Source organism: Mauremys mutica, chromosome 13 (genome assembly GCF_020497125.1).
Source record: "Mauremys mutica isolate MM-2020 ecotype Southern chromosome 13, ASM2049712v1, whole genome shotgun sequence".
NCBI lineage: Eukaryota > Metazoa > Chordata > Testudines > Geoemydidae > Mauremys > Mauremys mutica.
Window position 1 is genome coordinate 12,542,747 of NC_059084.1, and position 144,179 is coordinate 12,686,925.

Consider the following 144,179-nt stretch of genomic DNA (forward strand, 5'->3'; position numbering starts at 1 on the left):
GTCAGTGGAATTTTGGCGGATGCTTGTTGGGGGAAAAAGGTTGGGGACCACTGTCCTGGAGTCTCCAGGCATTAAAGATTAATTTTTAATTACAGATTATGTTATGTGATGAAGCCTCCAGGAATACATCCAACCAAAATTGGCAACCCTAGTGGGCACTGACAGATAGGGGTGGGCACTGATATATAGGCGCACGGAGATGGGCCCTGGGTTACAGGGATGGGCACTGACGTACAAGCACATGGGGATGGGCACTTGGACACAGGGACAGGTACTGACACACAGGGATGGGAACTGATATATAGGCACACTAGAATGGCACAAACATATGGGGATGGGCACTGATATGAAGGCACACGAACAGCATGGGCGCCTTAGGGTTGCCACCTGCCCAGGTTTTCCCAAGATCATCCCTTTTTTGAGCTATCCTGGGAAATCTGTAAGGGTCCTCAGTATGCACCGCCAGCTGTCCAGTTTTTATGGGGGTCAGGACCATCCTGGATGTAGGGTGACCAGATAGCAAGTGTAAAAAATCAGGATGGGGTGGGGGGTAAATAGGTGCCTATATAAGAAAAAGTCCCCCAAATCAGGACTGTCCCTATAAAATCAGGACGTCTGGTCACCCTACCAGGATGTCGTGAGTTTTTGTACCTCAGAGGCAGGGCCGGCTCCAGGGTTTTTGCTTTCCCAAGTGGCAAGAAAAAAAAAAGAAGCCATGATCGCGATCGGCGGCAGCTCCACCGCGTCGCTTTCTTCTTCGGCGGCAATTCAGCGGCAGGTCCTTCCCTCCGAAAGGGACCCGCTGCCGAATTGCCACCAAAGACCCCAACATGCCGCCCCTTCCCCTTGGCCACCCCAAGCACCTGCTTGCTGGGCTGGTGCCTGGAGCCAGCCCTGCTCAGAGGTGGCAACCCTCGAGTGTATGGGGATGGACATTGGCATAGAGGCACACAAGGACAGCACAGGCACATAGGGACGGGCACTGACATATTGGCAAACTGAGATGGCACAGGTATAAGGGTTGGACATAAGCATGTTGGCACACAGGGACAGCACAGGCACAAAACACAGAAGACTGGGCACTGGCATGTAGGCACACAAGGATGGCATGGGCACATGGGGATGGACATTGGCATATTTGCATACACAGGGACAACACACAAAGACGGGTCCTGGCACACAGGGACAAACACCTGGGCCTGGGAACATGAGAACAGATCAACAGAATGGACTCATGCACTGGCAGGCATGAATGAAAGATGTATGTAAATAAAATGAGCCCTTTTCTGAACCTTTTTCAGATTTCATTGGCCAGCCTCTGAGAACAGACTGCCTTTAGGGTCTCTCTTTTGTGTACCTTTGACCTTGATTTATGTCAGTGTGAATGCAAAGCAGCAATAGTGATGTCGCTCTCTCTCCCTGTCTGTCTCTCTCACATACGCACTTCTCATACACTTCATTTTACCTCCTCCAGCTCCTTCACCTTCACAAAACAAAAAGGTCAAATTTTGCTGCCCTTACTCTGGCAAAATTCCCATTGACTTCAGTGGGAATTTTTCCAAAGTTAAGATTGCAGGATTGTGGTTTATTGTGATTCCTCATGTGTCTCCATCCAGTAAATTTCAAGGTCCATTAAGACCATGTCCTTAGTGCTGAGACTCTAAAAGGATGACAGTCATCATGTGGACACCCTCCCACTAAGACTAGATTTCACGTAGGCCACTGAAAAAGGCAACAGAAAGGTTGAATTTAAACAAGCAGCCTAGAAGTAAAAGGTACTATATCCTTCTACCAAATCCTGGGCCAGTCTCTTTAAGAAATCATTTTCATTATATTAAGACCCTTGTGTTTTTTAGTAATTTATTCTTCTTGTACCTGAATGTGATGCTTGCAATACTGTTTATGATACTCTCCTTTAAAACCCCTCCAATGATTACTGTTACTTGCCCATTTTATATTTGAAAGTCCCTACCTTAACATGTATCCTTTTCCATTCTTTCTTTGTTGCTAAGAATAACAAATATTAATAGTTATGTTGGGGTTCAGTTTCTTTCAAGAGAAAATACTACCGTAACTTCCCCATCAAAGGGCCTACTTCTGCCCTGGTTTTATACATATACTATATTAGACTTCTTTGTGGCTGTTTCTTAGGCGCTCTTCAGCAAGCTATAGCTCAGAGTTACTAAACCTACTTAATTGATACCATTGTTTAAAGTTTCTGATTCAAAGCAGAATTTGTTTCTGGTTTTTTTTGTTTTTTATTTTGATAAGAAGGTTCTAAAATTAAAATGCTTTCAGAAAACATAGCTAGGAGAATATGGGGAAATGAACAAACAGCTGGTCAGGGGCGGCTCCAGGCCCCAGCATGCTTGGGGCGGCATGCTGCGGGGGGCGCTCTGCCGGTCTCTGGGAGGGCGGCAGGCAGGTTGCCTTCGGCGGCATGCCTGCGGAGGGTCCGCTGGTCCCGCGGCTCCGGTGGACCTCCCGCAGGCGTGCCTGCGGAGGGTCCGCTAGTCCCGAGGCTTCGGTGGAGCCGCGGGACCAGCGGACCCTCCGCAGGCACGCCTGCGGGAGGTCCACCGAAGCCGCGGGACCAGCGGACCCTCCGCAGGCACGCCTGCGGGAGGTCCACCGGAGCCGCGGGACCGGCGACCGGCAGAGCGCCCCCCGCGGCATGCCGCCGTGCTTGGGGCAGCGAAATGTCTAGAGCCGCCCCTGCAACTGGTTCAGCTATTAGTCTCAATTGATAGGATCAATGATAGCCTCATGACCAGTGGTGAGCTGGAGCCGGTTCCCACAGGTTCCCAAGAACCGGTTGCTAAAATTAGACCCACGTAGAGAACCGGTTGTTAAAGGGCCAGGGACTGGGCAAAGAACTCCAGTCCACGGGCCAGACCATCCTGTTGCTCCCAGGATTCCCAGCTGGGGAGGCTGAGGCTCCCCTGGCCCTTCCCCCACCTTCCCCCCAGCTGCAGCGTGGCCAGCCACCGGCATCAGCTGAGCTCCGCTGAGCTCCGGAGTCGTCCTGCTGCTTTGAGCTGCCGGCAAGGTAAGGGGGGAGGGGGCTGCAAGCTCTAGGGCTGCCGAGGGGGCAAGTGGGGCAATTTGCCCCAGGCCCTGCAGGGGCCCCCGGCCCCATGAGTATGTCTCCACCGGCCCATGCCCCGCTCCCCCCCTTAAATCAGAACTTTTTATAGGGAACCGGTTGTTAAGATTTTGGCAGCTCATCACTGCTCATGACTACTTGTTCCTGTTCTCACTCCCTTTTCTTGCATCAAATAACTGGAAAGAGATACCTAAACCGAGTACCCAATCTCCTGCCCTGCCCAATTAAGTCTAGGACATAGGCACAACATCATTTTTGCAATGGTATATTGATAAATTAAACATATTTGTATCAATATGTTATTTATTAATATTTTGTGAACTACAAAAATTGTAAAACTCATTTAAAAGGGAAAATAGAAGAACAAAATTAAACATCAGAAATGCAGAGAACAAATTTCTGCAGATATTAGGCCAGGCCAAAATATATACAGTGTGCTCAAAATAAAGAGCGGCTTAAATATTTTTTCTTTGCACTTCCATTGTAAATCTGTCTGAATGCAGCTGTTTCAGCAATGCATTCTGTTGCATGTTGGAACATTACACTGAGACAGCCAAATTTTCTTTACAGGGACAAATTGCACCCACATTTTTGCATTCACAAATGAATTGTGACTGCAAATACTGCCAAAACTATCTGCCTGATTATCAGAAGCAAATTATACAGATTCAAGTTGTACCTACAACAGGAAGACAAGACTTGAAAATTTAAGCCATATTTTTTAAAAAATAAATTAGTTGGTAAAAAAAATACAAAACAACACACAAAAACCCATCTAGATATTTATATGGCTCCCAACACTATAATATCTGAGCACCAGAGAGAGAGCAAAATCATACAAAAATCATTGGATCAAATTCCTGAACTATGCAGAAGTGTCCTCAAAATGAGCGCACATGTATCCTGCAAGAGCAGCATTACTGTGCAGCCATATTCTGGCCAGCAGCAACCCAATAAATGGATTATTCCTGTCTTGACATTCACCCTAATTTTGCATGAACAACCTGCATGGATCTAATGTGTGTTTAGTGATCATAAACATGCTGACCATGCTCCCTAAACTTTGAGGCCAATTCTGTAATGGTCCATTATAGCTTCTCTCATGGAAGACCTGTGAAGTTGCTCCGTGGGTTTAGATGAGAGCCAGAATGGGGAGCACAGCTTTCTCTATGGTGCTGGGTATGGGCTTTCTGAGGCCTATATACTCATAATCTGCCAGAATTTGTTCTATAATGTGCTCATAACATTGTAATATGAAAGATCTGTAAATGACATTTTATTAAAAAATCTGTAGTTTAAAACAAATACGGTAAATAATCCCCTGGAAAAGGGAGAATGATGATGGCTTCACATAAAAATGTATCACAGTTTAAATCTTGGTCTGTTATCAAGAAAACCAGTAAAACACTTACATTTCCAAGTGAAAAATAATAGAAAAATATATTTATCTGCTTTGTTTGGAAAGATAAGAAATCAGACAAATAATAAAATAATTGTATAACAATGCTCTATGGAAATTTTTGCCAAGCCACTCAGAAGATTGATTGGAAGGGCTGACTCAGCATTTTCCAGACAGTGCTCTAAACTGTTGTGCGGAAAGTACAAATTCTATTCCTGGTCATAGTGGGTATTTCTACACAGCCCGTGGGAGTCAGCCTCCAAGCCTAGGGCAATAGACTCGGGGTAGCTAGCTTTCACTAGCACTCTAAAAATAGGTGTATAGACAGCGCTTTGAAATTGCAGCTTGGGCTGGAGCACAAGCTCTGAAGCCTAGGAAGGGTTGAGTTTCACTGTCACTTCAAAGCGCTGTCTATACATCTGTTTTTAGAGCACTAGAGCATACCCCACTAACTCAAATCTCTCAACCCGGAATGGGAGGCTTGCTGCTGCAGCCTGTGTAGATGTTCCTAGTGTCTCCTGCTCTCAGGGCCTTAGTACACCTTTCATTGCCCAACAGCAACCTCTACAGGGTATGGCTGATTTAAGACTTGCATTTGGGTTCTTTGTGGAGTCCAGTCTTCCTCGGCTCTCAAGATACCATAGCTGAGGAGTAAAAACCCAGAAATAGGGGGAGATCCCAAAGTTTTCACCAGGATTCTCTTCTAAGAATGGAAAGACTTCTTCATTCCATCATTGCTCTAAACTGCTGAGTGTATTTAGACAGCTCGTCGGCTTGATTTTGAAGTTCCTGCAGGGCACCTGTATTTGGATACTGCACTGCAGCATTTTTGGTGGCAACAGCCAAGTTCTTCAGCAGGCTACAAAAATGGCTGCTGCTGCAGAGGATGTCATTCCGAATATCCTTTTCTTGAGTTTCCTGACAGAGAGAATCCACCAACTTTTGTCCCACCATAATGATCAGTTTGCTCTGTGCTATGAAGATTTCAGGCGGTTGATTATTGCTAAGACTACTGGTAAATACACTAATGGCCTTGTGAAGGGCCCCAAAGTACAGTCGACAGTTTGCTGAGAGAGTGATTTTCTTTGCCAAGTCCAGGTTGCTCTGAATATTATGCTTTTTTGAAGGTGGGAAAACCTAAAAAAGGGAGAAGAAAACAAGAAAGACATTCAGTTTGGTAACACAGAGATTGTTTCCTTATCCTGTATTCTCCTGTAGTTTCGATTAAATAAATTATTCTTCTCGTCGCTGCGGCTGATTTGCCACAGCCTCAGAATTGTCACAGCCTGGAGGTCTTTTGTAATGATAAAGCACTATTTCTAGCCTTGGTAGGCCATGAAATATCAGATCTTAAAATGATATGATCCTAATTGTAATCTGCCTTTTGCCCACATACACACACTTCACTTACAACGTGATTTTAGTAGCTGATGTCACAGGAACTGTTGGAGTGAAAAATCAATGCTTTCAAAAGGCTGAACACTTGGAATTCTAGTTTTCAAATACTATAAAGCATTTAGGGCTGATTGTACAAGGTATTGGCTTCAGGGGAGTTGTCGCGGGTAATCAGAATTCTGAAAATCAAGGCTTTCGTCTCTTATTGTGGCTTTTGAGATATTAGCTGGTTCAGCCATACTCAAAATAAAGTGAAAAGGGCAAGACAGTAAATGATGCTATGATTTAAAATGCCAGGATTTCATGACATGAGGATTAGAAGTACTTCCCTAGACTTGTACAAATGCTTTCAGGACTTGTAAATTGTTCCAAGCACTGGTCCCGGACAAAAGGTCAGTTAAAAACAAAAAATCCCTTCATAAAAATTTATTTGTCCACTCAAATTCTAGCTTTTAAAAATGTCAACAAGGTGTCGAAGCAATTTATAACTTCAGGGACCAAAAGCCTTTACTAGCAACAATTTTCAAAATCAGAAATACCTTTGTTTTTAAATCTGCATTCTTCTTTGCCACCTCTTTAGCTGAAAGGGGTTTTTGTGCCTGTTCCAACCCAGGAGACTTCTGAAAAATGAAAACACTTGAAATGATTTATATATTGTTTCAACATACTATGTCAGGTTTTGTTTTATATAGTGGCATAAAAATTCCTTGTTTTAAAAATTACATGCAGCCCAAATGTTGCTACTGTATACAATGACACCTGCTGTTAGAAGCATAACTGATCAGCTGTAATTTCTACTATAGAATTTAGGAGCTGACCCTGAAAGGAGTAGTAGCATCGGGCCCATCATCAATGAACTACTTCCAGCTAATGATAATATTCCAGTTATGACAGAGCCATTTACTGTCTGATACTTGTTCTTTATACTCTGTTCCCAGAGTAACTTCCAATATTGTTTAAGTCTAGATATTATGTCCTGGCATTTGATTTAAATATTTTCTCTCTCTCTCTTTCCAGGTTTTATGCTGCTGCCCATAGTATCTGAGTGCCTTTGGTGTAAAAGCAAGAGCTAGAGTAATGTTCCTAGTGAGCTTCTTTGAGTCTCTGGCATTTCTCCCTTTCTGGAAAAATTACTCAACTGACAAGCACCTGGAAAATTAATAAATAGGTCACGTAATCTACAGTATAAGATTAAGTTGCTTAGACCATTTGGTTTATTTGTTAACACGTTTTGTAAATTACCCCTACACCTCAAAGCCACATTTTCTAGCAAATCACAAACAAGGAAGCTGACATTTCCTGCATCTGCACCGTAGCTGATGTGCACCCAAAACACAAAATTGTGCCATAACCATTCATGTTGAGTATGCTGACACGAAACAAATAGAATCCTAAAGAAACACATTGTTTGAAACTGGGCTGAAAATTTAACCTTAAGCACATCTGTGTGGTGAGTTCCAGAATTGCTCTCGAAGAATGGATAAGCCCCACTTCTCTATTCCATCTATATTTGACTGACTGCCATGGTTGTGGCTGCTGTGGCACTTGTAGCCAGCCATAGCACTCCCAAAGGCCTGGAGGAGGCCATCGGCTAGCAGGTGAAACTGAACATAAACCAAAGCGAGGTTTGTGATAAAGCAAAGTTAAAATAGAGCAAGTAAACTTCCCTGCAAACAACATGAAGCAGAAAATTGGCAGCAAATCATGTTACACTGACCTGTAACTGAACATAATCACAGTCTTCAGTGACATTTTCTCTTGATTTCTCAGAAGAGACTTTGTTTTTGTTTGGTTTATCCAAAGTATTTCTTTGGAGTGAATCAAGTTCTCTTCTTCTGGGTATTGGGATCGGCTTTGCCATTTTATGGTCTGTACCAATTTTTGGTGACTTGCTCTCTTGTTCCTTGCTATTCTTTTTGAAGAGAAGCTTTCCATTAGCTATGATAATAGAAACAAATCTCTTGATATCATCTGGAATTGTACGGGCTACCATAACAAACCGATCAAGATCATCTGGGTTATTCTGAGGTTTCTTAATGACCAAAACTTCCAGTGACCATTTGCAGTTATTCAGTGCTTCCCTTGTTTCTACCAAGATCTGGAATGAGTCTTGAAGAATTTTCAGCTGTGTTTTAATTCTGGTTTGAAGGTTATTGTCAGTGACGCAAGAGGCATTCACCTTGATGGCTTGAGCAAAGTCCAAGAATTCTCCCAAAGATACTTTTATGTGATCAATTGCTCTATGGATTTCCTCAAGGTTTGTCTCCAGGTTTTCCTGGAATCTCCACTTACTGCTTACAAAAATCATCAGACTTGCAACTGAACTGGATACACTGTGCTGCAGCTTGGTCAATGTCTCTATGGCTAAGTCGAGCTCCAAGTTAATTTCTTTTGCAGGTTCTTCTGATGATGACATAGAAGAGGACTCAGCAGAAGTGCTTGATGATGTAGATAGTGTACTGGTTCTACTGTCCACACTGGAAACTGATAACCTGTCTTGTTCTAATTTGGCATCTTTTGACAGCTGTGGAGGAATGTTGTAAGCATGGTTTCCAAAACTACTGTTGTTTTTTTCAGTCCCTTTCCTGTGCTGTAAAGCAGTAGGCAGCACTTTTGGAGTATCATAAACATTTGGTTCAGAATTCTGTTGCTCAACCCTTGGAGTCAGAAAGCTTGGTGGAACATGATAGTTACCGTTTTGCTGCAAAAGCAGCATGTCACGTGAGGGTGGTACATTATAACGAGGGATATCAGGAAAGGTTAATTTTCTCTGTGTTGGTGGGACATCGTACATTTGTGGATTCACTGATTTGCTTTTGATATTTGTTGGTGGAACATTTTGCAAACTAGAACCATATCTGGCTGGCGGTATGTCATACAGCACCTGCTTTTCCAGGGAACTATCGGAAGGATCTTTTTTTAAACCCATTTTTTCAGGTGATACCGGAATATCATAAATCCATTCTGACTTCTGAGGATTTGGCAAGGTATTATAATGACCCAAACATTTTATTTTAGACAAATTTTGTAGTGAAATGTCATGGTCTCTTGCAGTTGTGGGGGGGACATCATACACCTGGAAAACAGTACACAAGGTTTACAAGCGGCATTTAGAAATATAAAGTCAGATCCATAGGCATAGGTCAATGAAATCCATGTAGCTATGCTGATTTACACCAGCTGTGGCTCTGGCACATAGTTCTAATTCTGCTCCCTCTCTGAAATGCACAATCACATTGCAAATATGAAATATCTAATATTTTGACCAAGTATATTTTTGTCACATCCACAGATTATCAAACTGTAAGGTAATGCCGATCAAGGACAGTTTTATATAGTGAAGCAAACAAGATTTCATAAGCCTGTTAACTAGAAGAACTGATTCCAACCTCTTTAATTTCCGGTAGTCATATACACCCATGCACACACGCAAAATTAAAAAAAAATGCACAGTTGACCACACTAAAATAATTGCACTGTGTTTACATTTTCAAAGGCTTCCTGAAATGCATACTGATCTTATTCAATGGCCTACAATAGCTGCTTGTGTACATCTGACCTCTACAGCCTGCAGAATGATGACTGATTCTGGTGCAATAAGGCCAATATAAGAATAATATACACTTCAGGCCAGATGGTGCTTTGCTGCTTCACAAGGGTGGTGAGGAGGGAGTTCAAGATGCAACGGGAGTGTGCAGTTGCTGGGCACAATTGCCGAGTCTGTGATTTCCAGGGGTGCAAGACACCCTCACAAGTGGCAGGGAAAAGGTGGATCCCTGACTTTCCCCTCTTCATTGGTCCATGCAGCTGGCCAGATATACAAGCCATGGGCAAGCTGCACCTCTAATGGCTCCCCTGAACAATGGGACGCTCACTGAGGCACAATCCCTCCCGGAGTTTAAGCTGCAGTGTGCTCCTTCACACTACCCCCAAAGCAAGCCAGTGTCCACTCATCACGACTGAGCCTACGGGTTTCACTTTTCACCCAAGGATCTCAAAATGCTTTACAAATACTGGCCAAGTCTCACCACATCCCCATGAGGTGTAAGTATTATGTGTTTAAAATTGTAAGTTCTTTGGGACATGGATCTCATTATCTATTTGGCTATCCTTGTAAAGCTCCCAGCACACTTTTTGGCATGATACAATTATTATTGATAATAATATAATTCCTATTTTTAAGTGGATACAGTTTGATACGCATAGATTGGGTGTCTTGCCCAAGGTTGTACAGTGAGCCATTGGCAGAGCTATAGCCACTAGACCACATTCTCTTCTTACAATACAATGCAAGTTATTTGTTTCTGCTTCAAGGTTACGAACATGCAGATATTCAAGAATATAAGAATCTGACATCACTTTTACTTACCAAATAGTTTCTTGAGTCACTTTTTTTGGTGACAATGTCACTTTAAAGATAGTAAGCAAACAAATACAATGATAGTTCCATCTCCAGCAGATATCCAGTATAACTAGTCTCATTTCTTACTTTAGAAGCAGCAAAGAATCCTGTGGCACCTTATAGACTAACAGACGTTTTGCAGCATGAGCTTTCGTGGGTGAATACCCACTTCTTCGGATGCAAGTCATTTCTTACTTTAAACTTACTTAATATTAAAAATAAGAAATCTACCAAATGTGGTCTGGATTAAATTACTATAAAATGGATGCACACACTAAAAGAATAGTTATCAATGGTTCTCTGTAAAACAGGGAGGACATGTCTATTGGGGTCCTGTGGGAGTCTGTTTTGGGTCAAGTACTATTCCATATTTTCATTAATGACTTGGATAATGGAGTGGAGAGTACGCTTATAAAATTTGCGGACTACATCAAGACAGGAGGTGTTGCAAGTACTTTTGAGGACAGGTTTAGAATTCAAAATGACCTTGACAAATTGGAGAATTGATCTGAAATCTATAAGATTAAATTCAATACAAGAAAATGCAAAGTGCACTTAAGAAGGAAAAAAAAGCACAAATACAAAAAGAAGAAATACAAAAACAGCTGGGTAATACTACTATAGAGAAGGATTTGGGGAGAGGGTTATAATGGATCACAAATTGAATGTGAGTCAACTATATAATGGAGTTGCAAAAACAGGCTAGTACTCTGGGGTGTGTTAAAGGAGCATCGTATGTAAGACTTGGGAGGTAATTGTCATGCTCTACTCTACTGGGTATTGTGTCCAGTTTGGGGCACCACACATTAAGAAAGATGTGAACAAAATGGAGAAAGTCCAGAGGAGAGAAACAAAAATGATAAAAGGTTTAGAAAACCTGATCTATGGCGAAAATTTTTAAAAATGGGTATGTTTAGACTTGAGGAAAAAAAAGACCAAGGGGGGGACTTGATAACGGTCTTCAAATATGTTAAGGGCTGTTATAAAGAGGACCATGATCAACTGTTCTCAATGCCCTCTGAAGGTAGGAAAAGAAATAATGGGCTTAATCTGTAGCGAGGGAGATTTAGGTTAGATATTAGGAAAAACTTTCCAACTATAAGGACAGTTAAGTTCTGGAATACGTTACCAAGGGAGTTTGTGGAATCCTCATCACTGGAGTTTTTTCAGACCAGGTTAGACAAACACCTGTCAAAGATCATCTAGGACAGGTGCACTTGGCCCTGTCTCAATGCAGGGGGAGGGACTAGATACCTCAAGGTCCCTTCCATCCTACATGTCTATGGTTCTATGATATTAAAGAAATGTAACATTCAAGTAGTTCTGTTTTTATGGTTATTCTTCCTGGCAGATTGATGGCACTTAACTATGGGGCTGGTGCCCCACCTCACATCAGAGGCATGTACAGCACATTGGTATAACCATACACCTTTTCATGGGTTCTGCTGTATGAGTGTGACAGTATTAATGAGAGACTATGCTCTGCCATTCAGTGAGTAACACTTACACTGCCCACTGGAGAGTCTTGCTGGACATAGATTTCTGCCTTTTCCAGGCTGGATGGGATGTCATAAAGCTGTTGCTGCTCTTCCTGGATATATTCTTTGTAGAGGATCGGCATAGAGCCCTTTCTGGCTGCGGGTGGAGTGGCACACCTCTAATAAAATACAAAAGTAAGGTTGACTTAAATTCTGTTTATCACAGCACCAACTTGAAGACTTAGGGATGTAACTCTCTTGAGTTCATGCAGGTATTCTGCGTGTGTACGCAGAGCAGGATACAGTTCTTAGAATCTACTGGAGTGGACTGTAGAATCAAATCATAATGTTGTAGGGAGGGGGGATGGGCACTAGGTGGCACAGTTGGATGTTACACTTAATTTTTGAAGATTTGGATCCAAATAAATTATTTTTAAAAAATCTATCAAAATGAAAAGATTCTTATCAGTTTTTTTAACTTTCCTATAGAATTCGCTACCAATCTTTATAGCAGAGTTCAAACAATAAATTAATATAAAAGTTATAATTTACTTTTAAATTTTCTAGTACTGTTGCATATGATACGGAACTCGGAAGTCCTGAATTCCAGTCCCACTTGATGGACATATTCAGCGACATGACAGGACTCACCTGAATGCATAAGGCCACCCGGTGTTGTGGTGATGGAACATCATAAGTCTCCCTTTGTATATATGGCATGGAGGCCCGAGATGCTGTGGGAAGAGTAAACCGGTGCTTGACGGGGGGAAAAAAGAAGAATGTAATGAGAAAGTTGAAGTGATCTTAGGGCATCTGTGAGAATGGAATGAGTCTGATGGCCATTGCTGGAAGAATTCCTTTTGGGGTGTTAATTAAAAAGCTTCTGTCAAATATTCATTGACCCTAAACTTGAAAACTGCTCATTGTCTGCCTTTTTAGCAGATAGGATTTATTTTTCCTATAAATCCCCTTTACTGGTATTTCCACTCTATTTCAGAGATGAATTATTGACAAATTAAAAGCATTCTGCCTCACATATAGCCCAGGAAATAGAAAAGATGTGTAGTGAATCAATCCCGATCCAGATACCAACCAGATCTTTTGGCTCCCAAAAAGTAGAACAACTGAAAAGAGGTCCATAGGGTTTCTACTCCAGCTTTCCTACGGGTACAGGAACGTAAGAACATAAGAACGGCCTTACTGGGTCAGACCACTGGTCCATCTAGCTAGTATCCTGTCTTCTGACATTGGCCAATGCCAGGTGCCTCAGAGGGAATGAACAGAACAGATAATCATCAAGTGATCCATTCCCTGTCGCCCATTCCCAGCTTCTGGCAAATAGAGGCTAGGGACACTTCAGAGCATGGTTTTGCAAGACATCTGAAATGAGATTATAGTGGGTGGTAGCACCACTATTATTAAAGTATACGGTACTATAAAGGAGGTTGGACTTCTCTCAGAAGAAGCAAGTCTGCTGTTCTCACCTCTACTTCTGGTCCTGTCCAACTCCTAGAGCACAGGAGACTGATGAGGGCGCTCTAATGCATAGACCAGTTACAGATTTATTTCATTGTTTGCTTGACACGGTGTTTTAAGAGGCATAGGAATGAAAATAGCTCCACAGACTGGAGGCTGTGGATACGTTTAGTTAAAATGCTAGCAGACTGCTAATAGATACAAACACTGGGAAAAGGATTTTTCACTCACTCCAAACCCACCCTGAATTTCGTCTATTCAGCAATGAGATGCTCTTGGGACTGCACAGTGGGTCTATAAATAAACCATTGCAACACCAAATTTCTGACCCGAAGGAGATTCTAGTGAAGCTTTATGTTGCAATAAGCCATTTAAAAGTGAGAGGCAGTATTCTTCTCCACCATATTAACAGTCAGACCCACCAAATTCAGAGCAATGTGGCGGAATGACATATTGTGTGGCGGAAGGACAAGGCCCCAGCTTTTTATCTCCCTGTTTCATATTTGAGAAAGGCCTGGCTGACTGAAACGTTGGTTTCTTGTAAGGACAGGAAATAAATAAATGAACATGAATTCCATTATTATTCTGCAAAAGGAGCCATCTCTCTTACAAACCATCTGTGCTGACAGAACTATAAGAGAACAGGCTTTATTTTTCTGCGCAGAGTAGATAAGTAGAGTCCAGCTAAAAGGTTCTGGTTTGGCCCAAACCTACTTTCACATACAGACAATCTTATTTGGTTGATAGTAAAATGTGAATATCACACCCTATTACCAGATTTGCTACAGAAAATAAATCGCTTTGTATATTTTCAAGGTCAGGCAGGCTAAGACAACAAATGGCTGAAATTTTTATTGGATGAGAAGTAACAAAATTACAATATTTAAAATGTAGGTGGCGCATGCACGCAGTTTTTTTCAGAGGAGCTTATTTTTTTCAATCAGAGTCCCTCAAAGACTGAATAGCTTCACCCAGCTGCTGAGAGAACAGCTGAACATGTCAGAAGATATGCCAGTTGTCCCATACCATCTACATGGGGTAATCTAGGATACTTCATTTTGTACTGCTGCACTCAGATGGGCTGTCTACGTCTACACCTTTAAATGCATGTGTATCTGTGGCTGCTGACTCCTGTGGTACAGTTGTTCTTTGTAGTAGCAACTGTGATGTAGCTCAGACAAACCTGAAAGTGTAAATATTAGAAACATCTTAAAGATTTTAAAGTATTTTTCATTCCTTGTTAAAGAAAACAGCTATAGCTGAACAAGGTAGATACAACATATAATATAGCAGCTTAGCAGGTATCACAGGGCAACAGTATAGATAGACAGATAGATAGCAAAGCCATGTAACTCTCAGCTTGTGCTCCTAATTCAATAGAAAATGGGTATGTGACAATTTCAGGGCCTGATTTTTTTTTTTAACGTTGGGGGCACAATTGCATATACAAAATGTTCGTGAAATGTCATACCCAATTTGTGTATGCCTTCTTTGTAATTAGGTGCATAGATCAGGTCATTGCCTGTGCAGAAAGCTAATTATGTTCCTTTGCACATTCAGTTACACAGTTTGATTGTGCAATTATGGTAATCACCCAGGAAAACTGGGAGTGCTATTTTGAAAAAAATGGACCTCAATCTCCACAGAGACACTAAGTTCACTTGGTTTTTCAGCATCTTTCACCAGGTAATGCATAGAGCAACCCTGTTGTCACTGTATCTTTCCTTTTGATGCAAAGGTAGGGAAGATGGCTGAAGGAGGTAAATGGAGTGAAATGATGGCCCAGAGTAAATGATTAGATGAATCACCTGCATCCTTTATAGACTGACTTAATATTTAAGTCTCTGCCTTAGATCATTTAACCTTTGTAACATACGTTTCATTTAGGGCAGGGGTTCTCAAACTGGGGGTCGGGACCCCTCAAGAGGTCATGAGGTTATTACATGGGGGGTCGCGAGCTGTCAGCCTCCACCCCAAACCCTGCCTCCAGCATTTATAATGGTGTTAAATATATTAAAAAGTGTTTTTTAATTTATACGGGGGGGTCGCACTCAGAGGCTTGCTATGTGAAAGGGGGTCACCAGTACAAAAGTTTGAGAACTAATTTAGGGAATGGTTAATGTGAAGCTCCCATACCCAAGGCCCCATGAGCCTGTGAGACAAAACATAAAGTAAAATAAACTGTAGTGAACTGCACTGATAAATCCCTGCTATTACTGCTCATTTTTAATTAGGAAGGCCTCTGAGGCAATTATTTGTTACAGGGACGGCAGTTTTCAACTGCCTATGTTAGGGCACTCAATTCACGTTTAATAAAAATAATATGGGCACTTATACGGGCTGTGGAGCAACTGAGTATTGATGGGATCACCCAAATGTGAACTGGGTAATCATGCATCCAAGCCTAAAGAAAGCGTGAACAGAGAAAGAGAGGGTCTCTCACTGAGAAGCTGAAACAAGGGAGCAGTTTTGAAGTGACTCATGAAATGGGAGTCAATGGAGGTGTCTGGAGAAGGTGGTGACCTGGTGCATGAGAAGACTGGCAGCAGCATTATGAACTTGTTGAAGAACTGGGATGTGGAGAGACTAAAGGGAAGAGAGTTGCAGCATCTCAGTGAGAGAAGATGACAGTCTGGCTGAGAAGTTCTATAACAGGGTTTCTCAAACAGGGATCGGCGCTTGTATAGGGAAAGCCCCTGGCGGGCCGGGCCGGTGTGTTTACCTGCCTTGTCTGCAGGTCCGGCCGATCATGGCTCCCACTGGCTGCGTATCGCTGCTTCGGGCCAATGGGAGTTGCTGGAAGCAGTGGCCAGTAAGTCCCTTGGCCTGCACCGCTTCCAGCAGCTCCCATTGGCCCGGAGCAGTGATCCGCGGCCAGTGGGAGCCGCAATCAGCCAGACCTGTGGACGGGGCAGGTAAACACACCGGCCCGGCGCTCCAGGGGCTTTCCCTACACAAGCGGCGGCCCCAGTTTGAGAAACCCTGTTCTATAACCACATTCTTACAAGAAAAAAAGAGTCCTGTGGCACCTTATAGACTAACAGATGTATTGGAACATAAGCTTTCGTGGGTGAATACCCACTTTGTCGGATGCATGCAGTGGGTATTCACACACGAAAGCTTATGCTCCAATACGTATGTTAGTCTATAAGGTGCCACAGGACTCTGTCGCTTTTTACAGATCCAGACTAACACGGCTACCCCTCTGATACTTGACACATTGTTACAAATTATCTTCTATAAGTGTCAACCCCACAAATGTGAAGAAATGTGTGTCTGTGCCTCAACCACTGAAGTATGATGTTCTGGAATTTTATAGCTTAAAGAATTTTAAGCAATTTTGTAGAACCCATAAATCTCTATCTTCCACTCAAAGCAGTTCTTATATTCCTCTTCACTTCCTGTCCTAAATGGTTGGGCATTATATAGCTGCCACTTACTGTCACGGAGGTGGCTGTATTTCAGCGGGGGATGTTGTGATTCCAGGGATGACTGTATTTGTTTTATAGGAACATTTCCAATAGAATGCTATGAATGTATCACAGTATTTATTCAAGTCGCCTAAACAAAGCATCATTTACTTGACTGACTTCACTGCAACTTTCAACTGAAATTCTCAAGTCCATGAAAAAGTAAAAACCGTCAGGCTTCCTTTCACCTCTCACTGGTATTTTCCAACACTTGGTACCTTAATACTTGCTTATATTCTTACCTGATTGGTTAGGCTTTGGGTCTTTTCACTGAATAATTGTGCAGCTAAAGCTGGCACCTGATATATTTCTTGAGTAGGTGGAGAAGAAACAGAAGAAGGAACTGGCTTAATCCAACTGTCCATCCGTTCATACGTAGGTGACAATGTGGAAGACTTGGGAGCTGATGGGACCTGGTAGATATTTTGTTGACAGATGGGCAATTCCTGGGAATCATGCTCAGAGGAGGGAGGCAACATGCCTGCCTGGGAACCAGCAAGGAGTTGGAGGCGATTAGCAGGAGCTAGGCCTTGTCTTCCATGGAGGGAACATTTCCACCATCCTTCACTCTCTAAGACATTCTGCTCAAGAACCGTTAGGATGTCTCCTTTGCGGAAGGCTAGCTCATCTGAACACTCAGCCTTGTTGTCATATAATGCTTTTGCCAAGGTATTCTAGAGAGGAAAAACAAATTTAAAAAACCACATGCAGTAACATTTGCACAGCTTGTATTATTCAGAAGTGTTATATGGAGCTACCAGATTAACATTTCTCAGCACCTAAATTCATGCAAATTCAAAACTGCTAATATTTATCCTAAGGGTGAGTTCTCAAGGCACTGGTTTTATGAAGTTAAACTTTTTGAACATATGCCTGCCATGCTTTAGTGTGTTACAGAAATAAATAATACCAAAATAATACTTTGCATTTCTCCAGCACCTTCCATTGGAGGATCTCAATGAAAACGTGAATTACATAAGTCTCATGAACACCCCTGGAAAGTAGAAAAGCACATTAGCTGAGTTTTCCTGATAAGGGTACTAAGGCAGAAAGCTACTAAAGTCACACAGGAAGTCTGTGGCAGATTCAAGAATAGAACTCTCATCTCCTAACTTCTATCTAATCAATCTACCTATCTACAACTCTATCACATCTGGTATCTGAATGCCTCACAGCTCCTAGTGTTAACCACATATCCATCCTCCCTCTCTTTTCACATAAAACACAATGCTGGGGGTGTCATTATTCATTTCCTTTCTTAGAGCCAAATATAAATGAACCACCTGGTAGTCACTACCCTGAGGATTTCAAGAAAATATCAAGAAAATAACCCAGCCATTCTAGATGACAAAGTACACTAAATACACCAGTGGCCAGTCTACACTAGCATTTCCACCAGTGTTAGTACTGGGAGAGAAGCATCAGTGCCAGCACAGGGGTGGGGCGAGATTTCCCTAAAATATTCAGAGTAGGCAAGACCCCTGCTGTGAACATGCAATTAAGGAAATTTCAAATCAATGAGCATAATAACAGATCTGAGACTAATGATGCTATTTACTTTATTGGTGGAAGATAATCTCTATGAGATACTTATATTGCCCCCATTATGATAGCATCCAAGCATCTTCTCATGTATTTATCCTCACTGCACTTCCATTAGGTTAGGTAGTGCTATTAGCCACATTGTATAGGTGGGAACTAAGGCACACTACGCATTTGTGACCAGGGCTGGCTTTAGGAAGTGCGGGGCCCAATTCGAACAGTTTCGGCGAGACCCTGGCAGGGATGACTTAAAAAAAAAATGTAAAAAAAACACGTGGGTCTTGTACTCACCGGGCGGTGCTCGAGTCTTCGGCGCTACTTCGGCAGCGGGTCCTTCACTTGCTCCAGGTCTTTGGCGGCACTGAAGGATCCGCCGCTGAAGGGCCACCGAAGACCCAGAGCAAGCAAAGGACCCACCGCCGAAGTGCCGCTGAAGACCCGGAGTGCAGCCAGGTGAGTAAAAAATTAAAAAGGCGCCTCTAGCCAGGGAAGGGATTCTCACTGGGTGCGGGGCCCGATTCGGGGGAATTGGTGGAATAGGCCTAAAGCCAGCCCTATTTGTGACAGAGCAAGAACTTGAACCCACATCTGCTAAGTCCCAGCCAAGCTACTAATCCAGTGAACTACGCTTCCACGCTATTGAATATTTATGGTGATCATGTGCACGTGGCTAAACATGTTTTGTTCTTAGAACTCAGGTTTTTAGTACGCAATTGATTTTACTATTATTAAAACAGCCAAAAGTAATAGCACGCCTGGTGTTCATCATTGGCATTTTTGTACAATCTACTACAGCTGATGAAAGAATAAAAAGAAGTATGCACATACTATTTCCCATACATGGATTTATTTTCAGCTTCAAAATAAGATCAACCACTTTCCCCATGGAATGTGGATTAGGAAAAACAGTTTCTTATCCAGAAGTAATGTCCAAAGAGATAGCGTCTGCATTGGAAACATAATGCCTTGTATTTTTATCCAGCGCATTTGCCATAAAGCAACAGCTGGTTTGAAGTATCAAGAGAAGAAAATCAATTTGTCAGCTCAGCTGATAAAAGCGGCCTGTTGTTGGTAGCATAAATTTCTTCATCGGGATGGCTGGGAACAATGGCTCTTTTATGATACATGGGTTTATCCACACTTACTGCACTAGCAGCTGTCAGAGATGGACAGCAACAGTCCCACTTACCTTATGTCCTAGTCTGATTAAAATGTTCTTGTTGCCTTGTACGTGTCAGTCCCAAATTCTGCTTTGACGATACCAAATGCTTGGGACCACCTGTGTTTCAGTGAGACATTCTGTAATCTCATCATACAATATAACCCAGAGAGGGATAGGACATTTCACATGGTCACAATTGTGAGTAAAGGCCAGATTTTCCTAGTATGGTTAGCAGTAATATTACAATAGCAGCAAGTGACTCCAACCAATAGTGGGATCCCACTGTGCTATGCACAGTATAAACATACAGTAACAGACAGTCCCTGCCCCTAAGAGCTTGTGAGCTAAATAGAAAGGATGGACAAAGGGAATATTTATATCATCATTTTGCAGATGGGGTGCAACTGAGGCATAGAGCAATTAATTGACTTGTCTAAGCTCTCACAGGAAACCTGTGGCATAGCCAGGAAATAAACCCAGATAAAGAAGAAGTTCCAAACTGGAGTGGTAAGCACAAAACCATTTCCTAGTTGCACCAAAGTAAATGAGAGCTGATATCCATGATATGACTTGAAAAGACATTTGACTATCAACCTATCTGTAGCTAATTATTTGTTGAGAAAACGCTATGGTAAGTATTTTTATGCCTGAGTCTGCAATTGCAGTGTAGATAAAACTATCTGATTTCAGAAGGGTTGAATGCACTTGCAAGAATTTTAAGCTTGGCCCATGTACTTCAGTAGGAATTTCTGCAAATAAGGACCACAAGTTATGGCCCATGTTATATGAATGTATGAAATAACAGTCACATCATCAGTGCTTCAGTGACACTCAAACGTGATTTCATCAGGCATTTCTGGGGGAAATATGCCAAGTACTCTCTAATCTCCTTGCATGGGGCTAGATGGGTCTCCTTCTACTGTCAATGTATGGGGCAAGACAATCCAACTCTCAGAGATGACACTGAAGAATCCTTAATCCCCATTTTTTATTCTTGTCTCTTAAAGTTCATTCTGCAGCAAAAAGTGTTAAAGAAAAGTTTTATTAGACCTGTACCAATAAACGTTTCATCTGGTGAATCATCATCAAGGTCCAATAATAACCAAGGGGGAACAAAAAATTAGTTGGAGGCTTAGTGAAAATGAGGCCTCATCTTCTTAAGTATAGGAGTCAGTTTGTCCCTTGCTACACAGATATTGGCATTGTTAATGAAAACTGTGCACGTGGCCCAGAGTGTGTTATAACTTCAAAGCAAACATTCATACATATGATTGCATGTGTTCTGTGGCTAAATTGGATTTGAGAAGGCAGTCAGTTTGGAACAAATAAAAACAAAGATGCCTCTACATTGCATATATTGACATGTGGACTTTGGTCCCAAGGGAAGTCATTGTCTCACAAATACCTTAATGAGATTTACAGAAGGGCAAAGAGTAATTTTATGGCCATTAATATAGCTATGCAACCTAGAGTGATACTAAGGTAAAGCTTGTGCTTCAGGGAATATGGTCAGCACCATGGGGGCCAGGAGCCAATTCCTTTCCATCCCCCTATTCTGCACTGCACAATCAGGAGATAATATAGGATTTCTTCCTGTGCCTCTCCTCTGGAGCATAGGTACTGGCCACTGCTAGAAGTCTGATTCCAGATTAGAGAGACCAGTAATCTGACTGGCATAATAAATCTTATGTTTGTAAGTGTTATTGTCTGTTCATCCGTTGGATGATATGATATATGACAATTGTCACTGTATGTTCAAAAGACATGGAAACTGCCTGAGTATATTAGTGAGGATTTTAGGACTATTTTTCTTCGCACTCAGATTTGAAGAGATTTTAGCAGCATGCAGAAACCTTATAAATGTGCTACAATGTTATTACCCAAATTCTAAATGTTTGTTAATTTACTGTTGTTATTTTAACCTCCTGGCACCAATTCCTGCCATAAATTGAAAAGCATTTTGCATCTAGATCTTGTTGCAAAAACCCAACTTCCTCCTTTGAAAGGTTTCAGATTTCTGTGCATTTTCTGTGTTCACAGTAATGAAGGACTGAGGGAAAACCACAACAGCATATTGTTACACCAGCCCAGCAACACAAAGCCAGCAAAGCAGGTTGTTCTGCAATTACCCCTGAGCTCCACAAAATAAAGAAGAAAGAACATTTCTGAAGGGCATAAAAATGGTAAATTGTACAGCTTTGCCTTTGTTCCATGCCTTGTGTTCTCCTTTGCCTATCTATTAATAAGTATAGTTAGTACCATTTTCCCCCTCTCATTTCCTTTCTGACTATGGTGGTTAGTAATCATGATTCTTAGAACTTTGACAGCTAGGGAGTGAGCGAATGAGCATAATACTTTATGTAGTACCTTTTGTCTATGGAATCTATATTAGCTTTTAGCAGCTATATAATCATTACATATTATTTGTATCACAGTAATACTTTGGAGCCCTGAATGGGTGATGCACACATAATAATAATTGGAGATATACCAATCTCCTAGAACTGGAAAGGACCTTGAAAGGTCATTGAGTCCAGCCCCCTGCCTTCACTAGCAGGACCAAGTACTGATTTTTGCCACAGATCCTTAAGTGGCCCCCTGAAGGATTGAATTCACAACCCTGGGTTTAGCAGGCCAATGCTAAGTAAATTTAGTGCTGCTGAAACATGCTAGATTGGCAGACTAAAGCCCTCTTTAATACCCCTGTGAGGAAGGTATTATTGTACCAGTTTTATAGGTGACTAAACTGAGGTACAGTGAGATTAAGAGAGTCACTGACAGAACCTGGCATAACACCAGGAGTCATCATTCCCTGGTCTTTGCTCTGCCATTCACCAGTACTCTCACAGCATAGAAAACTGCATTCAGATCCTCCATTCTTGGATTTACATTTACTCTGAGATGCATAGTGAATTACTAAGCAGCCATTCGTTGTTCTAGTTGTTCCGAGATGCTTTACAATAAGACACTGACTCTTAAAAGAGCTCAGCCTGGTACCCGATTTTGTGCCCACAGTAACTGTGTGCATAATTTTGTGGCTGCAAATAACTGCAGACCCATTTCATGAGATTTAAACACATATTTAAACCTGATCTGCCAGTACAGTCAGGTTGCTAGATATTTGTGTGTCATCAACGGTATCTGCAGTTATTTGCCCCAAGATTATTTGTGGGTGCAGAATTGGGGGCACCAAACTCCAGCTCATTTTTCAAAACCAGGCCCCAAATATTCTTTCACACTTGCCTGGGACATGTGTAAAGACTCACTATCACAGATCCTTTCTGTTATTTGAGCAGAAATGGTCCCGGAACATTGTGTGTGTGTTTATTAGTCAATCATTCCCACGATCACTGAGACCTCTGTGGGCTGCTGGGATAAGAGATAGTTCTGCTCTGAGGCCAATGGGAATTGCATTTTTTGTTTGTTACCAGAGAACCGGAAACTGGCTGTCTAACACCATCAGCCACACAATGCGGACTAGGCCAGCTGTATGCAGCTCTTGGGTAGTTTTATGTGATCTCTATACTTCTCTTTAATGCACACTTGAAATACTCAATGCACTATAAACACTAAAGCAGCAGAGATCAGATCAAAGTATTTTTGTCTGTGTTGTTTGTTGCTTCTTTAAAGGTCCCATGTTCCCTAAAAAGGCAGTATAGCAAGGACACAAATATTTTCCCCATAAACCCCACGGCTACCATAAAAAGGAACATGATTTATTAGAAACCAAGTACAACACTTCATGAAGGTACCTCAACAGGTGATGTGTTAATCACTCCCAGGGCCAGGCAAATTCCAGAGAGCCAATCAACAAATTTAGGCCTAGAGAGTGAATATCATCCCCAAGCCTCCTTTGAATATGTATGTATAACCCCTATTTATAACCCCGTGAATTAATTACATAGCTTGAAGGGAGGAAAGTCACATTAAAGGCTGATTACGGAGATGGTTTTGCTGTCTCAAAGCAGTAGTTTTAGTTCCCTGGCAACACAAGTTAGAATCCTAGTTCAGTCAACACACCTTTCACCTTTCTGAAAAGGTAAATTAAATTCTTCCTTATCACATAATGCACTTGATCAGACAAAATCTGAAAAGGTGAAGTTTTGCACAGATATAGGTCCCATGATCTGCCTGGCTGCTAATCTCCACCCCCCAACCTGAAATGATTCATGGACGTGCAGTACAAGAATTTGGGAAGCACTTTGGGATCCTTCAGGATGAAAGTTGCTGTGTAATTGTATGTTTATTAATGAAAAATAGTGGGAAATAATGTTGTTAGAAGTCCACAAAGCTGACAATGCAATTATTTAACCTCAAGTAGCTATAGCTACATACAGAAAAACATGGCATATATTTATAAATAAAGAAAAATGTTATTTTACAGCATGATATAGAATTAATATTTCCAAGAACTAAATGACATAACCATGGTACAGAAAATAAAATCTAGTAGAAATATAAGCAAATGTCACTAGCAAAATATTGCATGTTACAATAGTCAGCAAGGTTGTCAAAATGCTGGCATTTCACTTATGGACACCTGCAAGTTGTTTTTGATAATCCTTCTGAATTATTAATTTTATTATTATTTAATACAATCCAAAAGCATGATAGGCATTTGACAGAATCTTAATTTCTAAAGAAAAAGATTTTTTCCTACTATTGTCTTTAGTTTGCTTTTTTTTTTAAAATAGCTATTTAAAAAATCTGAACACAGATTTTTAGTCATGGGAATTCCTTCTGCAGATTGAGACTTACATTCTTAAAAGATGTTGTAGCCACACTTTGAGTGTCTTTTAAAACCTTTAAAGTACTCTTTAGTGCAGGAAAAGATGACAAAATATTTGAGCAGAAGAAGAAGATACAATTAAAAGCTGTGGATAGTTTGCAAAACAATTATGTTGATGTATCAGTGACACCTCTTGGCATGTTTACTGAACTGTTTCCAGTTAATCTATTCACCTCTGAAAAGAGCTGAACAAACAAACAATCTCCACATGCCTTTTGAGATGTGGAATGAGGTTCCCAGATGAGTCCTTTTTAAATAGTAGTCTAAGTTAGGCCAATTTAACTTGACAAATTAAATTAACTGTAGATTGCTAACAGTTAAAATATACTAACACATGCAGAAGAAAAGGAAAAAAATCCTCAAATTGTCTGAAGTTTCCCTAAATATATGTGCCTTCATTCTGACTATGCCTGACCATTTTTTTTAAATATATATATATATGGAAATATATCTATCTCATAGAACCGGATGGGACCTTGAAAAGTCATTGAGTCTAGTCCCCTGCCTTTACAGCAGGACCACATACTGTCCCTGACAGATTTTTGCCCCAGAACCCTACATGGCCCCCTCAAGGATTGATTTCACAACTCTGGGTTTAGCAAGCCAATGCTCAAACCACTGAACTATCCCTCCCTCCTTGGTTTGCTTTTGGTGTAGATGAGGTGTAACATTTTTGGTGGCGGACAGCTGATCTGAGATGCTTTCATTACATCTGTTCCTCTGTTTGTGGTTAATGTAACTAGAAAAGAGCAAAAATGTAGCAAGCATTAACTCTTTGGCTTGATTCAACTTGTTCCATAAACAGAAATCCCATGTTTTTGCATATGGAAATTTTTCAGGATTGGATATAAATAAGTGTTTGAGAGTTAGGAATGGAGAGGAACACTGTATCTATTTTATTCTCTATGCAAGGGGTTATCTAATAGTTAGAGGACCATTTAGGGATCTAATTAACTGTTCATTTCCTGTGTTTTAGTGGTTTGAGTGTTATTGAACTCTTCTGGAAGGGCATGAGATACCGCAAGGCAACCATAGCTCTGCATTAATGAAGGGGTTTTTTGGTCAGTGAATCTAAGCATCAGGTTTAAAATCCCAAGAACTACAAATTTCAGATCCAGAAGGATCAGCTCAGTTCTTGGAAGAATGAAGATCTTACCAAACTGGAAAAATTGGCTTCCATTCTATGGGCGGTACCTTTTGGAGGAGACTTTATACATGGAGTCCTGTTTCCTCAGTACTGTATTATGGGGAGTTGGTAGCTGCTCCATAGTTAAGCTAACTTCTTACTAGAAATCTATTTTTCAACCCTCCTCAAATTCCTTCCTCTCTCCCACAAAACAGGTCAATTCCTGACTCCACTGAAGTCAATGGCAAAACTCCCATTGACTTCAATAGGGCCAGATTTCACTCTATTTCCCTAAAATTTCACATGCCACAACTCCTACCAGAATTTTTCTAGGAAGTTGGGGATCAAAAATCATAAATGAGTTTTAAAAATATATATTTTTAAAATTCCCTGCACTTAACTTTTTGAAAACATTCACCCTCCACCCATTTTTTAATGTATTTAATTCATTTATTTATGTTTTGCCTGATTCTGTCTCAAAATTGCATTGGCCTAAAGACTCCAGATGTGTTGGCGTGCTGGCCATACTGAGGGTTAGCAGCCTATTAATATCTTAGGTATGTTTAGTGGGGAAATTACCAAGATTAGATCTCAAGACATATTGAGAGCTTCAGCTGGGTTGTACGTACCCATCACTAAAGTAGGCAACAAAGAGGATTGACTAGAACAGGGGTTCTCAACCTTTTTCTTTCTGAGGCCCCCCCAACAAGCTATAAAAACTCCATGGCCCACCTGTTTTTCACCATATAAAACCCAGGTCCAGTGTCAGGGGGTAGCAAGCAGGGCAATTGCCTAGGGCCCCATGCCATAGATAGCCCTGCGAAGCTAAGTTGCTCAGGCTTTGGCTTCAGCCCCAGGTGGTGGGGCTTGGGGCAGCGGGTTTCAACCCCACACGGAGAGTCTTCAGCTTTCTGCCCTGGAATCCAATGAGTCTAACACCTGCCCTGCTTGCAGACCTTTTGAAACCTGCTTGTGGGCCCCCTGACCCCTGTTTGAGAACCGGCCACTGGACTAGAGGATTATTAAAGAAGGGATATAGAAAAGAGGCAGAGAAAAGATCTCTGTCCTTTGCCCAGCCAGGAAACTTTGCCACCCAATAGGAACTGGAAGACAACCTTGTTACTCTGCTTCATTTAAAGAGACTTTGTAAATTAAGGACTGTTTCCCCCCCCCAACTTTAGCCCCTCTGAGTAAGCCATCCTCTCTCTGCCACTGTGCACTACACCTTTTAAAAGCTCAAGTTGTTAAAAAGTCTGGAAACTGAGCAGTAAAGGGATTCAGTCAGTGCCCTAATCCCACCTATTGTTTCCTTTATCGCCCACTGGATGTAGAGGAAATTGCTTTGCAGTAGTGACATTATGCCATGTATCTAATCGGTTTCATTTTAGTTGTTGCTATATTTTCTTCCCCTTAATAGCATAATGGCGATTGCATGCTATCCCACAGGCTCATATGACATTTAAAATAGGATGATAGTGACTGTCTGAACTTGGTCAGAATTAAATTTGAAAGCCAAAGTAAAATAAAATGAAATTGGGGAAACAGGCTCATAGAAAACAATGAGGAGTACTTGTGGCACCTTAGAGATTACTTTTGCCTGTTCACAGTGAATCAGTAGCAGCATCAGGACTAAAGGCCAGATCTCCTAGCTCCCAGGGCCCTAATCCTTGACAGAGATTCCAGAAAATGTGCTCCCTTCCCCCCCTCCCTCCCATTTGGAAAATGTCAACAAAAAGAAAAAAATTGTTAAATTCCCAAGTTTTTGTTTAAAATTCCCCAAAGGCTTTTGTTTTCTGATTTCAAAATTTTAGAAAAGCAGGTACTTCTTGTGGAACTTTTCATTAAGTTGAAAACCTAGCTTTACCACTTAAACAAACAAACAAAAGCTGATGGAATTTTTTTGACCAGCCATAATCACTAAATCACACTTCCACCTACATGCAGAAAACATAATTAGAACGTGTTGAAGCTGATGATGTTAACATGACACTTATGTGGTAACGATGGGGAATTACCTGCTAAACTAAACTAAATTTGTTAGTCTTTAAGGTGCCACAAGTACTCCTGTTCTTTTTGCGGATACAGACTAACACGGCTGCTACTCTGAAACCTGCTAAACTACAGTTGCCACAGGTCAGCTTTATTTGCTAGACAAAAACCAAACACAGAGTTTTCCAGTTTGGGGCAGTTCTTATCTTTCTGCACAAAGGAAACTAATGCTAGAAGAAGTCATTCCATCTGGCATCACAGGGTTAATAGAAAAATGTGGTCTGTGGAGTGCAGTCTTTTTAAAGCAGGGGTCTGGTAATCTGGACAATGATGTCTTCCCAGCTTGGCTGCTTTATAACCTTGGGCAAACATTTAAATTCTCTGTGCCTCAGTTGCCCACTTATAAAGTGGGGGAGCAAAATACTATTCACAAGATTTGCTGTGAGGATTGATAAATCTTTGCAAAATGTTTTGAGATAATCAGATGGAAGGAACAAGTGCAAAGAATGTTCATTACTAATATCAGCGGTTCAGCTTTCCATGACTAATGTGGGGGCTCAATTTTGAAAATTACAACCTGCATCTCAAACTGGACATTTTTATATGCTGTTACAGCAAGCTTGTGTGTGCAGTGCTGAAAATCCAGACCAAAATATTAAGACACATTTATAACAGATATATGATCAACCTGGCATGGGGCTGTGTTGTTTTCCCATGAAAAAATGAGTGTATTCAAAACTTTCTAAAAACAAAAGGAATCGTACTGGCTATTTGCTTTTTTTCAGTTCAGTCATTACTGTAGAACAGGTTTCAGAGGGGCAGCCGTGTTAGTCTGTATCAGCAAAAATGAGGAGGCACCTTAGAGACTAACACATTTATTTGGGCATAAGCTTTCGTGGGATAGTCCACGAAAGCTTATGCCCAAATAAATGTGCTAATCTCTAAAGGTGCCACAAGGACTCCTCATTGTTTTTACTGTAGAACAGGATTTTTGATGTGTTCAGTCATTCTAGTGTATTTTGTCCTCTCTGCACAAATGTAACTCTTATTCATATTACTTAACATTTGTACATCAAGGGGAGATGTACAGCCCATAGGTTGTATTTGAACAGTTCCATAAATGATACATTTGTTTTCTACTGCACTGCACATACATTTTTATAGCTTCCCTCTTTTGAATGAGATCCAAAATGAAGATGAGATGCAATCATTTGTGCTCATTAAAAATTCCATGGTAATTATGAAGACACAATGGCCATTTAGACATCTAATAACCTGATATTGTCATAAATGTTGCTTACCAGTACAGCATATATCTGTATAATTCTTTACTTATAGAAGACTGAGTCAAACCTAACTTCTTTAGACAGAAACGTTTCCCCTCTTCCTGATAAAATAGAGTAGTGTTTTTCAGATAACTATGTTAAAAATTAAGATTGTATGTTACAAAGTATCATGTTAGGAACTAACAAACAGGAATAGAGCATGCTTTAAACAGAGCTTGTAGCAGATGTAGATATACATTCCATATACATTCTCACAAAAAAAAGAGATGCCATTAAATAAAATAGAGCAGAGGTAATAATTTAGTACTTACATTGACTTTCATCTTGTCCTTTCTCTATTATTCCATTACCTAAATGAACACAATACACTCTCCTCTTCTCAAGTGAAGTTCTTCAGCTCAGACTGAAGTACGGTACGGTAAGGTTTGGCTAGAAGCCTACACCTCCCAGTGCTGGACTTGCTGTGAACCCTGCCGAGGGTGAAGTGAACAGCCACTGGGAATGAATGGAACTAATTACATAGTAAATTCTCTCTAACGTTACACGGCCTGCAGCTATGTTCATGCAAAAGAAGGAATGGCACTCGGTCAAGCCTCCAGGAAGAAAAGGAAGAAACCAAAACAGGAATTCTGATATTGTAGAGCTCTAAGAAGGTCATGTGGACACTGCAGTGAAGCTAAGACAGATGCGTGTATTTTGGGGCTTTTTCCCAAGGCAGTATCAGTTCTTCTTCCTCCTTAGTTTGTATTTAAAAATACTTTGATTTTGAATTTTTCATGTTCCGGTCACTAGAAATGTCATGGCTCAGCAAGACCTTTACAGCTATACAAATCAGTGCAGAAAAACCACATTTTAAAGGCAGAGAATCTGAGAGAACAACGCTGAACAGTTCATGTTTAACATCTTCTGTTTTGTACAATTTTCAAAGGTTCCTTTATACAGAAGAGATCTTGCCTCCATTATTTTCCTTCCTCTTTCTGCAATAAGTACGTTCCCTTTTTTTCCCCGAAACACTTTTTTAATGAAAAACTGTGCCTGTGTCTTGTAGGGGGCAACAGTTGGATTTTTTGATTTTCTTCTCTACATTTTAACCTTTTGTACTTGGAGTGGATTTGGTAATGCAGAAGCATCCAACCAACTTTTCTAGTCATGCAAAATGTCTGGTACAATGAAGCTCACTTGCAACAAATTCTGATCCTTTTTAGGTGACAGGCATTTGAATTATCAGTTGTGAAAGTGCAAGAAGAGAATTCAGCCTAGAGAAATTGCACAAATGTACCATCACAGACCATAGAATTTTTTAAAATATATTTTAGGAACAACAATGCAATCTGTTGCCACACAGCTGCCTTAAAGGTGGCATAACTGACCACAGGAAGACGACTCTGCTGAAGGAACCTTCAACAGCATAGGGCCCACATAAGGCCTACGCTACTCCACAGCTTCCTCCTATACTAGAGGGTCAGGTGATTTAATTTAGAGAAAGAGAGCATGGCTGCGGATTCCATAACCCACATCTGCCTCCCGTTACCTAAAGCCCTTGGCAAGTAATGTAAGTTAGGCTATTCTAACTTGCTGCTGGTGGCTGACCACAAAGATAGCTTAAAGTCCTTGCACAACACACAGCAGAGTCTGCGAGGTTGCTGCGGTTGCAAGGTGAGAGTATGCAAATAAAATTCTAAGGGCTAGATCAGGGGTTCTCAAACTGGGGGGTCAGGACCCCTCAGAGGGTTGCAAGGTTATTACATGGGGGGTCATGAGCTGTCAACCTCCACCCCAAACCCTGCTTTGCCTCCAGCATTTATAATGGTGTTAAATATATAAAGTGTTTTTAATTTATAAGGGGGGAATCACAGTCTGAGGCTTGCTATGTGAAAGGGGTCACCAGTACAAAAGTTTGAGAACCACTACGCTAAGTGTTCTCCTCTGCAAGCTTGATCACTTACTTGCAAGTATGCAATTAAAAAAAGTGTTTCTTAAGGAGACATTTAAGAGTAAACTTAAGCATGTCTGACAGGAGCTTAGCTATGTGCATCTTTTAGTGCTCACTTGATGCTGCTGCTAGATAGGAGCAACTTGGCAGCCACTCACTAGAACTCAATATAGGACGGGCCCCTGTGCACATACTGTGCTCCCTGCCCAACACTTTTTACTTTGTGCATATGCATACAGGACTCTTCACTTGCAGGGTGTACAATCAGCCCTCAATACATATTCAAAAAAATGAGCAAGCTGTCTGTTGAGCATGCTAACGCACTGGATTCCTTTACAGAACCAGTTTATCCTGCAAAAGGGGGGACCAAAAATTGCTAACTGTTAGCTGTGGCAGTAACACCCACAGACCCTAGAGCTGGGGGGAGAGGAGGCCCCCAGGACATGGCCCTACCACTGTTTGGTCACAATACCACTCACTCACATTGGAGGGGGTGGGCATAGAGGCTCATGGGCAGAGGAAGTGTAAGGAAGCTGGTGGGGAGGGGGGCTGAGGGGAAAAGGAGGGTCAGACAGAGGTGTAAATCTACCTCTCCCGACACACATTTAAATGGTACTCAGGAGCCCTTGTTAGCACTACTATTTAGTTCTTTCATCATAATGGGAATTTCTGCACAGCTACAGCTGCCAGCAACTGTGCTCCAGCTATAAAAGGACTCATTTTTGCCCACTCATCTTGCCAAAGTGTTGCTATCTCAGAGTAAATTATAAAAAATGATGTAAGGCCATTAAAATGACATTGCCCGAGTTGCTGGGATAATAGGAACCAATAGGTCATTTAGCATGTTGCACCAGAATGGTTTCCTGATTTACCATACTTCATCTCCATAAGATGTGTATATTTATATAAGGGCAATGTTCAGAATTTAAAAGTCAACTTGATACTGCTAAATTCAGTCAGCCACTGCTAAACTATTTTAACATCTGTGACCAAAATATCATACCAAGAAATTTGCTAAATTGAAAATAAAAGTGTTAGGAGCCAGAGAGAGAGGTATAAGAGAACTTCTTAATATAGGAGTTTCAAAACATAAATGGGTCAAGTTTTCATCTCAGTAATAGAGAGAAAAATGTGTCCCATTTTCTTCTGATGGACTTAACATGGAATAAGAGAGGTCAATTTTTTCAAACAGACCTTGACAGAAAACTCTGAACACAGTAAATGTTCCATGTAACTCGCATTGGGTGCTTTTCCTTATATTTCTGGTATCCAACTCCAATCCCCCCCGCTCCCCCCCCCAAATCATATTTACATTATCAAGGTCAAAAACATTGCACTGGGAGCCAAGAACACCAGCATTCTCTTTGACCCTGACACACAGTGTGACTTTTTGCGAGTTATTTATATTGCAGTCAGACCCACATTTTGCTAGGTAGAGTACTAAACACAGAGACAAGTTCCCTACCCTGAAAAGCTTACAAACGGATTTTGTAAGTCTAATAAAAAACCCTCAGTAATTTAACTTATTTTTTATCCTGCCTGTAAAATAGGGAACTAACTTATCTACCTTACAAATGTGTTGAGTATTTAGTTAGTAATAGTACATTATTATACCATCAAAGAGCTTTATGGGATGGTAATAAGAGAGGTGGTACCTTCAAGATAGAAGCTGGAGCTTACTTAACTTTTGTCAGTGTAATTAAGGCTTATAAAATCTCTTAGGTTTCCTTTTACTGAGAATACCATCCAAGGAGAAATTTCTCCAGACACCAATGATATTGCCACATCCAGGTCTCCAACAGCAGAAATACAGGCAAACATCAGGTACCTTAGCATCCAAACCAAAAACTCCCTTTCTACATTAGTTGGTAAATTAATACGTATGATACTACAAGAGTTATTCTGAAGTAAAAATTTTTTTAATAAATCACTTACTTCAGATCCTAATATTTTAAGTCATTAAATTGTTCTCATAAACCATCCACTTACCTTTACAGCTGTGTTGATTCTAGTATTTTTATCCATAGCTGTCACCAAGCAGCAGTGTCACTTCCAATATTATAAATAATCACTGTATAACCAGTGTTATACAGAGCGGTTTTGCAAAGTCACAATGTGTCAGGAACCATTTCGCAAGAAAAAAAAAAGTCTGACAACTATTGTCCTGAAAGCATTTAGCTATACAAAAGGTTTCCCACAAGTCAATTTCTGTGACAGCAGACAAGATTAAAACAAAACCAAAAAAAACCCTAACAGTGTCTACAACTGAGAACGTGTGTGAAAAGCGGAGTTTTCCTTGATCTGTCACAGACTTGTTGCAAATAACCAGATACAAAAAACCCACCCTTCTGCTTTGCTACATGTTCCTGTAGTTCCTAATTTAGAAGCTTGGTGGAAGAAAAGTTTACAAGTGTTTGCATAGCACTTTAATGAAATAACAGACTGCCACAATCCTATGAATTCAGGATTTCTGCCCCACATTTTCCATATGTTGCAAAATGTTCTCACATTTAATACAAAACATTTATTATAGCTGTGTTGTAATAGCCTGTAAACTCTGTGGGGTAAGGAATTTGTGCTCTTACATACCTATAAGGCACCAACCATATTACCATATGTGTTGTAAGGTACATTTTGTATGAAAGACACTGAAAAAATTAAGCAACATTGACTCATCTCAGAAGACAAACTGATCCATCTGGTCTCCTGTGATGATTCCTCTCCATTTTAAGAGGAAGAATGGTGGACTATGACTCTCCCATCTAATTTTCCATCTCATCTGCTATCCAGCCACCTGGATTTTTTGTCTAACCATTTGGGCTGGTGTCAACTAGGTGCAGCATCGGCACATAAAAAGTGTTGAGTTAGAATGCTTGGAAAGTATCTGTCAAACTAAACAAGCTGAACAGAAATTTTCAGAAATCTTAGGAAAGAATTACTTGAATTGTGCTTTGACTTGTGGATTCTACTTTTGGTGTGCATGTGCTGTGTGAAAATGAGATCCAACTCATTTGGCAAGCAGTGTCTATTGGGGCCACACCTGTGCCCTAGATACTCTGCATTCCTCCCTCCACAGGGGCCCAACTGTTCCTCAGTTCCCTTTACTAATACAGAATCCCACTCATATAAGATGCTGTAGAAGCAGGAAAGGAAGGTGAGCCCTAGCATTCATGTGGACAACACTTCATGAAGAACCAGTTACTGTAGGATAGCCATTCTCTCTCCCCCTCCCCCCAGTGACTGTACTGTCCCTATGGATTCCACACCTGGTGGCTAACAGTCATCTATTTGCTTGGAAGTAGGTATAAGACCTATTTAAACAATGACTGCAGGACTAAATGGGCATCCAATTTTGAAGGTTCTGCCAAAGAGTAGGGACTTGTAAAGGTCTGGATTGAGCTCCACATTGCTGCCAACAGACTTCTGAGTCACAGACAGGCTACCTAAGCTCTAGTGGAATGAGTTCTCACCCTAACTTAGAACACCTTCTGATGTAATCAGAATCCCACTTAGAAAATCCCTGATAGTTCCCATTTCTTAACCCCTGCAAAGGCCCCAAATGGTCATGTTTGGCTTCAAAATTTGGCCCAAGCCAGACTTCTAAAGGTAAGTACAAAATGTCTCCCAAGAAGTACAATGTAGTTTTTAGCATGTAAGCTTTTATATAAGGGCTTGCCTACATTTTCAGTGCTGTAGCAGCACAGGCGACAGGAGAGCAACCATAAGTAGTCTGAATGGTTTTGTCCCATTAATGCAGTGTCTCTTATTACATTTGTGAAGTTTAACTTCCCCTGGGGTTGAATGAGATTTTGGAAAAAATTGGGAGCTGAATGAACTAGAATACTGAAACAAATATGGGCAGGAACTTGAGAGTGACCCTATCCTTACAAAATGCCATATAATGAGCAGCTGGTATGGGGCCCCCACACCTTTCCTACTCTTTCAGTTGATGTAATGGTTACTAAAGAGGCAGTCTTCATTGGTAGGTGGGTATAGGGAGACCTATCAACCCTGTTAGAACAAGAGAGGGTGCTCCTCAACCTTGAGAAAAACATGGATCGGGACCCTAAGGAATCTTGCCCCTGTAGGGAAGGAAAAAAACATGGCGGTGGAAAGTTGGTGGTGTACCGATATTACTGCTAATTAACAGACAGCTGATAGAAAGTCCATCTTATTCTCATAGCCCTGAAACAGTATGCTGATTTAGTAGGTAGGCACGCAGTGGGACCTTTACTGGCTTCTGGACCTTAAAAGATTAAGCTTATGATTAGAGATGTGTAATGACTCATGTCTTGGTAGGAGTCAGATGACAATATGGACTTTGGGAGGCTGGGAGCCTGGTGTGGACTAGCTGTCTGTGCACACCCTGGTGGCAGCTCATTAATGTGCATTAGCCTAGTCTTTGAAATTGGACCAGATCAAAGCATATTAATGACTGGTAATGTATTCATTGGCAGGATGCAGTTAATCTATGGCATGGGCAACAGGGTGGGTACAGATTCACACTCCAATATGCCATGAACTAGTTCATATATACAAGCCCTGAGTGATAAGAGACTACCTAAATCAAACAAAGACCAAATGCATGCTATACAAATTACATGCTACCCGACACTTGTAACTGGGTCCTGGTCCTGATGGGGTCAGGTCAGCTTGCAAGCCTCTATTTGCTTCAAGGTTACAGCAGTTAGTTAAAAAAAATTCAAATGAAAGTCAGCCACCAGATTTCAAGTCCGAGCTTTAATATCAGAACTAAAACATCACTTGTTGAATTCATCTAAACCTTTTAAAATTGGATGTTCAAATTCTTATGGCACAAAATTCTGGCTCAGAGCTGGAGGGCCACTTGGCAAATTAAAAAAAAAAAAAAAAAAAAAAGGAAATACAAAACCAGAGCTTTCACTGCACAGTGCATGAATCAAAACTGAAATACAACTTAATGCTTCTTTAAAATATCTGGCCAAGTTCTGCTGAGAATTTGTGCAATCCATTCTTAAAGAATTTTTTTTTAATATGTTTGCACAGACGTAATGGAGAAATTCTACACAGATTGAGCAAGATTCACTTAAGTTACTAAACATTTTGAAAATTTAGACATGTAAGAGCAAGTTTAAAACTATCCCTGCAGGAAGGATTAATTGTATTCAAGAATAATGGTTGAGACGACTTACACAATTGATGCAATACACACTAATAAGGTCAGTGAGTGAGGGAAAACTAAATTTCAGTACTTTTCTCACCATGTTTGACAAAGTTAAATACGAACACAACATGGCTCTTGTTTAGGCATCTGTTGGCAGTACGCTTAATATAAGATGGTATAATTCATCTAGGTAATCACTGTTTTATTAAAACTGTCTTTAGTCTGTGGTTGACCTTCGGTACCAAAATCGAGCTCTGTAGTCATCACTGCATGTCATGAAACCAGGATTGGTAGGAGAATGAACAATACACCGGACAATGCTGTTATGCCCCAATGACAGAAGATTTCGCCGTTCTGCAGTTCTTGAGTCCCAGCAGCAGAGACTTATGGTCCTTTCATCAGGAAGTAACACATAGTCCTCTGTGTGGTTAAAGACTGCCTGTGTTCTGTGTACTTGTCGTCCACTCAAACCAGCACCTATAATAGCAGGGACATGATACTCATTAAAGGTGTAAGTAAAACATGTAACCTAGAGCAGCCTTGCTTAGGGGGCAGATTGTCAAAAGCACAAGGAGTCTCTCTTTTAGATATTACTTGCTAAGGACCATGAACAAGGGCCAGCTTTGTGTTCACTGATTAACATTTAGAAGGGCTCTAACATTTCTCCTCCCACCTTCACTGCAGAAAGGCTATTTGCCAAAATCTCAGTAGCACTAAGGGAAGCAGCAATAGTCGCAGGCCTGAAGAATGACAATTACGACAGGAAAATGCCCTTGCAAATTGCGCGCGTGCACACACACACAGCAACACACACATGCACACCTCTACGTAATGTAATAAAAAGATTAGTATTAGATGCCAAACAAACAGCTCAGATGGATTTGAGAATCAGGTCACTAAAGATCATCAAAACTTGCTGAAACTAATACTGGACCATCAGAAGCCAGAGAACTGTAAAAAGAACTGTGAAATGAAGGCACAGCTTCATACTATTTTTTAAATCTTTCTGGGCAGTTAAATCAGGATTTAAATCCTGACTTAAGTAATAAGAGATGAGTCTGGGAATAAGGATGAAACCATGTATTTATGCTGAATATTTAGCATGGTGGGCAATTTCTACTCAAGAGTATTTTAACAGGGATGCTGAACTTCTCTTGTGATCTGTCCAAGCCTGCACAGCACCTACCCACTCTTTACCTGACTCAATCATCAGTATTAGTCCCTCATGTGCAGAAGCATTAAATTCAGATGCTCAGTGACAGTGTATGCTTATTTATAGAGAAAATTCATGATGTTACATCTCCCTACATAGCACCTATGCAGAAGTCATAACTATTGGTATTAGGCAGTCTACATGTGTTTTTGCTAATAACATTTTATAAATTAATTTTTTCCTCACTTAAAAAAAATGTGCCAGTGCGATCACTACGAGTGACTTTCAATGAGTTTGTTACAGTAGGAGGGTTTTTTCCCCCTGCGGGGCAGTGGGTGAAGGGGTGAAAGAGAAATGGCACTGGGCACAATACTTGCCAGATTTCAGCCTCTATATATAGGAAAGTTCAAAGAGCTGCTTAGAAATAAAAGAAAAAAAAAAGAAAAGCCCTTTTAAATATGCAATTCCAGACTGTACTAGTCAATACCACCACAATGTGAGGGTTCAAAAACCATCTTAAGGAAAGAAAAATCTATATACATTCCAACAAACAGTTTACCTGTGAAGGAATTCCATATTATTGTAAGTATTCACACACCATTTAATAGAAGTATAGAGAATACTTGAAGCCCTTCCTTCCTAACTGAATCAGTCAATCAAATCAAAAGACCTTCATAGCAGATGGAGCATTATGCTCATGCCCTAAGAACAATTCCCCCTCCAGTACTCTTAGTGAGAAACTTAGTAGGTAGCAATTGGTAATTAAAATTGGAAAGAGCACAGCTAATGGAGGAAAGTGCAAGTTCTCATTATCAATATCTATAAATATATAAACCATTATCTAGCTAGGCCATTACTCCCACCATAGAAGTTTAGCATTAACTTTCTTATAAAAGTAAGATGTTTCAGATATACTATGGCATGCACAGACTTGATTTGATTAGAAAGATTATGTTTCTCTTATTTATCAAGCAAAGGGCTTTACAAACATGTTGTGGTTGTTTAGGAAGGCTATGCTGCACCCTGCTGGTTAAAAATATTACCAGTTTATATTTTGGGCAACAAGATCACGGTTAAATTACTTTTGCAGATTGAATCAAAGAGTCAGTTTCTGGTTTTGGCAGATCAAACTGCCCTAATATCTCTGGAATCTATTTCACAGCAACAAAATCTCCTGTGGAGGTTAGGGAAGACTGAAAAGGAGCCGCCAGCCAGCAACTTCTTGCCAAAAAGATGTCTTGATATGTCTACTTTTCTTTTTCTTTCTGGAGTAACCCAAGAGAGTTGTATTTGATGATGCTTTCCCTTAACAGACAGCTAACAGCCAGCAAACCAGAGAGAAGAATAGTAATACATCATTTGCACAAATGAAGTAATGATGGAAAGTTATCCAAATCCACTCAGATTGGTTTAATATGATGACCAACATCTAAAGAAAATCAAGAATGGTGACTTATTGTGACCAAGAATAGAGAGAAAAACCTTGGGGAATCCTCGCACAGAAGAAACTTCCAATTAACTTTAGAGGTTACTGTTCAACAGCACAAGGCTATCATGATCTTATGAGTAAACTCTGAAAAATCTTTCACATATTTAACTGAGCGCATCAGTCACTGGACTAAGCACTTAAAAATTTTGTACTGCATCAAATATTTATTCCCATCACTAGTTGATTACCACATGAACAATTTTTGCTTGATAAGTCATCTGCCACATACCTGTATATTTGACCAGTGTTCGACCTGTGGATATCTCCCATAGTTTAGCTACAGAATCTTTTCCACTTGACAGGATGTACTTTGAATTTTTGGAAAAGATGGCAGAACAGACTTCAGCCCCATCATGTGCTTTCTCGAAAGTAGTGATACATCGATTTGAAACACCGTCCCATAATTTGATGCATCCATCTTTGCTTCCTGTCACATACATGTTAGCACTTGCATTATAGTTTACTGAACATATAGCATCGGTGTGTTGATCTTGAGGATTGCAAGACACAAAACACTGGAACGTATTGATATCATAAAGCCGTAAGGTAGGGTGCTGGGTACCAACAAGTATGAAGTCACCAGAAGGATGAAAAGAGATGGAGCGTAACATTTCTGCTTCCTGTGTGATGAGAAATATATAAATCAATATAAATATAAAGAACCTATTTGCATTGAGAAAATCCTGGTGGATTCACAAGTCTGAAGTTCTATGATATTCTCATATAAGTTAAACACTATACTAATTAAGAATTGAAGGCAGGTTACAAACTGGAGAACACCACTCCTCCCGCCACTATATGGCAGTAACACATTTAGATGGATCAGGATTATACTCTAAGGGGTTCTCACAATAAATTTTTTGGTGGCCTCAGAGGGCGGCCACCAACTCTTACTGGTGGCTGCTCTCATAATTTTTCATAAAATACTTAATTAACTTTTGGAAAAACAAATACATATGCACATATACATATCCAAATCATTGTAATTTATTTATGTAGGATTTTTTCCACAGACTCAGTATTAAAAATAACGTAGTTGTCTCTATTCTTTACTGGACCTAAACAGAATAGAAACACAAATAAGGTGCTTTGCATGTTCTTGTCATTCCTTTTGCCTTTTTTTTTTTTTTAAAAGAGACTTGCTAGAGAGTAAGTCTGTTGTGAAAAGTGCTAACAACATACATACAAATATCACTTTTCACAGCAGACTTACAGTCCAGCAAGACTGGGGACAAATTAAGCCCTGGATGGGGAGGTGGATAGGGAAACAGTGGGGGTTGAGTGATGAGGGAGGCAGCGGGGGGGAGGGAGTAGGATGAGCTCAGGGACAGAGCCTGTCACCACGCGGCCAAGGAATGAAGCCTGAAGACCCATGGCTGGAGCCTGCCAACCAAGAGCTGAAGCCCAACCCCACTGCTCCCGGGGAAGGTGAGGAACTCACTAGCTGCCTGCTCCTCTGTCCTGTCTCCCCCCAGAGGGTGGCAGGGCCCAACCACTACAGACTTGACAGCCTTGGAGGGGCCGATGCTTTGCACCCCCACCCCCCGTCACTGCCTAGAAGGCTGTGGCCGCAAGGAAAGTCCCTTGTGGCCATATTTGAGTAAACACTGCTATAAGTCCTATATCAATTTTCAATGCCTATTCATGGGGTTGGGGGAGAGAGGAAGAAATTTCCCCCTTAACAACCAAAAAGAAATCCACAGAACTTCAATGCTGTTCATAAAGGAAATGCCAGAAGCACCACCCCTAACAGTTTCAGGTTTCCCCGGTGGCACATAGAGAGAGGAGAGCGGACATCAGATTTGAGAAGATCACAGGCACACATTTTATGTACCTAATTTGTATGCATAATTATCACAAGAGTATCTGCAAATCTGCATACTCCTGTGTACCTAGCTATTTCTCCATGCAGACACAAATTAGCTAATTGCTATCACTGCAGTTGTAGACCTCAAGCTTTTCTGTTTTTTTTTTAAAAAGACTATCATCTCTAACCTGGATATACTTGAAGGCTCTTTTAGCAGAAGGTTTTGAATAGTCAAACAATTTAAGCGTATAGTCCCTTGAACCTGATGCCAGGATCTGTTCTGTTGGATGGAAAGCTAAACATGTAACCTCATCCACATGATCATATAGAGTTCGAATAACAGGATGATTTTCCATATTCTGCTGTGCTGTCTCATTCATCATGACCTACAGAAAACATTTAAACAAGTCAATGGAGAGTGTTTCCTTCTGACAAAGAACGAACCATAAACCACTATCCAACTCTTATGTTACTACTCTGGGCATTTAAAGAAAAATGCAAACAAACGTGGGATCTCCTGGTAGAAGAGAAAAAGTGAGTTTTAAACATGCATCAATACCTGCCTCATCTTCCAAGTAAAGATTGCATTTTTTAATGAAAAAACTATGCATATAATTAGAATGATGATTATCTCAACGTTCTTTGCAAATATTGGTCATTAACATCCCTATGATAAATATACAATATCCTTCTTTTACACAGAAGCAAAAAGAAACTGACAGAGGTTAGTGATTTGCCCAAAGTCAAAATGGAGTCAACAGCAGAAAAAAAAATAAAACTCAGCGGTCCCGAGTGTTAGTCCCCTGCTCTAACTCACAGTACTACTACCCTTCTTGAATAAAAATCACCTTTATAATTAAGACAAATGTTGCACTTATTTTGTTCACGGCAACACTCTTAAGACTGTGCACTGCCACTAGTTGTGTGCAGATTCCAGACAACAACAAAAAGGGTACATTTCCATAAGTATGCTATCGGAGGCAGAACATATGCTATAAAATGGATGTAGTATTTTTATCATTCACTAACTGATCATGATTCATGTGATACTTTACCTCGATGGGCATAGCACTTTTTGCCAACATTCTCTCTGTATCGAGAATTTTTATTGAGGCATCAGCAGATCCTGTAGCTATTAACTGCCCATCTCTGCTATATGTAGCTACGCGACATGGTCCTTTATGAGATGTGACATAACAGGTCTCATATTCAGAAGCCTCGGGGGACATAGTCTGGACATCTGCATCAAATTCTAAGTCAATCCCTGTTCCTGGAGCTACTGTATCGGAGCGTCCAATTGCATACTGAACTGCGCTGTCATCGTTCTCCATTCCTGAAGGACGAGAGATTAAATATATTTACTTTCTCCACAAAAAGGTTGACTAAGTCCTTCATAAATATACTAGTAACTGCTTAGAGTACCCATGACTGTATCTACAGCCAACTTTCACAGGAAACAGTAATGCCTGTATAGAAAAAAATATTTTTTTAAAAAAGGACAAACACATTTACAGAACCTTTTCCTTTGCAGCTCAATAAAGAATACCCAAGAAAAGAGATTATGGCTACCAGAACCACCACAATGAAGCAGTGCCACTAACAGGGTCCTGGTCCATGACTAGAGCTCCTAGGTACCACAATAATTCAAATGAGAATAATGAGAAACATTAGTCCTCCACACACTTATATCGCATATTTAACACCTTCTATTCAAGGTTGCATCTACATTTCATTAGTGGAAGTTGCAGCTTAAGCAGCGTACAAGCTTATTATTTTAACCACATCATTAACCCTACTCTGAGCAGGGGTAAATGGTGTCCCTAGTTTATGTCATCTAACCCTGTTCAGAGTAGAGCTGGATGACATGGTGTTGAAAATGCTTGCTGTTACTATCAGTAGTACATTAGGGATCCTAATTTTCCTAGTTTAGATAGATCTAAAGCTTACTATATTTATGCTCTCAGAGATGTGTGAAACACTATTTCAATTTGCTATGCACTCTATTACATTATTCAAGTAGATTTTCAAAGAGATCATGATGAAAAATAACTAGACTAAGACCTCAATTGCCTTAACACTAAAACATCATGCATAAAGTTAAATGCTGCATTTCAGAGCTCCTTGTAGTTACTATCATTAGTTTTGTCTGAGCCAAAGAAAAGCTAGTTGACATGCTGAGATTCAAATCTAGACGATACACACAATAGGGTAAGAAGGCAGTTTGAACCTTTGTTGTGATTTCCTAGCTCTTGAAGACTGTTAAAGCTTACAACACTTTAAATAGTCAAATAATTTTACTAATTTGGTAGTTAATTTTGCAGCAGTTTTTTGTCAGTATACAAATTCTCCCCAGTATAAAATGTATATCTGCTCCATGGAAAAATTAGGGGTATTTTCAGTAAACAGAATACTTTTATTCTCTGTCACTAACAATAAAAAGAATGAGGAGTCCTTGTGGCACCTTAGAGACTAACAAATTTATTTGGGCATAAGCTTTCGTGGGCTAAAACCCACTTCATGGGAGGCATGCCGTGGAAAATACACACACACCATGAAAAAATGGGTGTTGCCATACCAACTATAACAAGACTAATCAATTAAGGTGGGCTATTATCAGCAGGAGGAAACAAAAACAAAAAAACCACTTTCGTAGGGATAATAGGGATGGCCCATTTCCAACAGTTGACAAGAAGGTGTGATTAACAGTAAGGGAATTTTTTTCATGTTCTCCGTGTATATATATCTTCCTACTGTATTTTCCACGGCATGCATCCAATGAAGTGGGTTTTAGCCCACAAAAGCTTATGCCCAAATAAATTTATTAGTCTCCAAGGTGCCACAAGTACGCCTCATTCTTTTTGCTGATACAGACTAACACGGCTACCACTCTGAAACCTTTAACAATAATGTGTCCCCAACACTAATACTGCAATAAACACAATCTGTCACTAGTCTGGTTTGTGTAAGTTTACTTTGAAGCTAAGCTACCACACGGGGACACAATACTTTTTGGTTTTAGCAGATTTAATTAACTTTTCCATTAGTATTCTTCTGCCTAACTCAATTACAAGACTTACCACAATATTTTGCTGGTATCTGTTGGTGAATAAATTATCCTACCAAACATTATTATTTATATTCCAGTGGCATATAGAAGCCCCAACCGAGAGTGAGACCCTGTGGTGCATACTAAGAGGTACTATAAACACTAAGAGAGTCGGTCATGGTAACAGACAGTTCCTAGTCTAAAGACCTTACCATGTAAATACAAGAGAAACAAAAGGGTAGAGAAAACACAGATGTACAGAAAGGTGAAGTGACTTGCCCAAAGTCACAAAGTAGAGAATAAAACCCAGGTCTGAGTCCTAGTCCAGTATCCTAGCCACAGGACACACTGCTTCAATTGCACCTGATTAGACAGTAAACAACTTTTAACAGAGGTTTCCTATTTAGTTCCATCCTCCAATACATTGTGCATACCTGCTTAAAAAAGAAATATGTTTAGACTTACACCAGCACCCACACATTTGTCAATTAAAAAAAAACTGAATTCTGATCTGACAAGTAATACCAGTGTCAGTAACAAGACTATTACAATACAACCTGAACAATCTGGGACCTACCTGCCTCCTTCACCTCCCTCCCCCCTCAACATGAAACAGTCCTTGTGACATGTGGCAACTGAGCTGAAACCTTATAAGAGAGAGGGAGTGACTGGCAGGGCATTCTCTGTGAGGGCCCTGGAACTCTGAAACCCATTTCCTTTTCAGATCTGTAACAGTCCACATTTATTTGCCTTCATGACACAATGCAAGGCCCACCATTTCTCCTCTGTGAGGAGACTGGTCTTGAGTAGGTCTACTTGAGTAGTGCTGATGTGTGATTTGGTGGCTCAGTTAGTTTCTATTATATTTATGAATGGATTATTTGATTTAATCTATGAGATCTAATGGCCCCATTTATTCAGTGTCCTTTTAGAAGATATCGACGATCCAGGGCATCGGATAGGCACTATTATAATTTGAAAAAGTACAAATAAATAAGTAGATCCTAGAAAAGATTTACTGAAAGACTTGTATTTTGTTATCTATGCATAAATATGACAACTGTACAGCAACATTAGGAGTTAAAGAGAACATTTACTTTTAGATTGCATTGAGTCCACTACGGAATCACAGAGATGTAGGGCTGGAAGGGACCTCTGGAGGTCATCAAATCCAGGCCCTGTGCTGAGCCAGGACCTACATACCTGAACTTCATCAAATAGTCTGCAATTCCTAGTTTATGTACATGAATCCTGCATTACAGTTTACCTAGTTTAATCAGATGTAGCAGTTGTTCAGAGGGTGCGCAGACTGATTGTGGTTTTATCTCATTTATCAGGCCATTGGCAATGTTTATGTATCCATCATACAGCAATTGACTAATAATCAGTTTGTAAAGTTGTTGACGATCTTTCAAGCTTACTTTTGTTCTATACATTGTGAGCAAGGAATGCCTTGCGGGTGCCTGAAACAAGAGAAAAAAATACTTACAAAACAATTACACTGCAATGGTATAATCTTTCATACAAAACATACCCCCAACACCTTTCAGCGTTAAACAGTGCCATTATAGTGACAAATTAAAAAGGTATTGTATACATAAAGGAAAGAGACTTTCAGCTAAGATCCCAAACTAGACAGACAAATGAGAAGAGATAACAGAAAGCTGTTGCAGACAGTAGCAACTACTGAGGAGACAGTCCACCAGTTACTAGCACTCAGACTGTAATTAAGGACTGTTACAAAGGTGAGATAACAGCAACACTGGCTAGCAACGTTTGCCTCCTGACAGTAACTTTTCTTTCATTTAATCAAGCAGGTGTTTTGTAGGGAAGCCAAGAGGCAAAACAAAACGTGTGTTGTAGGGTTTTCAGTGAAGCCACCAGCTGAAAAACCATAACCTCCCTGCACTCAATCCACCACCCCTCCCCCAATCCACCCATTTCCAGCCCCAAAGAACAATCGATTGTTATAAATGGGGAGGGGTAAAAGCAAACTAAAGGGGCGGGGGAGAAACTGTCTGGAAGGAGAGTGAACTGCTTAGCGGTTCCGGGAGACCGCGGGCTAGAGGAAACGGTCTCCGGCAAGCAAGCAGAGCTGTAAACCGCTCAGCTCAGCAGGGCACATAGGAAAGGAGTTGTTCACACCGCCCCGGTACCTACCAGCCCGTCTTTCTGCCTCCCTTGCTCTCCCCCTAAAATGGCGACCGGAGCCCTGAGAACATCGATAGATGCTGGAGGAGGCGGCGGCTAAGTGTATCCCAATCATTCCCCAGCGCAATGTGCAGCTTCGCGCTACTGAGCATGCTCGTGGAGAGTGAACATGCTCACGAACATCTGCTGCTGAAGCCCGCCTGCTGCCCTTACTAGGATTATACAACGTCCCTGTTGTTCCCACAGTCGCGTTACAAGGGGACCGGGGACAAACCGGAGAGGTGGGATGCAATCTGCACTGCAGGGAGCCAGATTGCACGCCCCAAAGAGTTACGCAGCTAGTAGACGCAGGCGAAGGAGAGGGGCAAGATCAGGCATAGGGAACAGGGGCCGGGGTTAAAAGCCCCTGCCAGACAACGGGGGGAGAAGGGGGAAACTAGAAAAATAGGGGTGTTTACTAGAATTGGGGCTGTCTGTGGGGGTTGCAAAAATAAGCTGTGCGTGGCAGAGGCTATTGTTTACTCCTTTGGTAAGCAGCGTATCGCACCGCCCGCTTACCACGGCTGTTTCTAAAGGCACAGTGCATCTCAATGCCTAAATAAGGCACCTCTTCCTTATCTGAAATGATGTAGCAAGCAGCTAAAGATTGAATATTGAAACGCAAATACACAGATAGAATTCCTATGCATGCTTTTAGTATTTTACCGAATTCCTTTTCTGTTTATGTCTGCATAAGGCCTCAGGGAGGTTAACTAATTTGTTTTATCTGCTGTTCCACGCCCTGAATTAGATTCCCTTTCTTGTAATCCACTGTCAATGCGGTTTCCTGCCTCAATTATTTACTTAAAAAAATTATTTTTATTACTCGTATTAATTTACACTTCATTTACATTGTGCAAATAGATGCCATTGCACTAATTCATACTTGAATAGCAAATACAGTAATTGAAAATATTAACAGTTGCTAGAGGTTAACAATCACATCTCACATTGTTTCTAGTCTAACACTTCGTATGTTTTTACTGTGATTTTGCAGTTTGCAATTTTTAATTTTTATTTGCACAATTTTTTTTTAAATCAAATGACTAAGGCTGACATCAAAACTTCTTTCGTTTCCCTTGCATTTCTTTGATCGGCTTGAAATTGTGCCTCCTGGGCATTGATCTAAATTTGGGGCCATTTGAACAGGGGGTTCATGAGATACAGTACCTGCTCCTCCCCCACCTTCCTTAATATTCACGGGCTCTGGTAATGAATGTTTGATCACAGATAGAAATCAAACCAGGTCTGAGAGATCATCACACCAGGGTCTCAAATGCTTGACAGCTACCTTAATGGAGTACATGGTATCCACTATCCTTTTGGGGGAAATCAAATTACATTATTAGCAGAAAACTTTAATTCTCCTGTTATGAGCATCAATCTTTAAAGTGCTTGATGGCATGCCACAAAGATTATACTGAGCCTGTACAGAGAGAGAGTGTAGCTGGAAACTACCTCTGCATCACAGGTCTTGAATGGCTCCAGGGGGACTGTTATGATCACCAAACCTAAGCCACAGCCTGGTGGCAAATACAGTCCAGGACAGAAATCCGAAATAAAAGCAGGAAGTACAGTTTGCTCCAATCTGCCTCTGGCAAAGGGAGTTTTGAATGTGTGATAATGTAATCTGAGTACAGCAGAATATTCTGAAAGTGCTGAAACTTTAAAAAAAAACAACAAAAAACAAACCATGACTGGGGTGGAAGAGTAGGTGGGAATGGAACAAAGGAGTAAGAGTCTTAGAGCAAGGGAGGGGGATAAATGGGGCTGGGTGGGAAGGAGAGGGGTTGAGAAAGTTAGGTGATGGGGCGGAACACTGTAAAGAGGGACATGGAGGTTCTGGAAGGGGGAGTGTTTGTGTAGGGTGTGAAGGAGTGTCTAACCCCATCTCCCTATCCCTCATGTAAGCTAGGAGATGATCTTTTAGATATTTATAGTTGTAGTTAACGTGCAGTGTTAGTGGGATGCTATTTTCGATAAATGTGATGTAACAAGAGCAGATTAATTTCCTGATAGCTAAAGATAAAATCAGAAACAGCACATATTTGTGCTCACCCTTTTTAATAGCGGACATTGACTGAATTGGTAGGAATTGAACATGTGACTGTTTCACTCAGCTTGGGCTCAAAACACTAAAATTTAGCACGAGTATGAAAGGGTTATCAGTGGCACAGTACATAGCAAATATAGCACAAGACTCTGGCAGGTGGTATATGCATGTGTAGTGATTCCAAACATTAAATAAAAAAGTAAACCATTACTAAACATTGAGAGTGGCTTTATGAAAACATCAAATCCAATTATGAAGTCAGCTATTGGCTATTCATTTTAAAGTTTAGATTCTTCCTCCACTGAGAAACTGGAAAAATCTACTATGTGACTCTGGAAAACAAAAATTGTGGAACACAAGATACTAGTGGTTGGGCCACTCATCCTAAAAGTAGTTAAAGTGTCAAATTTTGACTATTATGAGTTTTCTATTTTAAAAATGCATTAGCTTGTAGAAACATATTTGGAACATAAAGATACCACTACTGTGGAAACCACACAAGATATCCTATGTATATACACAGGAGAAAAAAAGCAATTCTCTTAATGGAAAAAGGTCAGGTATAGCTTTGTTATATATTCCTAGTGAAGTCAGAGTATATGGGAAGGTAAACAGGAAGAGTGGAATGTCATTAGTTATTTTACTACATTTATTAAAAATGTCACAAATTTGGTACCCTAATGAAAGAAACTGGGTTCTCTGTATGAATATTGTGTTTAATTAGTTAAAAGTAAAAAAAATGGTTGAAACCAAAAGAGCACTGAAATACAGTAGGATATAGTTATATCTACAAGCTAACAGTTTAAGACAAATAGATAAGGGTACCAAATATTATTTAAATATGACCCCCGAAAAGGAAATATTTGCAAATCATTAATGTAGTTCTTGAAATAAGTGACAGTAATGAATCTATTTCTATTTATAGTTTCCGTAATTAGGAAATCATTTGGTTAAATTATACTGATTTTGCATAGAGCACAGTAGTCTACTGCTGCAATCTTGTCATACACAAGAAGCAAAACAAAGACTGCATAATAAGAAATGCAAAGTTGTATTAGAAACACATGCCATATGTTTGAGCAGGTAAGTAAACAGAATATGATCTGTTCTTGTACCATGAACTGAAGTTATGGCCCAGTATCTAGACAGCTACATATAGATCAGATGGAATAACCTGGATAAGGATCGGGATTGTGGTAATAATTCTACATTAATAAATACTTAAACTGCAGCAGATAGTCATATCTTGACTACTGATATGTAACTAGAAAGTTAAAAATCACAGAAGTTCAATAAATATTTTACAATTTTGAGTTAACTGAAATTATATTTTGCACAGTTAGTGTCTTTTTTTCACCTATTTTTCAAAGGTGAAGTGTGACTCCTGGAAGAGGTGGGCACATGTGCTCTGCCTTCCACAGGGAACCAATAAAAACATTCTGAGCAGTAAAGAGTATACAAACTTTGTGCAATTATAGTTGTGGTGTTTACAAAATGTACATACTGTATAATTTTTTAAAGGGTAAATATTTTGGTTTTCTTGCAATTATACAATCAAAATACAAATGAGTAATAATAGCAGAGTTCAATTTTAATATACACTTAGCTAGTCACAAAAATTAATTCTGTTTCTAAAATTAAGTTTAGATCTTTTTAAATGTTGACATGTAAAGTAAGCAATTCTTGTTTGCTGATAGCAAATTATGACAGATGGGACACTGCCATCACAATTTGCTAACTCTATTCTTCCTGTCCTCTGGTCCAGGGGCAGCAAATTCTGATGGGAGTTCTCCCCCTCAGTCACAATAGGCCACTTTGGATCAGGAGACAGGGAAGCATGGAGATAGCAAATTGTGACAGTGCAATAACAGAATACCTAGATGTCAAATTGTGCTTGGAGCATGGGGAGTACATGCTAAACAACCAAGGGTGCACTACCATAAGCTGGGTGACCCTGCACATGCACACCACAAAAGTGTGAGCCTAGGAGCATGTACAGACCCTTGGCAAAAGCCTACTTTTTTGGGGGAGGAAGGGACTATAGGGTGGGTCTAGGAGCATGGAAAGGCAGGTTCTATTCCTAGTCTGGAAGCACAGGGACTTCTAATGATAACAGCAGTCTATTCCAGGAGAGTATAATTCATTTATTTCCAGCTCTAGCAGGAATAGGATCTAATGGTTAGCTCAGAGCAGGGGTAGGCAACTTATGGCACGCATGCCGAAGGAGGCACGCAAACTGATTTTCAGTGGCACTAATACTGCCCAGACCCTGGCCACCAGTCTGGGGGGCTCTGCATTTTAATTTAATTTTAAATGAAGTTTCTTAAAATTTTAAGAACCTTATTTACTTTACATACAACAATAGTTTCATTATATATTATAGACTTATAGAAAGAGACCTTCTAAAAACCTTAAAATGCATTATTGGCACGTGAATCCTTAAATAAGAGTGAATAAATGAAGACTCGGCACCCCACTTCTGAAAGGTTGCTGACCCCTGGCTCGGAGCATGGTAAACTGAGAAATGATAAAGGGGCTACAGAGGAGATCAGTATTCCTTGGGACATTAAAGTGGGGCCTGGAAAGGGGTTAGGGACTGAGCCACCTAATAGGATCTGTAGCTGAAATTCAGAACTCCTGGGTTCAATTCCTTTGACGGAGCGAGAGCATTGAGATCTCAGGAGACTAGGGATTAGGACTGTTGGGTTTTATTGCGTCTGGGCTGAGAAACCTTGACATCCCACAAGCCTCAATGGAAGCAAATTGAACTGAAAGTCACGAGGCCTCACTGCTGGGTGCTGCAGGCCTCTGGGATGACTCCAGAATTTAGTAGACAGCATAGCGGCACGCTCGGACAAGGCACTTCAGGGTGCCTCAGCAGCAGTGCTGAAGGCCTAGCCCACGAGAACAGACACTCCCGCTCCCGCCCCCCCCCCCCCAACAGACGGCCCTACTCACCTCAGCCTCCAGGAAAGGCAGCCGCAGTGGCCGTGGCTCAGGAGCGGGGGAGCCCACGTTACTCAGGCCCCGTGGAAGCGGACGTCTATCACACGCTGAGGGAACACGACGGCCTGACATCCTCCTCACACCTGTCCTCGCTGCCATCTATCACACGTCACCGCCACGCAGCCCCCCACACCGAGCTCACTTTCACACGGTGGCAACGGGAGTTGCCGTCTAGCTCACGCCTCCAAAGGCCTCAAGTCGTCCTCGCGCCGGGCCCGGCGGCCACGGATCACACAATGGCTCGAGAGCCCCTTCACGATCGTGCTTGACGGCCCGGGTCCTACGGGAGCCACCACGCGAGACGCCGTGCTGCTAGTACAACAAAAACCGCCCAACGTCCCCCCTCCCGTTTGTCCTCGAGCGCCCAACGCCCCGCTGGTGCGACACGCTGTCCGTGGGCCCTGACACTGACCACACGTCACCGCTGGTGCGACACGCTGGCCCGGGTCCCACTCACGTTTCTGCTCGAGAGCCACAGCCCGGGGCAACGGCCGCGGATCACGCGCCACCGATCGCAGGGGCGACACGCTCGCCAGGCAACAGGCGGAGAGGGGTGGCTGGGCTGAAGCTAGGGCTTAGCACCGCCTAAGGCAGCTCCCCGAAGTCCTTCCCGTCCCCACCCCCCAGGCTCTGTGCGCACTCGCTGCGCCAGGTCTTAATGGCCGGCTGTGAGGCACACGAACGCCTGCCGATTGGCTTCTCTTCAGCGGCGCCGCCCGCCCATTGGTTCCGAACTGTTCCTCTGGTTGCTGAGCGAGCCGCCGACGTCACGGGCACACTCGGGCGCATGCGTGACCGCTACCCGCCGCGCCCTCCCGCCTCCAGCGTGGTATTAACGTCGATACGTGCGTTCTTTACGTATCATCTGCCTCCTGTTTCCTCCCTACGCTAATTTCGTAGACCGACGCGCCAATTACGGAGTTTCCTCTACAAAGTCTCTGCTTGGTCGATCCTTTCCTTACGCAAATCGCGTAATTCCAGGCCGCCCACCCATGGCAACGCAGTTATCATAAGCGGATTTGGGCTTGTGGTTTCCCCCAGCTAGGGTTTATTGGGGGAGAGGACTTCCTTTTAAAATGGTTGCTTCCAACTGACTCTCAGCGAGAAGCGACGACCATTTTAAAAGAAGCCCTACCCCCGTCGACGTGAGCGTGTTCTCGTAAGCGCGTCGCGTCGCACGGCATCCCTTCCCTTCCCTTCGGTTTGCCAAAAATGGCCGCTGTCCAGATCACGTGGGCTCAGGAGGCCAATCATCTGCCTCAGTTTTTAAAAAATCAGCGGATTATAGTAATTGGCTGCTTTCTTTGTCACATGGCCTCGATAGGCCAATCCTGGGCCTCCGCGGGCGGGCGCCTGAAAAGAAATCAAATCATCATCAGCAGATCGTTTAATTGTCTGTTGTACGGTGCCGCTCGCTAGTATTACAGTGTCCGGGGGGCGGAGGAGACGTGCGTCAGTTACAGGCTGTGAGAAGCCAGAGCCCCCCTCAGCAGGTGAGTGACTGGCGGTCTAACGCTGCCCCCATGCTGCGGCAGCACCGCCGGTTGCTGGAAGGGGGAGTCGCGCGGGGGGTGGGGGCGTGCAGCGGTCGCAGCCTCTGTGTCCCGGCAACCCTGGGGGGGCGGGGCTCGGGATGGGCCAATGGAGAGCGGCGGCGGTTTAAAGGGTATCCTAGGAGGGCGGTTTGAATTCAAACAGCTCGGGCGGTCGGGGCCAGCGGGGTGGTGACGGTGAGGGGAACACGGGGCGGGGGGGGTGGGAGGGATCTGGGAAGGGGGTCGCCTAGGGGCTGAGGAGAGAGAAGGGGTGTGAGGCGTAGAGTAGGGAATGAGGATTCTAGTGGGAACGGGGCCGCAACGGGGACTTGGGGCGGCGTTGGGGGGGTTGCAGCAGGAGTGGATGGGGGCGCGTTGGGGGGGGGTCTGCAGCAGGAGGGGGGGCTTCACGGCTGTGGACCGCGTGGGGGGGTGCAGCAGGTGGGGGCTTCACGGGTGGGGACCGCGTGGGGAGGTGCAGCAGGTGGGGGGCTTCACGGGTGGGGACCGCGTGGGGAGGTGCAGCAGGAACGGGTGGGGACCGCGTGGGGGGTGCAACAGGTGGGGGCTTCACGGTTGTGGACCGCGTGGGGGGTGCAACAGGAACGGGTGGGGACCGCGTGGGGGGTGTAACAGGAACGGGTGGGGACCGCGTGGGGGCGGGGGGTGCGCAGCAGGCGGGAGCTTCGCGGGGCGGCGGGGGGGGGGGTGCAGCAGGCGGGGAAGTATTAAGCCTGTGCAGTTGTATTTGAGGCAGCTCGTGAGCGGCAGCTGCAGGGAGGTGAAGCGTTGTCATGGGGAGAGGGTTGCAGGGGGAGCTGGATTTGAGAGGTATAATATGTATCGGTTACGGTACCAGGGGATTGTACTGGAGGAAGGAGGGGAGGCAACTGTAAAGGATACCGGGTTCCTAGACTCGGACTTTTCTGGCCAAAAGGAACCATTATAATCCTGATGGTAGTGGGAGGAGATTGTGCAGAGACCGGATGTGGGAGAATACCAGAGGCATGGGAGTGGGAAGACTACATCTATGGCGGTGTCGGGTTTCGCTGGGGAGGGGAATTGAAGGTATGAAAACTGCAGTAGGGTGTAGGTTGGGAGAGGGTGTGGATGAGGAAAGCAGAGCGCAAGAGATGGGGGTATGAGGAAGACGTGCAAGGGGTGATGAGGAGAAGGGTGTGCTGTATATAAGATGTTTCTAGTTAATAATGTCCCTACATGAGATATCTCTGCAATTGAATGTTCTCTATTTAGGTAAAATGGAGAAAAATGGTAAAGAGAATCACAATGGGCTCCCTGGTCACAGTGTCAAGGTAAAGTGGTCTTGCACACTTACTAGACAAATGCATTTTACTTGGCTTGATCATATGAGGACTATTAGCCTCTATATATTCACTCCACACATTATCAGTGATAATTATCACTGACTCTTCATCAAATAGGTTCCCCTTTTTTTCTTGAAGTATACTCTGACACAGGGCATATACTTCAAGCTACTCTGTCAGTAGCTCACTGCTGTGGAGACTTAGCCACCTGGAATACAACTTGTAACGCTTCTACAGACTGCTTCTCCATGCTGTTAATGTTAAAATGTTGTTTTCTTGTGGGGTGGCAGCCAGAATTGTGATGTGGGTCTTTAAATATCTAAGGCCACGTCTATACTTACCTGCCGGGTCGACGCGGCGAGTTCGACTTCTCGGAGTTCGAACTATCGCGTCTGATCTAGACGCGATAGTTCGAACTCCGGAAGCGCCGCGGTCGACTCCGGTACTCCACCGCGGCAGGAGGAGTTGCCGGAGTCGACCTTGGAGCCGCGGAGTTCGCTTCTGCGGCGTCTGGACGGTAAGTCATTCGAACTAGGGTAGTTCGAATTCAGCTACGTTATTCACGTAGCTGAATTCGCGTACCCTAGTTCGAACCAGGGGCTGTGTGTAGACCAGGGCTAAGACTGTGAACACCATGCTGGAATATATTGATAGGAATGTTTCAAGCAAGACACAAGAAGTAATTTTTCCACTTCACTCAGCATTGATAAAGCCTCAGCTGGAGTATTGTGTTCAGTTCTGGGCATCATTCTTTAGGAAAGATGTGGACAAATTGGAGAAAGTCCAGTGGAGAGCAACAAAAACGGTTAAAGGTATAGAAAAATAGACCGATGAGGAAAGCTTGAAAAAATTGGACCTGTTTAGTCTAGAGAAGAGAGGGAGATATAAGTCTTCAAGTGTGTTAAAGGTAGTTAGAATGAAGAGGGTGATAAATTGTTCTCCTTATCCTCTGAGGACAGGACAAGGAGTAGTGGGCTTAAATTGAAGCAAGGGAGATTTAGGTTAGATATTAGGAAAAACTTCCTAACTGTAAGGTTAGTTAAACACTGGAACAAATTGCTTAGGCAGGTTGTGTAATCTCTGTCGTTAGAGGTTTTTAAGAATAGGTTTTAACAACAAGAATACCTGTCAGGGTGGTCTAGATAATACCTAGAGCATGTCTACAGTGTGAAATTAAGTTGACTTAAGTCAATGTACAGCCACTGCAGTAATTAAAGCAGGGTTTCATGTCCCTACTGTACTCATTCTGTCCGCAGTGCATGTCCTCACCAGCTTAACTGTGGGGGGCATTATGGCATGGTGATAGCCGGGCCTCACAGCGATGTAAGTAACACTGTGTCTACCTAACTTCATTAATCTAAGTGCTCCGCCTCTCATGGAGGTGGAATTATTAAGTCGATGTAGTGGGCAACTGACATCAGAGGAAGCTACCTTTTTAGTGTAGGTGCTTACAGAGTTAGGTTGACGAGAGCTGCCTTATGTCAACCTAACTCTAGTATAGACTAGGCCTTAGTCCTGCCTCAGTGCAGGGGACTGGACTAGCTGACCTATCAACGTTCCTTTCAGTCTGACAGGATATCATAAAAGCATAGAAATTTGTCTGATTTACTTTTTTAAACTCTTAATGGGTATATTAATTGAGTATAATGGAACTAATTAGTCCATGCACAGGTAGGAAAAAACACTTGCCTGCTTATATTAATAAATGGACAAAACTATTAATTAAATAATAAAGGAAAAAACTACAGGAAAAGCAGAATTTCTAGTGTGTTGTATTTGCCTCTACTGTAATTAAATGTGTTGGGTTTTTTAGACTCTACCCACCATTGGGGATGGTCCAGAACGGCTCCCTGTGCATCAGCAGCATCCTCAGAATCGGGTACCTGGAGGTGGAGTTCAAGCACAGCGTATTTTGTGTCCTTCAAATTTGGCTCAGCGAGTTCCTGTACAGTCACAGACTCAAAAATCTGCGCTGTCAAACCAGAAACAGTCTCAAAACCAGCTGATGCAGCAGCCTCGTCCAACTTCTATAGTTCAACCAATTTCTAGGCCTCAGGCTCCAAGTAAAAACAACGAGGAACCTCCACAGACCTCACTATCTGGTAAATATAACTGTGTAGATAAAACATTTATTTTTCAATAATCTGCAGTCAACTACAGCATATTAACTAAATCAGCATTTATTCTTCCTGCATGCATAAAAGATTGTCTAGTTTCACCTTGAGCCATAATCCTTTTCTATTTTTACTGTCATAGCACTTGAGAGTCCTAATCATGGACCAGGACTCAGCTGAGTTAGGTGCTGTGCAAGAACAGAACAAAAAGACAGTCCCTGCCCAAAATACCTTACAAGCTACAAGAGAATGCTTTACTAATGGAAAGACAAGTTAGAAGGGTAGTTCAGACTTGTACAGAAAGTTTTCCTGGATTAAAAAATCCCTTCTAGCTGTGATGCACTAACTAATGTGATGCTGCTTACTCTTTCATAGGCCAGATTAGTATCTTATTCATATGAGACTAATATAGTGGTCACTGACGCTCAGATACCATGGTAATGGTTGCAGTAGGAGAAACAAAGGGCTTGGCTACACTTGCGAGTTACAGTGCAATAAAGGAGCCCCAGGCGCACTAGCTCACTACCTGTCCACACTGGCAAGGCACATAGAGTGCTCAGACTTCACAACTACAGCGCTCCTGGTACTCCACCTCGGTGAGTAGAATAACATTTGATGCGCCCCAGCGTCAGTGTGAACGAGGTGTTGCATTACTGTGCTCTGATCAGCCTCTGGAAAGGTCCCATAATCCCCTTAAGTCAAGTGTCCACTCTTGTCATTGTTTTGGATATGCCCTTTGAAAGCTCCGTTTGACAGCTGGCATGCTTATCTGCTCTGAGACAAAGCAACCATTACTGTGGAATCCTGGGGAGGGGGAGGTCTGCTGCTGTCTGAACTTACAAGACAGCACGCTGATGTGCTCTCAGCGCCCCCCCCAAAAACAACTCTCTCTTTCCCCTCACATATACACAGCACACTCCCTGTGACACCTCCCCCATTTGAAAAGCACATTGCAGCCACTTGCATGCTGGGATAGTTACCACAATGCACTGACTCTGTGGCCATTGCAAGAGCTGCTAATGTGGCCACACCAGTGCGCTGGCAGCTGTCAGTGTGCACAGACTACAGCACTTTCCCTACTGTGCTCTACGAAGGCTGGTTTAACTCAAAGTGCTCTACATCTGCAAGTGTAGCCATGCCCTAAATAGGTTCAGGCTGTCCCTGGAGACTGAGCCATGCTTGTATGCAAAACTTGGGAACCAGATTGAGAAAAATCATTTTGGAAGCAGACAGTGGTGGCAGTTGTGTTTATGAACTATAGTTATGAAGGTTCAATTCTCTTTGTGTAGCAAAAAACCTTGAAGCAGAAGGGACATCCGTCCAGAAAAATGAAGAAACAAAAAAGTAAGTCCATGGGTATGTTGCCATTGATGATTGTGGGGCCAGGGTTTCACTCTTTGTATTTAGGACTAAATAATGTAGCAATTTGGATGCAAAATATTTTGTGACTTAACCACAACTATTGTTTTGTAGTCCGTTCATTATCAGGAATGCTGTCTCTGCATTTGTAAATACCACAAAATATTTTGGAGCTATGAATATGAGATACTTTCATGAAGTTCTAGGACATCTTTAATCTGTTTTATGACCTGATAAACTATGAAAGCCTTTGCTCTTGAAGGTTATTTAAAAAAGGAAAATCTGCATACTCTTTAGTCAAAAAAGAACTATATGCTTTTTATTTAAGAAGCTATTCTGAGTGAAGATTTTTTTTTTCTCCTTATATGGAACACCACAACTTTAATGAGATTTTTTCCATGAAGCTGGGCAGGATTTATATTTTGAAACTAAATGCAAAATGCCTCTTTCCAGGCTCAGATCTTCTTCACATATACGTGAACATAGGAAGAAAATGTATTAATAGCATGTGCAAGACAGAGTTGGTATGGCTCAGCTTGCAAGAGCATGCATACTAAATTAGGTGCATACACACTGGTATATCCCAACCACTAATATGTGCACACCTTGATTTGTGTGCACAAATTGGGCATTTGTGTCCATGCATGCTTTTTTCTTGGCACAGTCAATCTGGCCATGTGCACTATTCCCTGCACAACTGAAGATTTGGATACAGAAGTCTGAAAAGAGAACTGACCCTTACATATCGTGTTTCTTTTCCAAAAGATAGGGTCAGTCACCCAAGAAATGCAGACCTAGAAGGGGGGGAATACTTGGGGCCAGATTTTGATCTTGGTTAAATTGGTATAAATGTGGAGTCACTCATTTGACTTCAATGGAGTTATTCTGGGACATTACCCCAACGTATCACGAAATTCTAGTCCCTGGTGTGACTTCTAGCAACTTAAAACTATTTAACTTTTTCATAGAAGGCAGTGGTGTCTTGATGACTTCGAAATTGGCCGTCCTCTGGGGAAAGGAAAGTTTGGAAATGTGTATCTGGCTCGTGAAAAGCAAAGTAAATTTATCCTAGCGCTGAAGGTGTTGTTTAAAACACAGCTGGAGAAAGCGGGAGTAGAACATCAGCTGCGGAGAGAAGTAGAAATACAGTCTCATCTTAGGTAAAATTTATCTAAAACTAGTTTTTTAGATATTCTTCCAGAGAACAGGAGAGACAGTTGGATTCCATTGTATCTCCTGACCCTGAATTAAAGGAGGCAGGTAGGAATATCTTGTGAAGTTACTCTTTCGGGATGGCCTGGGCAAACCAGTCTCCTATGTCACTTATATGATATTAGGGTAGGCGCTCTAGTTTTTCTACAGTGCCAAGCATTTTCCTGATATCTGACCAAGACATCATCTTACAGACTATCACATGTGCAGAACTTGCAATATGAATCTACAGGTCAGGTTTTTTTATGCTTTGCCACACCAACCTCTCAAAGCAGCAAGTCAATTGCATGTCTCTGTATTTTATCCTGACCCATATGCAACGCATTAGGAAACAATTAAAGGAATTGGCCTTATAAACACACCCTGTTGTCAAATATTATATAAGGGGACTTCTCCCACTTAGTGCTTAGTTTTAGATGGCACAAGTCTGTACCGCTCCTTTAAACTTTCTAGTCTTCTACGTTCGGGGAGTGGTGGATATTTAACATCCGTGAGGCTATGGCTACACCACAGAGATTACAGTGGCATAGCTGCACGGATGCAGCTGCGCCACTATAGTGTTGCTAGTGCAGACACTCTAAGCTGATGGGAGAGAGCTCTCCCATCAACTTAATTATTCCAGCCTCCACAAGAAGTGGTAGCTATGTCGGCGGGAGAAGCTCTCCCGTCGACATAGCACTGTCCACATTGGTGCTTAAGTCGGTATAACTTGTTGCTAAGAGGGGTGACTTATTCACGCTCCTGAGTGACCTAAGTTATACCAACATATACGTTGATCTTGGTAGCCTGGTTGGGAAGGCTGTCTAGAGAAGTGAGGTACACAGACAAGGTGTCTCTGAAAAGCTGTATAAAGATGGGAGGAGAGGGAGCTTAAACAGCCTTTGCTCAATTGAGGAAAAAGGAAAGGAAGTTAAAAATATGCACTCTAAGCTCTAGCAACTCCAGAATTGTAATTACTAGCCTAAAAGCACTAAGATATACAGCAGGCTTGCCAAACAGAAGCACTCTGAGGTGAAATCTACAGAACTACACTGAAGAAATGTCTTGAATGCCATGGCTAGCAGACTAAAAAAAAAAAAGTGTTTACAAAGTAAAATCAATCAAAAGGGCCTTTCTATACTAAAGCTGATTTGTGCTTTGTCACTAGTGTAAACTGTAGGGAGTGATAACTCAGTCTAGCTCCTCCAATGCATGAAACTCAAATTAGGGGCTAGTAACTACATAACATCTATATAGATAACACCCCCCCCTCCACCCCCCAGCCCCCAAAAAAACCTGTATTTTGTTTCTGCATAGAGATGTCTTCTGGTAAAAAAAATTATACACATTTTCTTGCAGGCATCCCAATATTCTCAGGCTATATGGCTACTTCCATGATGCCACAAGAGTCTACCTAATTCTAGAATATGCACCTCGTGGAGAAGTCTACAGAGAGTTGCAGAAGCTAACCAAGTTTGATGAGCAGAGAACTGCTACTGTAAGTGTCTCTAGTGTTTATCATCCACCAACTTTTTGCAAATGCAGCTATCTGAAGCATAAAGTTTAGACCTTTAGACCAAAATCTGACATTAGGTACATGAGTGCATCTACACTGAAGTCAGTGCATTTGATAACTAAGAGAAGAACTGATTTTTTTTTTATCTTTAGTTTTGAAACTAGATATTTAGGAATAGTCTGGAAAGTTAGTATGTGCATCATGACAGTTCAATGTTGGCTGTTACTTTAGGGTCCTAGACATCTCAAGTACGTGCAGAGGAGGGGAGGGTGCTGTACAGCAGGGGTTCTCAGCATTTTTCTTTCTGAGGCCCCTCCAACCTGCTATAAAAACTCCAGGACCCACCTGTGCCACAACAACTGTTTCCCTGCATATAAAAGGCAGGGCCAGCATTAGGGGGCAGTAAGCAGGGAAATTGCTTGGGGCCCGTCGCCACAGGGGCGCCCTGTGAAGCTAAGTTGCTCAGGCTTCGGCTTCAGCCTCATGCGGTGGGGCTTCGGCTTTCTGTCCTGGGCCACAGCAAGTCTAATGCCAGCCCTGCTTGGCGGATCTCCTGAAACTGCTCGGGGGGGGCTGGACCCCTAGTTGAGAAGCACTGCTGTAGAGTACAGCACTAAATAGTCAAAGGGGCTTAAAAGGGTGAAATAACAGAAAGTGTTAAAATAGACCTTATTGGGATGAAACTGACGACACGTCCAATTTCACAATGGATGTCTAGACACCAAGTTCTCTAATAGTTAAGCTAAGGAGATTATATGTCTTTAATGTATACTATCTCATGGGATCACTCTTTACAGTATATGACAGAATTGGCAGATGCTCTATCATACTGTCATTCAAAGAGAGTGATTCATAGAGACATCAAGCCAGAAAACTTGCTGCTTGGTGCTAACGGAGAGCTGAAGATTGCTGACTTTGGATGGTGTGTGCATGCGCCATCATCTAGGTAAGAACTCAGACGCAACGTACCCTATCATCTCTTGATGCAGCACAAAGCTTCATGGCTCTAAATAAAATCTTAGTATGTATTAAAGAACATACACCACTGTCACAGCACTAATTGAAGAAGGATGGTGCATAGAGACTGAATCACACAACTGCAGCCAGGGCTTTGGAGCAGAGGTTTTTGCCCGGAGCCAGAGCGGAGCAATTCAAAAATTTGATTGCTCCAAATCCCTGCCTGCAACTTGCCTAGAAATATGCACACTATATCATGAGAACCCCAAAACTGGTTGGTTTGCCCAGTTTATTTACAGGTCACTGTCCTACCTTCATCCCAATCCCCTTCAATGTGTTGGTGCAGAGTGTAGCAAGAAAGCACTGTTTTAGTGTATTTGGAGCCTTGCATGCCTCTGGGGAGAACAGTAGGATTTCCGTTGTTAATTCTCAAGAGCAGGGGTTCTCAATCTTTTTCTTTGAGTCCCTCCAAGACCTGTACCACAATAACTGGTTTTCTGCATATAAAAGTCAGGGCCGGTGTTGGGGGGCAGCATGCAGGGCAATTGCCTGGGACCCCATGCCACAGGGGCCACCTGCGAAGCTACATTGCTCAGGCTTCAGCTTTGGGTGGCAAGACTCAGGGCCCCGGGCTTCAGTTCCATGCAGTGGGGCTTCGGCTTTCTGCCCTGACCTAAGTTCCCTCTAAGCTGTGCAGCTGCCTGTTAAGCGCTGCACAGGTGCTCAGGGCTGCAGCAGGGAGAGATGCCTCTCCCAAAGCCCCAGACCTGCCGTGGCAGCCCAGCCCAGCCACAGACCTGCTGCGGCTGGAAGACAGGCACCCTAGCCCAGCCCCAAACCTGCCGGGGGACAAGTGCCTTGACCCAGCCTGTCCTGGACCTGCCGTGGCTGGGAGAGAGGTGCCTCTTCCCACTATAGCCCCGGGGAGCCCCACTGCACCCCAAACCCTTCATCCTCACCCCAGAGCCCACACTCCCAGCTGGAGCCTTTTCCCCCCTGCATCCCAACCCTCTGCCCCAGCCCTGAGCCCCTTGTCCTTGGGCCCACACCCCAGCTCAGCCCCCTCCCACACTCTGAATCCCTCTGCCCCAGCCCGACACATTAATTTTATGCGCGCCAATATGGAGGTGATGTGCACATAACACAATTCATTCTGCATATGGGTGGGAAGAATTAGAGGGAACACTGGCCCTGAACCCCAGCAAGTCTTAACACTCGCCCTACTTGGTGCCCCCCCGCCATCTGCTCGCAGCTCCCCAGGGGGCCCCTGGTTGAGAACCACTGCTCAAGAGTACAGACCTGCTCCCTCTGTCATTGTCCAATGTGTGAAAGTTGAAGTGAGCTCTTTGGAGTAAAGGGAGCATCAACTACTATGTGTACTTACACAAGGAAGTGCATAACACCAAGTTATCAGTACAGATGTTGCCCTCAAGATGGAGTCTACAAGTTAATCTTCTACTTTTATGAACTTGATAGTTAAGTATAAGAGAAACTAGAATTTGTGGGTGGAAGCTGGTACTATCAAAGTAACTTTGAGTGACTCTTAGGGTATGGCTACACTTGCAGCTGTCGCAGCAGCGCTTTGAAGTGCGAGTGTGGTTGCGGTGCCAGCATTGGGAGAGCTGCAGGTACTCCACCTCCCTGTGGGGATTAGCTTACAGTTTATGGCAAACGCCAGCCTCATTGGCTCCTACTGCCAAGAAATACAGAGGCATTATTCTGTGCCCTTTACAGCGCTGTAACTTGCTGCACTCAGGGGGGTGTTTTTTCACACCCCTGAGCAAGAAAGTTGCAGCGCTGTAAAGCGCCAGTGTAGCCAAGGCCTTAGAAATGGAGAATACTGCTGCATAAAGACCAAACTACAGTTTCTGTATGAAGCCATTTGTATGTTTTAGGAGGACAACGCTTTGTGGTACACTTGACTACTTGCCTCCTGAAATGATTGAAGGGAGAACACATGACGAAAAGGTGGATCTCTGGAGCCTGGGGGTTCTGTGCTATGAATTTCTAGTAGGGAAACCTCCTTTTGAGGCAGCGACATACGAGGAAACTTACAGAAGTATTTCAAAGGCAAGTATTGGGTCACTTTTCTTCCTTCTAAGTCACCTATTCAGTGATATTAAATAGATATGGGGTGATAAAACTTAAATTGTTTTTTCTCAACTACTTACAGGAAGGAAAATGAGGCCTCAATTTCCTATGGTTTCCCATGGCTAATCAAAGAGCAGCCTAGCAGCTCTGATCCATCAGATTTATCTAAATCAATCTTTGGAGAAGGCTGGATTCTTCTCTTAATATGAGCTGTAACCCAGTGTAAATTAACATACAAGCCACAGCAAAACTTGTACTGTCAGTGGGAGGTGTGCATAAAAATCAATGTAGTAAATAATAATCAGTTACCTGTAACTTTGTTTAATACACTGTTGCTACATTCATCATCCCTCTGAGGGAAAATAGTCACTTTAAGGACCACTACTTTCTGTCCTTTGTTTCTCTTCCTTCTCCTACACCAGGTCTTCCCCTCTCTTTTTCCCTTTTTCTCTTTTCCCTACAGTAATTCCCTTTTTTTTTTCCCTCCAGAGGCTTCTCTTATCCTTTTTTTTTTCTTTTTCCAATTCAGCTACTAGAAATGAGTGACTGAATAGTTGAATTCTGGCATTTAAGGTCCCATTGGTATTTAGATTTACCCTAGTTTCATGGGAGCGTTGGGTCGAATTTGTAACTTCGTCAGTGTTTCAGGCTGCATGAAGGCTTCTACTTGCTTCACATATGCAAGGTTGCTTTAGTAATTATGAGGACAACAAAATTTCTAGCTCAGTGTCTCACACTGAATTGGTTCACATACCACCTTAAAAAATCATTGTGAAGTGAATGGATGGAACACGAAGCTTATGTTCCCCCAGTGCTACACGTACCACATTTTGGGGATTCCTGGTTTTACTCCTGGGGGAATTCTGTGCCATTGCACAATGCAGAATTTCTTTTCCCCCCCAGAAATTGGCTGCAGTGCTGCTGGACCTGACAGAGCCCAGCTTGCGCATAGAAGACACTGTTGGGGGGGAGGGGGAGGGAGCTAGAGGGTTCCCAGCAGCTGCAGTTCCCTGTGCACCCTGAGGGAAGGAGACAGCGGTGTGCAGGAAACTCTACAGAAGCTTGGGACCCACCTTCAGGCTGTTTCTCTTGCTGGATCCCTGGGCTCTGAGGGGTGGGAGGTCTCTGGGTTGGGGAGCGGGGGGGGGGGGGGGGGGGATGGGTGGGATTTGGTGAGGAGGGGGTGTGGGTATCTGGGTTAGGGGGGCCCTGGCTGAGCTCAGAGAGGGAGGGGTGTGGGTATCTGGCCACTCGGCTGGGCTGTGGGAGTGGGCAGAGAAACAGGAACTGGGCTGTCATAGGGATTTTTTTTAACTCTCTACTCCTGGGGGAAAATTCTGTGTCTGTATTGTTACAGACATACTTGCTGACAAGTATTTTGAAATAAATTACCAAAATAATTGAAACTGGTGTGATCATGTACTGTTATTTTGACTCAAAATTTTCAGAATTTTAAAACATTGTGCACAGAATTTTTTTTGGTGCAGAATTCCCTCAGGAGTAACCTGGTTTGCTTCTGTATAGTTGAAATATGACATGAGGTTAGGGGGGAAAAAATCAGTCAGATCTCATATGGGCTGACTGATAACACTCTTCTAAACTTTCCTTTGGCTCATCTACATCGCAGTATTCTGCTTTACTCCCTGTACAACTACAAACAATTTCTAGCACCTGGAAATGTTAGTTCTATATTATTTACCACTAGAATCCTAACTTAATGCTTGTTTTTAGGTGGAATTCAGATTTCCTCCTTTTGTAACAAAGGGAGCTAAGGACTTAATTGTAAAGCTCCTGAAGCATAATCCATACCAGAGGCTGCCACTGAAAGACGTGCTTGCACACCCATGGATTACCACAAACTCTACAAAACCACCAAGCAGCCGGAAGAGTGAGGCTGCTACCAGTAACAGAACACCATCTTAGCAAGGTGTCCCTTTCATACTATAAACAATCTCAAATGAACCATAAACAAAAAGAGCCTTGTAACCATGACTACTGTAATGCAGCCAGTAAAGGTTGCTTGCAAGGAGACTTTAATAAAAGACCTGCTAATTAAAACAGACTGGGGAACAATTCAGTTGTGTGAGCTATTTACCATTTTAAATTCTCTCCTACTGTAATGGAGAAAACTTTTTTATATATATATATATAGAGAGAGAGAGAGCAGTTTGACAAGAAGTGCACTTAAAGAAGTTGATAGAATATTAGCCAACATACTTGAAGTCCAGTTTGCATATGGGTCATAGGTATTGAGATGAGGCAAAGCCAAATGTTGTGTTCTTGCCAAGGGCCCTATGATGTGATCAGTCTTAATTTTTGGCTCGTGCTTCCTAATAGTAAGAGACAGTTGTGGTTCTGGGTATCTGTCATGGTCAAATAGTGCAATAATAAATCCTTGAGTTACCTGCATTCTAATTTATTGGGCTGCTAAGGTTATCACAAATGTCCAGTCATCTGAAGCTGAGTGAAAAATGAATGTGCCTCTTCATAAATGTGTCCTAATAATTGTGAGCATTTCTTGCTTCTGTGTACTCTTTGGCCTGTTGTTGTCTTGAGGGGTGAGGCACTTAAAATTTGTTAAATAAAGACTTGTTACATTCTGACAGGATGGTAAGGCTTACTTTATTGCACATACTGCTGGACCTATTACACATCAACATTCTTAAACCAGAAAAATATAGCAAAATTATCAAACTAAAATGTAGACACTTCCTATTCTATGAAACATAAGAGCCTGATCTCAGACATTAGTATGTTTTGTAGAGCCTTGTGACTTTACTGTACAGTTCCATGGAGGGTCATTAGCAATTGCTTCAAATCTTTATTGTTCAGCTAAATTATTGGTATAACTGCTATAAGTCTAGTGTTGAGGTAAAGAGTGAAGGGTGGGAGTAGGCTAATAATTCTTCTAAAACAAAACTAGCTTTTCATAACTAATATGGAAACACTTATACTAATTAAAGTAACCCTTGCAGCACTGTAACTGTCTGCATTAATTTAAATGACTTAAACTTGTGTAGACAGGCCCATACACAGATTAAGGACCCACCTGTGTCTTAAAAACAAATTACTAAAACCTCTGCCCTAACCAGCATAGGGAACAGCAATGAAGGGGGGTGTGTGTGTCTGCCTTAACTGGCAGGGTTTAAAAATGTGAATACAAGGAAGGTGGTTAGTGCTGAAATGTCAAACTCCACAAAGTTTGGTATCCTTAATCTACAGGTAATAAACTCATGTTAATTTTCCTTTGCATGTTGTCATGCTGCAAGGAAAATCCAAACCCTGAGGTGGAAAGAGGTGCTAGTAGCAGCTTGTTTATGGGTCCGTGGATATGTTTGTCTAAAGTTTCTGTATTGAATTAACTAAGGTAGTAGAAAAAGAAGCTCAAAGTGCTTCAGCCTGCTACTGTGGATACAGTAAACAAGACTTCCACATGTAAAGGTGAGCACTGAGGCACTTGAATGACTTATGTGGTTAGAAGTGGCTAACGTTTTGACTTGGTCATCTCTCCTGTCAGTTTCCAGGGAAGTGTCTCAGACTGCATCCACAGAAGGGAATAAGTGTATTCTTACATCATGTTTGCAAGACAGTGTAGTTTTAATGTGTCAGTATGTACAGAAGCATGAATAGGGAGCCTGTGGAATTCATTATTTTTTCCAAGATGCCACTGAATTAGGGATCTTGTTTAAGTGCCCTGCTAGGACATGCCTATAGTTGCCTCTTGCTCTTTGGCCTTCCTCACAAGGTCAGTTAATGGGTTCCCAGAACATATTCACTGCACTGTTTCACAAAGCTCGCCAGCATTAAGAAGCCAGCATTTACATCCAGCTTGCAGATAAGGTATAGGTAGACAAGTAGCAGCGGGTGAGCTAAGCAACTTGGAGATAAGGGGAGAAGCTGAGCTCAGGAAAAAGCAACTGAAGTGACTAGTTCTTTTCTTAGGGACACACAACAGGGAAGAGGTTCTGAAGATCACTTAAGCAGTAATGCAGAAGTCCAGATAGTGGTCCCAGCCCATTATCAAAAAATCCTAGATTAATTTTCTAGCTATGATCTAATTGCTACTCCTGGGTGAATTCTGTGCACAATATTTTAAGTTTCTGCAAATTTTGCCAAAATAACACTAGATCACAATATTTTCAATTGGGTAATTTATTTCAAAATACCTGTCAGCAAGTAATACAGAGAGAAAAAAATTCCCCCAGGAGCAGAGAGTTAAAGAAACCCCCTTTGACAACCCAGTTCCTGTTTCTCTGCCCCTTCCCTGAGCCCAGCTGGGTGGCCAGAAACCCACATCCCCTACCCCCACAGCCCAGCCATGGGGCCCCCCCTAACCTAGATGCCCACATCCCCTCCTCACCAAAGCCCAGGGATCCCAGAGGAGAAACAACCTGATGGTGGGTCCCAGGCTGGTGTGGAGTTTCCTGCACACTGATGTCTCCTCAGGAAACTGCAGCTGCTCAGAACCCTTTAACTCCCTCCCTCTTCCCCAGGCAGTGTCTTCTCTGTGCAAGCTGGGCTCTGCAGCTACTACCACTGCAGCCGATTTCTATGGGGGAAAATTCTGCACACATTTCTCAAATTCTGCATTGCAGTGGTGCTGAATTCCCCAAGGAGTAAATTGCATGTGATGGGGCAAAATGGGAAAAGGATATAGGGGGGGAAAAAATCATGTTGCCACAGGATTTGATCCTGCAGTGAGTATACACAGGACCCTGTGTTCAACAATTTCAGTGGGGAGCTGTGCAATCGCTGGTCCATGCTTATGATTCTCAGTCTTCACTTTTACAAGATGCAGTGATGCAACTCTACTTTAATGCATGTGAAACAGCAGTACTTAATTTTCCACTGCACATTCCTTTGGTGTCTGAGTACTGCAGTTTTTACAATTGTATGCATTGCAATTCCATAAACTAAATCATATGTATACAAGCTTAAGATATTTCTTAGTGGGAAAATAAGTAAACAACTAGAAGGGAAAAAAATATTTATTGTATTTTCTACCAGTGTTAACAATTCTATAAGACCTTTACTACTATTTCACAAACTAATTGTTTTCAAGCTTACAAATGATTCAGAAATTCAAAATATATTTTTGATTTAAAATACATTGCAAAAAGGTTAATCTAAACAAAAGTTGCAAATGACAGTTTTTACAACCAGATTTGTCTAATTCAGAGGTAAAAAATAGTGTCTCAATCTGATTTAAAGGGGACAAGTGCAGTTTAGTTACTTCACTCAGCAAATGAAATTAACTTTTAAAATATAAGCAGTGTGTGGCATGCTGGTGACTTTTAAAGTAAGCAATGTTTCCAGAAACCACAAAATCATGACTGCATTACAAGAAGTGACGGATAGAAGGACTGGAATGCTACTTGTTTTTCTAATAGTGATAATAGAAAAATACACATTTCCTTTTAAAAAAAGGAATCAGTGTTCGACCTTGAGTAGAATGTCTAAATTTCCTTAAAATCCCCCAAATGTTTTAGCAGCTAGCAAATTGTAGGAGACATGGGAAGTTACTATTAGGAATTAACAATGCAACAACCCCACCACCACCTTCAATGGTTACTTAAAAATATTTTAATTTTATCCAGAAAGTCTATTATTCAGTAGCATCACCAGAAGGCAAATTTCAATAAAAAAAGTCAAAACATTCCAGCAATTAAAATAAAATAAAATGTAAACTCTGCTTGATAAGCTGATTTCAGGATTACTTATGGACTCAATCACAAACTAGCTTACACACCACTTCAGGGATGTGAGGCACCCCATTTTGCCTCTGCACAAACTACCTGCATCATGGGTCACAATACAAGAGGGAATACAGCCACCTAGGAGCAGCTAACTCTCTCCTGGCCAGGCAGTGAGCCGGCCAGAGCAGCAGAACAGGTGGACAAGGTGATTTAAGCTACATTAGAAAGAAGGCTGGCACAGCTTACATCTCCCATGGAGCAAAGAGGAAGCAGGGACCACACTGCAACTCTTAGTCACAATATGGCCTCTGCTCCTGGGGTAGTGCAGTTATATGCTTTCCCTTACTCAGGGCAGCTTGCAAGCTGCCAATTTAGCCTTAAGTCATCAAAATCCCTTGAGGCATACACAATAACTGTATTGCATAGCTATATGTACCACATTATGATAGGAACATTGTCACAGTAATAAAATATTTAAGAAGCAATTTTCAACCAATTATTTAAAAGAATAAGTTTATTGCAATTTTGACAGCTCCTTAGTTCTTTGCACTTCCCTCAGCTTGGAGGATGAAGCTAAATTAATCTGTTTATATTCCATTTCACTTGCATTATGCTGCAGTGTTCATTTTACCAACACTGCAGAGGAACATCCAGATAAAGCTACTGAAACTATTTCTATTTCATTTTGTAATTAAAAACAAAAAAATCTAAATCTTGGGCCTAAAACTACTACCAAGTGCTCATTTAGGTCAATCTCACTTAGGGCAGGTCTACACTACAGGGTTAAGTCGATCTAAGTGAATAACATAGCTGGAGTCGATGTAGCTTAGGTCGACTTACTGTCGTGCATACACTGCGCTGGGTCGACAGGAGAAGCTTTCCCGTCGACTTACCTTATGCTTCTTGTTCTGGTGGAGTCAGGGGCGGCTCTACCTTTTTGGCCGCCCCAAGCAGTCATGCGCGGGAGGCGCCCCGGAGCCGCGGGAGTAGCGGACCTCCCGCGGGCATGACTGCGGAAGGTCCGCTCGTCCCGCGGCTCGGCTGGACCTCCCGCAGCTGCGGACGGTTCGCAGGTCCGGCGGCTCTGCTTGAGCTGCCGCAGGCATGCCTGCGGGAGGTCCAGCCGAGCTGCGGGACCAGCGAACCGTCTGCAGTCATGCCTGCGGGAGGTCCACTGGAGCCGCGGGACGAGCGCCCCCTCCGCAGCCATGCCTGCGGCAGGTCCGGTCGTCCCGGGGCTCCGGTGGACCTCCCGCAGGCATGACTGCGGCAGGTCCGCCGGCCCAGCCTGCCGCCCCCCCCGGGAAAGGGCCGCCCCATGCGCGTGCTTGCCGCGCTGGGGTCTGGAGCCGGCCCTGGGTGGAGTACTGGAGTCGATGGGAGAGCGATCCGTGGTTGATTTAGCGGGTCTTCACTGGACCTGCTAAATCAACCCCCAGTGGATCGATCGCGGCAGCATCGATCCACGGTATGCACAGACATACCCTTGACTTCACTGTAATGCTTCTGCAATGCAAGAGCAATGTAGCACATTGGTAAGTGTTTGGAATTTACTGTAGAGATCAGAACTAAGCTTTTTTTCTGTTCACATTAAAATAGTTAATATGCATCCCATAGTAAGTAGCTCAGACCTGCAGATTTCTTGGCTTGATGAAGTATAGACATTGCAGCAGTTTGTAGAAACATGCCATATTGAGTTGTGAACAGCAAGCCAAATGGACAACTCAAACATCTAAGGAAACAGCACTTTAAAATGGTATCTGATGTGAGCAATAAAGAGTCCTAAAAGTATAGATCATTCCCATATTAAGTCTTAATTGTTAGTTTAATATAAGAATCAAGTAACTAGCTGGTGCACACAACAGTCTGCAAAATTACAGCATATGGACTTCAGGAATGTATATGAGCTTCTTCTGCAGGGGTTGAGAACCTGCTATAGCTCGATTCCAGTTGTAAACATGTCTGCTAATACAGGGCCTGATCCACCACATCAAAGCCTATCGAAGTCTTGCCACCGACTTCAATGGGCTTTGGATCATGCCCACAGACTGAAATTGTGGTCCCCTTAAGTCAGTAACAAAACTTCCATTGACTACAGGGGAGTCAGGATTTCACTCAGTCTACAGCACTCTAGTATAAATAAGATTCCAGTAGGGCAAGCTGCTAGCCAACCAGGAGAGTGAGCTTTTAAGTCATGCTCAGTAACCATACAACTTAGAAGTATGGAAGTACAGCATGGCAAGAGTGTCTTTTCAGAGCAACAAATTATTTTAAATGGGCAGCAGATAAATACTAAGCACTGAGTTGGTGTATCAACAGAGGCAGTCACATGATAGGACAGAGTATGCTTCAGAGAATAATTAAATGGGGATTCAACCTTAGTTTAGTTCCTGAAATACACTATTATGAACTAGTGCTGCACTGTAGCAAGTGTGTTTCACCAAGAAAAAAGTAAGGCCTAAAAGGCTGAGCTGAAAAGATACTAAGATATATGTTCTAAACAGTTTCTTCATTGGTAGGTAAGTGCTTATGTTATCACTTGCAGGAGTTTTCAGATACCATTTTAACAAAGTTCTCAAGGGAAGAGAAGGAAACGAAAGTGGATATCAACATTTTCCCGAAAGAAACATTTACCTGAAAAGACAAGTCAAAAATGCAAGATGAGATCAGTATTAACATGAGTCCAAATAGGGTCACTGCAGTTGCACAGCACTTTAAAAAGCTATATGAACATGACACTTGAAATCTTTTTTTAAATCATGGGTTTGAGGCAGGCGGTTTGAAGAAACCAATCTTACGGAAATATCGGACAAGAAATGGCACAGAAACTAAGGTAATGCTGATTCGGACTGGAACAAACACTTTGTGAATAGCGTAGGCCAACACAAATGTGCTTGTACCAGCAGCCACTTTGGATTGCACCAATGCTTCATTGAATCCAAGTTTTAGGAGAACTGCAGTCATGTCCACACCACTGGGGAGGGAAAAAGGAAAAAAGAATTTATTGTAATTTTTTTGTTTTTTAAATCAAAAAGTTGTACCAGTTCCCTTATGTTAGTAAAGGGATCTTTTGTTTACTTAGGATAATCTGGGTACTCATGCTCCTGTTCCCTAACTGAACACCTACCTTAGTTACAGCAGAACAGTGTTAATGTTTATGTCATTACTTAAAATAAAGCAGTTAAACAGTGTGCCAGATTCTGATTTAACACAATGGATGAGTTTCTAAAATGGAGCCACTCTAGGTTTATACTGCTCTCACTGAGATTAGATTGCAATCTTTCTGACAATTCAGGAGGCCTATGCTGTTTGACATTTCCCTTTTTCTATGTCAATCAAAAACCTAAAGCACAGATGCATTAAGAAATTAAAATTCCAACAAATACAATAAACTGATTGACTTAAAGAGGCATCATCAACCAGAAATCTAATCAATTATAAATTGTAACTTGAGATATTACATTTGTCTCTGAGCCCTCCCATACCTCCTAGCTAATTTTTGTGGTTTTACAAGTTTTTAATTTTTTAAAAAATATTTTTCCTCTTCCCCTATTGCTGTGTGAAAGGCCCACACAACATGCAGAAACTGAAAAAGCACAAAGTGCTGTCAAATGCACAGTGTGATATTTTTGACAACTTCAGATGATGCCTGTTACAAGAGTAGGAAACAACTTTTCAGACTGAAGTGTGATATTTTCCCCTTCCCAGATTGGTGTCCCTATAAAACCAAATACGTTCTCATTCACCCCCCCCTTTCTCTGCTTTCACAATTGTATAGCTGCAGCATCAGCCCAATAGTCAGAGATGTCTCTTACAGTTAAAAAATAATAAAAATGTAGGGCTGGAAGGGATCTCAAGAGGTCACCTAGACCATCCCCAACAGGTGTTTATCTAACCTGTTCTTAAAAACCTCCAATGACAAGGATTCCACAACCTCCCTAGGTAACATTCCTGTTCTATTATTCTACTTTCTGAATTAAAAAAAATAATAAATTGGAAGTTTGTAAATAATCTTTACAAGATTTAAAGTTTAACCAAGGTGCAAAATGAAACAGACCATCAATAAATCTGACCTAGAGTAAGACAACAATACATCCATACATAATGCTGAAAGTTTGCTAATGGAGGAGTAAAAAGGCTGTTTGAATGCTGAATAACTTATGTAAAAACAGACCAAAGGAAAGAGGGACTTGTCATCTCCTGCCATCGATCAGTCACGTATATATTGCAAACAAGGAAGCCACAACTATTTTCAGTTGTCTAGAATAGGCTGTAAATTCTGGAGTATTTCCCACATGACCTTGCAATGGTCCACTTTTTTTCCCCTCTGCACTTCTCATACTTGGCCATACAATTAGACTTAGCAGGATTTGATTTATGTCCTTAGTCACTGGTAAGTGTCAATTTCACCTGACACAGAAATCAACAACAACAACAAAAATCCATCCTCAGTTGGCAAATGCACCTAGCACCTGCAGGAATCTGGTGTCACTGGCCTCACAGCTGTGCAGGGAGCCCTCTGCAGTCCTGGTGACTCACTCCCTGGCCAGGAATGCAGAGTTCATCTCTGGATAGGTGCTGTTCAGCAGCTGGGTGGCATCCCCCCAAGCTGGTGGCTCCTCTTCCTTCTGAGGACTCTGGCCAAAGGTCTCTGTTCTGCCAAGCCAGGATCACAGCCTCTCCTGCACCTTGTGCCCTCCTGTCTCAGGCCTCTCAGCCACACAGGGAGCCCCCTGCAGCCTTGATGTCAGGGCTACCCTTCCCCCCTTTATTCCCTACAGATGTGAAAATTAAAATACTTAAAAATAAAAAAAAGCTTAAAAATAAAAATCAATATTAATTGTTGAACTTACAAAAAAAATCGAGTTCTGCAGTGCCTACATGTAATGGTACATTAATTGTTTCGTAACAGGGGAGTTATGTTTGTGCAGTGCACGAGGGATCTTTGCTGCCATCATGTGCTCCGGTCCTGTAAATAATTATGTACATTTCTAAAAATAGGCCATGATCCCACCAAAAGCCATGTACAAACTCCTCTCTCTCTCTCTCTCCCCCCACCTCCCCCGATTGTCACCCTTCTGTTTTTTTTTAAATCCAGTCCTATATTTGTTTTAATCTTTCTGTTCCTTCTGCAGTTATAGGCAAAATTCTAACTGGTGTCTTTCAAGAAACCTACCAGCCTACATTATTCTTTTGCTCTCCTTTCTTGCATGCAAGTGCCCATGTAGCTCTCCAGGATAATCAGGGCTGGATTTAGATTTTATGCGTCCCTAGGCATAGCATCTTCAGCACACCCCCTGCCTACAGGTGATCTTTCATTAATTATTATTATTTTTTTTTAAACAGAACACACAAACTTTTAATCCTCTTTTAATTTTTAGGTGCCCCATGGCACATACCTGCAATGCCTCACTGGAAATCTGGCCCTGAGGGTAATCACCTTGTTTTGGATACAGTTCTGTTTTTATTTGATTTATACTGAATTAAAACAACAGTCTTCTGCGGGCCACCGCTGTGTGCTGGAGCTGATCTACACCGCTCAAGCCAGTGTTTCATTAAAACAGCATGTCCCTAGAACATGAACAAACTCCCTTCTGGATGGCTGCACTGGCACACTCCCCATCCTGCATGCCCCCAGGTGTAGAGCAAGGTACATTTTAAATGCAAACCCTCATCTTTACTCTTGCTTGTCTCAATACAGACTGGTCCCAGATCTGCAGCTGCAGATACATGGATCTCCAGCTGGATGCCATGAGACTTCTGCACATAGAGCAGACACAACATTGGGCCCTGACTCGTCTCAGAAGTTAAGTACTACCTCAAAAATCCATGCCTGCTTGATATTTCTTATTTTATACACAAGATTACCCAAGGCCAGAGAGTCTGCAAGAGAAACCACACCTTGAAACAGCCAGGTAGAATATTCCCAAAGACATTAACGAAATTCCAACGTGGAATGAAACTCCTACAGCGCCATATTCTTTAAAAACTTTTTTCAGCTGCTGGGATTTGTTGGGTTTCTTCTCATCTTCATCACTGGGATCCGTGACTTCCTTTTCAGGGGATCTACTTGTGTCCTAGCCAAAAAGAAAACGATGATTTAGAACGAACACTCACGTGACACACAATGTCCAGGTTCCTGTTAATTGTCTCAAGCTACTTGCTAAGAAGCAAAATAAAGCACAGAACTCTATGCAGCGCTGTTCTTGGGTGCTTTGGATAGGGGGGCAAAACAAAGATGCATAGCATTAGGTGCAATAACATGGAAGAGAGTCCACATAAACTATTAATCCAGGTTTAAGGGATCATTGAGCTCTGCGTGGACCCCAGCACTAGGGCAAGATTTCCTATTACAGAATAATAAATATAGACAATATAATCCCGATCCTAAAACTGACACTGTTCAGGCAGAGTTCCACCCACACAGTCACCTGCAGGATAGGATCCTTAGTTTGCATGCCAGAATGAGTTTGCTTTGTACCTCAATCCTCAGCCTCACAGTGCAGATTAAAGACCACTGTGTCGCCAAAGGCCAAATGATTGGTAACACAGAAAGCACATTTGACACTCCTGGAGAAGGCCCGACATTTTAAGCTCTTGTAAATCATGTTCTGTGCATCAGCAACATAGAGAAAGAACCTGGGAATTATTGCTGTAGCTTGGTAGCAATGAGCAGCACTATCCCCTGGCTGTAAAAATGCTGCTGCAGCAGCAGCAAATGCAAATATGCTAGCACTGGTTTGGCAGCCACTGACAGACTTCTGCCATAGCCACTGGGGAACCCATTTCATTTCTTCTTCTGGCATTTCTATAGCAGAATAAGGTTTAAACAATTTTTATATTAAAAGTAGGTTTCAAAGCAACGTGGTCCTAACCGTGCAGGTAGAGCCTCAGGTACTAGATCTGACAACAGTCTTGGACATCATCTTCTCTTAACCCCAGAGGAAATGTTGGCCAAGACAAGAGGGAAAACCTTGGGACCTCTCATTTATTACTGGACAACAGAATGGACAGAAGGGTTCCCTCTTCTTCAATTTACTTAATAGTAGTGGTGGCATTCTGACAGCCACTGAGACTGAAGCCCCCTGTTTATTTACAGGGGAGGCAGTGCCACTAGATGCTTCCCACTAGTCAATGTGCCTCAAACCGTGACCTGGACAGGAGAGAGAATATTTCAGTTTCCTTTGCCCATTCAGTCTTTTGACTCTCTCAGCCTGCCAATAAGTAGGCCCAGTTAAGCTCCATATTATATATGCTTTCAATTTACAGTGCTAAAGGGCATCTCAGGCAGCCATCATACAACCAGGAGAGGATTCTCGGGAACTCCAGGCTCATTATATCAAAGCCAACTCTGCAAAATGAAATCACAGGATCTGAGCTATGTAGCCTGTTCTTGTCACCCAAGTGGTTTCCATTTCTTTCAATTTTGCTCTCACTAATCTAGGGCACTGGACTAAAATACATTGAGGCAGCTTCTGAATCTGTATTGGCAGTAAGGCAAGAGATTAAGCCAGTACCATGTTAGCAGCTGTTTATTATGACTACCCGGTGTGGTCATGCCCTGTGTATCTACTTGCTCAGTAAAGAAAGCTGAGAGAACAGAATTATTTTCTATAACATCTCTGTAGAAAGTCTATTTTTCTTGGACCCAGGGAATCCTGTAATGCCAGAAATCAACCCACCAGAAGATTAAGGTGCTCAACATGTTTAAGAATTCAACAGTGACTGAAAGCAACCAAAAGCACAGAGTTGGCCACAATCCTGGAGCTGAATCCCCTTGCCCATATGCATCTGGTTGATGAATTGGGGCCTCAGTGAGGGCAGATCCATATCAATGCAATTTTATTTTTAGATTACTGTTTTGAGACAAAGGAAATTCAGTGTTTACTTGTAGAACCAGTCCTGCAGAAATGCAATGAAAGAAAATATATTTTAAAAGATTTAGTTTAAAAAAAAACCCCACAACATATTAGAGAGACTACTTTGAATTGTGAGCATCTGTAGTTATATGACATTCTTTTGCAATACCAGCAGGACTGTTTCCCCCTAAACAAACAAAACAAAAAAATCTAACTTAAGAATAAAAAAATTAGTATAGGTCACAGAAGGGTCTCATACAGGAGCATTTTATCTAATAAAAGAAAAATACATGTGGATAATAGTGTGCAGACAGTGGGTGGCCTGACGCAGAAGAGAAAGAAGCTCATGTCAAGAGCTCTAAGTGATACACATTCAATTCTCCTCATGGCACTCCTCTCTTCAGCATTTCTAGTGAAAACAGTATCATTACTTCCATCAGAATTTGCTATTTTTCAGAGGTACTGTACTCTGGAACTCCCATTGATCTTAATGGGTACTAGCTGATGCAAAGCATCTCTGAAAAACCAAAGAGATGTGTTTTTTATGGTTTACTACTTGGCCATAAAAATTAACCTGGAGCCAAACCTTCACATTTAGAAATTCTGGCACAAACAAGTTTAAAAACAACCTCGCCCCAAAGAGAGAAAGAAAAAAAAATCCAAACACCCACATACAGTTCAGCCAAGTTATGGAATGTTAAAACATTACACATTTTGTTCTAATGGACTCAAGTTGCATTTCTAACCAAGACCACTCCTATTTTTTTTTTAAAGTTACATGTATTGAACAGTGAAAATATATGTACAGATAACTAAGGGCACTTCCACACTCTGCCTTTGAACTGAAATAGGGAAGAGGATAAAAGAAATAAGAAAGACTATTAGTCCCCTACCCCCGTATATTTTTAAAGTGTCCTGCCCAGTGTAGTTTTAAGTGTCCCAAGTGACTGGGCCTCTACCATATATCTTGGGAAACTATTCTGCAGGCTAATAGATATCGCTGCCTGGAACATTCAACCTAAACTTTCCAACTGAATTTCATCCCTTTTCTATTGTTTCTTAACTGTCACTTCGGAAAAACTGGGTACTTGAGATCTTCTATAAAATTCAAAATGTGCAGTCCGCACATGGCAGGAAGTGAGAATCCTTCTCCTGTATTTTATGAGAATATGATGCACACACACATTACAAGTACTAGAGCTATTTCCTCTATTTTAACACTTTCTGTTCTTAAAACCTATCCAACAGAAACTGCAGCAGCTTGAAAACAAGTAATGTTTTTGGCCACTGTGTGGACAGGACATTATATTTTTAAAAAGTAGCTGTTTTACTGCCTGTTAAAACTGTGTCCAGTCTGTGCAAGTTGGCACTAGCTATTACAACAACATAACTAGAAAGATTTCAAAGAACAAACAACTTCCTATGGGATGGAATAAGACTATTTCCCTCCCTCTGTACCCTGCTGTGAGACCACCTCTCCAGTGGCGGCTCCTTGGCATCTTTATTCTCTTGATACTGATGTAGAAAATTAACCTATTTTAGACGGAAACACTGCAGAACCTGAGAAATTATGTTGCACAGATTAGGTCCTTATAGTTAGCGGACACACAGCCCCTTTTCCTCTCAATGGGGCAGTGCTTCCCACTCCAGACCTCATGCATGATGCAGCTTCATAAGACACAAGTGGACTGTATGGAATGGGAGGAAGCCTAGGGCGGTATCGGTATGTGCCAATATCGACCGGGATACGCGGACAATACAGGGCAGCAAAACTAAACCCACTCAGCAAGTTGCTGCTGACTCAGCCTGAGTCACCCTCACCCACCTTCCCGGAGCTCCCGCTGCTGGGGAAGTTGCCGGCAGTTGCTTGCAGAGTTATCTGGGGCTGCAGATGGCTGGACTCGGCGTCCTCTGGCACCTGCTGTTTGTAGCCGAAGCCCTTGTGCGGGGGCAGATAACCCGCCTGAGCCGCGCTGCAGCCGGCCCGGCGGCTGGGATCGGCTGGGGCAAGCAGCGCAGCAGCGGGCAGCAGGCGGAGGGGGCTTGGCAGGCGCAGGCCGCCCAGGGCGAGCCAGCTGCACCCCTGTCGGAAGCTGCGTCGATGCTGCCTCTTGTGCGGAGCCTCTCTAGCTTCGCCTCCAGCGGGGCCAGCCTGCACCTGGCCGCCTACGAACGGCGGGCCCCCCGCTGCTGCTCCGGGGCTGCTCCGGACAATGCGCGCGGCGGCTTGGAGCAGCGCCCCCGGGGCCAGCGCGCGCTGCGCCGCAGGAGGGCCCAGGTGCACCAGCCAGGGCATTGCTGGAACAGGGCCCCTTGGCCCGCGAGCCCGGCGAGGGAAGCAGCCCAGGCCCGCAGAGACTAACAGCCCAGCCCAGCCCCGCCAACCCAGGCACCCTCCTCCTTAAAGAGACAGCGCCCCTGCCCAGCGAGCCGGACGGCAGCCCAGCTAGGAGCAGTCCCCCGCAGCTACTGGCAGCCTCCTCCCCGGACCCTGCCTGTCCTCAGTAGCTAAGAAGACTATAGAAGCAGCCAGGAAGGAAAGGCTGGGGAGGAGAAAGTCTGAAGGAAGGCAGGACTAGCTGCTAGTAATAAAACTGTACCCTTCCCCGGAAGCAAGTGAGGGGGAAGCTAGTCAATATGGTGTGCAAATCGCTCTCTGGCACAGTGGCTACGAATGCCAGGAGTTGTGGCCAGGCTAGGAAAGGCTCCCAGGGCCAGGGATTCCATGCCAGCACGTCTCATGGCTGCAGGAGTGCAGAGGGGAAGCCCACAGGGTCTGGGGCCAGTCTACAGCCCTCCCTTAATTCCCAGCACAAAGCCTTGTTGTTTGGGATGGCATGTGTGTGTGTGACTCTCGCCTTAAATGCAAACCTCTGAATTTAAGCATCACCGAGTTTGGCAAAGAACATGGGAATAGCCTTACTGGGTCAGACTAATGAGTCATCGAGCCCAGTATCCTGTCCTCCAATAGTGGCCAGTGCCAGATGCTTCAGAGGGAATGAACAGGGCATGGTTAAGGACTCATCATAAAAGGTGAGTTGCAAAGGGACAAAAACTGGCTTGTGCCCTTTTTTGCTTCTTTGTGAGGTAGAAAGAAGGCCTGAAAAATATCTGCCTTAGCAAAAAAAAGGAGTGGAAGAGAAGGTTGTGGAGAAGGGGTGTTGCTTGTTTTCACATTGGAAATGTAGGTGGACGAATTAATGGCAGCTGGAAATCTAGTGAATTTATGACAGTGCCACAGACTGCCACATGCATCTGACGAAGTGGGTATTCACCCACGAAAGCTCATGCTCCAATACGTCTGTTAGTCTGTAAGGTGCCACGGGACTCTTTGTTGCTTTTTATATGAGTAGTTGACAGTGAAAAGGCTCATGCAGGAGTGCAAGAGGCAGAAATTTCACAGCGGCTGGCCCTAGACTGTGGAACTCATTCCCACGGAGACTAAGAATGACCTCACTTTCAGAGCTAAGGCCTTTGAGAGTGGCCTTCCATTTTAGTTTTCTTTACATATACACAGAGCCACTCATTGACGTACACAAGGAAACATACATTTAAAAAAAAATCCTTTACAACCTTATCGAGCTATTTGTTCTACCACCAGACAGGAGGGAAGGAAGAAAGAAGGAAATATTGTTTTTGTCATGTCTATATTTAAATTCCTGGGAGGTACAGATGGATATGTACCTAGGTGAACAGGGTAGATAGAATGCTCCTGCTCTTTCATTTCTGGCATGAGATGTCACAGTACACATTTATCATCATGATTAATTATTTGCATTGTGGTAGCATCTCGGGCCCAGTGACGGGCCACAACCCCATTGTGCTAGGTGCAAAATAAAAAGATGGTCCGTGCTCCAAACAGCTCACAACATCTTTGAGATCCCAATTGTCCCCTCTCCTGGGAAAAAGCAGGGAAAATTGACTGTTAATTCTAAGCTATAAATATAACAAGGAAAACAGGAAGTAAAAATACCACCTAGGTGTTACATAGCTCAGGTGAAACCTTAGGTCCTGATCCAGCAAGTTATTCTGTACATGTGGAGGCCAGTGCCTGTGTGGAGTTCCATTATCTTCAGTGGGACTCACTCTGCATAAAGTCCAAGGTGTGCATATTGGGGGTCTGCCCATATGGAGTAATTTGCAGGATCAATGCCTAATCTTCTATGATTTTTAACTGTGCAACCTTCACATTATTGAATATAGTTCAGAGCTGGGCTTTTACACAGCAACTTTCACCCCGGAGTTCTTCATAAACAGAAATCACTTCACACTTTGCTCAAATGAATCTACTGCTGGGGTGGAAGTGGCTTCCAAATAGCACACACAATGCTGCTCCGAAGTTGGGGAGGGGAAATCATTGCATCACCATAACTTGTATGGAAACACTTAATGAACCTAAATTTAAATTCTAAGCCATGGCTTAGAAAGGTTTTTCTTCTCCCTGTTCCCTAATGACCCATCCTTTCTTCCCTATGTGTGTTGTTAGTTCTGTAGTGCTGTATGCATACACAGCCCTGTACAAAAGGAGAACCGTGTCAAATACATAGGAGGTTTCCTGCCCGGAAAGGCTTGTAGTGTAGGAACACATGCTGGAACTGCACAGGACAACAAAGAATGCTACAATGCGGAAATAGCATGGTGGGTGGCCATTATCAGTAGGATGCATCACAGAGCAGATGGGTTTTGAAGAGTCTTTTGAAAGAAGAGGGTAGGAGAGCTTTGCATATATTAAATGAGCATCTGTTCCAGACATAATGGGCAGCAAACACTGTACAAACATATTAGTCCTTGCTCCATAAATCTAGTCCCTTTCTAAGAGCTTGGAATATGGATAGTTTCCAAGACCACCAGGTGTTTCTATTACTGCTTCAAGACATTTGCACATTTGTTTCCTTTGCCCATCTACATAGGAGCATTTACCATGCTGGGGGACAGAGTTATTAACATGGTAGCGCCAGGACCATTTGGCCTTACCTATGTGAACATAACCACCTCATATTATAATGATGCCACTGAACTGTGTGGCACAGCCCTGCAAATACCAGAGGCCTGTTTCTTACTTCTCATTAACACTGTAATGAGAAGTAAGTCTATTGAAGGCAATGACATTTCATAGGCATAACCAAAATCAGCATAGAGCCCCTGGTCTTACAGGTTTGATGTGTTCCATACAGGCCAGGCTAAACCACAGCACTACCATAGACTATCCAATCTAATCTTTTCTAATGATCAATCTATCCATCCCCATACATGTTTATCTATCTATGGTATTTTTATAGGACCTGTTACCAGATGATCTACATGGATCCTATCTGTGATAGAAAAGTTACAAGAGGAGCCTTGTGAAGGTAGAATCTTGCATTTTCTTTAATCCAGTATTAATACAATCACCTGTTTCTAATGTTTTGGTGGTTAGAGAAATTACATAAAGGGTCATTTTATAGTTAAAATACTGAATTTGTGATGTCGAAAACATTTCAGCTGACTAATCAGTGCTCAGACCCTCCTCTGGGGAACTTGTTGCCATTATAGAAAATGTACATTACATGTACATGTTAACTGATTGTGCCCTAGAACAATGAGAGCCTTAGTTAAGGCTGCTATATACAATGCATATAAAGGAAAAAGCCATCAGAAATGTTATTGTGCTATGCAGCAACCTGCTACCAGATCGGGAATGGACACCTCTGACAAGTTGTTGCACCCCCAAACACAGTGTACAGTCCTATTCTGGGTGGCTCGTACTTATATGTGACAGATACCTTAGAGAGCAGCTTCACTTTTACACTTTGGCAACACTTCTATAATTTGCCATGCCAATGAAGTTTTACTGAATTGAAACTGAACAATACACTGAAGAAACAAGCATTCTCTTGAGGATGATGCATTCACTTCTACTAAAGTGCTGCTGTTTCAGAGCAGTGCCCAATATAATCAGAGGAAGGAACTTTGATTTGTAGGTGACAGTGGCCACATATTGATTGACAGTGTGAATGGCAAAAGGCACTCACTGCCTTCTTTGTGAGCTCAAGCAAGCTCCAGTCACAGCTGGCTTAGGAACAAGAGACAAGACCCTGGCTCCTCCAGTGGTAATTGGATGAAACAAGGCACTCGCTGCTCACAGGTATGATCCCAGACTATGACACTTTGGGGACTATGACACTTCGGGGACAAGTGACTGGGGTCAAGGATCAAATGTGGAATTGCAGTGTGGCCATCTGGAACATTAACCACAGGATCAGGCTGATCTTTTTCTGCATAAAATAAAATAATTGGTGAGCCATTTTGCATAGACATTTCCAGGCAGGGAGCAATCCATGTACAAAATTAGAAACAAACAATAACAGCAAGCATGGAAAAAGAAACAAATATCCCAACTTCACGTACCATAAAGCAAAGAGAGCACACAAGTGCCAAGAGAAGAGATATTTGCTCCAGACCATTCGGCATAATGGACCAAGAACATAGGGAGAAGACAGACCTGTCAGAGCCAGATTAAGAATGCATGCACAGTGCTAGGATTTGCAGGGCCTGGCATAAATTCACATGTGCAGCACCCATTCCTTTCCCACCTATGACTGCAATCTCCTTCCTTCATGTTGTCACAACCCAGCCTCACCACTTTACGAAGTCCTGTGGCCTCTAGTAACTGACCCATACACCTGGGAATACCTGAAATCCTAAGAGTGGAGCTGAAAAATGTGTACCATGCGAGGAGGTAAGGAGAACAGTTAGGGGATTCACTCCCTGCTGTGCCTCTTTGATGAGCCATGGAGAATGTGGTGAGCATGGCGAGCCCTGGAATGTGGGATGGTGCCCTGGCTTGCAGGACAGTTGTGTATGTCATGTCAGGGCACTGGGAGAACAGGGGTGTTTGCAGCCCTTTTGGTTGCCTAGGATTAATATTGCCAATGCTGTGGCTGTTACCCAGCCTACACCAGGAGTGTGTGTTAGTGTTCTGCAGTTTTAGCATCTGAATCATCTGGTTTGATGTCCCTCTGGAATGCAGGGCACATTGGGTCATAGCCGCCAAAGACAAGTTGTCTTTGGTGCAAAACACCCAGGACTTAATTTTCAAAGTTAATCCTGGGGCACCAATCAGGAAAACGTTCTGTAAAGCAGGCTTTCCAGCCTCTAAACACTAGGTGTGCTGTATCACATCTCATTAATATTTCAGCTTTGGTTTGCTTTTATTTTAGTCCCTTGTGTTAAAAGACCCTCCTTGAACTTCTAAAATATTGACTAGCTGTTAGTATTACAGGTCCCAGGAGGGAAAGATGAAATTTTATCCACTGCAGTGATTGTGATATCTACTCAATATTAATGAGAAGCACTTGCTTCTCTGGTTGCTGTATTCCTCCACCTCATGTAGAGGATGTAGCATGTTCAGCTTCCATATAAACACAGGTTAGTGCTTACATCTCTGTTAGCTTTGTAACACTTTTGGTGTCAACATTTCTCAGGGTCATCATGAGGACAGATGTAGGTAATTTCCATTTCCCCAGATTACCAAAAGGTCTCAGATTTGACCTATTGCCTCAGTGTAATAAACATGGGCTTTCCTAATATAGCCATTCCTCCAACAGGCACCAGCAAGCACAAGGTTGTCTTATATTTATGTCTCTCTCTCTGTAACCTTTCCCTTCTCCAGCCAAGGCACTTTACATACACATACTGTAACTATACCAAAAGTATACTAGGTACTATTTATATACAAACATAAAGCAAACTGGAGTAGTTGCTAAATAAATATAGCCAGATTTTTAACATTTTGCATTTTTGCATTAGTATTTTTGCTGATAAAAACATCAACAGCCCCTCAAAATTATCATGAGGTGTCAGTTGTGATTAAAATTTAAGTGCTTTATAAACTAGTTTTAATGGGCTAATTTTCTGTTTTTAAACTAAGTGTTGTTTTTTTTTAAATTACATACATATCTAAAAAAATACATGTTCATCTGTGGTTGACAGAAAGACTACGCCCCTGCTTTGTGCTCAGCCATAATACAAGAATATGTAGCTCTTGCAGTGGATATGACTTTTGTAAGAAGTGCTGCAGTATGATGACACAGTGCCACACTTTAAAAATGATCTATGATTTTGCACTGGCAGTTTCTGTGGCTGCAGTCAGCTGCTGGCACAGATTCAGTCTTTTTTACATATACTGTACTTAATTTATGGCTTCAAATGTCTTCTCTTGTGGGGTTATTTAATTAACATCTTTTCTAGAGGGCAAAAGGGCATAAAACCTCATAATATTGTTGCTATTGTTTAAAAAGACAAACTAGGCACATCCCATCCATAGAGACAATAATAAAATGTAAGGGATATCAAATGACCTCTAGGTTTGAGAACCTGTATATGGCAGCGTGTAGCTTTTGCGCTTGTTTGTTGATGCTGCAGGTGCGAGTGCGTGTATGCAGAAGTCTTAGGTCTGGTCATTGAGTGAAGAGGGAAGTGGACAAGGCCTCTCACATTTTACTTTGCACAAGACTGTACCAAGCTCAGGCTAAGATCTCACTGAGCTCCAAGTGGGCACGGGGGTCACAGGCTGAGCTCAAGGCAGGACTGATGCCTTTGGGCTGCCCTGGATTTTTGCAGCCCTTCCCACTGTTACGGTTTGATCCTACCTGGTGTTCAATGAGTGCTTCCTAATAGGTGTGAGCACGCTCAACTGCCATTAAAGTCGATCGGACTTGAGGGCACTCAGCTCCTTGCAGGATTATTGGGTCCTCAGCTACATTGTTCACAGTCATCAAAGCAATTTATAAATCATCAGTCTTATTTTTTTATTTTTAAAATCTTTTAAATGTAGATATTATTTTCAAATTTTGTTTCTTATTAAATGAAATATCCTTTGCCCAGATCTGGCTTGGCTTGGGTTTTTTTACTCCAGACTTTATTGGAAGATCAGAATAATCCCTAAACATCACCTTTGACATTGAATGTCCATTCGCAATCATCAGCCCTCCCTTCACATCTTCCATCTCTAGGTGTTAGTGTGTAAGGCACACTTTTTCTCCCTAGTATGTTTCCAGCACTAGAGCTTGTTAGTCCATGAATGCCATCTGGTGACAGAATGTTGCATGTGCGTGCTAGTGAGTCGTAACAGAAGCCTTGACTCTATTTCTGCCCTAAACCTTATGATTTGTGGGCCCCTAACCAGCAGAGGCGCTAACTGCTACAAGTATATTAGGATCTGAGTTGCCTCCCTTAATCCCTCTGCCAGGGGGTACAGAGGACTTGACTTCGTGTTGCCAAGTCTATTCAAGACTGTGGTGCCCTGAGTGGTAATTTGTGTTATCAATTGCCAAGGCTGGCCCTGTCTATAATATACCTCTTGTTTCTATCACTAAAAACTAGCTCATTTCTCTAGAGTGAAATATTAGCTAGTTTCTCTAGTAAACTCAGCTATGACACAGAAATGATGTGAGTTGGACTACATTTTTAATAGTGATTTCTGATTTTGAGTGCCTCCATTTTTGGACACCTTTTTTCCGAGGTGCAGAGAACTCACAGCTCCCCTTGGCTTCCACTGGAGTTGTTGGTGCTCAGCAGTTCTGGGAATCAAGCCCAAGATATCTCAAGATGGAGATCCAAAAATCCAAACACCCCCAATTTCTGTCCACTTTTGAAAACTTCAGCCTCAGTGACTTGCCAGACACTTTATTTAGCTGCTGCATTCACCTTCTATCTATAATCATTCTTGTTTGCCTAGATTGAATGTAGCCATTGTGGTTTCTAAACTGTACTTGCTGTTGTTTTAGAGTTACTACACTTTGCTCTTGGTAATTTTAATTTTTGAGCAGCCAGATGGCTGCTCTCATTTTACGTTATAACTCTATTATAACTATTATTACACTGTTATTATTGATCATCATAATAAAAAATAAAGGAAGTAATTACAATATGCAATTGAAGTATATTGAAGACCAGGGGTGATTCCTGGTCTCACTGAAGTCAATGGGAGTTTTGCTATTAATTCAGTGGGGCCAGGATTTCAGTCTTAGAATTGTTTTCATTTAGATGGACTCAGAAATATTCTTTCTGCTTGTACTCGTGGAATAAATTTATAATCAAGTATTTAATCAAGTCAAATAACATAAGAATATCTTTAACAAGATCCTTTCCTTTCATTCCTGCTGGCAATCCTAGCACTTACAAGTTTTTAATGCAAAAGTTATCTAAAAATGTAGTGTATTCTTTTGAATCAGTGAATTTGAAAAAAATTTGACATCTTCCTCCATTTGAAGTGTTTCTTGTTCTTTAGTTACTGTTTGTAATTTAACTTGAACATTTTCTTCCTGTTCCTCAGTTTTAATGATTTAGTGAGAATGAATACTTAATTCATCCAGCTTCATTTTGGTAGCCCCTAAAATAACTTCCAAAGATGCTTCCAAAGGCTCTTACATAAATTAAGCTGTCATGGGATAAAAGGGAAGGTCCTTTCATGGATTGAGGATGGTTAAAAGACAGGGAACAAAGCGTAGGAATTAATGGTAAATTCTCAGAATGGAGAGGGGTGTTCCCCAAGGGTCAGTCCTAGAACCGATCCTATTCAATTTATTCATAAATGATCTGGAGAAAGGGGTAAACAGTGAGGTGGCAAAGTTTGCACATGATACTAAACTGCTCAAGATAGTTAAGACCAAAGCAGATTGTGAAGAACTTCAAAAAGATCTCACAAAACTAAGTGATTGGGAAACAAAATGGCAAATGAAATTTAATGTGGATAAATGTAAAGTAATGCCAGGGCCGGCTCCAGACCCCAGCGCGGCAAGCATGCGCGTGGGGCGGCCCTTTCCCGGGGGGGCGGCAGGCTGGGCTGGCGGACCTGCCGCAGTCATGCCTGCGGGAGGTCCACCGGAGCCCCGGGACGGCCGGACCTCCCGCAGGCATGACTGCGGACGGTTCGCTGGTCTCGCGGCTCGGCTGGACCTCCTGCAGGCATGCCTGTGGCAGCTCAAGCGGAGCCGCCGGACCTGCGAACCGTCCGCAGCTGCGGGAGGTCCAGCCGAGCCGCGCGACCAGCGGACCCTCCGCAGTCATGCCCGCGGCAGGTCCGCGGCTCCGGGGCGCCTCCCGCGCATGACTGCTTGGGGCGGCCAAAAAGGTAGAGCCGCCCCTGAGTAATGCACATTGGAAAAAATAACCCCAACTATACATACAATATGATGGGAGCTAATTTAGCTACAACGAGTCAGGAAAAAGATCTTGGAGTCATCGTGGATAGTTCTCTGAAGATGTCCACGCAGTGTGCAGAGGCGGTCAAAAAAGCAAACAGAATGTTAGGAATCATTAAAAAGGGGATAGAGAATAAGACTGAGAATATATTATTGCCCTTATATAAATCCATGGTACGCCCACATCTCGAATACTGTGTACAGATGTGGTCTCCTCACCTCAAAAAATATATTCTAGCACTAGAAAAGGTTCAGAAAAGGGCAACTAAAATGATTAGGGGTTTGGAGAGGGTCCCATATGAGGAAAGATTAAAGAGGCTAGGACTCTTCAGCTTGGAAAAGAGAAGACTAAGGGGGGATATGATAAAAGTATATAAAATCATGAGTGATGTTGAGAAAGTGGATAAGGAAAAGTTATTTACTTATTCCCATAATACAAGAACTAGGGGTCACCAAATGAAATTAATAGGCAGCAGGTTTAAAACAAATAAAAGGAAGTTCTTCTTCACGCAGCGCACAGTCAACTTGTGGAACTCCTTATCTGAGTAGGTTGTGAAGGCTAGGACTATAACAATGTTTAAAAGGGAACTGGATAAATTCATGGTGGCTAAGTCTATAAATGGCTATTAGCCAGGATGGGTAAGAATCGTGTCCCTAGCCTCTGTTCGTCAGAGGATGGAGATGGATGGCAGGAGAGAGATCACTTGATCATTGCCTGTTAGGTTCACTCCCTCTGGGGCACCTGGCATTGGCCACTGTCGGTAGACAGATACTGGGCTAGATGGACCTTTGGTCTGACCCGGTACAGCTGTTCTTATGTTCAGATTTTTTAACCACTCTTCACAATATCCCTAGTCAAAGTAGAGTGGTGTTTTGAGAACGAGGAAAGCTTACTATTTTTTTTTAAATTTCATAAAAATGCATGGTAGCAAATTGAATTTACATTTTACAACATTTTTGTGTCTGTTCATAATGCAGGGATTGAGAAGCCGATCAGACCAACATATGATGCTCTTTAATGGGGAAATGAGTGAGACAGATCTTGCAAATGAGTGGGAGGTGATTGCATCTGCATGTCCGAGGCTGGATAATTTCATATTAGTATTCATGTGTCATTAATGTAATGAGGAAAGCCAGGAGCTGATCATGAACCTCATTCAGAAAAGGAACTAGGATGGATTTTCTATAGAAATTAGGGGCCTGGATTTTTTTAAAGGAGAAGGAGAAATTGTTAAATGCTTTAACATAGTGTTTTTTTCACATCAGGAGACACAAGTTACAACATGACTTAGGTCATAAAGGAAATGAGAGAGTGAGTGTAGCAAGCACATTGGGAAGATTAACATAGTCCCTGTTGCTAAGGTAACATGCATGAAGAGAATCTACCTCTGTGCAGCAGAACAGCACAAGGTCTAAGAACCACTTAAGTCCCACTTACATCCTATTCTGATGGTCTGGGTGCTTGGGCCTTTGTACTGGCCCTCTGCCCAGAGGTGAATTATGCCCTCTGAGCAGAGGTGCTTCTTTGTCCATTGTTCCCATTTTGTTGTGTCGGAAAGGGTGGGTAAAGCGAGATGAAACTAAGAAAAAAACAAAACAACTTACTGTACACACAGCTGCCTTCTAGTGGAGGGATGTGTGCAGATGAGCAGGATATTTCTGTCTGAGTAGGGAGTAGTGAGTCCCCGTCATTGAGAAGGAAGCCTAGTTCCTGCTGTGCTCTCATTTGTGCCTTGTTGGTGCAATGCTGAAGAAGAAATTCCAAAATTAATCCCCCTTTCCATCGGAGGGTTCCCCACAGCACTTCTATGCTGTGAGGCTTTTTCATTTTGGAGGGTGTGATGTACAGTCATTGTGTGTGTGTGTGTGTGTGTGTGAGAGAGAGAGAGAGAGAATCATATTTAATGGTTCCTGATAAGTGTAGAATTGACATCCCCAGGAAGTGCTTTATTTATCCACATACCGGCAGCAGCAGTCCTCCATGTGCGTTACCACTAACCTGGAGGGGAGTTCAGGCTCCACGACCATTAAAACCTTGGCCACTCTCCTGAGAGTGCCAACTGTGGGATTGTTTTATGATGCAGACATTGAACCAAGACCCACCAAACTCATTTCACACAAGCCACTAAAGAAACAATCTATTGGGATCGACTCAGTCACTATTAATATGGTCTGCATTTGAAGCAATAATCACAAGGTGAGTTACTCTAATATCCCATTGCCAATTCCATGAGCCATCCAGTGCCTGTACATTCACACTTGATACCTACTGGAAGCAAGTTTTCAGATCTAATTTACAAAAGTATTAGCTCAGTACACAAAGTCACCTTTCTTGATATTCACCAAAACTTCCTCAACACCCATGTAGAAGTTACCCTCTTCACACTGCAGTGAAGTTTGCTGATTCATTCATACAGCTCAGCTCCAACTTGGCCTTCTGGCATTTGGATAAGATTTCATCTGACTATTTACTTTGCCATTTGGTTCAGTCTACATCTCAGTAAAAAGTGGAGTGAGATGCCCTCTTCAAACCTGTACCTCTATGGAAAAGCAACCAACAAAATACATCCAAACTTTCTGAATGGATGAAGTCACCTAGCCCAACCAAACAGTTCCCCTCGATTCATGTACATAACAATGAAAGTGATGCAAAGTAATACTGTTCTGTGAACCTTTTAGAGTATGTGTTGCTGTTGTGGTCTGATGCATGGCATGTTGTGCAGAACACACAGGGCCAAATTCAGAGGTGTGTCTAAGCTGGTTACTCCTGCTGTTTCTGGCCTTCTTAGCATATAATTTACACGATTTTAGATACACATACTTTGAATCGAAGGGAGTCCAGTAGACTCACCCAATTACTGAAGACTCCTTTACTCATGACCTCTGAATTTTTTCTCTCAGTCTACATTGGTATTAGTTACATTTACGTGTTGAAAGGGTAGGAAGAAGTAGATTACATCAGTTTAGATCCTCTTAGGTTTATCTAAGGTAACTAACATAATTTAGCTCTGTGAGAATTTAGGAAAACCAGATGAGAAGTAATCTAATATATATATATATTTAAAATAAGAATTTCACCAACTCCAAGTTACTTTCACATAGTGGGAAGGCAATTGTCTCTGCCCATTAAACTCCATGTGAATAGTTAACTACTGTTGTTTTTCTGTTGCTATAATCTGTGGTTCAGGTACAGATTTCCTGCCTGTTACAACCTGCTGGTGCAACTGTAAGACAGATGTCAAGGCATTTATGCAAAACAGGTAACACTCAAGGCCAGACTTTCTCTCCTCCACCACACACTGTGCAATAGTATAGTGAGGGTCTGGTCAAGCTATTTACAATGTGTGGTCTCCCCCCTGCGGTGTGCTTAGAGCAGCGGGTGTAAACGGCTGAATATTATCAATATTTGTACTTAGCCGGTCAGCCCTCTAATTAGCTTAAATGTTGAGGTCAGTGAAATTGCTCTCACAGTTTTCAGACAGGCGATCCAGCCACTTTGTAGCATATCACTTAAAGCTGTGCTGACAGTAAATAGCACGGCCAAATGAGTACTCTTGTGTCCATGCCCATGCATTGATTTGTGAGCACAGTTTGCAGCTTTTAGATACGCACCTGTATCTGAAAGCAGCTCTGTATGTTATGGGCCATCAAGGAAGAATCCTGCCATGACCTTCCCTCTAGTTCTTTAGGATTCAATTCAGAAAATTATAGTAAAAGATGACAAAATATCTTAACACATTTCCCCCATCCTCCTTCAAACGTGGGATTGTTCCTTATTAAATACAAATAATAAATATTATAATACTTATATATCACATTTCATCAGAGGATCTCAAAGTGCTTCAGAAATGTTAATTAAGCTTCATAATGTCCACCCCGTGAGGTGGATACTGTAGGTAATTATCATATCTAAAATGTACAAATGGTGAAACAGAGGCAGAGAGAAGTTAATGATTTGAGCATGCTCACAGGGACAGAAATCCAGAGTCCTAGCTTCCATTCCCCATGTTGTTAGGACTCATTAAAAAAGGGATAGAGAGTAAGACAGAGAATATCTTATTGCCCTTATATAAATCCATGGTTCTCCCACATCTTGAATACTGCGTACAGATGTGGTCTCCTCATCTCAAAAAAGATACACTGGCATTAGAAAAAGTTCAGAGAAGGGCAACTAAAATGATTAGGGGTTTGGAATGGGTCCCATATGAGGAGAGATTAAAGAGGCTAGGACATTTCAGCTTGGAAAAGAGGAGACTAAGGAGGGCTATGATAGGGGTATATAAAATCATGAGTGGTCTGGAGAAAGTGAATAAGGAAAAGTTATTTACTTGTTCCCATAATATAAGAACTAGGGGGCACCAAATGAAATTAATGGGCAGCAGGTTTAAAACAAATAAAAGGAAGTTCTTCATGCAGCGCACAGTCAACCTGTGGAACTCCTTGCCTGAGGAGGTTGTGAAGCCTAGGACTATAGCAAGGTTTAAAAGAGAACTAGATAAATTAATGGAGATTAAGTCCATTAATGACTATTAGCCAGGATGGATAAGGAATGGTGTCCCTAGCCTCTGTTTGTCAGAGGGTGGAGATGGATGGCAGGAGAGAGATTACTTGATCATTACCTGTTAGGTTCACGCCCTTTGGGGCACCTGGCATTGGCCACTGTCGGTAGACAGGATACTGGGCTGGATGGACCTTTGGTCTGACCCAGTATGGCCATTCTTATGTTCTCTCCTTGCCTCTTTACTTCAAAGTATCTAAAATAGTTTCCCATTTAGAACAGCATGTGTTACTGAACTGATTCAGATAACAGAGTAACCTATACACAACAGTGAGCATTTCAGAGTCAAATCTCAATGAACTGCCTGGATTAATTCATTATTGTTATATTTCAGCTTTGGTTAGCACTGCACTATTGTGTTAATGATTCTGGAGTTCAGGACATGGGAGCAAGTTAAGTGTCTTACGATAAAGCCAGTCACGAGCTCCTGTTTTCATGTGGTGCTCCTGTTGGCTAGGCGGGTTTATCATAGAGGCCAACCATAGAGGGATGAACTACAAGACCAAGGAGGTCCTTTCTATCCCTGTAGTGTAAGATGCCACCTTTCTGATTTAGTAGCATTCTGCACTCTCTTTGTACAAGACACAAGGTGCAAAGCAGGGGAGAATCAGGCCCTATGAAGAGAGTCATGGAATTTAAGGCCAGAAGGGACCACCAGATCATCTAGTCTGATCTCCTGTATATTATAGGCTGCCAATACCACTTCAAGGCTCACTAGTGATCATGGAATTCTTTTTTAAAGCTATTGGGTTATAAAAGTTAGAAATGCAGAAATCTAGTGTTCTCAGCCTTTTTCATACCAAGCACCTATTTCCACACCAGGAGTTTCCAGTCCATTTAGTTGGGATCTAGCCAGGCCCCCAACTCCTATTTAGCAAAATGGAAAAGGCCACTACTCTCAGGGTGGGAGCCACTCATTTAGTCTTTAGATATAAACTATGCGGGATTGGATGGATAGGCTTTTGAGATTTTTGGTCCAGGGGCACAAAGATATTTAGGTGCCTAACTCCCATTGATTTCAATAGGAGATAGGTGCTTAAATACCCTTGAGTATGTCTACATTTTGAGCTGGGGATGTGATTCTCAGCTCAGGGAGACCTACCCGCACTAGCGCTGATCAAGCTAGCACTTCAAAAGTTGAACGTAGCCACTGCAGCGTGAGAACCGCTGCCCTGAGTATGTACCTAGCATCTCTGAAGGGTGCACACTTGGGGAAGCTAGCCCCTTTCTGCCGCTTTGGCTGTCGTGGCTAGACTATTTTTAGTGCACTAGCGCAATAAGAATTAGCATGAATATGTGTCCTCGATCTGGGAATCACACCCCTTTCCAACTGTTCTTTATGGCTTCCTAAATTAGTTTAAATTACACTGTTCAGTGCTGACATTTTACCAAATTTTTGTATGGACAACTTCCTTTCAAACTGTATGTTGTCTGGAGGTTTTTTTTTTTTTTTTTTTAATTAAATGAGTAAATAGAGCCTGATTTTCTTAAATACATCTCCTTCATTTCCCCAGAACTCTTAAATACTCGCTGCTTGAAACCTAATACACTGAGTTCTCTGGCAGTTTTCATTCACTGTGTAGGAGGCAAAGAGATACATGATGAGAAAGCAAGCAAGTGGATACTACATTGCCAATCCTCATTCCAGTCCCTTCTTAACACTTTTAGGTGGATCCCTATCAGTGTTTGGAATCAAATAAAACAGGATCAAATCCACCTATGAGGTTTATTGGAACAGTATTTTGAAGAAAATAATGGAAACCACATCATGGAGTCATATAAAGCCTGAAGGAACAAAGGCCCAGATCCTCACAGGGTCTGTCTGTAGAAGTTGGAGCATTCTATGCCAACCTCTGATTTTCTGTGTTGAGAGAAAGTTCAGATGCCCTTTTAGGGCAGGTTTCCAGCTGGATGCAGGGCTGAAGATCGAACCCCAAATGATGAAGAATTTTATCAGGCACCTCCTACTGAAGTCAATAGTCTGAGTGAAAACTGAGGGCCTAATGCCTTTGGAGAACCCAAAAGAGAAGTTAAATGGAAGTAGGCTGGGAGTCTCCATGAGTTTCTCTTTGTGTAGACTTTTTCTTGATTGCTCCACACAGGGTTCTGGGTTTGCCTTCCAACAGAACAGGCCATAGGACCAGCCACCAGGCCCCTAAGACTCCTAGGGTCTGTCTGGATCTCTGGGGATCAGCAGAAGGTCAGAGCCATCTGTGTGGGGACCGGATATTCTTGTGCCAGACCTGGGTCTCTTTCCTCTCCAGCAAATCGAGTCCAGCAGAACTGCACTGACAAGGCTCCTACAGCTGGTGTCTGCTCTACTGACCCATTTTTAAGGCTGTGATAATATGCTCTAATTTAGATCTCAATGGTGGCGCCTTCTTGTATCTCTTTATTCAGTCAGAAGTAAAATGCACCCAAAGCTACAAGCATTTTTAAAGGTCACATTATAACTGGAACCTTAATTTTAAAATGTTTTATAAATTATTAATAGCTGTTATAAGCATGTTGCAGACATGAGTAATGTATTACAACACCATCGCTAGAAGATGTCATAGATGATTATAAACTATAGTTATAAGCAGCCTGTAGATTTGTTGGACTTGCTGTTGGACTGATCGGTAACAACTGATTAATCATTTATTAAAATGTCTACCAATCAAGTATTAGCCATTTATAACCTGTGTAGAAATGGGATGTTCCTATAAAGTGTGACAAGTTTTTACTAATACCATGGTACTGTTTTCCCCCACCCCAGTTGGAGATATACCTATCTCCTAGAACTGGAAGGGACCTTGAAAGGTCATTGAGTCCAGCCCCCTGCCTTCACTAGCAGGACCAAGTACTGATTTGTGCCCCAGATCCCTAAGTGGTCCCCTCAATGATTGAACTCACAACTCTGGGTTTAGCAGGCCAATGCTCAAACCACTGAGCTATCCCTACCCCCCTGTGTTTGGCTGTGGTCATGCATTATGGTGCTGTCAGTTGTGAGGGGAAAATAAGGAGCCTATTCTTTGGCTCTGGATATGTGGTCACCCTGCTAGCTGTCCTGTTCCTTTTGTCCCACTAATTAGCTGGCACAAACATCCTTCTTAATATTCACAAGTCAACAAGTGCAAGGGGAGTTATCCTGCCTGTGTGAGCGATGCCTGATTACAGGACTGCCAGCTGCTGTCTTCTGGAGAAGAGGCAATACAGAAGTCCACATCCTGCCAAAGGCCTGGTTTGCTAATGTTCATGTTTGTAAATTATCTGCAATAATAAGAAAGCATAAGGAGAAATGTCATTTGCTGTAATGTTGTAGTTCTAGCTGTCCCCTCAAAATGTTTCTGTAATGCTGAGGAGTACATGCTGTACGACACACAGTCAATGGATGGCACTGCCGGCTCTTCTACAGCTGAGCTTGCCTCCGGGGAGCTACCTTGGGTAAGGCATCTGTAGCTGTTTGCTCAATTTAAACCATGCTCTCGAACTTGCTGCAAAGTGTGTACTGCAACGGGTGTTATGAGCGCACAACTGACAGCTACAGAGGGACTGATTCGCATTTCCACTAAATGGCTCTTTACGACACCCTGGCAGTATTAAGGAGTCTTAAAGTGTGGGTGTAATTTACACCCTCTGTAATAATACCTAGCTCTTACATAGTGTTTTTCATAAGTAGATCCCAAAGCATTTTACAAGGGAGGTCAGAACCATTATCCAAATTTTTACATATAGGGCAACTGATGCACAGAGAGGGGCAGCGACTTGTCTAAGGTCATCCAGCAGGCCAGAGCTGGGAATAGATCCCAAGTCCCCATCCAGTGTTCTAGCCACTAGGCAACACTGCCAGGGCAGTGTAAAGGGGCCAAAGGTTTTGTCTTCCCTGCAAAAAAAAAAAAAAGGCAGCATGCTTTTTTTTTTAATAGACCTCACTATCTTGATGTACAGTTGTGAAGGAGACACCATACGGGTCCTCTTGGAGGAGACACGGTACAGGTAGTCTTCACCTTGATGTAGCTAGTCAAGGTCAACCCCATTCCCCCCCACCACCACACACACACCTGGGGTTTACCTCAGCTAGCTACCTGGACATAAAAGCTACCTTCACTTTTTCTCTACTAGGATTTTCCACTGAGATGGCTATATTGAGTTAGCTACCCCGAGTTTAAAACACACCTTTTTTTCAGAGAAGACACAGCCAAATGTAAATGAGAATCTGGCCAGAGTGTTTACTTAGCTCAACTGTAAATCTTAATTCCACAGTCTCTTAATCTCAGGACTCTGTATTAACTGTGTTGCAGAAGTCAGTTCTCTTAAATTTTTAGACAATTGATTAGTATTCTGTCCCAGACTCTTGTCAACTCCTTAGATCAAACCACAGAGATTCAATAATGAGCCACATAACTGTGAGCATTGGCATCCACAAGGCACAGAACAGACACCGAAAGTCTTTCCCCGCATGCACTGGCTTCAGTTGTAAACCTGGACTAGATTCTCTTTGTGTGTTGGAGGACAATATTGAAAAATCATAGGTGAGACATACAAAAGAAATGCTTAAGAAGCTCATGGAAAATTTCAAAACAATTCTGTTTAAAAACAATTAATTTGATCTGTAATTGTTTTTCTTCCTTAATTATCTTTTAATATGAGGAATATTTGCATAAAAACAAGATCTTTCTTACTGTACATAGCAGTTCATCTGTTCCTGCTGGCTGAGAATAAAGAATCCTGTGGCACCTTATAGACTAATGTCTGTTAGTCTATAAGGTGCCACAGGATTCTTTGCTGCTTTTACAGATCCAGACTAACACGGCTACCCCTCTGATACTTGAGAATAAAGAGACATTCTGCACCTGAGGCCACTGGGCCATATTCTGCTTTGTTACACTGGTGTAAATTTAGAGTAACTAATTAATTGAATAGTGTTACATGAGAGGAAAATTTGTCCAGGTGACTTTTAGATGGTGAATAAACAGCAAGAATGGACAACATCCTAAGCAACAAAGATCCTGATTTCATGCAAATGTCCTTGATAATTCAAAGAAAAGAAGAAAATAAACAGAAAAATAGATGAATGAGAGAGAAACAGAATTGTCTGTAAATGGAGTGTTTTTCAAAGTTTCCCAGCATGTATAAGTGGGTGTTTTAAAAGGCATTACTATTGATCCAGGCTCAAAGGACTCTATGTAATGAAACTCAGGATCTGACTCCACCCTCATTTCCACTGGGAATAAATCAGGAGTAACTCCATTGAATAAATGGTGTTGGGTTGAGGTAAAACTGATATAAGTGAAAGAAGGATCAGGGCCTTAATTACTAATTGGCCATAACAGAAAATTCAGCCCTATGGAAATACTGAGTGGTTTCCATGGTACACCATCTCCCATGTGCGAGCTAGTCATTTTCCTCCTGGAAATGCTTTTGGTATAATTATCAATTTACTGTTCTTGCTTGGACTATTTTGTTTCTAATTGAGGACCTCAATTTGCAAAGTACTGAGCTCCCTCAACTCCACTGGTTTCAATGAGAGTTTGAGGGTGCTCCACATCTTACAGAGCCAATCACTGTGTCTAGAGTTTTATATTCTAAACTCACTTCTACCGTACAATTTCTCATAAACTACTGCAAGCTATAGGATTATATGGGGACTACTCAGGGCAGAATTTAGCCTTTAAAAAAAAAAGTATACACAGTGCCAACTTTTGAAATGTTTTGTGTCAGAAACTGTAGGTTTTGGAAGATCTCTCTTTGCAGGCCATGATCTATTCCAAAGCAAATAGTACGAGTTATATCCTGCGGTCTCTTTCCTGGAGGGGGATATATATGTGTTTACTTTTCAGCATTCCCTTCTGTAACTAAAATTTGCCATACTTCTATAGACTGGTGTTCACTAGCTGTTGCTAGCTCCCCCTTTGAGTTAAATGGTACAAATTGTCCCTCAGAGGTACAATCCCGCACACTGAGAGACCTGGGAATCACAGCCGCACTGGCACAAAGCCATTATTACTAGTAAAACTTTGCTCTTATGCCACATTCCATCCAAGGATCAAAGTGTGCCACAAACATTAACCGAGTCTCACAACTCCCTGTGAGATAAGCACGCTGCGCTGATTTTATAGTTAGGAAAACTGGTGCAGAGAGACTATATTAACAATTTTGAGATGCTGAAGGTGCGATTGTGCTAATACTTAACATGTAAGTGTGCAGGGTCACTGATTGTCTCCTTCAAGGCAGGACTGTGACTCTTGGCAACGTGCAGGACATAATTGATGGATTTGCAGCAATGGGGATCCTGAACTGTGGTGGAACAATAGATGGCATGCGTATCCCTATTTTGATTGCCACAGAGTACATCGACAGAAAGGGCTACTTTTCTGTGGGTATGCTAGCATTAGTGAATCACCAAGTATGCTTCACTGACATCAGTATTGGTTGGTCAGGAAAGGTGTACAACACTTACATCTTTAAGAACACAGGACTGTTCAGAAAGCTACAAGCAGGGACTTTCTTTCCTGACTGGCAGATTACCACTGGGAATGTTGAAATATCAGTAGTGATCTTGGGGGACCCAGCCTACCCTTTGCTCCCCTGGCTCATGAAGCTGTACACTTGACAGCACCAAAGAAAGATTCAACTACTGGCTCAGCACATGCAGAACTGAATGCACATTTGATAGATTGAAGGGGTGCTGGTGTTTACTCAAAAGATTGGGATATTTTTCTCACTGAAATCCAATGGTTATATCTGCCTACTTAGCCACTGGAACAATTTTTTTAGTCGAGGGGTGTAAAGCCATTGAACAAAACTGTAAACCCTGTATATGATGGAAACCACTTCAAACCAGGGGGTGCTGCCGCACCCCCAGCACCTCTTGTTCCAGCACCTATGACTGCTTGCTGTGTCCTGCAAAATATTTGTGAAACAAAAAGAGAAAAGTTGCCACCGGGAGGTGGAATGGCTGTCTGCTGCATTTGAACAGCCAGACACAATAGTATTAGAAGAGCTCAGTGCAGAGCTATCCAGCTCCATTATGTCCTAGTGCATCTCCCTCTCCGTTTCCTGCTAAAATTGGTTAAATGGAATCAATTACATACAGTAATGGCGAAGTTCTTAGTTCAGGCTTGTAGCAGTGATGGAATAAACTGCAGGTTCAAATCAAGTCTCTGGAGAACATCCCCTGCTGGGATGGGTCATCAGTCCCTTGTGTAGAGCTTCAGTTTGTAGCAAAGTCCCTCCAGAGGTAAGAAGCAGGCCTGAGCCTTTTTCCTGTCCGCTCTTTCCTTCTCCATACAGTCTCTAATATTCATCCTCCAGGCCCTCAATCCACAGTCTGATGCAGCACCAGCTTGCAGGATCTTGCTGAACATGTCACCCAGAGTCCTCTTTTTTTTCTTCATCTACCTCAGGCATTGCTTGGGTGTGGAGAGGGAACCTCTCAAGGCCGCAACAGCAATAGCTACAGAGAAAACACAGAGAGGTATCATTGTCAATATAGTCAGAACAGAAAGCAACAGATTCAGAACTTCCTTCCCTTGCTCCCCTAAAGTTTTAAACAAGACATACTTATTGACACGTCTGCATTAAAATGCATGTGCATGGTGCCAGTCACAGCACCAGCTATGGTGAGCCTGGCCCACCAGGAGTGAGGGAAATGAGGAGAGAATTGCTCAGTTGCATGAGTATAGGCAGTGGCACTGAATACTGGCACCATTTTCCCCAGGCAATGATGATTTTAGCTCATATCTCACTCCTGAGGGTAACAAAGGCACAGAAAACACAGCTACTGCTGGTGTCCTGAAGCTGCCTGGGCCCGTATGCTGCTAGCCTGTGTACTGCAATGGTGCCTGCCGAAGTTATTGCTGACTGGCGTGGGAAGCTGTCTGACTGCAAGGGAAGAAATAAGGCTGCCACCCCTGGAAACCTTTGAGAGAGGATTGCAGATTACCTCCACGGAAGCTTCATTCAGATCTCTCAGGAGGATTTAAGGGACATCGCTGTATACATAACAAACTGCTCCATATGCCACCTTCCCTGCCGCCTAACTCTAGAGGGGAATGAAAAGCAGTAACAACTCCTTCTCTCACCCGTGCTTGACTGCCGGGACTGACTGGACTGCGGCGAAGTCTCAAACAGCTCTTGGCTCGCAGCAGAGCTGGATGTCCCTCCTCCTCCTCTTCCTCTTCTCCTCCTCCTCGCTGTTGATGCCAGGAGCCTGTGACTGAGGCTTCTTGGAGGTATCTGTGGGGTGGTGGTGGATTCTCCACCAAGTATGGCATGCAGCTCTTTGTAAAAGTGGCAGGTCTGCCACTCTGGGGTATGAACAATTCACACCTTGAGAGATGTAGTTAAGCTAACTTAAGCCCTGGTGCAGATACCACGAGGTTGATGGAAGAATTCTTCCATTGACCTAGATACCACCTCTCGAGGGGGTGGTTTTCCTACAGTAATGGAAAAACCCCTTCTGATGCTGTAGCGTCCATGCTATAGTGGCTGTTCTGCTGTAGCACTTGTAGTGTAGACATAGCCAAAGTAAATTGGACAAAGACCCATGGTGAGTAAGCAAGACAGCTAGGAAGAGAACCTAGAACTCTTGACTCCCTTGTCTCTTGCTCTGACCTGCAGACAAGAGCATTTCCTTCATTCTTTGGTTAAAATTATTCTGATCTGTAGTGAAGCCTTTAGTGAGCTATAGCATGTTTATAACTGAACTTTTGATTAGATCTATCCACTACTCAGCAGCTTGCACATGTTATATGGTTTCTGGAATGGGAGTAACAAATGTAAAGTAAGCAGGGGATGGGGAGAGATGCTAATGGTTTGATGAAACAGAGCAACAGCTGAAACTTGCCAGTGGATTTGGAAGACTCACTGAGCATGGTTTTGAACTGGGATCTGCCACCTTTCAGGTGAGTGGCCCAGCCACTAGTTTATGAGATATTCTGAGATGGGGCTCCCTCACTTTCAGCTACTGAAGTTGTTCTACTTTATTTAAATAATTAAATATTAATTGGGCCAGGGACAGTATTAGAATGACGCTAAGCCTAGTGGTTAGGGCACTCGTCTGAGCGATAGCAGATCATCATATCAATAGCTTTTCATCAGGCGGAAGGGGGATTTGAACCCAAAAGGCAGTTGTGTGTGTGGGGGAGTGTTGCAAGGCTATTGTAGGGAGGTTATGGTATTGCCACCCTTACTTCTGCGCTGCTGCTGACAGTGGCGCTGCCTTCAGAGCTGGGCTCCCAGCCAGCAGCTGCAGAGCTTCCTGCAGCCAGGAGAGGTTCACTGAGGTGGGTCTGACTGACCAAGCCTGTGCTAGGGAAGAGTAAGTCTGGTCCCTCCTCAGCCCATCTGGGACTAGAAGCTGGAGCCTGGCACGTGGTCAGGGCCGGATTAACTTTTTGTGGCCCGGCGCCAAACATATTTGTGGCCCCCCCGGGGAATGATTGTAAAAGGGGCTGGGGGCAAAAGCACAGTGGGGCAGGAGCTAGGGTTGGTCTCTGGAGCAAGGGAGGGGTCAGGGGTAAACTGCAAGCACAGCAGGGCTGGGGAGGGGGTAAACAGGATCCCCCACGCCCCTGCCCACATACAGCAGGTACCTACCTGGTCCTAGCCCATTCTCTTTGTCTCTTTCTGCACTGAGCTGCCCCTCCTCCCGCAGCAGCAGGGCAGGTTCTCTTCCAGCCCTCAGGGGTGGGTGTTGGGAGTGGGAGGAGTGGAGGCTAATGTGGTTACTCCTATAACCGGACATTTAGTTTCCAGTCAGCACTGCTAACCGGATACTCAGGTCCTGTTTTCTACTGGAGTTTCCAGTCTAAAACTGGATACCTGGCAACAGGGCTGCCAGAAAAGCCTGATGGGGGGAGAGGGGCAAGCAACCATTTTTAAAAGTAAGAGGGCTAAGCCTTAAGGGGGGAGGGCAAGTGGTGGGTGGGCTAAGGAGTGGAGAGGAGCTAGTGGGCAGGCCCATGGCTGCTGTACTGCCCAGGTAGGTTGGAAACTGTGGGGATCAGCTGACACAGTATCCAGGGCCGGTGCAAGGATATTTTGCACCTTAGGCGAAACTTCCACTTTGCCCCCACTGCCCTCCCTGGAGCATCGCTTATTATAAATTTTCAAAAATGAATTCAGTGGAGTCACATCTTACACGAGGGTTAGGTTCTAAGGTCAGCGCGTAAGAGGAAAATCGCGTATAGTGAAAATGACCATAAACGACAGTATACACTAGAACAGGGGTCCTCAAAGGTGGCACGTGAGCTGATTCTTTTTTTTTTAATGGCAGGCTGTGGGTCCCGGCCACTGCTGAGCCTGCTGCCAGCCTGGGGTTCCGGTCACTCAGCTGCCAGCCGGGTCCCAGCCAGCGATTCCGCTCAGCCTCCTGCCGTTCACCCAGGCCAGCCGGAGGCTGAGCGGGGCCGGTGGCCGAGACCCTGGCTGGCAAGGGGCCGGCAGCCGGAACCCCAGATCGTCAGTGGGCTGAGCAGGGCCGGCAGCCGGGATACCGGCTGGCAGGAGCAGACCCACTGCCGACCCTGCTCAGCCTGCTGCCGGCTGAGTGAACAGAACCCCAGGTTGGCAGCAGGCAGCGGCAGCCGGGACCCACAGCCTGCCATTGAAAAAAAAAATCGGCTTGCGCGCCACCTTTGGCACGTGTGCCGTAGGTTGAGGACCCCTGTTCTAGTGTATACTGTACTTTATGGTCATTTTCACTATACGCGATTTTCCTCTTACGTGGTGACTTAGTACCTAACCCCTGTGTAAGGTGTGACTCCACTGTAGTGTAAAAAAAAATTTTTTGGCACCGCTTTTTGGCATCCCCAAATCTTGGAGCCCTAGGCGGTCGCCTAGTTTGCCTAGTGGTTACACTGGCCCTGACAGTATCCCCAGCCCAGGTGACGTGACCGCCAGTGGTGGATTTAGAATTAGCCCTGTGCTCAGCTTCATTTTGGGGGTTCCTCTTTGGGACCCAGCCAAGAAAAAGAACATTCTCTCTTATCTCCCCCCGCCCCCGTTTTTCATTCTTTTTTTCTTCATCCTCCTCCTATAAGTAATAGCAAGTAAATGAAAATAAAGTGAGGTACTTTGATTGTTCTTGTAGTCTAACTTATTTTTCCACAGACCACTTGAAAATCACAGAGGATCTCGACGGACCACTTAATGATCTTTCCAATTATTGTAAAAAAATGTTCGGGTGCGGGGTCTGGCCAGGAGCTAGGGCGAGGGAGGGGGCTCAGGGTTGGGGCAGGAGGTTGGGGTGTGGAGCACTTACATGGGGCAGCTCCTGTTTGGTTCTCAGGATGGGGGTGGGGATGTGTGGGGGGGTGCAGGAGTCAGGGCAGGGGGCTGTGTATGTGTGAGGGGGGTTGCAGGAGTCAGGGCTGGGGGCTGGGGAGGTGGGGGTGCAGGGGTCAGGACAGGGGGCTGGATGTGTGTGAGGGGGTGCAAGGGGCTGGGTGTGTGTGTGTGGGGTGCAGGAGTCAGGGCGGGGGCTCAGGGAATGTGAGGGGGTGAAGTGGTCAGGATGGGAAGGGGGCTAGGGGTGTGGGCTGGGATCGTGGGGGTGCTCACGCAGGGGTCTGGAGGGGGTATGCCCCAATTGAGGGTTAGTTAATTGTTAACAGACTTTTAATCCATTATAACAGTAGAATTAATCAAGTTTAAGCCTGCTGAGCCATCATCCAGGCAGAGCTGTCACTCCTCGGGATATGGAACTACCCCCGCTGGTGGGTTTGAAATGATTGTGTCTGCTTGAACTCAAAGAAAGAAACAATTATTTTGAGATATTGACCAAGGCCATCAGATTTCTGCTTCTGAAAACAGGAACAGTAAATTGAATATCTATCCAGGGAACATTTGTACCAAGGAGGAACATTCAGAGGATTTTTGGTGGGCAGGGATGGGATCCTCAACATTTATTCAAGGCTGAGTCTGTTAGAATCACTATTCCCTGTTACAAAGCAGTACCGCACAGGCTTTTTATATGTCAAAGCAATCATATAACAAATCCTATTGTTTCCCACACAGATCTTCAGGAAACAGGATGCTATTTTAACTGACTTAGCAATGAAAATTGTCTGCGGTAAGCTTTACTATGCTAAGCAGATCCATGGGGTGCTGACTCATGCCACAAGTACAAATGTCTGTGCTGGTAAACAGTCCATGTGAGTTCTGCTTTTAAATGCAGCCATTGGATTCAAAGATGTTCCTGATATCTTACTTCATAGTGCTTGACCCTGGGAACATTATGTACAAGGTTTGTAAGCACAGTTTGCCTGGGGAGTGTATTAAACAGTATTTACAGAAAGATGGGAAGAACAACAAAGCTTGTGTAGCTTTCACAATTATTAATTTCAATAATTGGCAAAAAGGAATATATATCATGATACAATAAGACTTATACTTGATTAATACTTCCATTATAATGGGTGATGAGCTGGTGATAACGAATAAGTTTAAATAGAAAAAATAGCTCCTAGTAGGAATTCCTTGGAGAGAAAGAAAGAGAGAGTGAGTGTCAGTGAAAATAATGTCTCTACATATGGTCTCCCATTGTGTTTTAAAATTTTATTGTGAAGGGAGTGATGTTTTAGGGTTTGGCTACCTCAACTCACACTTAACTTAATGAGAGACTTTCCTTCCAGTGGTAGTTCAATTGAATCACAGCTGTTGCTTTAGGAGGGATTTCAGTGTTTTCCCTCTCCAGTTCAGCATCCACCACTAAGACATAGTGAGAAGGAAATGCAGACACAGGGCTGTATGCATAATGCATGTTTTTCTGGAACAGCATAAACAGTATCTGTACCATGCTATCCTGTGAATAGGCTATTTCCTGCAAAATATAAAGTAGGGCAATCCACACTTGAGCTAGAGTTCTAGACACACACAACCCGACAAGGACCCAGTCCAACTCACAGAGAAGTCAATGGCTGAGGCTATGTCTACACTACCACTGCAAGTCAACCTAAGTTATGCAACTCCAGCTACACGAATAACATAGCTTAGGTCGACGTAGCTTAGGTTGACTTACTGCGGTGTCTACACCACACTGGGTTGACAGGAGACACTCTCCAGTTGACTTATCTTCTCTCATTCCCGGTGGAGTACCGGGGTCGACTGGAGAGCGCTCTGCCGTCGATTTTGCTGGTCTTCAGTAGATGCATTGATGAACCTCGATTTCCTCTAGCCCCCTGGAGGCAAAGCTGCTTATAGAATCTTTTGCCGGTATAGCTGCATCTACTCAGGTTTTTTTTTTCGCTAACAGAGCTGTGTTGGTTAAGGGTGTGGATTTTTTCACACCCCTGACCAACATAGGTATGATTGCAAAACTTTGTATTGTAGACCTGGCCAATGGCTTTGGAAGTGAATTAAGCTAAACTTAATTAAGGCCACTCTAATTCTGAATGAGAGTGTCCACACATGGATTTAATGCAGTTTAACAAATCCGCTTTGAATGCACACCTTTAGTTATTTCAGATTATTATTATTAATAATAATTATTATTATTATTATTTTCAGTGTCCCTGTGTAGACAACCGTAAATGAAGCAGTCTTCTGGGATAAGCCTTAAGAGGAAGAAGAACAGCATGCCCTGACCTATCTTCCAACACTCCCCACCAAAATCTGAAGCTCATTTAGAAAGGAACAGTATGAATCCTAGAATACTAACCAAAACTGAGGCTTGGTCTACCATCTAAAACTAAGGTCAACCTAGCTATGTCACTCAGGGCTGTGAAAAATTTCACACGCTTTCCACCATAGTTAGGTCAACCTAACCCCCTGTGTAGACGTGGCTAGGTCAATGGAAGGATTCTTCCGTCAACCTAGCAACTGCCTCTTGAAGAGGTTTATTACCTACATCAATGGAAAAGCCTTTTCCGTTGCTGTAGGAAGAATCTATACTACAGTGGCATAGCTGTAGCACCCTAATTGTGACACTGTAGTATAGACGTACCCCAAGGCTTCGCCTAACTAAAATCTCTGGTATAGGGTATTGGTTGGTAACAATGCCAACAGAAGAGCGCTACTGTGCTTTACTTATATTGTTCAGGAAGGTGATTTAGCTATGCAGGCAGAACGCCTTTTGTTGGCTTACATTACCTCTCCACTAGGGGGCTCTGCTGGAATAGTTGTACCAGCAAAGACTCCATAATGGAGACAAGCCGGAAATAACATTTAATATGGACTCATAGATTCTAGAGCATAGCTTTGATGTTAATAATCCTTTTCTCCTGTTTTTGTAACTACATTCAAGGTTTGAAGAGTAGTAAAGTTGTTGCATGTTTAGTGTGTGGCTGGACAAGAAAAATGTTACTGCAAGAGGCAGTCCTTTAAATATTGTAGGAAGAACTTTGCTAAGATCATAACAAAATGCTTTGTCAGTTAGGGTATTGAGCAGAGGGCCTAAAGGCAAACCATGGATGAAATTATGGCCAATCTGACTAAATAGTAGAATTCTGAGGGTTACACATGCATGATATAAGGTGCATAAATGGAATATGAAAAGGTGTTCTTAACTAGGTAAGGTCTTTACATTACACCTTGTATGATTGATCCTTGCATGCCATGCATTGACTAAGATGATCCATGCACTTTCGTTGGTCTGGGCAGAACTTCTGCACAGGAGGCAGGCACTTTGGCTACTTATGTGCCAAGAGCGTAGGGGTTAGGCAGGGAGGCAATGGGCTCATACATTCATAGACTTTTAAGGCCAGAAGGGACTGTTGTGATTATCTATTTTGATCTTCTGCATGACAAGCGATAGGATTTCCATGATTTAATTCGTGCTTCAAGTCAGATAGCTGTGGTTGAACTAGAGCATATCTCAGAAAAACATCCAATGATGTAGAATCCGCCACAACCCTTGCTAAGTTGTTCTAATGGTTAATTACCTTCACTGTTTAAAAAAATCATCTTCTGTCTAATCTGATATTTTGTCTAGCTTCATCTTCCATCCATTGGGTCCAGCCACGGCTATACCTGTGTCTGCTAGATTGAAGAACCCTGTATTATCACATTTCTGCCCCCCATGTGTGGATACCTAAAGATTTTGCTCAAATCACTCCTTAAACTTGTTAAACGGATCTCACTAATAATGCACGTTGCCCAAACCTTTAATTATTCTTGTGGCAGGGACTGGATGGATGCAGAGCGGAAAGCATGGTTCATCCTCCAAGGTCCCTAGAGTGAATTTCCCAGAGCTCCCCACTAGGGTGGTGTGTCTTAGCCCTTCCTCAGCACAAAAGCTCAGCCCTGTAAGGGTGCTAGCTGGCCTCCAAAGTGCTTCAGTGAGAGAAAGATGCTTTGATTGCAAAAGAGCAATTTGGATTCCTTTAAACCCATTATTTGGTTGCCAGGAAGCTGTAGATCTAGTTTAGTTTAGCTCTCTCTAGCCCATATTTGTAATTAAAGCTAGTATTTGGCACAAGAGACAAAAACTAAGGGTATTTAGGAGCCTTTATATAAAGTACAGCTAAAAGAAGCAGCCAGGAAGACAAAGCAGTCTTTCCTCTGTTTCTTTACCATGCTAAACAACTTTCAGTAATAAAGACTGAGTATAAAATGTTGGGCACCTTGACTACTTGCTTCAATGCAGAGAAAACCTTCCATGTTGAAAGAAAACTGTTCCATGCCTCTTTGCAATCCTTTTGTTTCTCTGGCAACCAAATAAAGGAGGTATTTGCACCCTGCTGAGCTCATTAAGTGTGTGAGTGAGAATGTAAGGGTTTTAGAATACTATGTAATCCCTGTGGCCTGGAGCTCTAGGGGTAGGGAGCAAGCTACTACCATCTATGGGTGACCTGAAGAAAGAGCAGACAGAAGCTCCACAGGGAAGGAGCTTTCTGCACCATCTACTGGTGAACCAAGAGATCTATTTAAATGAGCTTTCTACCCAGAAATCCTCCAACTGAGGGTCTGGGGAGACACCAGAACTGTACACAAACTCTGAGTTGAACTGAGAGGGAAGGGAGGGGAAAGGCCGACCTTGTGGCAAGGATTCTGCTCAGTGGTCCTATATGCTAGTTTGATCTTGCTCCAGAAAAAAGTTTACAAAGAGACAACATACAGGCATCTTCACAAGAAGAGATTGTGCAGAGTTGACTTCGTGAAGAGAGGTGACTTTGGGATGAAGCAGCTCTTTGCTGATGCTGCAGAGGGCAGCAACAGAGCTGAATGAACTCCCAGGAGGGTCCCCTTTCCCAGTACCAATACAGCTGAAATTGCTAAAGTAGGGTTATGTGGGGGAGTCTCAGAATCAGACCAGACAGCATTTCCCCTTGGGGCTGTAGCCAAGGCTGCCTGACTGCTCTCTTGAACTCTAGGATTATTCTAACCGTTGACACCAAACTGTGTGTGGGGTGTAATGGAGGAGGGAAGTAGTGTGATAAAGGGATATTTGTTTATTGGATGCTTATTGGTGGGTGGGAAACTGAGTTAAAAGATGCTGTGGGGCTGGATGTTTTATTTAATGATTTAATTATATAGCTATATTGTTGCTGTGTTCCATGGTTCCCTAATAGTCTTTCCTTGTTTCCTGTGCAGACTCAGTCCTTGCAAGTGGGGAAGTATTGACTCTGAAGTGTGTCCTGGGAAGGTAATTTGTTCTTCCTAGGTTTATGGGTGGAGACGCGAGTTGCTGGTGTTGGTTAGTTTTTAGCAGAACCGCTAGATCAGTGGTAGGCAACCTATGGCACGTGTGCCGAAGGCGGCACGTGAACTGATTTTCAGTGGCACTCACGCTGCCTGGATTCTGGCCACCGGTCCGGGGGGCTCTGCATTTTAATTTAATTTTAAATGACGCTTCTTAAACATTTTAAAAACCTTATTTACTTTACATACAACAATAGTTTAGGTCTATATTATAGACTTAGAGAAAGAGACCTTCTAAAACATTAAAATGTATTACTGGCACACGACACCTTCAATTAGAGGGAATAAATGAAAACTTGGCACAGCACTTCTGAAACATGGCCGACCCCTGTGCTAGATCTTTGACCCCCGCCTGTGTTGCAGCTGACAACACCTAGCAGAAGGGTTGCAGTTACCTAAAATGGGTAACATGGTCCAGACATCCCGGCAGCCTGAGTTAACCCTGGCTTGCTTCTTCCCATTCTGTTCTTCAGATGGCCAGGGAGGCAGAGTTAATTAGGCCCAATATTTGCCCTGTGTCTTTTGTTCCTTTATCGGTTTTGCAAAATCAGTTTAACTCAGGGGTTCTCAAACTTCATTGCACCACAACCCCCTTCTGACAACAAAAATTACTACATAACCCCAGGAGGGGGGATCGAAGCCTGAGCCTACCTGAGTCCTGCCAAAGCCCAAACCCCACCACCCTGGGCAGGTGGACCAAAGCCCCATGGCGTCAGGCCCAGGCAGGAGGTCTGTAACCTGAGCCCTGCCATCCAGGGCTGAAGCCTTTGGATTAGGTCCCAGGCGGTGGGACTCAGGCTTTGGCCCCGGGCCCCAGCAAGTCTAATGCAAGCCCTGGTGACCCCATTAGAATGGAGTTGCCACCCATTTTGGGGTCCTGACCCACAGTTTGAGAACCACTGGTGTCATTCTTTAGGAGATGGGGCCCAAGGTAGAAAGCTTGGATTTAGATTTCCCCAAAGGGCCTGGTGTTCAGAGCTGGTGTTACAAAGGTAACCTAGAGCTGGTGTTGATGGTTCCTGGACAATGGGAGCTGCGGAGCTGGCACTCAGAAGTGCATGGAGCCTCCCTGGCCGCCCATGCGTCTAGGGGCTGCAGGGACCTGATGGCCACTTTCGGGAGCCACGCAGAGCGAGGGCAGGCAGGGAGCCTGCCTTAGCCCTGGGCCTGGACTTTTAATAGTTTGCAAAGAATTGAAACTGCACCTCCGACCGGAGCCACCAGGGTGCCTTTTCGACTGGGCACTCTGGTGGAAAACGGGACATCTGGCAACCCTGGTTCTGTCTGCTTTACTGTAATGGGTACTATACAAGTCAACCATGAATTTCTGATCTGGATCCAAACTTGTCTCAAAGTGCTGATCCAGGGTGTTCATCCAGGCATGTCTCTGTACTTTAAAGATACGTCTTAAACAGATTCTTCTGTGCTTCTTTCTTAAAAGCTAGTAGTTGAGAACATATAAAACACTCTGTAATAATAAATCAGCGTGCAGAGTACAGCACCTGTTAGCACCTCTACAACAACAAACCAATGTGCACGGTCTAGCATTCAGGAGCACCCCTACAATAACAAACCAGCATGCACAGCACCAATGAGCAACCAAGCAAAACCAAACCTCCCTGCACAGCCCTTTTGAGTGACCCTACGCTAACAGCAGCAAGGCAGTGTGGGAGAAAAACTGCATTAAAAATATTAGTTGCAAGCTGGCAAATAGCTGTTAACAGAGCAGAAATGATGGATTTGGTAAATTCTGAAAAATGCCTCATCATTTTCATTCTAGACTAATCCAGCTTCACCCCAGGGTTGGAAAGCCGGAGGTGTTCCCCTTTGTTTAGATAGAACTAATCTAATAACAGAATGTAAAACAGGAACTTGATTATAAAAAAATACTGTGTGGATTACACCCAGTGCAGCTGTCTTTCACCAGTGGTAATGTTCCCATCCAACTGAGACAATGAAATGAGTTTTCTCACATGCCACAGGCAGACATTGTCTCCTGGGAAGCCATAGACACACAATCATCAGGTTGCCAGTCTTAATAACTTTCTGCATCACCTACAAGCAACTTTATACATGTGAGACTGGAGGGAAATAGTCCTTGAGCTGTCAGCATCCTGTTCTCCTATGGCTGTTTCCCAAGTAACAGGATCTGCACAGCATCTCTTCTTCATGGTTGCATAGCTTTAAAGGTAGCTGTTTGGTCTGCCTGGCTTGTTTGTGCCCCACCATGTGTTCGTGTGCAATTTAGTATTTGCTTGTGGAAACTGACTTGCTTCTATGCATTGGTAACCAACGGGTTGGATATCGGACAAATGAAAAATTGCTTCTTTCAGAATCTTGCCCTTTATTATAGGGCAGATACAATAACCAGATGCTTAACACATGTGAATTATTTTGCAATCTGTATTGTTACTGGATATTTTGAGCCCAGTCTTACCATCCATACTTGGACAAAATTCCTATTGAATCAATGAGTGTCTGCTCTGAATAAAGGCTGTAGGACTGAGTCCCTGGGCCCTGACCTTGTGGTGACCGGTGCACTTCTTGCAAGGCACTCAAAGCCCTCCCCTGACAATTCCTATTGCAAGAGAAACTTGGGATCTCATAGGTCCTCTTAGGATCTGGCCAATAATTTGCAAAGAATTGAATTAGCTGTGAGGAAATGAGAAGCTGATCAGTTCACAAAATATACATTAGTGGACACTGTGACGGGGTGTACCAAGCTCACACAGGCCCAGTGGGGGTGGACCAATCACTATGGGCCCAGGAGGCCAAGCCCTCTTCCCCAGCTGCACATGCTCCAGGTGGAAGATAAAAGGAGGCAGCCCAGCTCAGTCAAGGTGGTCGGTGGAGGGAGCAGGATGTGTACTGTGGGTTCCTGCAGGAGTACCTGCGACGCTCCAAGCGGTAGAGCTGGTAGACACAGACTATGCCGTGGACAACTCACTGACTGACAGGAAAGCCGAGGTGCCACCAGCTGTGGAGACGCCTAGGATGCAACTAGTGGTAGGAGGTGACCCGGGGAGGTAGTAGAAGCGGATACCTGAAACCCTGCTGGGGAGTTCTCTAGCTCACAGGGCCCTGGGTCAGAACCCGGTGGAGAGGGCAGGGCCAGGTTCCCCTATCACATCCCGAGTGCTACTGTTTGCCCCAGCCAGGAGGCTGCAGGACTCTAGACTCTTTGTTCTGCCCCGCCCCGGGGCTACAGCCTGATTTTGGCTTTGCCTTGCCCGGAGGGCTGATTCCCCAAGTGTTACTGCCTGGCCCAGCCAGGAGGCTGCAGGGCTCTAGATCAGGGTTTCTCAAACTTCATTGCACCGTGACCCTCTTCTGACAACACGACCCCAGGAGGGAGGACCGAAGCCTGAGCCTGCCTGAGCCCCGATGAAGCCCGAACCCACCACCCCGGGTGGGGGAACCAAAGGCCAAGGGCTTCAGCCCCAGGCAGGAGGCCTGTTACCTGGGCCTCGCCACCCTGGGCTGAAGCTCTCGGGCTTTGGCCCTGGGCGGTTGGGTTTGAGCTTCGGCCCCAGCATGTCTAATGCCAGCCCTGGTGTCCCCCTTAGAACCGAGTTGCAACCCACTTTGGGGTCCCAGCCCACAGTTTGAGAACTGCTGCTTTAGACTGTGTCAGAGGGGTAGCCGTGTTAGTCTGGTTCTGTAGAAGCAGCAAAGAATCCTGTGGCACCTTATAGACTAACAGACGTTTTGCAGCATGAGCTTTCGTGGGTGAATACCCACTTCTTCGGATGCTTTAGACTGTTTGTTTGTTTTTCCTGCCCAGGGGCTACAGACCATTCGTTTGTGACCCCTTCAGGGGACTGGAACCCACTTGGCCGCAATCACCCGCGTAACAGGGAGTCCCGATGACTGGGTGATGATGGGGTGTACCAACCCCGTACGGGACCAACGGGGGCGACCCATTTCGGCACGCGGGGCAGCTGTCACAGACACTACCAATGAAATTGAAATTCTGTGCCATAAATTCATGACCTGCAGTATTTCTTAAGATGATAGATAAAGCTAGCTGGAAAAGTGCTTTCCATCTAAAACTGACAACAGTTGCTTGGGCTATAGCACCTACAGCTTAAAAAATTCATAAAAATTCCTTTCTGAAATCTTCTAAATGGAACTGACTAAAGATAAAAAAATAGGAATAATTTCCCCCCAATCATCCACAGTATGTTTGACGTGCTATTACTGACATCTGAATTACATTGCTGAAGCAATTACCACATGTGCTTGCAAATTAGGACCCCTTTGCAGGCTTTTATTTCTAAATTATAAAAATGCTCTCATATGAAGCAAATGCTATTGTTAGAAAAAGTCCCCATTCCCCCCTAAACTGCTCTTGGTTCTGTTCTGTTCTATTCCATGTAGCTTTTTATACCACGCTTATCAGTGTCGTATCTGAGTGCCTACCAGTCGTGCCTTCAGCAACGTGACTTCACATCTATCACATGTTGTTTGTTCTCTCATCCTTTCTCCAGAGAAAGAAGCGCATGCAGTGGAGTGTCTTGTTTTGGAAGGTTGTTTCCAATATACCTGTTGCTATGACAGGCTGTTCTAACTAATGAAGTGTAATTACGATGAATACTAGAGCTGTGAACATTCTGTAAATGTAAAATTACATAAACATAAATAAATAAATAAACGATCTACATTACAAGAATGTTAAGGTTGCAATTTCATCACTCAGAAGTTAGGGCATGCCAGAACTGAAGTTGCCTTAAAACCTTAATTCAGTCCCTTTGTGCATATGCATTATGATACATTCGTTAATTACGTGATAGCATACTATTTTTTCCACAGGACTGCTGCTTTATTCAGTTCACAGGATGGATTTGCTCTAGAGATAAATCAGGGCTGTGTAATGAAAGAGGCTGTTGTCTGTGGGACCCCTGCTTCATTTGTAGTAGAAGGAGGAAAGTGTGCAGTAAATGGGGCAGAGGACCGAAGGAGGAAAAGGGATGATTTCATGGTTAAGGTGGTTGAATGCTGCCCCGGAGAACTGAATTCTATCCCTGCCTCTTCCAAAGAATGCCTGCATGATACTGGGCAGGACTTAAACCAAACTTTTGCAGGTGTTTGCTAATTGTCTGTTCCTCATTTTCTGGGTACCCAGAGACACTTGAGGCTAGAATTGCAGAAGTGCTGAGCACTCACAACTGTAACTGAAGTCAATGAGAGTTGTGCTTGAATATATAAAGTGCTATCAAAATGCTAAGTACTCTGGAAAATCAAGAGTAGGCCCTAGGTGTCTTAAATTGGGTACCCAAAATTAGTGGATTTTTTTTGACAATTTTGGCCTCCATCTCTCTGTGCCTGAGTTCCCCACATGTAAAATGGAAATAATACTGCCACTTAATCTCACTTAATGAAGATTAATTCATGTTTATGAAGCATTCAGAAATTATGATGAGAATGCCACAGAAACACTCAGGAGGAAAGTAATAATTGTGTATTTGGAGCAGGGATTGGATGTATAGATTAACTAAGGTCTGGGCCACACATTGAATGAGAAAGATAAAGAGATATTGAATAATTGCACTGAATGAGACAGGGGTGATGTAGAAAAATAGCATGTGATTATGTAGACAGCATACAACACAGGAGTTGAATGCTGCCTTCTAGCTGTTGCTTTTACATTGAAATGTAGTGCAGGTCCTTGCTTGCCAGCTTCCGGAGAGTGAGGCTCATGTATTTCAACCTACACAGTAAGGAAATCCTGAATTTTCATTAAGAGGACTAATTAGGATAACTATTAGTTTGACCCTGAGATTGACCCTGAGAAGCAATCCTGGCTATGCCTGCATGCAGCTGATTTAATTCTGTGTTAAACCCAGCTGTTTGTCTCAGGTTCTGCTTATGAGCAGATCTTTACCTGGGTCCATTCCAGAGTTTATTCTATACGCCTGGGTTCCTAACAGAGGAACCCAGGAAGAGCATATCACTAGGAAGGAAGCATCAGAATCAGAAAAGTATTCTGTTCCTTTAACATCCAGCAAGACTGTGATGCAAACATTTGAAAAACAAAAAGAACAGGAGTACTTGTGGCACCTTAAAGACTAACAAATTTATTTTAGCATGAGCTTTCGTGAGCTACAGCTCACTTCTTCGCATGCATAGAATGGAACACACAGACAGGAGATATTTATACATACAGAGAACATGAAAAGGTGGAAGTATGCATAACAACAGGAAAAGTCAAATCAATTGAGATGGATTATTAAAAAGAACATTTTGGTAACTGGGTGTGTAGATCAAAATCTGGTAGAGCACTGCTCCCCGGGATGTCGTCTATTGACAGGATGTTGGAGCTTAGATAACATAGCCAGAAGATGCAACAAATAATTTTTGCTGTACTGTTGTAGCATGTGGACGGTAAACCGGAGATTGAAGTTATTTCAAGGTGGACACTGAAAATCAGAGGCTGCTTTGGAGAAGGCTGACCGTAATCTCCCTCTGTCTAAATGTAAAATGAGGATTATTATTTATATTTCAGTAATGCTTAGAAGCCTCAGACATGGACCATGCCCCATTATGCTAGGTGCTGTACAAATACAACAGTAAATAGTTTCCTACCTCACAGGGGCATTTGTCAATTCACATTTGTGAGGAGATTAGACACTACTATAATGAGCTTTATAGAAAAGCCTATAAGTGTATTTTCTTCAACACAAAATATACTGCTTTGCACAGCACAATGGAGATGTTATAGGTAAAGGTACCTCTGACCAGAGATGCATCCTTTGGAGTGCATTTCATATGGACTTATTTAATAAAGTATTCTTGAAAAAAACAGGAGCAGTTTCTCAGCTGATGTGAATTGATGTACCTTCATTGATTTCCTCTGATGATTTGTCCCCTAAAACTAATTTTAAAAGTTCTGGCTTATACATTTTTCAATGCTTTCTGTTTCACCAGCTGGATATTGAATAGGTGGAATGTTCCAAACTGCTGGCATTTCCGAGAGTCTGCTTCAGATGTACAGGTTGGAATTTAAGATCTGAGATAGATAATGAGTTTTAAAATTAAATAAACCATGAAGACCTGAGCATCCTGAAAGTGGATAGCACAAGCTGTGGACCTACAATGAATTTAATTGGAAATAACTAAGATTTAAATGGCTCATGACCCTGGCATTTATTTTCAAGTTTCAGAGTAGAAGCCTTGTTAGTCTGTATCTGCAAAAAAGAACAGGAGTACTTGTGGCACCTTAGAAACTAACAAATTTATTTGAGCATAAAATAAGCACTTCAACCTCTCTAACCACTCAATGACAGACTTGAAGGTGGCAATTTTACAACAACAACAAAAAAAGAAACATCAGAAACAGACTCCAAAGAGAGATTGCTGAACTTGAACTAATATGCAAATTAGATACAGTTAACTTAGGTTTGAACAGAGACTGGGAATGATTGGGCCATTACACTAATTGAATCTATCCATGTTAAGTATTCTCACACCTTCTCTGGGTCATCTCGATTATCACGTCAAAAGTTTTTTTTCTCCTGCTGATGATAGCTCATCTTAATTGATTGGCCTCTTACAGTTAGTATGGCTACTTCCACCTTTTCATGTTCTCTGTATGTATAAATATCTTCTTGCTGTATGTTCCAGTCTATGCAGCCGATGAAGTGGCCTGTAGCCCACGAAAGCTTATGCTCAAATAAATTTGTTAGTCTCTAAGGTGCCACAAGTACTCCTGTTCTTTTTGTGGATACAGACTAACACGGCTGCTACTCTGAGACTTAAAGATGGCAATTTTGCAACAGAAAAGCTTCAAAAACAGACTCCAGTGAGAAACTGCTGAGCTTGAATTAATATGCAAACTAGATACTATTAACTTGGGTTTGAATAGCGACTGGGAGTGGCAGGGTCATTACACATATTGAATCTATTTCCCCATGTTAAGTATCCTCACACCTTCTTGTCAACTGTCTAAAATGGACCATCTTGATTATCACGACAAATTTTCTCCTGCTGATAATAATAGCTCATCTTAATTAATTAGCCTCTAACAGCTAGCATGGTTACTTCCACTTTTTCATGTTCTCTGTATGTATATATATCTTCTTACTATATGTTCCATTCTATGCATCTGATGAAGTGGGCTGTAGCCCACGAAAGCTTATGCTCAAATAAATTTGTTAGCCTCTAAGGTGCCACAAGTACTCCTATTTATTTTCAAGGATTTCTTGATACTCGTCTTCTGACTTTCCTTTTTCGTTTTAGATAAGGATATTTTATTTAATGGAATTGTCAACCTTTATATCCTGTCAAACATAAAACATTTTTAATAGGATCTGCAAGCCGAGGAAGTGAGTTATTTATTGTTTTTCTGCACACATGATATCCTCAATGAGGAAATAGTTCAGGACCTGGTCCTGTAGCTCTTTTCGCAGGAAAACTCCATCGGCCATAGATTCTTGATGAAGATGTCACCAACAAGCCATCTTCGCACTTTACAGACCCTGTTATTAATGGATGAGTGTGTGAGATGTCTAATCTGATGTATAGCTGGATGGGAGTTTTTCCTGAAAAGGGCTCTTAAAAAGGCTTGTGTTTATTAGCCTTCCACATCAGCAGAGGATGGTTCTCAGCCTACATTTCAGTGATGTAGGGTTGTTTGTATTTATGAACAGAGCCAGCTGAAACTGGATTTCTGATTCAAGGGTAACGTTGATATTTTAAAATTTGGTTTTGTTCCAAGTTGGTTTTGATGTTTTAGTACTGACAGCATGAGGCCTCCAGCATATGTCACTCAAACCGAAGTTCCCCGTGATCACACAGTTTTCCCCCCTATACATTATAGATAGGTGCCTAAGGAGCTGCTCACCCTGTTCCCTAGTGTGATTTGGTGGTCTGTAGCAGACACCAAATAATATCCCAATTTGTGCTTGATCTGTTAGGATGATGATCCATAAGCATCGAAGATCATTTTCTTCCAGATTATCCGTGACTTGGAAACAGGTAATGTCATTTTTGACATAGAGTGCCAACTCCTCCCATTTTGTCCATGCAGCCCTTCTTAAATAGATTATAACCATTAATTTTAATATTCCAATTGTGCGTATCATTTAGTAAAACCAGCTAGATCACATTTATGCTCACAAATGAGTAAATCCAGTTCCTTACACAGGCTCTTAGCATTGATGTAAAGGCAAGAATTTCTTCTCTTCATGTGCTTTGGTTCCTTGATTTATTTTTTCTCAGCGTCTTGATTCTGTGATAAATGACTGTTCATATCTTCCCTCTTTTTATCCTCCTCTTTTGTTATTAGTTTAACGCCATTCTGACTACTCTAGCCAGCCAGTCCCTGAGGAGATTGCTTCCCATTCTACTGATTTAGAGGCCATTCAAACTATATAGCCCATCTTCCCATAGAATGTGGACCGGTGTTCCACAAAAACCACAACCCTACACCACTTACCTAGCCAGTGGTTCACATCCAGAATCTTTGTTCATGGGACAGGAAAGATCTCAGAGAAGATTGTGTGGACATTCTTCTTCTTCAGCACACGTCCGAGTTTCCTGAAGTCCTCTCTCATCTGTAAAAAAAACAGGAGTACTTGTGGCACCTTAAAGACTAACAAATTTATTGTAGCATGAGCTTTCGTGAGCTAAAGCTCACTTCTTCGGATGCATAGAATGGAACACACAGACAGGAGATATTTATACATACAGAGAACATGAAAAGGTGGAAGTATGCATACCAACAGGCAGAGTCTAATCAATTGAGATGAGCTATCGTTAGCAGGAGGAAAAAAAACTTTTTGAAGTGATAATTAAGATGGCCCATAGAAGGTGTGAGGAGAACTTAACATAGGGAAATAGATTCAATTGGTGTAATGACCCAACCATTCCCAGTCTTTATTTAGACCACAGTTAATGGTATCTAGTTTGCATATTAATTCAAGTTCAGCAGTCTCTCTTTGGAGTCTGTTTTTGAAGTTTTTTTGTTGCAAAATTGCCACCTTCAAGTCTGTCACTGAGTGGTTAGGAAGGTTGAAGTGTTCTCCCACTGGTTTTTGAATGTTATGATTCCTGATGTCAGATTTGTGTCCATTTATTCTTTTGCGTAGAGACTGTCCGGTTTGGCCAATGTACATAGCAGAGGGGCATTGCTGGCACATATCTCATCTGTAAGATATCCTAAGATGCAGTGTCATTACTGCTGATATGAACCATCACTAGTGGACCCTTGCCCGACAATGTCAGAAGCCTATCCAATCTTAGAGTGACATCTTCTTTTGCCTTGGCTCCAGGCAGGCAGCACACTATCCTGTTGCCCACTTGTCCCTTGCAGAGTGCTCTTTGGATCCTTCCTAGTATTGAATCCCCAACAGGGATCATCTCTCTTGCTTAGGTTCTTGGAGAATTCTTTGTGGACAAGCTTGCTTTTCTTACAGGTTGCGCTGAGCTGCCATCCATAGGTGTGTCCTATACATCTCTCCATTCCCTTGGACCAGCTAGATCTTGAGAGGTATTATCCACAGTTTCCACACTGAGGACCTGTTATTGATTGGAGACTTCTAGGTGCATGGAATTCCTTCTGGTCCTCTTCTCTCTGGTTCCAGAGCCTTCCCATCCTCATCAGTCTGCAGTTGTGAAGAATGTCAATGTGATCTCTTGCCTCTAGTCATTACAAACTGCCAGACCTCCTCTCTGACTTCCTGTTTCTCCAACTCCTTGGTGCCAGCACCTTTCTTCCTTGAGCCTGGGGTACTGGTGTTTCCCAAACCTGACTGTCTAGAAACTTCTCAGCTTCTCTGACTCTCAGTAGCATCTCTACTTGCCTCCCCAATCCAAGGATCTTTTCCTCCAGCACAGCCACCAAATTGCACGTCATGCACAGAAAGACAACAAGGCACATCTGTTGCAGGTCACCACCTCTGTTCCATCACTGGCCATCTTGAAGTCGCACATAGAGCTGAACCTGGAAGGAAAGCCTCTCACACTCCCTCTCACATCTCCCTGTTCTTAAAAACCTCCAATGATGGAGATTCCATGACTTCTCTAGGTAATTTGTTCCAGTGCTTAACTACCCTTACAGTTAGGAAGTTTTTTCTAATGTCAAAATCTTCTTTTTTGCATTTTAAGCCCATAATTCTTTTCCTGTCCCCTGTGGTTAAGGAGAACAATTTAGCACTCTCCTCTTTATAACAACCCTTTATGTACATGAATACTGTTATCATGTTCCTCCTCAATCTTCTCTTCTCCAGACTAAATAAACACAATCTTCCTCATAGGTCAAGTTTTTTAGGCCTTTAATCATGTTTGTTGCTCTCTTCTGGACTTTCTCCAATTTGTCCACATCTTTCCTGAAGTGTGGTGCCCAGTTGAGGCCTTATCAGTGCTAAGTAGAGTGGAAGAATTATTTCTTGTGTCTTGCTTTCAACATTCCAGTTAATACATCTCAGAATAATGTTTGCTTTTTTTGCAGCAGTATTAGATTGTTGACTCATATTTAGTTTGTGATCCACTATAACCCCTGGATTCTTTTCTCCAGTACTCCTTCCTAGGAAAGCATTTCCCAGTTGATTATTCCTTCTTAAGTGCAGTACTTTGCTTTTGTCCTTATTGAATTTCATCCTGTTTAATTCAGACCATTTCTGAATGGTATAGTGTTTTCCTTGTATAAATCTCAAAAATCTTTATCCCCATTGTATAGATGGAAAAATGGAGGCACAGAGGAGGGTTAAACATCTTGCCCAAATTATCTCAGCAAGTCAATGGCAGAGCTGGGAACAGAATCCAGGTCACCTGACTTCTAGTCTAGTACCCTTACTGCTGCACTACTGTTCTGAGCTGGGTGAAACTTTGTTATGGGTTAAGTTAAAACCTCATTGAGATTGGGTGTGAATGCAACCTTCAATTAACATAATTGTCAGGATGAGTTACTTAGAAGCCCCCTGCAACGTAAGACAAAAGTGGGGTCTGACCCCCGTCTCAGGAGTTTGAACCGAGTGGAAGGAGATCTTTTGCTAAGTATTTTGTGTGTGTGTGTGTGTGTGTGTGTGTGTATGTCTACACTACGGGATTATTCCGATTTTACAGAAACCGGTCTTTTAAAACAGATTGTATAAAGTCGAGTGCACGCGGCCTCACTAAGCACATTAATTCGGCGGTGTGCGTCCATGTACCGAGGCTAGTGTCGATTTCTGGAGTGTTGCACTGTGGGTAGTTATCCTGTAGCTATCCCATAGTTCCCGCAGTCTCCCCCACCCATTGGAATTCTGGGTTGAGATCCCAATGCATGATGGTGCAAAAACAGTGTCGCGGGTGATTCTGGGTAAATGTCGTCACTCAGTCCTTTCTCCGTGAAAGCAATGGCAGACAATCATTTCACGCCCTTTTTCCCCTGGATTGCCCTGGCAGACGCCATAGCATGGCAACCATAGAGCCTGTTTTGCCTTTTGTCACTGTCACCGTATGTGTACTGGATGCTGCTGACAGTGCTACACAGCAGCATTTATTTGCCTTTGCAAGGTAGCAGAGATGGTTACCATCCCTATTGCACCGTCTACCATTGTAAATTGGTGATGAGATGATGGTTATCAGCCATTTTGCACCGTTTGCAATTGGAAATTGGCGATGACGGTTATCAATCATTTTGTACCGTCTGCTGCTGTCATGGGTGCTCTTGGCTGACCTCGCTGAGGTCGGCCGGGGGCGCATGGACAAAAATGGGAATGACTCCCTGGGTCATTCCCTTCTTTATGTTTTGTCTAAAAATAGAGTCAGTCCTGCCTAGAATATGGGGCAAGTGTACTAGAGAACCAGAGAGCACAGCCGCTCTGTGTCAGAGCCCCAGAGATCCCACAGAAATGATGAGCTGCATGCCATTCTAGGGGGTGCCCTTGCAACAACCTCACCCATTGCTTCCCTCCTCCCCCAACCCTCCTTGGCTACCGTTGCAGTGTCCCCCCATTTGTGTGATGAAGTAATAAAGAATGCAGGAATAAGAAACACTAACTTTGTAGCGAGATAAAATGAGGGGGAGGCAGCCTCCAGCTGCTATGATAGTCCAGGCAGGACATTAAAGGGTGGGGGGGGGAGAGGCACAGCCTCCCGCTGCTATGATAGTCTAGGGAGTACAGAATCTTTTCTTTAGACATGAAATGGGGGGTGGGGGGGAGGCTGAGGGAGCTCAGCCTCCAGCTGCTATGATGAGGACGGTTACCAAGTATTTTGTACCATCTGCCGGGAATGACCAGGAGTCATTCCCATTTTTACCCAGGCACCCCCGGCCGACCTCACCGAGGCCAGCCAGGAGCACTCACGGGATGATGAGGATGGTTTTCCACCATTTTGCACTGTCTGCCATCAGGAAAGGAAGGGGAGGGGATGCTGCTGTTCAGCACTGCAGCACTGCGTCTGCCAGCAGCATGCAGTAAACATACGGTGACATTGAAAAAAAGCGAGAAACAATTTTTTCCCCCCTTTTCTTTCATGGGGGGGGGGTTGAGGGGGTAAATTGACGAGATATACCCTGAACCACCCCAGACAATGTTTTAGACCCTTCAGGCATTGGGAGCTCAGCCAAGAATGCAAATGCTTTTCAGAGACTGCAGCGACTGTGGATAGCTGGAGTCCTCAGTCCCCCCTCCTTCCCTCCATGAGTGTCCATTTGATTCTTTGGCTTTCTGTTACGCTTGTCATGCAGCACTGTGCTGAGTCCCTGCTGTGGCCTCTGTCTATCATAGCCTGGAGATTTTTTCAAATGCTTTGTCATTTCGTCTTCCGTAACGGATCTCTGATAGAACAGATTTGTCTCCCCATACAGCGATCAGATCCAGTATCTCCCGTACTGTCCATGCTGGAGCTCTTTTTGGATTTGAGACTGCATCGCCACCCGTGCTGATCAGAGCTCCACGCTGGGCAAACAGGAAATGAAATTCAAAAGTGCGCGGGGCTTTTCCTGTCTACCTGGCCAGTGCATCCGAGTTCAGATTGCTTTCCAGAGCGGTCACAAAGGTGCACTATGGGATACCGCCCGGAGGCCAATACCGTCGAATTGCGGCCACACTAACCCTAATCCGACATGGCAATACCGATTTCAGTGCTACTCCCCTCGTCAGGGAGGAGTACAGAAATCGGTTTAAAGAGCCCTTTATATCGATATAAAGGGCTTCGTTGTGTGGACGGGTGCAGGGTTAATTTGGTTTAATGCTGCTAAATTCGGTTTAAACGCGTAGTGTAGACCAGGCCTGTGTGTGTGTGTGAGAGAGAGCAGAACACAGAAACTGAGAACAGACAGAGCAGAGAGAGGCAGAGGGGAAAAAAGCTTTTCGATTTGTGGGCTGAAGAGGCTTGGGGCTGTATACTAAGAAACTGCTCTTCTTGTTCTTGGTATCAGAGGGGTAGCCATGTTAGTCTGTATCCACAAAAACAACGAGGAGTCCGGTGGCACTTTAAAGAATAACAGATTTATTTGGGCATAAGCTTTTGTGGGTAAAAAACCCACATCTTCAGATGCAACCTTCAGATGCAACCCCCAAGTGGGTTTTTTACCCATGAAAGCTTGTGCCCAAATAAATCCGTTAGTCTTTAAGGTGCCACCGGACTCCTGTTGTTTTTCTTGTTCTTGGTTTCTCCTGCATTTGGAGGAGCAGGAGTTTGTACGTGCCTTGTAAATAAACAAGATTGCAGAAAGAAAATACCGGGCTATGGCCAACTTCTCCTCCTAACTGAAATGTCCCTAGGGCCCAAACGTTGACATGCTGCAGGGATCAAAAACAGGAAGCAATACCTACCATAAGAAAACTCTGAAATGAGAAAGGACATGACAATTGCACTGCACACATTGTAGTGATTCGAAACACAATTTATATGCACAAATTAGAGTCCTTGATTCTAGTTGTCTGATTTGAACCCACAATCATGTAGCGACACAGGTACACGGATTTGCACTCACGGTGTGTGTTGTGGCCAGAAATTGTACTCACCAAAGGAGACTCAGTGCCTTTTCAAAATGTGGGTTTATAGTGTGAGCATTCTGCAATTTGCTATTAGTTTAATTCATTTGAACATGAATGAGGTACAAATCGACTGCTTGACTTTAAATGCATTAAACCGGTTGATCCTACCAGGGGTTGATCTGAGTCAACATCTATCAACAATATCGGCAAATTGCCTTCATCTGTTTTCCTATGTTCATTCCCTTGTCTTTGTCAACATTAAGTTTTTTTTTCTCAATGTGACTTCCTCAAGGAGAATTATTCATAAGGTAAACCCAGATTAAAGCGTGATCAGTAGTTTACTAGGAAAGTGCAATTCTTGATGTAGCCCAAGTGTTGCTCTTAATGCTCAGGAAAGAGCTTTTTAAAAATATGATTTAGGTTCAGTTTTGCCATCTGAAACCAGGCAAAATTCCCAGTGAAGTTAAAAGGTATTTCACCTGAATAAGGACTAAATGCTGTGGGTTTTTTAATTAAAAGGAATAGTATGAAATCATGTCCCCACTAAAGTCAGTGGCAAAACTCCCTCTGATTTCTGTGGGGCTGTGATTTTACCCATTGTCTCAGTGGCCCTGGTCCTGCAAGCCATTCGGTATGAGTGGATCCCTGAGTGTGTGGATCCCTATTGACCTCAGTGAGGCGCTGCATAGGCTCAAGGAATAGTGTGCAGCATCTGGGCCTATGGCAACAGTCAGGAGGAGGCTGGTTAGGGAACTAGGAGTTACAGAGAGGGAATTCCTATAGTGTTGTCCAGAAATTACTCCTGGCAAGATATTATTTTGGTATATAGGTATCTACTTATAGGACCCTCATCAGAGTAGTAACTAAGCCCTTTCTCGGATAGGTAGTTATTTTTGCTATTTGCTTTGTTATCTTGCTGTTACATGTCGTTTTATTGCCCTACACCCATTAGTGTTTTGCTTAGAATGGTAATATGTCAGCTCTGATGGTGAGACCAATTTTTGAACATGGGAGGTTTACCAGGACGTCCAACTCCAGTGCTGAGCCGAGCATCCAAATGTGGGATTGTGGATGTGCTAGTAAGACACTCATCTTTGCATATATAGCCTAGGGTGTCTATGAGGCAGTGTTCCTAATGGTACAATTACAGGACAGTGAGACAGGAAGACCTGGCTTCCTTTCCTGGCTCTACCACCGATTTACCACACAACTGCAGGGAAATCACTTAATCTCAGTGTGCCTCAGTTTACCTAGCTGTAAAATGGTCTAAATAATAATTACTCACTGGGATAGTGTAAGGATTAGATAATGTACGTAAAGTGATATGAGATCTTCATGTGAAAGGCAATAAAGAAGTACAAGATAATAGTATAACACCGATCCTTGAACAACGTTACCTCTTTCCCACTTCATGCTTTATTTGTGTAGCCCATCAACCAATGCCTCTTGGCTTGGGAGTCAAACTTGCTAATATTTTTTAAAGCAAACATTGCCTCTTGCCTGACTCTCAGGCTATGGGTAGGTAGTAGCTTCTAAGTGGGGATCAAGATGAAATGTGGGCATTGAGTCTGTTCTTAAAAAGCATGATCTTTCCTGACCCTAAATCAAAACTGTTTTTGGAAGCATCACCATGGTGACACACAACTAACTGCATCATCATTGCTGGAGTGATCAAGAGATTTACTGCAAAATCTTGTGATAAATATGACGTGCTGCGTTAGAGGGCAGACTTGCAGTAGGATGCGATATACTACTTAACACAGTCCCTCAAAGAAGGCCAAGATGTACTTATCAGAAAATTAAAAATGTTTTATTTCCATTTATGCTCCTGCCAAATATATGTATGTAATTTATCATAGTAATTAGGTGCTCTAGCTAAAACGGTGCCTTTCTAAAGCACCAATGGTAAAAATGTTTTGCAAGTAAACTTCTGTTTCAGAAGGTTGGCATCTGTCTAGCTTCCAGACCAGGAGCAGGCAAACTTTTTGGCCGGAGGGCTGCATTCAGTTTCCAAAATTGTATGGAGGGCCGGTTAGGGGAGGCTGTGCCTCCTCAAACAGCCAGGCATGGCCCAGCCCCTGCCCCCTATCTGACCCCCCACCTGCTTCTTGCCCCCCGATGGCCCTCCCCCAGGACTCCTACCCCATCCAACCCCCCCTATTCCCTGTCCCCTGACAGCCCCTGGACTCCTGCCGCCCCATCCAACCCCCTCTCTCCTTCCTGACTGCCTCCCCGGGATCCCTGCCCCCTTCAACCACCCTGTTCCCCGCCCTTTGACCACCCTGACCCCCATCCACACCCCTGCCCCCTGACCACCACCCCGCACTCCCCTGCCCTCTATACAACTGCCCCGCTCCCACCCCTTACACACACCACGTGGCTGGAGCCAGGCCATGCTACCATGCAGCACAGAGCACCGGTCAGGCTGTGGCTCTGCAGCTGTGCTGCCCCAGGAGTTCACAGCCCCGCAGCCCAGAGCATTGCGCCAGCAGCGGGGTGAGCTGAGGCTGCGGGGGAGGGGGAACAGCCGGGGAGGGGCCGGGGTTGAGCCTCCCAGGGCAGGAGCTCAGGGGCTGGGCAGGAGGGTCCTGTGGGCCGGATGTGGCCCGCGGACTGTAGTTTGCCCACCTCTGTTCTAGACGTACCTTCAGTTTTATTCTTTTCCTAAGAAACTCCTTTGGATTCAGAGTGTGTTTTGCTATGATGATATTAAAATGTATTATTTTTAATGACTATGTTATTTCATTTCCATTGTGAAAAAAGCAACCTCTTGTTATAGAAAAATACGAGCATTTCAATTCTGGGCTGGGTCTAACAAAATTGCCACGGATTCAAGATGCAATGATATGTGCACTGACATAAATCAAAAATGTTTGATCACATTCTGCTGATTATTATGCAGGCTTCCCTTTTATGTGGTTAATTTATTTTACATATTTATTAGACCTTTGTCTTGTGTCTCAAATATTGATCAGTTGGTCAGCGTGTTAGGATTTCTAGCTGCCCCCATCCCCGACAATGTATATAAGTGATACGTAATTTCTTATACCTCTAATTGAATATGCCCAATTTAGAATAATAAATATCTTGCAAACTTTATATACTAGGCATGATTCTACCGCCATTGAAATCAATGGCAAAACTCCATTGCAGGATCAGGCCCCATGGGTGAAATCCTGGCTTGCTGCTTTACTGAAGTCAATTGGAATGCTGCCATTGTTGTCAATGTGGCTCAGGTTACACCCCAGGTATATACCCTGCATCCAGGGAAACCAATTGCAAAACTCCCACTGCCTTCCCTCAGTTCAGAATCAGGTTCAAAGCTTCCAAAGTTTTAAATATATAAAGCCTAACTCTGATCTCACTTGAACGTGTGTAACTCCATTCATGTTACTTCTGATTTACACTGGTGTGAGAGCAGTCAGAACCATATATTTTAGCTTGGCCTGTCATCATTATCTTTAAAGTATTTTGTAATTTACTTTCAAAATTCATTAAGAGGAATTAAAAGGCCATTAAATGTGCTAATGTCCTTGATTGCAGAGTTGTGTTAACAGTACTCTTAGAAAAATCAATATTATTTGAAAGTATCTTTAATTACATATGCCTGTATATATTTGGCTTTATTTCTCACCAGCTGTAAGGTTGCTAAATTGTTATTTCAGTTATGTTGATCAGTTCATTCATATTTATCTCTGTCATTTTGCTCCATTACATATGGTAGCTTTTAAAATGTTGATATTTACTGCATATTGATAGACTTCTAAGAGGCCTTATGATAAAGGTGCAACAGTCCACATTTCCTTTGCAAAAGAAGAATGAAAGGAAATAGAAATGGTCAATGTGGTTTTCAGGGGAGACTAGTCAAAGATCTGTAGGAGACAGTGTGCCTTACTGGATAATGCCTGGGACTGGGTTCTAGAGGCCTGGGTTCTATTTCCAACTCTACCACTCGCCTGCTGGGTGACCTTGAGTAAGTCACTTCATCTCTGTGCCTCAGTTTCCCCATCTATAAAATGAGGATAATGATACTGATTTCCTCTATAAAGCACTTTGAGATCTACTGATAAGAGCTCGGTATTATTGGAAAGAAACTTGCACTAGAAATGGAGAGAGACTGTCAAACAAGGATCATGAGTAAATTGCAGCCTGTAGGGGAAAGTTCAGGCCAGAAATAACCATGCTGTGAGTTAAAGGTAATTAAAGTGGCTCTGGGTAATAAGAAAAATAAAAAAAAGACTTTTACAGATACATTACTGATAAAAGCCGAATACTTCCAAAGAGAAAGCGGGCAGGGACTCTAACATCACTCTGGCATCTAGGCTGGAATTTCAGCCTTGCTATCTCCTACAAAGGATGCACCTTACATTTGCTAGGCCATTACTTAAATAATGCAACAGATTGAAGATATTATTTTAGGATTAAACAGGACATTTAGCTCTACCCTCTTTTAGTCAGGGGATGGCCGGGCTGCAGAGGCACTCATGGTAGTTCTTATTCTCTTACCAATCACTTGAATCTAATTTTTCATAATTGTAGAAATGGATGAATAAGCCAGACTGCCATGAGAACTCCTCTGTGAGCTCTTAATGCAGGATAGAAGCATTTCACTCAAACAGGGAAATAATTCCTTAACCTCTCCTTTTTCAGATCTATCCTTAAAACTTGCTGCTTCTACAGGGCCCATTAATCCCTTTCAAAAGTGACGGTGAAAAAAATAATGAAAATGCAACAACAAAACCCCAAATAAGGAATCACAGGGCATATGACTGAGCGTTATTGCTCACTCAGTCATTTGTTTCAGTTGCATACCATCCCCTATCTGTGTACATAATACTTGTACATAAGCTATTATTTGGGGGTACACAACAGATTGACACCCAGGGCTTTCTTTTCTTTGCCACTTATTATAATCTGAACCAGGTTATTAGAGACTGAAAATGATAATGGTCTTTTATAGACTTAGAGAGACAAGGTGGGTGAGGTAATATTTTTTTATTGGACCATCTTCTGTCGGTGAGAGAGACAAGCTTTTGAGCTTACACAGAGCTCTTCTTCAGAACTAAAGATAGAGACACCCAAATTCAGAAAACACGCACCAAAAAAACCGGAACGTCCACACAAGCTTACTGTAATCTTCATGAAAAAGTCTAACACTATAGATCTATGCCAGACTTATTGAGAGAAATGTCAGATTATCTGCAACATGTCTGGTTTAAGGCCTGATCCTACACCATAGGAGTTTTGCCAATGGAGGCAGGATTGGGTCTATAGTTGGAGAGCTGAAATGTGCATGATGTTTGCAAAGCTATAGCTGAATTTTACTAGCTGAATTATCGTTACTCAGTATTCAGTTTATGTTTTTGGGTGGAAAGCAGAAGAAACTCAATGGTTTTGGCTAAGTAGAAACTAAAAGAAACTCGGTAGTTTCAGTAGCATTTAATTGAATTTGCATGATTGGATTTTGTATGGCATGTCGACACTGCAATTGGAGGTATGTTTGCAGTACAGGTAGACATATTTGCATTTGCTTTAATCTAGTTAGCACAGTGAAAAATAACAGAGATATGGTAGCACAGATTTCAGCCTGGGTTAGCAACTCAAGTACATACTGAGGGGGCCCTGGCATTCTTGTACAGCCTGTGCTGTTCAGTAGAGTGCTTCATCCCACTGGGACTATGGATCACATGCTACTTTGTGGTTTCACCTTCTAAATAATTCTTCTTCATACAGTGGCTATGGAACATTATTTTTGTCCTCTTGCGTGGGAATGAGTTTGGGAAAGTAGTAAAAGGCGGGGTATGTGTTTTGTATACAGAGATGTTGACTCAAACTACGCCTTTTGAACAATATTTTAAATCAAGCATACAATTTGGATTTTTCTTCTTCTACGCAGTTACAAAGTGATGTAATGGACATAACATAGAACTGTAACTTCCGAGTTGCTGGGCTGCAGTACATTGTGCGAGTGCAAAATCAGATGAATTTCAGTGGGAGTTGAGTATTCAGCAATTTGCAGAAGGCACTTTGTAGCTCCTAGAACTGGGATCCTAACCTGTAGGTAATCATTCACAAAATGAAATGCAGACACGTAGCCAAAATCAGCCCTGTAGTGTAACTAACATCCCTAGCTGGTAGCTAGAGTTAGTCAAATAACCTTCATTGAATAATATATCTGATGAATTTATGCATTTAAAAATGGTCAAAATGGTCAATGGCCAAAGAGTTTTGGGAAAATCTTCAAATAAAATATCAACAAACAGTCATCTCCACTCTTTACTGAGCTCAGTTTGTAGCTTGGGGAAGAGAAATACTATTTCACCCATTGGTGAATAGAAACCCCATGGGTTTTGAGAGTGTACAGTGTGACATTGGACTTCATATGCTTTATGGAAGTATGCTTATGAATATGACATAATTGGAATATGCTTTACACTAAATACCCCTTGTATGGTGTTATTAGAAAGCTTGCAATCTGCTAAGTGTGTTCATCCTAAAATATAAACTTGTATCACTGATGTAAACATATTAAATGGAGGCCATTAAGGGTGTTCCAGAAACAATCAGTCGTAAATGGCCTCAGTTACTTAAAAGCCTTCCTGTGTCCATGTGGGCCAGCCCAAGAGAAGTGGAGACTAGGGGTTTTACAGTGAAATGTGACCATGTCACCTGATAATAAAATCCATCTTAAATCTGGTACTTTTCCATTTAGGAGGAGAGGTGGAGACCCAGAGAGACAAAAGATTCCTGCCTTGTGCCAAAGCTATGAAAGGGGGTGTAGCAGGACAAAGGGGGCTGCCAGTCATGAGAAAATCTCTGCTTACCACCTGAGATGTCTGTTGGATCTAACAAAGACTGTAGCAGGGGAAAGGATTTGGCCCAGACTAGGAAGGAGTCTGGTCTGTGAAAGAAGCTTATTGGAACATTTCTGAGGGTGAGATATTACCTGTAATCAGTTTCTTAATGTATTAGGCTTAGACGTGCGTGTTTTTGCTTTATTTTGCTTGGTGACTTACTTTGTTCTGTCTGTTATTACTTCAAACCACTTAAATCCTACTTTTTATACTTAATAAAATCACTTTTGTTTATTAATAAAACCAGAGTAAGTGATTAATACCTGGGGGGAGCAAACAGCTGTGTATATCTCTCTATCAGTGTTACAGAGGGCAAGCCATTTATGAATTTACCCTGTATACATTTTATACAGAGCAAAACCGATTTATTTGGGGTTTGGATCCCATTGGGAGCTGGGTGTCTGGATGCTGGAGGCAGGTAACTTGCTGAGCAGTTTTTAGTTAAAGTCTGCAGCTTTGGGTCTGGTTGCAGCAGGCTAGTGTGCCTGACTCAAGAAGGCAGGGTTCTGGAGTCCCAAGATAGCAGGGAAAACGGGCTCAGAGATAATTTCAGCACATCAAGTGACAATCCCGAGGGGGTCTCTGTGACCAAATTCATCACATACAGATTTTACTAGCATCCATGATGTCTCCAGTTTATCACAGAAGAGACAAGTACACCTAAGTAAGTATTATCCTTTCATACTAGTTTTACACTGATGTAACTCTCTTTACTTCAGCAGTTACTGCTGATTTGCATCCCTAGAACCTTAATCTTAGAATAAGGTTCACTAGCGGGGACCCATAGAGAGCCCCTTTGATATCATTTGGGCTCTACACAGGTGTAGTTGTTTACACTAGCAGATCCAATTGTAAGACTGAGGCCTGACTGAGAGAAGAAAGCTCAAATTGTTGAGAGAGGGTTTTAACATACATTAGAACAAGCTCAGGGTGGCTCTCTTGTTTCATATGTTGAATTAGTTTGCTGTGTTGCTTGGGAACAGCTTCAATGTCACTCATTTCCCGAGCGGAAGAAAACAGACATACTCTCTGATAACGGGAATGAAGCCTTCAAAGACAATGCTCTCATGCAGTGGGTTAATTAGGAGAACATCAGCCCCTTTCACCAACCAGATATTGCTTTTCTTTTCTCATGTAACTGAAAGGAGCAATGCTTTTTTTTTCCTTTTCTTTTCTTTTTTTTTTGCCGGGGATGGGTGGGGGGCGGAATACTGAGCTATTATAGTGTAGACGCTTCCTGTATCAATGGAAGGAATTTTTCCATTGATGTAATTGTGATGGGTTGGATCACAGAAATCCCCTTGGGTCTGCCAACTGATGTGCCAAGACTACTTCTGCCCCTGCTTTCCTGCCAGCTTGGGACTCCAGCACCCTGTCTTGTTCAGCCAGACACACCAGTCTACTCCAACACAGACCCAGGGTCTGAACCACATGCCCCAAAGCTGCAGACTTAACTGAAAGCAACTTAAGAAGCGTTCCTGACTTTAACACTCAGATGCCCAACTCCCTACGGGGTCTAAACCCCAAATAAATCTGTTTTACCCTGTATAAAGCTTATACAGGGCAAACTCATAAATTGTTTACCCTCTATAACACTGATAGAGAGGTATGCACAGCTGTTTGGCCCTCCCCCCCCGGTATTAATACATACTCTGGGTTAATTAATAAGTAAAAAGTGATTTTAATAAATACAGAAAGTAGGATTTAAGTGGTCCCAGATAATAGCAGACAAAACAAAGTGAATTACCAAGCAAAATAAAATAGAACATGCAAATCTATGTCTAATACCGTAAGAAAACTGAATACAGATAAAAACCTCACCCTTAGAGGAATCTCTTTTACAGACTGGTCTCCTTCTAGTCTGGGTTCAGCAATCACTCACACCCCCTTTAATTACTGTCCTATGTTCCAGTTTCTTTCAGGCATCCTTGGGGGTGGGGAGGCTGTCTCTTTAGCCAGCTGAAGACAAAATGGAGGGGTCTCCCAGGGGTTTAAATAGACTTTCTCTTGTGGGTGGAGACTCCCTCTACTTTCCTATGCAAAGTCCAGCTCCAAGATGGAGTTTTGGAGTCACATGGGCAAGTCACATGTCCATGCATGACTCAGTTTTTACAAGCAGCAGCCATTGTTTACATGCTAACCTGAACGTCCTCAGGTAGACTTCTTATGTGGATTGGAGCTTTCCAAGATTCATTGTCCTTTAAGTGTTTCTTGACTGGGCACTTAATTTGCACATTCCTTTCTCAAGAAGCTGACCAAATGCTTTACTAAGGCTACTTAGAAATCAATCAAGTACACAGCCAATATTCATAACTTCGAATACAACAATGACACATGCATACAAATAGGATGAATAGATTCAGTAGATTATAACCTTTACAGAGATATGTTACATGGCATATATAGCATAAAACATTCCAGTTATGTCATATATATACATTCATAAGCAAATTTCCATGAAGCCTTATGGGGTGCACCATCACAGTAATTAATCCACCGCTCCAAGAGGCAATAGCTAGGTTGACAGAAGAATTCTTCTGTCTACCTAGTGGCGTCTACAGAGGGGGTTAGGTTGACCTAACAGGATGCAAAATTTTTCACAGCCCTCAGCGATGTAACTAGGTTGATCTAAATTTTAGGTGTAGACCATCCTAGGGTCTTGAGAAAAAAGTGGAATTTTGAGGATTTTTTTTTGCAGAGCATAAATAATATAACTGGAGCAAAGTACAGTACTTGCTTTCCCACAGTCCTATAGTAGAGAGCTAGAAAACCCAAACCCATTATTCTATGCCACTTGTACTTGCTACTTTCTGAGCAATTGTTAAGTTTGTAGTCAGTAGCACTTACTTTATAATTAGGTTTATTATCTTTTTGGGAGGGGGGCAGAATTGTTTATTCTAAATGTATACAATGGAACAAACAAGCTTTCCTGCAGTAAGTAATTATTGCAAATGACTTTGATTGCAGACTGCCGTTGTGCCATGTTCCTCATGGTGATCACAGGAAATGAAAAGCATTATCACCTGGAATTTGGACTTCATGGGGAAGAGGCGCTGGGAGACCTGACATATGTCTTTCATTTTACAGATATTTTATCTGTGGATGCCTCATACTCCCTATTTTTCCTCCCCCCCTCCAAATGGTGGATTTTTTAGAATTTACCAGAGTGGTATGTACCAAGGAGAGCACATCAAGCTGCTGCTGAAGAGAGGCTGATGTGTAGATGAGTAAAGATCAGTGCTTAGATCAGATCCGAATAGGTGGCACTCATCAGTTTTGGGGGCTCTCATCTGGGATCTGCATGTCATGTGGTGGAGTGGTATTGCATCATCTTGTGGTGGTGGGGATGTCAATGGGAAGAGAATGGGGAAAAGAAAATAAATTGGTGTTAAAGGAGTCTGTGTTTCCAAAAACAGCTGTAGCCTGTCAAGCAAAATTGTGTGTGCACAGTGTGTGGAGCTGAGTAGGGGAACATCCCAGGTTCTCCCTACCCCTTTTCCTACCACCTCCATCACACAGACAGTTGTGTAATGCCAGGAGGGGACAGCGAACTGACAAGGACTTTTGTTGCCCTGAGAGTGGAGGGGAGAGAGAGCAAGAGTCAGTGCTCCTTCTCTCCACCTCCCCCGAGGGAGAGGGGAACCAGTAGGGGGACTGATAAGTTTTGTGGTCGAGGAGTGGATCCAGATAGGCAAAGGCTCTGAAATCTTTTCATAGCGTGGATCACATCTTAATAAGAAGTCTGTCTTGTGGACACCTACATCTCCCCTTCTGCAAACTTCACCTTCCCTCCCATTCACAATCTCTTGTCAGCCAGAGGAATTGCTTAACCTAATATTACGCATGTTTATGATGTATGTCATGGTTGTCAGCCTAGTGGCTGGGCACAAGGAGAACCAGCCCTATGTGGTCAGTTGAATCTCCATGGGCCACTGTTAGGGAACAACTAGATAGGGTATTCCCAGCTCAGACAGGTCTTCTCTCATCAGGTGTTGCTGCTGCTGCTCCGCCTACTGGTGGGAAGGTTTGGATTCCTATTAGATACCCAGCCAGGCACCAGCTACTTTTGTTCATACACTTCAGATTCACCTGCCTGATGAATCTTCACTTTCGCCAGCCAGTAAAGAGGCAGGAGGAGCTGGAAACCTTCATTAGCAAGGTCCTTCCTAGCCAGGAAACAGATAGGAAAGGGGAGGGCTTTCTCTGCTTTTAGTTTAACCCCTGGTAAAGAGTGATGCACTCATTCACAGGATGCAGTCTACAAAATGAGTCCCAGCACACACCAGGTAGACACCAAAATCAGGCTCCAACTCAGCGTGAACAGTCAGTCAATGCTGGTAAGGCTGGATAGACTAAGCAAGTTTGCTTGGGTTTGTGGTTATGCACATCCATCTGGGCTTATTTATTATGGAGGTTAATTTCCCTGTGTTTTGTAACAAAACAAAATTGCTAAGACTATAATGTACCTTTTAATTCTTCATGTTTAGTGAGATGGAACCACTGAGGAAGTGTGTTGTCAGGAGAGAGGGAAAACTACTTGCATGGGCAATTTTCTCTGCTTCTATTTATGCAGAGCAGAGCTCTTGTGGAATTAGGGAATTAACAACAAGTCATTTAATTTGACACTGGCTAGACACTAGGAGGTTTCTGGGACTGCTACAACTGAAAAATGGTTGCTGCTGAATTATTCCCAGGGACTATGGGATTTCTGACAAATCCTGTCAATTAGTCAGAGTTTAGACTGTCACCAGCAAGAGCTCACAGCCCCGTCAGGCGCAGTGAGCTGAGGCTGTGGGGGAGGGGGAGAACAGTAGGGGAGGGGCTGGGGGCTAGCCTCCTGGGCCAGGAGCTCGGGGGCCGGGCAGGAGAGTCCCACGAGCCGTAGTTTGCCCACCACTGATCTAGACCGTCCCTGACAGGTGTTTGTCTAACCTGCTCTTAAAAATCTCCAATGATGGAGATTCAACAACCTCGCTAGGCAATTTATTCCAGTGCTTAACCACCCTGATAGTTAGGAAGCTTTTCCTAATGTCCAACCTAAACCTCCCTTGCTGCAATTTAAGCCCATTGCTTCTTGTCCTATCCTCAGAGACTAAGAAGAACAATTCTTCTCCCTCCTCCTTGTAACAACCTTTTATGTACCTGAAAACTGTTATCATGCCCCCTCTCAGACTTCTCTTTTCCAGACTAAACAAACCCAATTTTTTCAATCTTCCCTCACAGGTCATGTTTTCTAGACCTTTAATCATTTTTGTTGCTCTTCTCTGGACTTTCTCCAATTTGTCCACATGTTTCCTGAAATGTGGTGCCCAGAACTGGACACACTACTCCAGTTGAGGCCTAATCAGTGCGGAGTAGAACGGAAGAATTACTTCTTGTGTCTTGCTTACAACGCTCCTGCTAATACATCCCAGCTTTTTTTGCAACAGTGTTACACTGTTGACTCATATTTAGCTTGTGGTCCACTATGACCCCCAGATCCCTTTCCGCAGTACTCCTTCCTAGGCAGTCATTTCCCATTTTTATGTGTGCAACTGATTGTTCCTTCCTCAGTGGAGTACTTTGCATTTGTCCTTATTGAATTTCAGCCTATTTACTTCAGAGCATTTCTCCAGTTTGTGCAGATCATTTTGAATTTTTATCCTATTCTCCAAAGCACTTGCAACCCCTCCCAGCTTGTTATTGTCTGAAAACTTTATAAGTCTACTCTTTATGCCATTATCTAAATAATCGATGAAGATATTGAACAGAACTGGATCCAGAACTGATCCCTGCGGGACCCCACTCATTATGCCCTTCCAGCATCACTGTGAACCACTGATAACGCTCTCTGGGAATGGTTTTCTAACTAGTTTTGCACTCACTTTATAGTAGCTCCATCTAGGTTGCATTTCCCTACTTTGTTTATGAGAATTATGGGAGAGAGGAGAGGCTGCAGTCCATTCCTGATGCGTTGTTGAAGTGTTGGGCTTTTGTATAGTTCTGACGCAGAACACTGTTATGAGTCATGGCCTGAGGCAGTTTTTATACTTCACAGAAAAATAAATCTATGAATGTCTCAGTCTGGTAGTGGGGAGTTGGGAGTAAAGACATTCTTTACTTTCATGATTTCTATTGCTGAAATCACTGCTATGTATTTGCTCTTTTAGAAGAAATCATTGACTACTCAGCATCATCCAAAGTGTTTTGTTGTTGTTGTTGTTTTTTTTAAACAAACAGATTGTTTTCTAATGCAGTTAGTTTGCTCCATGGCTGTCTAAATCATTGGCTTAACACTAGTGTAGCTCCACCGGCGATAGGCAGGTGCAGGCCTTGTTACTGCCATGTCATCTAGCTCTGCCCAGAGAAGGTCTACAAGAGTATTTAGTAACAAAGGCCCAGATCCATCAGTAGACTTAAGTGCCCAAACCCCAGGTTTAGGTGCTACTGCATTCCCAAAAACCTGCTGCCTAACCCTGTAGGGACCTAAACTCACTTGGTGTCAAAATTTTCATTGTAAATGTCTCCTAGGCATCTAAGTTTCCACCTCTGGGCATGTGCTCTGCTGGCTCAGGCAGGCTTTTGGGTGCTATCTCACATAGACTCATAGTCTTTAAGGTCAGAAGGGACCACCATGATCATCTAGTCTGACCTCCTGCACAACGCAGGCCACGGAATCCCACCCACCCACTCCTGCAACAAACCCCTAACCTATGTCGGAGTCACTGAAGTCCTCAAATTGTGGTTCAAAGACCTCAAGGTGCAGAGCATCCTCCAGCAAGTGACCCGTGTCCCACGCTGCAGAGGAAGGCGAAAAACCTCACATTTAAGCCCCAGCTTGATACGCAAGCCAGGTGAAGATAGGTGGTCCCTTGCTAGCTTGTCTGCAGGGCCCAATCCAATATGTGTGGTCAGAGCATATTTACCTTCACACCAAGTGGCTGGTGGGTGGGAGCAGGGTGAAGGAAGAGGCATCAGCTGCAGCTGTGACCTTCCTTGTAACATTTAGGTCTGTGGTTAGGGTACTTACATGGATGTGGGAGACCCAAGTTCAGTTCCTCCTTCTGTCTAATGAGGAGAGTGGATTTGAATTAGGGGTCTTGAAAGAATTAATTTTGGAGCCTTGGCCAACTTTCAGTTTATGATGACTGTGGAAGTTGGATACTGGCCACTTAAATGCTGGGAAAGTGACTCCCATGTGTGCAGTTGAAAGGGGCAATAGTAATCGAACACCCACAGACTTCATTAGGCATTATGTCAACATGCACACTGCTGTGCACTAACCATTTTATCCCCAATCTGTGGAGTAGGAATATGAATTAGAATAGCCCCTGAGAGAGAGGATGGTAAACGAAGGCAGAATAAATGTAATTTTTCATTTGAGGCACAAATAAATTGCCGCAGATCAGTATTGCAAAAATAGCCAGAAGTTATATGTTGTTTTGCTTCCTAATGGACCTTTCCCTCCAAAGTTTGTTAATAAAAGTCTTACAGCACCACCAGCACATTGGTTTTTTGTTTTGTTTTTTGTTTGTTTTGCCTGTGAATGTTTCTGATGAGGCAGAGTGGGCAGCTTTGTATAGGGTCTGTACCGTTGATGAACTCTGTCAGTCTTCAGTCTCTTCTGTAGAATGGTTAGTGCTGCATTTCATGAATCTCTAAGCCTCTTTTGCTGATTAATCCTATGCAGCAGGCTGGCTTGCATTTCCTCTCGGGTTGACTTTTGTTGTAGGAATAACAACCCAGCTCACTGAGAAAGGCCAGACTTGTGGTACCTGATGGTATCAGAATGAAGTATATTTAAATTCCTTGCAGGAAAACAACCTTTCCCACATACAATGAACAGGACAAAACAGATGAGTGGATGGGGTAGATAGACAGTCAATTAATTTCCAGCATTTCTCTGAGTCCTCAGGGACTGGACTAAAGCTCCTGAAGCCACCTAGAATACAGATGTTTGTCCACAGAACGTATGATGAGAACAAAGTTTTTAATTAGTAAACTGATCTTAATTATAAACTGGAAGTAATGTGCAGAATTACCTGATACACTCATGCAAATGTAGGAATTACAGGCACAGTGGTTGCATGCCAGTGACGCAGGTACCTTTAAAAATGTGGTCTTTAATTTTACAGCAGCGTATAGCCATAAATGGTGAATGACTGTTTTGCCATAAAGGAAAGACTATTAATATTGAAAGAAAATATCTATGTGACTATGAATGCATAGATTTAAAGGAGAGAAACCACACTGAAAGTAGCACCACTTCTTTCACATTTACTTTAGCTTCGGGGATGGATGATCTTCATTTAATCAAAACAAACAAAAAGACACAGTTAGGACACTGTCAACTTGAATGTTTTGAAATTGACTGATTAGCAGTAATATCCAATTACTGAATGGATCCAGCTGCCTTCATATACAGCCACCTTTGGTACATCTTTAATTTTTAGAATGATTCTGTTAAAAATATTTGATTAGTCTTTCAGCTCTTCAACTGTTGTAGACAGAATCTTTTAGCAAGGGAGAAACTGACTGAGAGCTTTATCCAAAGCCCGTTGTAGTTAATGGGAATCTTCAATGGATTATGGATTAAGCACTATCTGATTACACAGGTATTGAAACTATCAGCAAAGAGCTGCCATAATGTAAGATCCATAATATAAGCAAATGCAAGAAAAGAAGGATTGTTTTCTAACTTCATTCTGTTATAGCGGCATTGCAGTGTTAAGTAATGGTAGAAATAGTAAAATGGCTCTGAAGTTTTTATACTATGTCATATTTTCTATTCAGACATTAATTTTTCAGGAGACATGAGTATTTAAAGATTTTTGAAATAGTTATTTTGATCATGAAGACTATTCATTCAGTGTCTATAATGCACTTGTATTTTTTTTTGATGATTTTTCTAAACATTGTATTGTATGTTTTGTTTTCAAATCTTCAATTAAAATGTGTATGCTGGTATTATATCAGTCAGATATTATTTTCTAAATGATAATATTTGTGCATATACTTAGGAAAGCTATTTTCTATTTTTTATTAAATTAGCCATTGTGTAATGAATTAGGAATAATTGTCACATTAGAAGAAAAATATTACTTCAGTTAATCAGAACTATTTTTAAATAAGGGTAGCTACAGAGGGAAATAGATAAAAAGGAGCTATCACATGGCTGTAATAATCTGGAAAGTTCTATTCCCTGAGACAAATTCTCTTCCCCTTAACTCTATTTACATTAGTAGAGTAACACCAGCAAAGAACTAGGAGTACTTGTGGCACCTTTGAGACTAACACATTTATTTGGGCATGAGTTTTGTGGGCTAAGACCCACTTCATCAGGTGCATGCAGTGGAAAATACAGTAGGAAGATATCTATATACAGAGAACATGGAAAAATGGGTGTTGCCATACCAGCTCTAACAGGACTAATCAATTAAGGTGGGCTATTGTCAGCAGGAGAAAAAAACTTTTGTAGTGATAATCAGGATGGCCCATTTCAAACAGTTGACAAGAAGGTGTGAGTAACAGTAGGGGAAAAATTAGCATGGGGAAATAGTTTTCAGTTTGTGTAATCGCCCATCCACTCTCAGTCTATATTCAAGCCTAATTTAATGGTGTCCAGTTTGCAAATTAATTCCAGTTCTGCAGTTTCTTGTTGGAGTCTGTTTTTGAAGTTTTTTTGTTGAAGAATTGCGACTTTTAGGTCTGTAATTGAGTGTACAGGGAGGTTGAAGTGTTCTCCAACTGGTTTTTTAATATTATAATTCTTGATGTCTGATTTGTGTCCATTTATTCTTTTGCGTAGAGATTGTCTTGTTTGGCCAATGTACATGGCAGAGGGGCATTGCTGGCACATGATGGCGTATATCACATTGGTAGATGTCCAGCAAAGAACTGGCCCTCCTTATTTCTAACCAGAATGTTGGAGGACATAAACTAGAGCAGAGGTTCCCAAACTTTTCTTATTGCATAGCACCTTCCAGATTTACAAGCTGCCCATGTACCCCCTTCCAGTTTTCCCATTGCCGGTGTCTCCCTACCAGCCTCATCACTGATACTTTGTGTGTCTTTAGTCATCTGTCCATATTTCACTGTTGCATATAGATGTAGTCAGAGCTAGACATATACAACCAAAACCCTCTTCCTACAACTAGGTTCTGAGCTCAGTTAGATTGAACAGTTGCTGGGCAACTGAACCTGCAATGTTGATTGGAGATGAGGGCTTTGCAGGTCAGTGTCTCTGTGTATCTATGTTCTCATTGGTACATCTTGATGTAAATGAACTACTGTGTTTTATATAACAAATTCCCACAGAGTTTTAAAGCTTAGTTTGAGTAGCCTATTATGAAAATGCAATAAATAAAATAATTAATAAATGAAATTCACCATTACACAATTTCTCCTGTCTATCCCCCCACCGAGATGTCTCACATACATGTACCATAGGTTGAGAACCCCTGAACTAGAGGGTCACACACTTCATTGCTTATATAGGCCAAGCTATACACGCAATGAGAGAGAGGAGTATATTAAGCTGCTGCCTTTGATATGTGTAGGCATCAACAGGGGGTGGCAGAGATTTCGTTATCTGCAACACCAAATAGGCATGCTAGGGGCCTGATTTTCTCTCACTTACACCTGTGGAAATCAGGCTTTTGGGTTTTCCAATATTCACCAAAATCTGTAGGGTTCTGCCCATTGAGACCTAGAACATTGTCTGAAATCTTGGAATTGATGGGCTGTGGTATTCAAAAGTTATTGCACAACAGACAGACAGACAAACAAACAGAGAATGCCACTGAGTTGAGCATGTGGCCTTGCTTTGCTTGGCCAAACAGACAGAGAGACACTAAAAATTATCCACCCCACTAGGTATAACACAGGACCCAGTGCATGCTGGTAGGAGTAATTTATGGGGTTCTTACACAGCTATCCCAACCAACAGAATATGTTTAATGTAGCCCTATCCAGACCAATAGAATATGTTGAATGTAATTTCAGGCCAAATTTTCAGTGGGACAGGTTTATGTGTACTTGACTTTTGACAATTTAGAATTTAAATATTTAAGTTTTTGTTGCTACTTTAAATGACTTAAAGTCCCCGTTTTCTGACATAAGTTTGTGGACATTTTCAGCGTAGTTGTTCTGTGAACCCCACCAAGATTTGAGCCTATTTCTTGCACAAAGTGATGGTGAAGGTCTCACTACTTGAGGATACTTCAATTGACAGGATAAAACACTAGGATGGGATTTTAAAAAATGCCTGAGGGAGCTGGGCACCAAAACCCTATTTAAAGTCAATGGGCGTTTGGGCTGGTCAGGATTCCTTCCCCACTCTAAACTCTAGGGTACAGATGTGGGGACCTGCATGAAAGACCCCCTAAGCTTATTTTTACCAGCCTAGGTTAAAAACTTTCCCAAGGCACAAATTCCACCTTGTCCTTGAACAGTATGCTGCCACCACCAAGTAAGTTAGGCAAAGATTCAGGAAAAGGACCACTTGGAGTTCCTGTTTCCCCAAAATATCCCCCAAGCCCTTCACCCCCTTTCCTGGGGAGGCTTGAGAATACTCTACTTTAAAGTTACAAAAACAGGGCTAAACCTCCCTCTTAGCACAGGGAAAATTCACATGCTAAAACAAAAGATAATCTAACACATTTCTTTGCTATTACTTACTATTTCTGCAATACTAGATGCTTAGTCCAGGTATGCTTAAGGAGATGTATTTTTCCTGCCCTGGTTCCTTGCTGACTCGAAGAGAACAAAACAAAGACACAAACAAAAGCCTTCCCCCACAGATTTGAAAGTATCTTCTCCCCTTATTGATTCTTTTGGTCAGGTGCCAACCAGGTTATCTGAGCTTCTTAACTCTTTACAGGTAAAAGAGGAATTAACCCTATACAGGGTAAAGAGGGATTTTATGCTACCCTTAGCTGTATGTTTATGACAGGGTCCTAACTCAAATACACATTTCTGAAATGTCCATCCCTGGACAGTATATTACAATCAATTGTCTGAGGAGGTATGTGTGAGAAGGGGTGGACTAAATAACTTGACAGGTCTCTTAAATCTCTCATTTATATGGATGCCCTTGGACATACACACACAACTTCAGATCCTGTTAAGTGCATCTGACATATTTATTTCCAACCGGTAGCAAAGAACATTTCTTTGTCCTTTTGAAGTCATGAAGTCACTCTGACATGTCACTTAACAGAGACATCATACAGTACTTAAGCGGAGGCAGAGAAAGTTGAGGCCATTACAGTTTTAGTGAGTATTGTATGAAATGACAAAATTGTACTGATTGAAAGATGGATGAGTCTATTTTTTAGTTTGGAGAGCTCTGACCTTTCCTTTGGTCAAGGATATATCATTGCTTAAATGTGTGCATCATGTTTTATGCTATAATTATCCTTTTTTACTTCCACATTTGCATGATTTTCTTTCAGCAGATATCATAATTAATTACTACCTAGCCACAGAAATTCAAACCCAGCCTAGTGCCTATGTAAAAAAAATCATGTTGATTGTGAGCTGTAAAATATTACTCTGTGCAGTGTAGTTTCCATTTCTTTTACCATTTGACTCAGGATTTACCTTTTTTTTTTTGGAGAGATTTGAACTTTACAGTCTGATGTTTTATTTTGTCTTCCTACTCACCTATTTTATAGTTTTAACTTAAGAGCTGTTTTTGAAAAACAAAAGGGTTATATGCACTTTAGGAAATAATAGCAAACAGTGCAGTAGCTTTATCATATGCATGCAATGTAACTCCTAATAAGACCAAATTACATGACTTGGTGCAATTACATTAATTGTTTGCATTAATATTATATGCACGGGTTTATTATATGCACATGGTGTTACTTATAGCACAGGATTTCTTAAAGGGTAAAATAAATCTCTTTTTTATAATATCTGCACTATCAACCATACAGATGAATTGTTCATTAATAAACAATTTATATTATACATTTTAATAGTTGAAATTTAAAACACTCACACACATATTCCCTTATGTGCACTCACTCACTAACCTCCCTTCAATTTTAAAATGTTCAACACTGCTTCTTCCCCTATTATAAGTTTCTGCTTTCTATAAGACAAGTTCTACTTAATTTAAGTCCATGGGTATTTTAGCTTCGACTTAATTAATGGCAGGATTTGGTCCTTTGATTTGGCATTTTGCTGATTTTTTTTCACAAGCTATAATCTATTTTGTTTACAATCAATTTAGATAAAAATTATTGGAAATCATTCACTTGGAAATCATTCACCAGTTAAATGGACATAAATTTCTAAAATAGTCTAATAAGCTTGGTTTAGTTTTTCAAAACTACACGGGGATGCAAAAGTGCATACTTAATTTGCATATGCAGTCATACCAAATGAGCATCTGAATGGACATTAATTGATCAGTCTAGCTGGACCTTTGTGTGGTCATTTACAGAAATCGCAGGTGCAATCGTGGTAACAGTTTGAGCTATTGCACTTACAATTTTGCGCATGGATTTTTGAATATGTGCATCTTAATTTTTAACTTTGAAATTACAGGGAGAAATCATCCCATTTGGCCTACAAAAGCACAGAAAGGGGAAGAGCTGTCAAATGATATTCAGAAAATTGGATGAGCTATTTATGCTTGACCATCCTAATGAGCAGTGTGAAAGTTTCCCTGGGCACAAGGAAGAATGGCTCTTAGCTGAAAGACCACACCTTGTGCATTTAAAAGGATGCATCTGATCCATACATATAAAATGCTTTAACTCAAGTGTGGTGGTGTTTTTAACTCGAGTTGGCTGGCCTGAGAAGGGGCATAGGCTAAAACTCAAGTGAGCACAACTCAGCAGGTGCTAACATAACCACTCTGACATGTGGACTCAGGCTGGTGTCACCTGAGTGTGTCACAATAAAAAGCCCCTCTTTTCCCCCTTAGGGTCCCTGGGGTAACCACCAGTGCTGT

The 144,179-nt window shown here is 42.6% G+C and overlaps 4 protein-coding genes across 8 annotated transcripts; 1 reads left to right on the forward strand and 3 right to left on the reverse strand.

The window, feature by feature from the left end:
• Nucleotides 1–3,400: 3,400 nt before the first annotated feature.
• Nucleotides 3,401–29,090, reverse strand: CASS4 (Cas scaffold protein family member 4). The gene is made up of 7 exons (XM_044984671.1): nucleotides 28,932–29,090; nucleotides 16,969–17,400; nucleotides 12,432–12,536; nucleotides 11,810–11,959; nucleotides 7,618–8,976; nucleotides 6,440–6,520; nucleotides 3,401–5,642 (listed from the first exon to the last, which is right to left on the reverse strand). The coding sequence occupies exons 1-7, from the start codon at nucleotides 28,941–28,943 to the stop codon at nucleotides 5,229–5,231; spliced, it is 2,553 nt and encodes an 850-aa protein (XP_044840606.1). The 5' UTR covers nucleotides 28,944–29,090; the 3' UTR covers nucleotides 3,401–5,228.
• Nucleotides 29,091–35,274: 6,184 nt separating this feature from the next.
• On the reverse strand, nucleotides 35,275–51,578 carry CSTF1 (cleavage stimulation factor subunit 1). Of its 3 annotated transcripts, none has more exons than XM_044985163.1 (6): nucleotides 50,898–51,578; nucleotides 44,459–44,654; nucleotides 41,201–41,478; nucleotides 40,334–40,531; nucleotides 38,568–38,958; nucleotides 35,275–36,173 (listed from the first exon to the last, which is right to left on the reverse strand). In XM_044985163.1, exons 2-6 carry the CDS (start codon nucleotides 44,625–44,627, stop codon nucleotides 35,914–35,916), a joined length of 1,296 nt encoding a protein of 431 aa, XP_044841098.1. In that variant the 5' UTR covers nucleotides 44,628–44,654; nucleotides 50,898–51,578; the 3' UTR covers nucleotides 35,275–35,913. The 3 variants fall into 3 exon arrangements, with proteins under 3 accessions (XP_044841098.1, XP_044841096.1, XP_044841097.1); XM_044985161.1 differs by having other exon boundaries at nucleotides 50,393–51,576; XM_044985162.1 differs by lacking the exon at nucleotides 50,898–51,578 and adding an exon at nucleotides 45,352–45,467.
• A 199-nt stretch (nucleotides 51,579–51,777) lies between these two features.
• On the forward strand, nucleotides 51,778–65,131 carry AURKA (aurora kinase A). Of its 3 annotated transcripts, none has more exons than XM_044985165.1 (9): nucleotides 51,778–51,933; nucleotides 53,230–53,288; nucleotides 55,114–55,402; nucleotides 56,704–56,758; nucleotides 57,742–57,933; nucleotides 59,324–59,462; nucleotides 60,278–60,426; nucleotides 62,333–62,507; nucleotides 64,260–65,131. In XM_044985165.1, exons 2-9 carry the CDS (start codon nucleotides 53,235–53,237, stop codon nucleotides 64,449–64,451), a joined length of 1,245 nt encoding a protein of 414 aa, XP_044841100.1. In that variant the 5' UTR covers nucleotides 51,778–51,933; nucleotides 53,230–53,234; the 3' UTR covers nucleotides 64,452–65,131. The 3 variants fall into 3 exon arrangements, with proteins under 3 accessions (XP_044841100.1, XP_044841101.1, XP_044841099.1); XM_044985166.1 differs by lacking the exon at nucleotides 51,778–51,933 and adding an exon at nucleotides 52,093–52,170; XM_044985164.1 differs by lacking the exon at nucleotides 51,778–51,933 and adding an exon at nucleotides 52,836–53,043.
• Nucleotides 65,132–69,532: 4,401 nt separating this feature from the next.
• FAM210B (family with sequence similarity 210 member B) lies at nucleotides 69,533–78,422 on the reverse strand. Its single transcript, XM_044986643.1, has 3 exons — nucleotides 77,909–78,422; nucleotides 74,126–74,301; nucleotides 69,533–71,198 (listed from the first exon to the last, which is right to left on the reverse strand). The coding sequence occupies exons 1-3, from the start codon at nucleotides 78,377–78,379 to the stop codon at nucleotides 70,982–70,984; spliced, it is 864 nt and encodes a 287-aa protein (XP_044842578.1). The 5' UTR covers nucleotides 78,380–78,422; the 3' UTR covers nucleotides 69,533–70,981.
• Between the last annotated feature and the right edge of the window lie 65,757 nt (nucleotides 78,423–144,179).

Coding starts and splice junctions, on each gene's coding strand:
- CASS4 (XM_044984671.1), bottom strand. Junction 8,977..11,809: donor AAGACTCTCCAGTGGGCAGT/GTAAGTGTTACT, acceptor ACTGTTTTCCAG/GTGTATGATGTCCCCCCCAC. Junction 6,521..7,617: donor GTGATTATGTTCAGTTACAG/GTCAGTGTAACA, acceptor TTCATTTTTCAG/AAGTCTCCTGGGTTGGAACA.
- CSTF1 (XM_044985161.1), bottom strand. CDS start 50,539: ATGGCAGCGAGGACAGGTGTGAGGAGGATGTCAGGCCGTCGTGTTCCC. Junction 40,532..41,200: donor AAAGTGCTATGCCCATCGAG/GTAAAGTATCAC, acceptor TGTTTTCTGTAG/GTCATGATGAATGAGACAGC. Junction 38,959..40,333: donor GAGCCTTCAAGTATATCCAG/GTTAGAGATGAT, acceptor CTCATCACACAG/GAAGCAGAAATGTTACGCTC.
- AURKA (XM_044985164.1), top strand. CDS start 52,962: ATGTGGGAGAATACCAGAGGCATGGGAGTGGGAAGACTACATCTATGG. Junction 53,289..55,113: donor TCCCTGGTCACAGTGTCAAG/GTAAAGTGGTCT, acceptor TGGGTTTTTTAG/ACTCTACCCACCATTGGGGA. Junction 62,508..64,259: donor CTTACAGAAGTATTTCAAAG/GCAAGTATTGGG, acceptor GCTTGTTTTTAG/GTGGAATTCAGATTTCCTCC.
- FAM210B (XM_044986643.1), bottom strand. CDS start 78,379: ATGCCCTGGCTGGTGCACCTGGGCCCTCCTGCGGCGCAGCGCGCGCTG. Junction 74,302..77,908: donor GCAGCGGGAGCTCCGGGAAG/GTGGGTGAGGGT, acceptor CTTTTTGGCTAG/GACACAAGTAGATCCCCTGA. Junction 71,199..74,125: donor TTCTACCTGGCTGTTTCAAG/GTGTGGTTTCTC, acceptor TTCCCTCCCCAG/TGGTGTGGACATGACTGCAG.